The 121,896-nt window shown below is 35.0% G+C and overlaps 2 protein-coding genes across 2 annotated transcripts in view; both read left to right on the top strand.

Moving 5' to 3' along the window:
• Positions 1-341: 341 nt before the first annotated feature.
• Positions 342-103,636, top strand: LOC150093570 (uncharacterized). Its single transcript, XM_090413202.1, has 40 exons — positions 342-452; positions 5,254-5,426; positions 7,602-7,855; positions 18,267-18,329; positions 18,546-18,656; positions 19,368-19,480; positions 24,753-24,808; positions 30,628-30,680; positions 30,848-30,963; positions 32,333-32,471; positions 40,978-41,045; positions 42,139-42,257; positions 42,403-42,500; positions 43,954-43,992; positions 45,626-45,753; positions 45,959-46,029; positions 48,114-48,178; positions 49,741-49,888; positions 50,164-50,281; positions 52,291-52,391; positions 53,013-53,084; positions 53,546-53,652; positions 56,062-56,134; positions 59,991-60,095; positions 64,340-64,510; positions 67,459-67,593; positions 72,767-72,851; positions 74,184-74,272; positions 76,195-76,257; positions 77,133-77,222; positions 79,121-79,180; positions 84,821-84,921; positions 85,432-85,495; positions 86,924-87,087; positions 88,298-88,376; positions 91,462-91,510; positions 92,884-92,960; positions 94,280-94,382; positions 99,382-99,456; positions 103,497-103,636. The coding sequence occupies exons 1-40, from the start codon at positions 392-394 to the stop codon at positions 103,547-103,549; spliced, it is 3,909 nt and encodes a 1,302-aa protein (XP_090269328.1). The 5' UTR covers positions 342-391; the 3' UTR covers positions 103,550-103,636.
• A 7,694-nt stretch (positions 103,637-111,330) lies between these two features.
• Positions 111,331-121,896, top strand: part of LOC150093569 (uncharacterized) — a 119,414-nt gene continuing 108,848 nt past the window's right edge. Inside the window, exons 1-2 of the mRNA XM_090412694.1 lie at positions 111,331-111,413; positions 116,788-116,960. Coding sequence (XP_090268820.1) covers positions 111,353-111,413; positions 116,788-116,960 — 234 coding nt within the window. The 5' untranslated portion in view covers positions 111,331-111,352. The remainder of the gene's footprint in view (positions 111,414-116,787; positions 116,961-121,896) is intronic.

The following is a 121,896-nucleotide window of genomic DNA, read 5'->3' as shown; positions in this document are numbered from 1 at the left end:
AGTCTGTTAATATTTTCCTCATATCATAAAAAAGACCAACATAAGCGAAAGCTATCGTTGGAAGACTGCCAAGAAGAGTCAATTCATGTTGAAGGGGGAAAAGAAATAAGGCGATGTATGAATCAACACGAGAAATCACGTGCTTTATACGTAAAATTTTCCATCTGTTATACAAGCAAAATAGTTACCGCTTTAAAAACTGCAATGATCATAAAAGAGAAGTTAATTTTCCGGCATGTGATAATAAACGCACATCTCACAATACGAATTCATTACCCTATTATCGGAATGGATCCTCCTTCTATTGACATGCGCAGAAGTGTCGAAGGGTCTCGTATCTGTGAGTGTGCTATACTAAAGGATTTGCGCTGAAGTCAGCTCTCGTGCAGTCATGATGGAAATTGTTCTTGCATTCTGTTTCCTTCTTTCTCTTGCATTTTTGTTCATTAGAGGTATGATTTCAACCATTCTATTTTAATGCTGCTAATATCAATATTACATATGAAATAAAAGTGAATGAAAAATATCGCATATATAATAATGATTGTTACGGCAAGACTGTTAAGAAAGTTTACAAAACTGCTTAATGCTATTTGCTAATAATATGATGTTAACTGCTGTCAAAAGTAAAAATTATTAACGGTCGTTTCTTTAACATGGAAGTCTACGGGTGACAGCAAGGGACACACTGATGCGTGCGTGGGCACCTCGCCTCCTTTCGCAACCGGATATGACGTCACCAGGGGGGGGGGAAGAAACGGAAAACACGCAAATTTTTTTACGTCACGATGACGCTTGGCTCTGCTGGCGAGGATAGCGGACGGCCTCTCGTTTAACGGGTCTCCGTATCTTTCTGGTTACGGTACGGTCGCTCGGCATGTCGTCGGGGAACGATTTGGTGCCCTCAATGGCTGCCTCATCCCGGCTAGCGCTGCCTTTCAACGCGCAAGGCACGAACGGTATCGTTGCCCTGTCTAGACAAGCACTTAAGATGTTTTGTAAAGGTGTGTGAACCGCGAATTTCTTGGAAAGGATAAAGAATCAAAATGAAGGAAAAATCCAATAAAAAGACAAATTAAAAGACAGCCGCAGAATATTTTGTGTCAACTTCGTTAGTTAGATCTAATATTATACACAAATAAATACATCGATTCTGTTTCGAAAGAGACGCTAAACAAATAGACAAAACAGAATTGAAATCATTTTTAGGCTCTCAGCTACTGGGCGGATCCGCAGGTGGTGGAACGGCTTGCAGTAGTGCGACCGGGGCATTACCAAACACTGTAACATGGTCAGATCATCATACAATGATCCTACCGCATTGTCCGTCGCGCGAGTTACCAAGGGACGCTTCGGCTTTACGTTCGGGTTTTAGGCAGAGTGACCCGTTCGAAAAATATGTTACAGTCTCGCTTAGAAACCATTCCTCAGCACTCTGCTAGAGGAAACTCCATCAATGGACCCCTACCTGTTTGGGGAAAGTGTTTACGGGCAGCGAAAGAAATGGTTCTGCAAAAGGACGGAAATGGCAACGACAAAACGAGAGAAGGAGAAGGAACTGGTCGAGGAAGCCAAGCGCTACCAACTAGATTTAGTGGGGCTTTCTTCGGCCAAGAGGAGAGGCTCTGGAACTGTCCACCTGGATGAGGGGTGGAAGCTCTACTACTCTGGTGTGAGCCCGACAATGTCTGCTCATGCACATGTTGGAACAGATGACCAGACATGGAGGGGTGTGGTTGGGAGGAACGGAGACCCTGACCTTAACGCGAATGGATTGAAATTATTGGACTTCTGCTATACAAACAGTTTCTCCATAATGAATACCTTCTTCCAGCACCGAGAAGTTTATAAATATACCTGGTACAGGGCTATACTTGGACAAAGGTCTCTGATTGACTTCTTTATAGTCTCAGCAGACTTATTTTTCTTAGTGCTGGACGTTCGTGTGAGGAGAGGGGGCAGAACTGTCAACTGACCTTGTTGTCAGCACTCTATGGCTACAGAAATAAAATGCTACCATCAACGCTGGTAGACCTGAGCAGCTATACCGCGTGAAATGGAAGGCATTGGAAAATGAGGCAGTGAGGAAGAAATTTACGGATAACATCTGCTCCAGGTTCAAAGAGAGATTCTCACACACACTGTAGATGTTGAGGAGGTGCGGGAGCTGTTCACAACAATTGTCACTGCCTCTGAATTCTCATGCTGTTGTAGAGAGCGGCTCGATATGGCGACGGGCAGTCAGAAAAGGACACCTTGGTGGAACCAAGAGGTCCAAAAAGCTGTCCGTGCAAAAAAAGGAGGCCTACCTAACATGGCTTAGGGTCAGGTCACCTGAGATGCGTTTCCGGTACTGAGGGGCGAAAAGCTGCTGCTGAGGCAGTAAAGACAGCAAAGCAGAAGGCTTCGGAATCCTTTGGAGAAAGATTAGCCTCATCCTATGCAAATGCAAACAAAGTATTCTGGCAGACCACTCAGGTCATCCACCGCCTTCGAGGGAGGAAATCGTGTACAGCAAGGGCAATTAAGGCCTCTGATGGTGCACTTTTAACAACCGAGAATGATATCCTCCACAGATGGAGAGAATACTTTGAGAACCTTCTTAACCCAGGTGGCCTGGCAGCTGCGGACATCCAAGAGGTGTAGATCGGGGAAATGACTAGTCTCATAGAAGAGGTCCATTTAGCAATAAAATCGCTGCTGATGTTGATCATCATCACCAGCAGCCTTGCTGGTGATGATGAAATTCGGCCCGAAATGCTAAAATCCTTAAAGCTAGATGATGTTCTCTGGCTGACTCGAGTGTGTCAGGCTGCTTGGAAATCTGGGTGAGCCCAAAATCAATGGCAGACAGGCATAATAATATCAGTCTTCAAGAAGGGAGACCAGAGAAATTGCAACAACTATCGTGGTATCTCTCTGCTCAGGCTGGGAAGGTATAAGCACCTGGGAAAGTACAGGAGCATAGTTGAGTCAAAGTTCCAAGAATAAGAATGTGGCTTTCATCCTGGCTAGAAGCACAAATGACCAAATTTTCACTTTAAAGCAAGTCTTTGAGAAATATTCGAAAAATGCCAAGAATGTCTACACATGTTTTGTGGATTTGGAGTTCCTCGTGAAAAGCTTTGGCAAGTAGTACAAGAGTATGGAGTGGATGGCCAACTATTAGCTGCCATCAAGTCCCTGTATGAATGCCCGGAGTTTTGTGTCAGGGTAAACAGCACAAAGTCTGAACCTTTCACAGTCTCCGCCAAGGGTGCATAATATTTATGGAACAGCTGGTATGAGGGATGCATATCTCCCTGGGATGAGTCCCTGTCTTCCTGAAGGTCTCTAATAATAATAATAATAATAATAATAATAATAATAATAAGGAAGAGGGGAGATTTGGAGAAGAATGAGTAATAGGAATTGCGAGAACGAATTATTTTATTAAAATACAATTTTATTAAATAATTTTATTAAAATATGCATTATAAAGAGTGATTCTTCTCACCTTGATTTAAAACATGACATCACCACACTATTCCACTTACAAATGTGTTCCTATCATAACAATTTTAACGTTATTTATGTTGGTTTCACATGAAGAAATGTTTCTTCCGCGTGGCCTAATACTCTCGCGACTACAGCATACTTTTCTTCCACAGAGGGAAAAAAAAAAAAAAAAGCAAAAAAGCAATAAACCATTCTAGAACTGTTGAGCACAAACCAATTCTCAAGATATAAAAAGCTACAATAACAGGAAAACTGTTATAACAGGTCTATCTGGGGTGATTACGGGAAATTTAAGCAATGAAATTCAAAGAAATTCAACAAAGAGAAACATCAAAACAACGAGGTCTCCTAGTCAGATTTAAATTTTTCAATTTTGATATGGAAAATGAAAGGTTTCGTACATTCCCATGATTCGAAATACAGACACATAATCTCCTTTCTTCTTTAAATTCTTGGCCGCTTTCGAAAAATCGCATATTTTATTGGGAAACTTGCTTCTTCAGTTCTTTGCCACAATCCTTTCTACCTAATCCCACGTGGGGAGACAGCAGAAGAGGGTTCGGTTTGAAGAAAAAGGTTTGAATTTAGCACACCTCACAGATGGGAATATTGTTTGGAGCGTGTGGGGTTTATGGAGTTTTGTTTTAGTGTTATGATTAATCTTTCTGGAATAATCATCCGAATTAGATACTTTCTTGTTAGTTTCTTAATCCATCTTGTGAATATATTTCTGCTATAAGAAGCAGAAAAGACCTTTACATGTAGGGCTTTTGGTTTCTACATTTTTGCTCCGGTGGGATATGGGAATGATGTAATCACAATATATCCTAACTATCATATGCGATTATAACTGTTTGCTTTATCTAACTATTATGTCTATTTTTTTAATCGGTTTGTTTCTTTCCTAAAGCAATAAAAAAAAGCAAATTAAACATCCTAATTTACCCCCCTCGAATTGTACATAGGATCGGGCCAACAGCAAACATTAAATGTCAAATTGAATGCATGCAAAATCTAGTAGGATTAGTTAACCAACAGTTATGATTATACCATATTACTTGGGGGGAAAAAAAAGACAGAAAAAGGTTTCCAGGAGAAAAGTCCAATCACTGTATGAAATCGCCTAAATCAGCTTTTAGTCAAAAACTGCTTAGGAAAGTTCTTCTTCATGTTCTAACCGAATTCAAGTTATTCCAAACAACCTGCAAATGTTGAGTGTCATAATCACGACCGCAGTCTGCATCGGTTAGAGACGATCTTAACCGTCTGGAGTTATATGAAATAAGTATATCGACCATGTAGGTCATATATCAGAATCAACAATGTAAGAATTACAGCAAAGGGAAGAAACACGATGACTGGCTTTTTTTTATAAATGATGCGAAAGAGACGTCTTTCAGCAGAAAAGGCCTTTGATCGAGCGGAACTTGATAAAAGTCAGAACTAAATCGCATTGGCCTGAAAGGATAATTGCTATTTATGCATAATGAAAGTTGACTGATGTTGGTGGCCCGTTTGAAATGAACTTTTTGTGTTGACAATTTAATGGCAACAATTTCAATCTGTAGTAGAGGCAGAAAAGAAGAGAGAGAGAGAGAGAGAGAGAGAGAGAGAGAGATTTCAATGAAAGCCTGTTGCGTTATACTTAATCCTTGGTTGTCGTTTAAGAAGTGTGTTAATCTACAAAGGCTGAGATTGCGAGATTAATACTTTTCATAACAATTTGTAAATTTGCTTTTGATTTCTCCTTTTCAGTGAAACTGAAGCGATGGATCACGTTTATTTATATCGAGGCTCTACGAAAGTTTAAAAAGCGCAGATTCGATTTGTACGATTCTAACAGCAAAAATCCCCGAGATTTGGGAGTTGTCACGAAAGTAGAAGAAAAAATATTCGAACTCCCACAAGATGAAATTCATATGGAACAGGTAAGTCAAAATATAACGATACCATCTTATATTCGTATTGCTATGCATATTTTTGTCAGTGGTAGTAACCTTCATGTGCATTTGGAGCTTTCTTCCTTCAACATTTCAATACAATGAATCAATCTATGCTTAACGAATATACAAGATGTGCCCTATGTCCGATGCGCCAACAAGTTCTAGTGAATTGCAATCGGCATTCGTATAGGACTGCAGTTTTTTCTCATTGCTATCCTGAAATCATGCCTCATTAGTATTGTATTTGCAGTTCGCTTAAGTACAGTATTACTGAAATGACTTTTACTGAAAGTGACACGAGTGACTTCAGTAAATCTTACACAATGTAGAATACTTTGCATTATTCAGATCTTTTTGCTTAACCGACGATGTCTATTCTCCCAGGTGCTACAAACGAGCTGCAGTTTATGTGCAGATCAACAGCTACAGACCATTCCATCTCTTCCAAAAAGATTCAGTTTTGTTACATTCGAAGAATAAAGTGTTCCCTCGACATCTTTTTCCCCACACACATACCCTCCTCGCTCATGTGATCAGTAAAGTGTGCAGCGGGATTCGTTTACCCTATATCACGGACCTTCAGTGTATACAGACCTAGTCGCATTGTTCTTAGTACCAGTGTAATTCGCATTGTGGATTGTCATTGCCGACGTCTGTCATGTGTAGATCTTTCATAAAAACCGAAACATTATGCAACTGCAATCCTTAATGCAGTGTTCTACAAATTACAACTTCTCTTGATTCTACAAACTCTGTAGTGATTGCTTCCAGGAGTTCGCAGAATCAACAGAACCACATGACGATTCCAGGATAAGGACTAAACATCTTATCCTGGTGTTCTTATCCTGAAGTCATTATTAAGAAATCCAAGGACACTTGGAAGGTCGTGGGCGTATAAATGTCTCTTAGAGCTGCTGTTGCTGATGATGATATCGTAGTATATTTCATTTTCTAAAAACAGTCAGGCTTATTTGATGTTTTGCCCCTCTGGTTGAGCTACATATACTTGTAGATTAATTACCACTCCTGATTAATCTACATGAGTACCATCGTATATTACAGTGTGTGATTTAAGTGGGACATAAAACTCTCCTTACCTCCTAGTTTGCTATGACAACCGTATCTTGATTTCAATCGTTATTTAAAAAGAACTTAATCTTTAATTCATGAAATTTATAGTAGCGAGAGACCAGTTAAGATTTTTTGTAGACGTATAACTCGTGATATTTATTGTATGAGGTCTGTTCAAAACGTTTCGCATTGAAAGACAATATTGTTTTTTATTATATTATTATTATGTAAGTGTCTGAATGTCAGGAAAACAATGTGTTTGCATCAAGTTCTGCATTACTCTTGGCAAAATAAATAAATGCCATAGAAATTTACAATTGCTTAAAACAGCTTTCTGATAGAGTGCTTTAAGCCACTCAAAGACATTCGAGTGTTTCAAAAGATTGAATAAGATAAAACCAGAAGAGCAATTCGATCTGGGAGACAATCGACATCTCGCACACGCAATTTGGTGATTCACATTCGCGAAAAAGTCAGCAGCAATCTGTAAAACACTTTTCAATAGCTAGCCTGTGAAACGGAAATTTCAATTGACTTCTGCCGCCAACTTCTGAAGGAAGATTTGGAAATTAGCTGTGACTTGGTTATATTATACGGATTTAATAGTATTATTTATCAGTATTTGTACTGGGAGCTGGAAAGTTTCCAAGTGAAAATAATCACAAGAAAGAACATACTGGTAATAGAGTTATGAAGGTAATTTACGTTCTTTATGTTCTTAATGTTAATTATAGTTATATCAGTTGCTTTAATATCATTCTTTAAACACTGTTGTAAGTGTTTATCAGAACATTTAAGTCCCACTCATAAGGATACGAGGGTAAGCATTTTATCTCTGCTAATTGTCTCCACGGCTGGTTTGTCTACTTTGTGGTATGAAAACACAAATTTTCTGGCGAAAAGAATCCACAGCGTGAAACTGGAAAATTCAACTACATTTTCAAAGCTCATATAAAGGTTTCTGGAATGTTTTTAATTTGTAATTTATTCGAAGTTTTTTAAATTAATAACTTCCCGTCCTAAATACGAGTGAAATACTGAAAGACTGCTGCTAGGAGTTCGTTTCACATGTTCACCTTTTATTTCTAGGGTCTCGACGAAGTATATTTCTACGGGATGAACTCTAAGAAAGAATGTCTGGTGGCTCAAATATCAAGGAGAGGCAACGGGGAAGTGGAAGCATGGCTTCGAATAACTCTGAGAAATGGGAAGGTGTATGAATTACCAGATAATGCCAGAACGTCTCAAAATGCCGATTCATCTTCGTTCATCGCAAAAGGTCTCAAGTTTCAGTGTCTCTGTCCGATGAGAAGATGGCGAATTTTCTTCAATGGGATGTTGAGGTAAGTTTGATTACTTATATCTGGAGGCAATCGACATCGGGACGGACGCTGTTTTTGACAACGTTTATTGAAATTTATAAAGCACACTCAAAAAAAAAAAAAAAACAGTTCGATACAATGTGGCCATCACTCGGAACTAATAATTAAAGAAGGGTTATAATCGGATTAAGATAACCGAATTAATGAATTCTAAATCAAATAATTTTGAATAAATAAATAAATAAATAAATATATATATATTAAGGAGGCATAGGGCTAACCACCTTATCCTTGATACTGTAGCGATTAAATGTAGAAAAATCCTTGACATTACAAGGTAAAAGAGGAGGGAAGGAATAATAATAATAATAATAATAATAATAATAATAATAATAATAATAATAATAATAATAATAATAATAATAAGACATATACTGGTTAGTAATATATACTCGTATATATTACTAACTGTAACTAAATTAAAACAAAAATCGTAAATTAGTAAAAAGGTCAACTCGGTCATTTTAGAGTGAAAACAGTTCTCTCTCTCTCTCTATCTCTCTTACTCTCTTCACTACAGGAAGCTAAATTTAATATTCTGCATGTATCAAAGTTTTTTTGCTAAAAGAGTGGATGTGTGAAAAATGTCTTTTTCCAATTTCTTTTTTGTAAAATTCGATTTAATGTGTTGTGTGATACCGATAATATTACAAATATTTGAAAACTGTATAAAAGTGTAAGGAGTTTTTTAAAACGAAGTTGAGAATTTGAAAAAAAAAGGAGATTAATAAATAAAAATGAAAAACTCCACTCTTCAACCGAACAAAGTTTAACAAATTATATTGATAACGATATTTGAGAATTTGCAACTAATTTCTGCCCTACATATTCTTAATTTCTTTAATAAAAATTGAGGCGATGAAATTTCAAAATTTCATCCTCAGATACACAGGAAAAAGGTAAACATCCATCACATATTTTATCCGATTCAATTCATTATAATGGAGAAAAACTATATTAGGAATGAAATAAAGTACTTTAATATATTAAAAATCTTGTATTTCTTGTAAAAGAAATATCGATATTAATTCTGAAATTTACCTAAATTTACCAAAATTGTTAATTCATTATTTTTTTGCAGAGGGGTCGCTTTTATAAATACTACTGTCATAAACTAACTGCATATTCGCTTAAAAACTTTCACTAATATATAAACTGTGAACTTCTCTTTTAGAATCGTTTTGGAAAATGCGTAAACATTTGGAAAATGGATAATTTTATCCGACTGCTATTTTGTAGTTTACACCAAGAACGTTGCTCTCGCTGGACGAATATTCTTATACCCAATAGTTAATCTCAGTAAGATAACGATCTTATAACTTATACTCCACACTTTATAACAAATACAACTGTAATGAAGTTGCTAAGAATTCAGGTTATATTCCTATTCAACAATCAAGTCATTTTGAATTAAAATACAAAAATGAAACGATTTAATAAATTAAAGACTTAATTCTGTATGTTAGTCAAGTAAATATTAGTTTAATATCCACTGACTGATATCTGTCAGCATTTTCAAAGGAATACACTGGTAAGCGATAGAAAGTAACAAAAACTAGGAAACTAACCGACAATTCTAAAAATTATATAAAGTTATCACTGTGCGTGATACGATGATATAATAGGCGTGTCGCAAGCGCAACGTTTTGTTGAGATATTTAATGTAATTTTCATGAAGTTCATTTCTTTTTGGTTAAATGATCTCATTAGAGTTTTCCATATATCTGGTAAGATTAGGCCTTGATTCTTATTTAAGTTACCTGTTGAACGGAGACTGTAGCAGCTTCTTTAAATGTTCTGGAATGGTAGTTCTCTTCTATGTATGTGGCTCATATCCCATTCAATATTATGGTTGGTAGAGGCAAAGTGTGAAGAAAGGCCTGATATATCCTGTCTGTTATTCCTTACATAGCCTATGTGTTCTTTCTTTCTTGTATCAAAACTTGTCGATGTCTGTCCGATGTAATTAATACCGCAAGAACAGGGTATGCTATAAACTTCAGAGTATTTGTAGAAAGGATGGCTATCTTTCGGTGATCTTATAAACTTCAATAGGTTTGAAGGTTACTCTGATATTGTATGGTTTTAGAAGAAGAGCTAATTTTCTGGATATGGCACTAACAAATGGAATTGTTATAGAGCTGATGTATTGGGTTTCATCTCGTTGTCTTTGCGATATATCACGAAAGAGAATCTTGTTGATGATTCTTGTAGGGTGGCCATTTAAGGATCGATCTTGGGATATTTTCATTAATTCTTCTTGTAGGTCGTCAGGTAAAATGAAATGATTTGTTACGTTATATGGATTTAAACAATCTTGTGGATGACACTGTTATAAAAAGGTTCTATTAGAAAAACGAAAAATCTAAAATCCAGAGTTCATTGAGTTTTTATCTACGAGGTCCATTTAACTACGTCTATAGTTGAGAAAGAATCCGTGCTTTTTATGTTGTTATCTAATCTAACAAGAGATAATTTTTATTTATACTTTAAACGCATTAACTCATCATGTATGAGATTTCGTGTAGTCGTACTATTCAGTTTTATTTATTTTTTATCATTTGTTTTTCCGTTAAAGTGTTTTTGTAGAAAGGTTTTTCACTTGGTTACAAAGTAAATTATATTTGCGAAGAAACTATTTCATCTTTAATGATTTACTCAAGTGTAAGCAAACAGCCTTCTCGCATAGAGTATCAGGACGAAACCACTTGTATATGGCGGGTTAACTTCAAATTATCTGCCTCAATAACCCATAATTCAAAAGTATCATGGCAAGGGCTCCTATCTAAAATTTTGTACAACTATCTCTCATAGCTGAAGAAAGTTTTTTCTCTAAGTATCAGAGATAGCTGTAGAAATACAGAGTATTTTAATAATAAAGTGATACGCTTTTTTACTACTTCACTATGAAAGTTCATGACTTTGCAATAATTCAAGCTTGACATTTCAATCTTCCTGGGTATGACTTCCACTGATGAGCCTTAATAAAGGTCGAAACCGAGCTATATAGTGGCCCTTCCCATAATGCAAAAGCATTACGGGATACCGAATCAATCGAAGTGAAGTTAACAGCCTGTGTATAAAAGTATCCTACTTGAGAACTTACTTCACCAGCAAAATCTGTTCGTTTATATGGTAGAGAATTAAAAAGAATATAGTTTCATGTTAAATATAATTTACTTTCTTACCGCCTTTTTATTCCTCGAAGGGATTACGCAAGGCAAGATTTGGCTGTAATTAACTCTCTGAAGACTGGTAAGCAGCCAGTATTCATCTTCGTTGCTCACACTGCCAGATGGCTCAAGGTTATCAATGATATTCGTAGCAATCCAGGGAGGAGAGAATGTCAGACAATAGCTGCCATCTTGTACCCCTTAACACTATATATTATTGTTTGAAACAGTGTGAGTTCTAAGGTTGATTTTCTTTCTTCCGGGGTCAAATCCATGTTTCAGGGACAAGACCATTATTACTTTCATCCATCCATTTCATTTGACATCTGAGTACAGCATCTCTTTTCCTTTGATAAGAGATGCTGTACGGTGACTGAGATGCTCGGTGATGTGCCACACCTGTCCTCGTCAGTCGGTCCAATTGTATGCTTTTCTGGAGACTTCAACTCTCTGACGACACATCATCCATTGACGGTCTACCCATTCTCTTTTTCCTGGAACATTACCTTCTGTTACTGTTCTGAGAAGTCCTCCTTCCATCATTTCCATGTATCCAAAGCATTTCAACTTTCTTCTGTCAATATCCTTAAGGAGCATTAAAGTTCTATGATCCTTTCTAGCACCCACCCATTTGTCCGGCTTGAGTATAATATGATATCCTCAACAGCCTTCTGTAACACCATATCTCAAATGCAGCTGTCCTTTTCCTATCAGACGTCTTTAGGTTCCAAGTCTTACATCCATAAGTCGCTTTCGGGAAGAACAGCTGTATTCAAAATCCTCAGATTTGTTCCCTTGGAGATAGATCCATCCTTCTAGATTTTAGACAAGCCTCTGACTGTTGTCTTAGCCTCCCTGATCTTTTTTCTGACGTCTTCTGAACAGCAATTCTTCACATTAATAATGGATTCCAGGTACTCGAACTTGCTGACTACCTCAATTCTTTCTCCATTAAAATACACTTGTTTCTCAGGAGCTTCCCTGTCTGTATTTCCTTTGAGAACCATAATCTTTGTCTTGTTAAGATTATGTTGAAATCCTCTGTTATTACTGATCTTGTTAACTTTCTAAAGAATATGTCCTAGTTCTTCCTTGTAATTACGGAGGAGTACTGTATACCTCAGATTACTGATCAATCTAACACTTGTCCTAATTCATGTCTTGAGCTCATACACTGCTACAAGCGTGATGTCCTTACAGTGCCTTATTTTTCCCTGGAGCTATCAGCCTGGTAGTGTGTTCAAGAAAACCCATTATTTTCATTATTTCCCACAAGTTCACATGCTAAACAAACACAGCCAAAAGCTTTAGAGTTGTCTATGAAACACATTACCATAAAGAGCTAAATTATTTCTACGTTTCTATGATCATATCAGAACAGATCCTTTTCTAAGCAAAATAATCTGATCTCTGGTGCCGTTACCTTTCCTAAAACTTGCTTGTTCCTCGGGCATCTCTACCTCAACTTTGGCCTCAATGTTTAGAATGACTTTTAATAAAATAGTGCTTGCAGGCGATATTATTAGTTCTATAGTTCTTGCAATCCTTCATATCTCCCTTCTTATGTAGTGGTATGAAAACCGACTTCTTCCAGTCCATAGGCCATGATCCTGTCTCTAATATCCTTGTAATAAATCTATGAAACAATTTTATTCTTTCCCTGTAGTCTTAATTAACTCTACTGAGATTCCATTTCCACCTGAGGCCTTATTGCTATTAAGCTATTTAACTGCTCTTTCAACGCCTCATGCCTAGTAGAGGAGGTTCGAAATTTTCCTGGAGAGAGAGGACTTCTCCAAATTGTCTTTATCCCCTCTGTTGTACAGTTCCCCACAGTATTCTTCCCATCTGTTTATGATTTGTAGCTCTTTTGTTAGTACTGCTTCATTCCTTGTATTTGATGTTTGTGACATTCAATTTGAGCATAAAATTGTGCTTTACGTTATGAATTATGCGAAACATCCATTTATAATTGTCTCCTCATCTGAAACTATCTCTTCACATTTGTTAGTATTAAACTTTTTCTTGTTCTGCCTGAGGCCCTCCTGACTTCTCTATGTAATCTTTTATATTCTGCGATGTCTGTATCTCTTTGTTTTTCCAACTGCCTTCTTTCGATTAAATCCCAGGTAGAATCTGATATTCATGGTTTTCTTGGTCTTCTTATTGTTCCATGATGTTTGTTAGCCGTATCCTGTTTTATAACTTTGACTCCTTCCCAAAGCATTTCTGGTGAGTTCTCCTCACTAATCTCCAAAAATCATCCAACCGAGTTCATGTTTCTTTTACGAACGCACTACGAATTATTCTGACAAAGATAGACTAACTCGGAAACTCTCTGTTAAGAAAAAAAATCTAGCCAAAGACGAAAGTCTAACTTAGCTTTTATTTCTTCAGGTCGTCTTTCGCAGTGAGAGCAAATGGTATTTCCACCGAGCTACACAGACATCTTTTATTTCTTCTGATAATTCCAGACACGAGGAGGTACTCCAACTGGACTTGGAAATATTGCTAATTGTAAGGGAATGGACAGACATTTGAGGTGACAGGAGAAGTAGAAACTTGTCAACAATGCATTTGAAGTCTGTAGCGAATACACTGATGAACCAAAACATTATGACAAGTCTGTTTTCGTTCAATGTGACCGCACAATTGGCGGAAACAGGCTGATGGTGATGGTGGTGGTGGTGGTGGTGAGGTATCCGGGTATGGGGAAATTGCTCTCCTAAGCATCATTTGGTCGTCTCATCGTTTGCAGCAGATACTGCTCTATATTGGAAAATGTCGTACGATGGGTCTAGACTAATCTATTAATCTAGATCTTAGCACATTCAAGCATTCCGTTTGCTCCCCTAGTTCTGATTTGAATCGCATCGTTCATTTGTGAGATCGTGTGGAACGCAGTATCCGTCTGTCGATGCCAGTGCCTACCTCGCTCGTTCGCTAATCTATGGGACGTTATTCTTACCCAGAATACCTCAGGATATGTTCCATGATCTAGTAGAATTGATGCGAACACTGAAGTAAAGGATTATCTTGGCCAAGGGAGACCCAACACGCTTACAGGTAAATTGTCATAATGTTTTGGCTCACGAGTGTATTTCAGCGGTAACACTTCCAAAAAGACAGCAAGGGAGGAATGATAATGCAGATGAAAAAAAAATTCTGCTTGTTTATGGAGTGTCGAACAGCTATTGTACGTATTTTTGAAGAGATATAATGAAGTGCGGCAGAATTATTGATGTTAACTTACATGAATAGGAAGCATGTCAACGTTCGTAGAAAATGCAAGCAGGAGAAACTGCATGTCTGTGCGAAAGAGACTGGAGCAAAGTGGTGAGTGATAGATCACTAACCAATCTCATTGTTCACTTCTGTCAGAAGTCACTTATGTTCAATTAGTTTTTAGGCGCACCACGTTAATTTTGCAAACAATATTCAATGATTTGACAGATTTGTTATTTGTTTGGAGTTAATAGCTGTTGATATATAAAATAATGCCTTGAGGGAAAATGAAATCCAAATTTCTTCCCTTCCAAGAAGATATTTGTAATATGCTTATGTCAGGAAAGATTAGATTCGTTCCACAAGGGTTAATTTAGAGTTTCATATAAAATGGTTTAATTGCAATAATTTAAAAATGAAAAAGTTGACATACATAACATAGATGAAAGTTTTCTTGTTCAGTGTTTCAAAAAAAAAAAAAATTCTTTAGTAGAATTTATTAATGAATAAGTTTTGCCTTTTGTAATTTTGTGAAGAAAATCCAAGAGTAAAATTATTTAGGCCAACTAATGTCTAAGCAATGACTATTCTGTAGAAGTTTATGAATAACTTTTATTCTAAAATATTTTGGATCAAAGAAACCAAATGAGATTAATTACTAGAAATTAAAATTATAAAAAACATTTTTAGTTTCTAGTGATGAGATTCTGAAACATCATAGTATTACATTTATATATAAATGTAGCACTCTTTTAGAGTTTATTTTTTGCTTTGAATTATGGCCAAGGAGGCCAGTGTATTATGCTTCTAATTGTCTCTTCTTTTGATCAGTTTATCTATTTTGTCCTTTTAAATACAAGTTTCCAGAAGAAAAACCCTTTCATCACCTTACGAGACTAGCGAATTCACTTTATTTTTAAGATAATTGAAATTCTCTTAAAAAGTAATAACAAAGCTTGGTGAAAATGGAGCCTTTTGCGTGTAAACTGCAAGACTAATAAATCAAATAACTTTAAATCGCTAATTAAAATCCATTTTAGGAAGACTGCTGATTGTAAACATACATGAATGTTCGTGAAATTAAACATGATCACAATATTTGAGAAATTTCAAATTTAGTTATTTCATCAATTTTTATGTTTTATTTCGTACTAGACTTATAGTTGGCTAAACATAGTATGGAAGTGCAGAACCAAGAAACGTACATAAAAAATGAAATAGGGAAGAATATAACACAATAAAATAAAAACGACGGTCCGCGTTCTCTTCTCTATTAACTCGGATGAAGGCCACCAACACCTCATAGACTGGCAAAAAACTTCTAATATTCATGTGTTACGATGAACTCGAAAGAAAGATCATCGAATCTAGAAAAATATCCCTCGATTCATCCCATATTAACAACAGCCTTAGTTTCAATCTTTCTGACGCACACATTGCCACTGTTCAGCAGTATTGGCAATGTGTTCAATATATTTATATATATTGAATGACTAGAAACCGAAAAAATGAAAAACAAAGTTCAACAGCGCAACTAGTTTCAGCGTTCTTCAGGTGCACATTAAAAAAGAAATAACCAGTAAAACATACAGGAAATAATTGTAAACATCACGGAAGGTTAGTGTGTATATATATATATATATATATATATATATTCAACGTTGAAACGTTGAAGTCTGCGCATTCAAATTTGTTCCCTCGTTGGCTTCATTGTCGGGCGTATGCATCCGTTAGCATCTCGTGAACGCCAGTATTTGATCGTAGCACAATGGACAGTCTGAAAGGTTCTAGCTCAGGTTGTTGTTGAGATGTAGGGGGTTGAGAATGATTTCTCATGGGAATGATTCATCGTGGCAACGGAATATGTTATTAGACTTGTCCCATAGGACTGTATGGCTAAGATTTTCTTCATTAGAATCGACCGAGAACGGAACATCACTAGAGAAAGCACTGGCTCGCGTTCTCCTGTAACTGACGTCTCTCTTCTGTTCTTCAATGCGTAACTCGATCGATTTCTCTGTTTGGCAAAAGTATGCTATACCACAGTTGCACCAAACACCGGGATATTTAAGGTTGCAATCTCTAGGTTTCGAACGGCTCACTAAGGAGCGGATTTTAGGAAAAGGAGTAAATAAAGTTCTTATGTTGTATTTCCTAAGAACTTTGGCCAATTTGGGTGAGACAGAGCTTATGTATGGTATAGAAATATTATCTTTCACCCTACTGGTCTCTTCATTATTGCGCGCGGGTGTATTTAATAGGAATTTGTCAATTATGTTTTGGGAATAACCATTTAGTTGAAAAGTAGACCTGAGAAAATTGAGTTCTTTATTAAGTTCTATCTCATTATCAAGAAGAGAGCGAGCATGATGTCCTAGTGTAGAAATGATTGCAATCTTTTGAGGAGGATAATGATGGCATTGACCATGGAGACATCTGCTGGTGTGGGTAGCTTTTCTGTAAATCGAGATTTTTAATTTCTCTGAGGACCGGTCAGTTTAATGTCCAAAAAAGGAAGAGAACCATTAGCTTCAAACTCAGCAATAAATTTTATGTTCGGATGTTGATTATTTAGATGTTCTACGAATTTGAGGAGAGATTCACGGCCATGGCTCCAAATCAGGAAAATGTCATCGATATATCTTTTCAAAATTCTTGGTTTTAAAGGATAGGAAAAGATGGCTTTAACTTCCAGATCTTCTAAATAGATATTCGCAAGTACAAGTGACAACGGACTACCCATTGCAAGGCCATAATTTTGTTTACAGATGGTGTCCTGAAACTTAAAGTATCCTGAGTGGATGCAATGAGTAATTAAGGTAGTGATCTTTTTAGATAATTTATCCTTGAGTAGTACAAGAACTTCGTCTGTAGGAACATTGGTAAATAAGGAGACCTTATAAAAACTAGCCAATTTCATCTTCCTTAATAATAATATCTTTTACACATGAAACAAAATCTGCGGAATTTATAATAAAAGACGATGATTTACCGGAAAAAAACATTTGAGAGATTTAGCCAGATATTTTGAAAGGTTATATGTTGGGGAGTCAATTCCTTCTACGATAGGTCGAAGTGGGGTATTTTCCTTATGAATTTTAGGTAGTCCATATAATCGTGGAATAAGCGGATAGAGAGAAAGAAGAGAAAGGCGAATGTTTCTAGGTAGTTCAGAGGTAGTTCTCAGTAGATTGCTGGTCCGGTTGTGGAGTTCACGGGTGGGATCTCTCTCTCTCTCTCTCTCTCGTGGATCGAAATAAGTGTCACTCCGTAACAATTCCATCATCTTGTTATGATATTCATCATTGTTACGAACGACTGTGTTACGTTGCCTTTATCCGCGGGAAGAATAATTATATTTTTGTTGTTTTGTATCGTCTTAATAGCCTGTCGTTCCGATGATGAGATATAGGGAGTTTGGCGTTATTGATGATGAAAATGGATTCAATATATTTATATATATATATATTCCTTTGTGGTGTTATATATATATATATGTGTGTGTGTGTGTGTGTGTGTGTGTGTGTGTTATATATAAGGTGTTAACCTTCGTGCATTAACAGATTTGTTGCATTTATCATACCGTTCATTTACATTTTAATAAGCTATCTCCGTGAGAGGACGCTATTGCTGTTGCCATGGCACAAACGATTTACGTGTTGGTCTACAGCATTGATTAATATAACATTCAAAGTGTTCTTTGGAAATTTCAAGTCATTATTTCTTGAATATTAACAGATTTTATTTTAGGAAAAAACATGTATGACAGATGAATGTCTCTTTAAGTAATGATATATTAATAAAGGAATCGAGAGTTTTGCACACAATGAAAATGGCGAATATTTCTTAGCTGTCGATAGAAGTGCTGAAGCTGATTTAATCGTAGTTAGCTTCTTATATCGACTACTCTAAAATATCTGCACTTGTTCTTATTTTTATTATTGCAAATGAATATTAGTTTTTTCTTTTTGTAGAGAGATAACCGATGAAAAAGAGAATGGAAATTATAATTTCGTTCACGTCAAACTGGCAATTATGTAAGTGGTTTCCAATGCCTTTTTGTTTTTTAAATAATAATTAGTTGAATGTATTACTATTATTGAAAAGTTCAAACTACTTGTGAGTACTTTTTATTTAGAGGGATTGTTTTCCTTGCAGAAAATTTTCATATCAAGTATAATCTCTCTTATTTTTTTTTTTATTCGCGGAAGCAATCGGAAACGAACTAATATTTTAACAATAATTTTTCCCAGCTGGACTGTTTCTTGCACTATTTTTGACTACACCACAGACATTGATTCTGCGTTGCTAGCTGAAGCTATGGCTGAGGAAGATTGGGAAACTTCTTTTCCACCTGTACAGCAGTAAGTGATATTCGTTTAATTATAATGACATTTCCTCTTCAAAACTAACTTTATTGATTATATTGAGCGTTGAAAGGCTTTAGCATCAGGTGCACTGATAGAAATCACACCTAAAAGCACATTAAAATGAAAACAATAGATGTTACATAAATAACATTATGTAACAAATCGCATCTTATTCAACAGACGAAGCAACCCATTAATAAAACTGCAGATAAAATTCACAAATGTTAAATATCAGAAACAGAAAGATCTTGGTAATGAGAAACGGATAAAGTATTTATCAAATTGTGAGTTCGAATAATCAACTTATGTACAGTTTTGTTGTTTTTGAATCTGATCCATTTAAAACTATCTGGTTCGTCAGTGTAAAATTGAAGAATGAACCATAAATGCAGAGCAACCCACGATTTTTATTTTATTAATGCTGTGCTATAAATTTTATTTATTCAGTTCATTAATTTTCATTTTAGCAAAAGTGAAAACGAAAATTAATAATGTATACGAAATAAAAATAAACATTGAATTTTACCGTCAAAATATTATAATAAAATGGAATAGGCTAGTAATATACTATATGAAAGAATGAAGAGTTATTAATAGATCTCATTGATCTGATTCTCCCTGTCACGGGTATGGTATAATAAGAAATGTTTTGATGATGCCTCTTAATCCTCTCAGTTTTAATTTTTCACGTTTTAATTTTTACAGATGTCTGAAGGCATTGAATGGATGTGATCAGGCAGGGATGTTTCTGGGTACTGTAAGTGTCGACAGTGAAGAAAATGAGATTTACCTTTGGGGAACAAGAGTTCGTTTCTTGGGTGAGGCGTCTTCCTGACTCTCAAATTTCTATTGCTGCTTTGATATTAAACTATTTTCACGAAGCATTTAAAACCTACACTATGTTCGACATTCAACGCGGAAACATGAAAACAGCGATGTGACTTCTTCTTCTGGTTCCCATCTGCCATGCGGCCGGGGGAGAGTAGCTATATGCTACCATTCTAGGGAGAGATGATTATGAGCAAGGTGGTTTCCCGTTGTCTTCCTTGCCGTAAGTATTTATGACTGTAACCTGTGTGTTCACGGGTCGGTTTGCCTGCTTGCGGGATGAAAAACACCAGATAAACTGGCGGAAAAAACCCTGCTGCCCACGCCCAAGACCGGCTAACTTGGCTATGGCTGAGGACGATCCTTAAGCTCCTCACGTCGTTGACAGGAATCGAACCTAGGACACTCCTTCCCCAGGCATATGGTTGCGAAGCGCAAAGCCACTAGGCTAACCGCGCGGACGCGATGTGACTATTTGAATTGAAAACAGCATCAGGAATGTTAAACAATAGTTTAATTATTTCCATCTTTCGTCTCTCTCTCTTTCCTTCTCTCTCTCTCTCTCTCTCTCTCAGGAACATTTTCATAGGTAGAATATGTAGGGTGTTTCAAAAGGGTGTATACGACTTTGTAGGAGAACAGAGAATAACTCGAAAGACGTACAAAAGCTGAATGCGCCATAATATATGAAACCCATCAAATTTCGGTCACGTAACTTTATTACCAGATGAAAACACTAGATGGCGTGAAATGTCACACTGTTTGAAAATTGCGACTTTCGATGGTGCAGAATGAGCAGGTTGTGTGTTTTGGTTTGAGGAAATGAAGTCCGCAACAAAAGTTCAGAGGAATTTCCACTCTCAATATGTCAAAGAACCTCCTAGTAGGCGCACGATCTACACGTGGCATAAGAATTTTGTGGAAACAGGATGCTCTGTGCATCATTCAAGGTCAATGGGAAAGCCGCATGTTGCCGATGCTGTTGCGGAAGAAGTTCGTAGAAGTTTCCAGAGAAGCCATGATAAGTCAACCAGACGGGTGTCTCGTCTCGCCAAATCACTCTGTAGCGTGTTTTACGACAGCATCTACATTTAAGGCCCTACAAATTTACCCTCGTACAGTATTTGAAGAAAGACGATGAAAAGATACTCCAGGATTGCTTTACGGAAATGATCAGTAGTATAGAACAAAATGAGGACTTTTTTGGACACGACCGGTTTCAGTAACGAGTGCACTTTTCACGTAAGTTTGCAAGTAAACACTCACAACCGCAGAACTTGGGGGAACGAAAATCCACACTCCATCGTGGAACATGTTCGCGGCACCAAAAAGGCTAACTTTTTTGTGTCATAAACAAGAAGAAAGAGCATGGACCCTTCATTTTTTCGGAATCTACCATTACTGGTGGAGTGTATCATGCTACAAGGGTACCTGATACACAATTAAACGACAATGACCACGACGGGCGCTTACATTTCCAGAAAGACGGAACACCTTCTCATTACCTGACAGGCGTAAGATCGTACCTTGGCACACGTTTTCTAGGCAGATGGATTGGTAGAGGGGCGCCTCTAGCATGCCACCGCGTTCCCCCGACCTTACACCGTTACATTTTTTCTTGTGGGGCTTTCTTCCAGATCGACTATTTGTACCACCACTACCAGCTAATTTGAAAGAGCTGCGTTCCAGAATTTACCGAATTTACCATTGCTGAATTTCCGCCAAATATGCTCTGCCCTTTGTGGCAGGACATTAATTACAGATAGGACGTCTGCAATATTACTGGAGGGATGTATTGCTATAATTTTATATTGAAACCCCCTTTTGAAACCCCCTGTATAATTGTTGCAAACAACTGAACGTAAAGTGCAAACTAGTAGACTAAGGTGTAGAATACAAGGAAGTAAGGTTGCTGCCTTCTACTAGACGCTAGTAAGAAGCATGGGTTTCTCGACATACCTAAAAATTACTGGTTCTATATTTTAGGGAGTTTAACAAACCAACATTGCTATATTTGTTTAAATTAAGATGCTTATAGGACTAATACAAATTATAAAAGAAACTCTAAAATATATCAACTACGGTGATGCATGGTCTTTTTTTTTTCAGTTTGATTTTGAGGTGGAGTCCAAGGCATTACCTTCCAGATCTGGCTGTACGTGATTGTAGAAGTATTTTTTATATTATTGCAAGTAGTTTTTGGCTGAATGTCCAGTCTTCCCAAAGTAGGCCAACTTACAGAAACAAGAAAATCTATACATACCAGGAACCGAGAGAGAGAGAGAGAGAGAGGTAGAGGTGTTGGTGCTTTGCAGGCAGTGAATTTATTTTATGTCACTTCCACTCACATAAGCTTGTAACGTTATAGTACATTAATACCATCAGTAAACTAAGGATTTTATCCTATATTTTTATTAATTTTGTATTTTTATTTATTTTTTACATACCCTCGAAACCCTGCTTTAGAGGGCAAACATCGAACACTTTCTAATTTCTTCAGACCTCCACAGGGAAGGTTGTCCCACACTGGTGGATAACATTCATCCCCTACCAAAGGACAATCACAGACACCATACCCATGGCGCAATTCAGACCCGGGGTTTGTTGGTTGGGAGCGCCCATGCTAACAACTCGGCGAACCAGGCAGGCAAACATTGTATTTAAAAAAAATATTCTTGAGGAATGTATTACTGTAATCCTAATTTAGAGAAGTGGGATGGAGAACTGGGAAGGAGTTCAGTTTTGTAGGAATTGTAGCCATTAAATAGGAAGGTGTGGCAGTTCATCTGTGAGGGGATGCCTCAATAGAACAGAGATTACAGTGCTAGAGGCAGTATTTGAGTTTTAATGATATCATATGGCAGGAAGTGATATTATCGGAAATTATTTGTGAATGTAAATGTATGCATACTTTAAGAGAAAGGTTACCATTTGGAAAATGCGTTACTACAGCGTCTAGAAAGGTTAGGCTCTCGCTAATTTGTTTTTCACGATAAAACAGAAGCATAAGTAGGACTGTAAACAGCATGTTTTTGAAAGCTCTGTATAAAAATTAGCAGTAAGATGTAAGGGAAGAACTCGTTCCGCCACCCTTTATCTGTTTGCATAATTTCTTCCTGCAAAAGAAGTACGTTTTGTGGGTGGTGAAGGTAGGCGGGAATGTTTTATAAAAGTATTAAGAAGCCATTCAAGGGGATATTGCTGAATATAGAAATGAGGTAGAAGATGGTCATTATATCAGAAGAGGACTTAAAATTCGGATAATTTTTAATGTCGGAAGAGGAATGCCACTGGAGTGAGTAAGAGATTTTTCCAGTCGTTTGGATAATCTATAAGTGTGTGTGTGTGGCGGGGGGATCAGTAGCAACTACCATGGATCTGAGAGGATAACTAGCTTTCTGGATTTTTGATAACCTCATATTCCGAGGGAAAAAAGGAAATAAAGGCCTGAAGTTTTTTGTAATTTAGGGGCCTAAGTAGTTAGAATTTTGAGTATTCCTAGTTAATCTGGCAGTTCGCAGGATCATAATGTATTGATTGTTTTGGATTTACTTCCGAAGCAACTCAGGCTGTGAGGCCAGTGTTTAATTTTTGATATGTCTGTTAACTGTATGTCAGCTTATGGCTGATTTGTCGCGGGATGAAAAACCCGAGTTTCCTGGAGGAAAAAACCATATCACTTTTGCATGATACCTATTAACTCACTTCTATTTGAAAAGTCCTGAAACGCTCTTTGCTTCCGACAAAGGATTCGAACTCGAATCTTTCCAAACAAACGACATCGTTGAAACCGACTGCTTATTATTCCAGCAGATACCCAGTTGGAATATACGCAGTCGGTTTTGACCATGATATCCATTGTTTATCTTATTCACTGGTAGCATTGTTCTTTTCCCTACACTAGTGACGACTTTTTTATTTTTTTTTTGTAATTTCGTAGGCTTTCAAAAGCACAGAGTTGGCTAAAAAGTGAGATTGCTCTTTAAGGCAGGGGACAATTTACGTGAGTGTATTTGTAAGGTCAGACATAATGTTTCGTCAATATCTGGAATCATGCTATGGACACTCCCGTTCTATGTGAAACATCTAGTCTAATGACGGCGTTTGTCTCTGTACTACAGCGAAATTGTGACCGAAACTAAGGACGTTGTGGGCTGCTTCATTTAGCCCTTTTGAAGAAAGGTTGATGACAAGTAAAGAAGCAGAACTTGTGGTTGGAATCTTGAATTAGAAAGGTTATATTTTTGATATGTCCGATTCTTATGTCTCCTTGTTATTTTAACAAATTTTATTATTATTATTTTCTGGGCATTTTTGATGCGTCAGCATCAGAAATGTCCAGAAGAATAATCCAAAGTTCTAATGTACTGGTCCAAAGGCCAATCAACAAATCAGTTCTGACCACAGGCTGAGAATGGCGGGAGAATGGAGGCATCACACCTATGGTGGTTAATAAGATGGTCTTCTGTACAAGTTTAATATACGAGCTCTTACCCATTTCTCTAATATCTTAACAACCCAAGAAATAATGAAAACTATCCTATAGTTTGATGCCACCAGTCTCCCGCCATTCTTATTTTGTGGCATGATCTTATCCTCCTTCCATTCCCCCGAGACTTTTCTAGTTGCAAGGCTTTCATTAAACAGCCAAATCAACGGAGCTGTTAGTTCTTTACGCATTCCTTTAAGACGTGACGAAAACGAGTTCATTGTATTATAACTACATCCCCTTCACTAACCTCTAATCCTTCAACCTCTCCATCCCTTCGGAATAAAACTTGCCTCGCTAATGAAAGGTTTTTAAAGTAAATCGTTAAACAGCTCTACTATACCATTCTCCTTAGTCAGCCGACCTCCTGTTCCTCTGGTTATTCCTTTCGACAATATTCATTCTTTCCTTACCTTTCTGACTATTTAAGAAAAATATTCTTGGGATTAATAATAAACGAATTAAAAGTTCCGGCAAAATCCAACAATAAATTTTCGAGTATGGCACGGAAATCAACTCAAAGCGTTTCAGCTTTGGACTGGGATTTATTTCTTGACTTAGTTTGAAACCTGAACTCGAATATGATTTCAGGTTTAACTTTGTGGCTTCAGAATTTTATGAATTAAAATCAAAGTTAAGTCTTTCTTGACACGTTTCACGTCACTGTTTTTTTGCTACGACTTATTAAAATATTAGGTTACATTGTTTTGTTAATGTTGTTTCAGGATAAATATGCTTATAATGTTTTAAAATAGTAGCTTTGCATTCTACAGGGCAATCAGCTTATTTGGAAGGAGGATATTTTCAACACCTTTATGGATTCTTTGAGGTAAGCACGTGACTAAATGTTTTCGTACGTTTGGATGTATGATGTTTGAAGACAAATTAGTTGATTTCAAGAAATCATCTGAAGTTAGAAATTAATATTCTATGTGGCGATTTAAAAATAGAGTTTGATGCAGTCAACATTAATAAAATACTTCCTGTTTCTGACGTAATTGCAACAAATTGCTTAAAGTTTTATTTAGTCATTTAACAATCGCTAAGTTGGGTATACGCACTTAGGAAAGAAAAGAATTAAGATAAACAAGAGAGATATGGATATAGACAGAAGCTTTTTAATAAATAAAATGAAAAATATATTTATTTCAAATAAATAAATATATTATTTATTTATTTGAAAATAAATAAATTTTTTATTTCTTTGAGGTAAGTACGTGACTAAATCTTTTCGTACGTTTGGATGTATGATGTTTGAAGACAAATTAGTTGATTTCAAGAAATCTGAAGATAAAAATTAATATTCTATGTAGTGATTTGAAATATAGTGTTTAATACAAGAATAAAAGACTTTAGATAAGATTTTCTTGTTAATCTGTTAAACCACTTGTTAAGTCATAAACAAGAGAGATATGAAGATAGACAGAAGCTTTTTAATAAATAAAATGAAATAAAAAATATTTATCTCAAATTAAGTTACGTTTATTAGCGGTTCTATGTGATCTCAGAAATCACGAGTTTCAAAGATAGCCACCAATTTTTCGTTGGATTACACAGAGTAATTGTCATGACATGATGCTAATTTTAAATAGAATAAAACTTTAACATGTGTGTGTACATTTTAGAAAATAAGAACCCCACTCATGAGTGATTGTAAATCTATCTTAAATTAGTCCTTTGGGTAGATAATCTGGTTAGAGACCAAAGATGGATTGGCGAGGTTCTCTGATCTCCCAAAAACGCGTGGATTAATCGATTTTAATATGATTATATATGTGAAAGCTGACATATTTAGGAAAGGTTTCTGGGAGCAGGGCCCTTTCTTCTCTTAATGTGTTATTCCTGGAGAGAGCCAGTATATAAAAGCATATTCTGAAGTTTATTCGGTGCTACACAGCCATTTAAATTACCTGTTATTGATATCTGATATGTACTTCTCCGTAGAAATAAGCAAACATTTCATAGAATTGATGGAATTTTTCAATTTATGGAGGGTAGGGAAGCAGCCTGGGGGAGATTCCAAAGGCTGTTCCAAAGTATATATGTGTGTGTGTGTGTGTGTGTGTGTGTTACGATTAAAGTGATAAATCCAGTTATTATTAATAATTACCGGTTAAAGTGAATAATTAGAATTAATCACTTTAACCGGTTGAAGCGAATAATTACTAGAGAAGTCTGGTCAACTTAATAAAAACATGTTTATAGGTTTTATATATAGGTTTTCATTCTCAATAGAAATTATAATAGCTTAGGTTAGGTTAGATTAGGTTATTTTATAATGAAAACAGTAAGGAAAGTACTTCTTTTGCACTAAAATGAAATCAGAAATCATTATAAAATAACCTAACCAAACTAACCTAACCTAAACAAACCTTAACCTAACCTAAACAAACCTTAACCTAACCTAAACTAACCTGGATGTCGCATGTCGAACCAGAGTGTAGTCGTAGTTTGTCGTGGGCAGATTAATGGGGATGAAAGATAAACGTTGTTATGGGCCGAACATAATGATTGAGGGCAGATAAATGGGGATAACAAATAAAAGTTTTTGTGGGTAGGGGAATGGGGATAATAGATAAATCAGAGAGGAACTGATCAGTGTTTTTCTCCATTGATGTGGAAAGAGGTACAGCAACGACGTTTATTTGTTATCCCCATTTATCTGCCGCAAGCATTAATTGCGGTAGATAAATTACGGCCCACAACAACGTTTATTTTTTATTCCCATTAATCTGCCCTCGACAAACTACGACTACACTCTGGTTCGACATGCGACATCCAGGTTAGTTTAGGTTAGGTTAGTTTATAACGATTTCTGATTTCTGATTAAATTGAGTGCAAAAGAAGTACTTTTCTTACTTTTTCATTATAAACTAACCTAACCTAACCTAACCTAAATAATTTTTATTGAGAATGGAATGAAAACCTATATATAAAACCTATAAACACGTTTTTATTACATTTACCAGACTCCTCGAGGAATTATTGACTTTAACCGGTTAAAGTAATTAATTCTCTTAAATTGTTCACTTTAACCGGTAATTATTAATAATAACTGGATTTACCACATTAACCGTAACACACACACACACACACACACACACACACACACACACACACACACACACACACACACACACACACACACACACACACACACATATATATATATATACACACTTTCAGGAACATTGACTTGGTTGTTATGATACATTTTAATTAAAAGATTTAAAGCCTTACTATTATTCTCGGGTTTAGTCATTAAATCTTTTAATTAAAAAATATATACATACATGGTGGACGGAATGAAAGAAGAGCTGATGAGAAGTTAGTTGCTGTGTTTGGAGCTGGACATTCTGGGTGTTGGCCAGTGGCTGCTGTAGTTTGTACATGGTAAGAAGAAAGTGGTGGGATGGTGGCAGCCCATTTTGTTGTAAAGTGTGCAAATAATAATAATATGGACATATTAAAGCTTAATTCGTTTAATAAATTACTGCGATATTCCACTTTACAATATTGAGAAAATCAGTCGTATAACCATAATAATGATAAAAGTAATAGTAGTAGTAGTAATAAAAATGGATGATCAGTGAAAAGATGATGCGGTCATACAATCTCACTGACTCTGATGCTAATGTAAGCTTTTATGAAGAGAGAAGGGGGGGGGATTTACATATACTATATATAAATTTGGAGATTTTATGAATGGTCGTTCTTGGTTATTGTGGTTTCTGAGTGTTATGTGGTGTGGATTTTATCGTCTACTCTGTTAAATGTACTGATGCAGCTTCCGCAGTTCGAGATTTATTGATCTGTGACAGTTTGGACTGTTTTAGTTTGTTCAGCAGATTATTGAGCAGTGTGAAGATAATTTTTTTTTCAGTAGTAATAATCAGCGAAACTTTATTATTATTATTCACACAGAATATTTACAATATATACTTGCACACTAATCTGTACACATATTGTTAACATATTTTTTTAAAAATAATTTTTTTGCACATCAGGTACATGCAGATAAATTACACACGTATAATAATTTATTTTTATTTTTTTTATTGATCTCTCAAATATTTACATATATACAATGATCATCTTGAGTAACATTCAGTATATTATTTTAAATAATAATAATAATAATAATTTTTTAACAGTAATAACATTTTATTTTTCATCATACAGAGTATTTACATATATACAATAAAATATACTATTATATTTTCTGTTCAGTACAAAATGTAGAGTACAGTTATTTTTTTAATATAAATGTACTTTTTTTTTCAGTATCAATATCATAGCTTATTATTATACAGCCTATTTACATATACTACACAATTTCACATAATAATAATAATAATAATAATAATAATAATAATAACCTTTTTTGAGGTCTCCTCAAAAAAGTTGCAACTTCTATAGGTAAAGGTGATAAGGCTCCATATTACTAAAACCTTGGTATTTAGGGTCTAGCTACTCACTGAGGAGACCTCAAAAAAGGTTGAAACCGGTCTGGGTAGTGACCCCACCATAATGCATTGCAGTATACATCTTCTAGCGAGATTTGCTTTACATTATGGAAAATACTAAGAATAGTGATCAGAGCTTTATTCACCTTTACAATGAGTTGCCCTGGTGTTGTACCATCTTTATGAAAGTAATTTCCCTATAATTTTCAGTCTCGGTATAATATTTATATAACACTTGTTTCGGCTCTCCGTAGGTCCCTAGGTTTCTGTTGAGGAAGATGGCTAATATCGTGTATTGTTAAACAGAATTGGAAATAGAACAGCTTCTTGTGGTACTCCACAGGTTACCGGTACCTCTTTGCTGTGCACACTGATCTTATACTTGTGATGTACTCTCTGTTTTTCATGTATGTTTTGAACCATTGGAGTAGACGGCCTCCGATATATGTTAATTTCAACTAAGTTTTCTGGGGTAATGTGTCAAACGCTTTTGTTAGGTCAATGAAAACGACTAATACTATTTTGTTTTTATCTAATGCAGCGTTTATTAAGTCTGTGAAATCTTCCAGGAGTGTTGCTGTTCCTTTATTTTTTTGAAAACCATGTTGTGTTGTGGATATGATTTGAAATTTTTCAACATGTGGGAATCATGGATTGAGAATCATTTTTCAACATATGTGGGAATCATGTGGAAATCGTGGATCAACCAAAGTAGCGCATCGTGCGATGCACGATGCGCTCCATGATTTGGTTGATTACAATGTGGCGATGGGTCTGTAATTACTTATAATGTTTCTTTTTCCATTTTTATGTATGGGTGATTAATGCAGTCTTTAGTGTTTCATGTATGTGTCTCGTTTCGAAGAGTTTATTTAACAGTTTTAGTATAACTGGACGTAGGTTGCCTAAGTTTATTGATGAATTCTGGTCTGATTCTGGTCCTCTGTTAAGGTTAATATGTTGAATTGCAAGTTGGGAACCACATTGACTCAGTTGCTCGTGGTTCTAGTGGAGAAAGTTTCTTTGTGTGAGGAGAGAATGTTTCTTGTAGTATTTGGACAGAGTTCACGAAGTGCTGCTTAAAGTTCTTTGCAACTGTTTTGAGGGATTTGGGATCGCAAGCAAAGTTGCGCTTTATTGTTTCTAAGGCAGTGGTTCTGTGTATATTGTCCAGCATTTCATTGATCCGGTGCCAGGTTCCTTTATGGTGTTCTGAGCTGGTGTTAATTTTTTTCTATAATAATTTTGTTTTACAGTTCTAATCTGTGTTGTTAACAGATTCTGTTTTCTTTTGTATTCAGCTTGTAAAGCGGTATTTTTAGGTGACTTGAGTTGTTTTCATAGGACGCCTTTTCTTTGTATGTCTATTAATATGTTGTCTGCTATCCATGGATTTGGTCTGGTTTGGGAGCGTATTTTTATTTTTGTTAATGCTTTGTTATATATTTTATAAATGCACGTTAAGATTATTATATACAGCGTCAGTAGAGTCTACAGATGCTATGTGCATCCAATCTGTTTTTCTGATTTTACTATTGTTTCGTTTAGAATGTTATAATACTGTTTTGTAGTCTCAGTGAGTTTTATGGGTTCTGGTTCAGTGTGTAACCGTAATGCACTGACATAATGGTCACTGCATAAAGCCATCTGTTTAATCATTTGAAAATTTGGTAGTGCTTAAGTTGGGTGGTCTGTATGGTGCGTTTAATATGAAGGAGTTTTCTTCTTTGATGTTTTTAACTTCGATGCATATATTTTCTGCAAATTCTCATTTATAGTTTATTTCTAAACGAAACAATAGTAAAATCAGAAAAACAGATTGGATGCACATAGCATCTGTAGACTCTACAGATGCTATGTGCATAGCATCTGTAGACTCTACAGATGCTATGTGCATAGCATCTGTAGAGTCTACAGATGCTATGTAGATAAAGGAGACGAGGTGATGGTATAATTTATCTTTGTAAATATTATTATACCATCTCCTCGTCTCGTTTATCTGAAGTGTTTGTGTTGTTCAAAGTTTGGCATTTGGTAGATTGTTGCCTCTTAGTTTGTAGTCGATACTTCTGTTAGTATTAAAATAAAAACTGTTTACAAATTGTTTTATTATTTGAAGCACATGAGATTTATCGGAATGTGTTTGGTATTTGCTAATTTTGATTATTATGTTTATATATAGAATGGCAGTGTCGTGCATATTGGGGAAGTGAGTCTCCCTCGACTGGTTAAGAGGTAAGAACCCACAAAGAATGGATTCAGTTATACTAAAGTGGCATTGTTGCGATTAACAGAAATCAACAGAAGATAATGCGCAGTTTTTCTTTTGTTGCAATTGTTTAATCACAGTATTTCTCGTGAACCTTCGTAGTTATCGATTTCTTTTTATTTTCTAATTTCAGTTTAAAATTCGGATCTGTCGTGCAGTCTGACAGTATAATTTATCCAATTCGCATGTGTTCCTTGAAAACATCCCAGAGGAAGGAATCCACCGAGTTTCAAAGATGTTTCTCTGCTGGTAAAGTATCCAAAGATTATATTTTATATTACGAATAATATTTTTATTGCATTAGATAGTGAATTACTTTTTAACGTGTAAGGCTCTGCAATGAAGAATGTGAACCAGAAATCATCACCTTGATGAATCCGATATCTGCTCCTTCCTTTCTAATTTACGTCACGTGGCCAGAAAACTTGCTGTAACTTCCTCTGCCTTCTCTTCGAAATGTTTTTAATTTTTTGCTTAATATTCTAAAGTATAGGAAGTTACTGCTATTTATATCGTGTATACTTATAATAATATGTTATCATGCATTCTGCCGGTTTCTTTGTTTTTCTGAGATGAAAACCCCGAATTTATGAACCAAAAACCTTACGACCTTACGAGTGAGACCGACTAACTCAACTTCTAACCCAGACTTCCCAAACAAAGGGTAAAATTAGCGATGTGATGGAGGCTCTTTTTCTATATTATTAAATAGTACTTCAGTTTGAAGGAATTGTTTTTCCAGTTTAAAATGCTTAAGCATTTTAAACTGGAAAAAAAAAATCCAAAAAATAAAAGTGCTTAAGGGATGGCAATATTTCGCTGTTCCAGAAGTTGTGTTCGACGGAATTCTCACATGTACTGTCTTATATATATAAAATTCAAAACACAACACGTACAAGATAATGAAAATAGGATACTTTAAATATATTTGAATTATCGCATTTACTTTAATAAATGTTTAAAATTAATGCCTGCATTTTTTATATTCATATGATAAATCATATCGAAGTTATTTTAAAATGTTCACTTTCTCTGATATGTTGTTATATATTAAACATATGATGGTATTTTTTATGTCAAACAGTCTAAAAAATTTCAAAATCTTAAATAGACTACTATCATCGTTGAGCGAGTTAACAAACTAATAACTGTGCGCTGTAGGAAACCCCAGTACAAAACCATTGAAACACGCAATGAAACTAATGTTTATTCTACATTTCGAACCTTTCAAAGTAGTGGCAGCGTCAAACGAGGAGGAGATTATATTGCACCAGGCTATTACGAATAATAATAAAAAAATATTAACGTGTATAGAAAATGAATGCAGGACATATTATAACATCCACAGACTGCTCAAATCAATATTTTGTGCTTTTTCATAGAATCAGTTCAAAAATAGTTTATGGAAGGTGTTCAGATTTAAAATTTAGTTGTGCTACACAACAGCTTTATCGAAATGGTTCTCTTATTTTAATATTATTTATTAGTTTCCATAATTACTTGACTATTGTGAAAAGAGCTCTGAGAATCACAGAGCACCTTAACGGACTTTTACTGTTGCACAAATGATCAGCTTCTGATTACTGTGTAATTTGCATATTTTTCCCCCTATAACCAGGGAGCAGGTCTTACGAAATGGTCGTTAAACTCGATTCCCTAATCAACGAATCGAAAATGATTCGGACATTTCAGCAAAGTGTGACTCCAGTTACAATCCGATTAAATGCTTTTACTGGCCGAGGAGTGATGGTTGAGGGGTGAGTAATGTCGAAAAGTTATTTCATGAAATTTGATTTGCAAATAAATTCGTCATAACTTCCAGAAATGGAAGAAATCAATTTTTTATTAATAATTTCCACGCATATATCTATATGCATACACATGAAAATGCATACGAAAACCAACTTGACCTATTACGTATATATCGTAACCAGCGTATTTGACAAAGTGAATAACATCTCCATTCTTTAACATAAAAGCTGTGTATTCGAATACTGCTGTGGCATGGGTGTTAGCGAGTATTTTTACATGAACTGTCTGATATGAAACAACCGTCTGCTTATTGGAAGCCCGAAGTAGCGTGAACAATTTTTATATTTAGTTTTGGATGTAGACTTCCTACGTTATGTAAATCTGATTCCGCTCACTAGTGTTATTAAAAGTATATTGGTTTCACAACGTTTTTAGGGCAGGACTTTCATCAAAAAGGATATGGTGGCAAATATATAAACAATCTTCCTGTAAAAGATCTCGATAAACTGGCCATTACTGGAGAAATTATTTTATTTTAATTTTGCATTATTTACATAAACGCATGTGTTCAGTGAATGGTTTTTCATTTTCAGAGAAATGAATTTTCGAAACGTGACATTTATTGTGACCTGTTAACTTACCCCTATGCTTTGAAAAGAGGTTTGAAAGACTTGATTATTCCTCACGCAGATATAGGTGGTATCTTCTTTTCTCAACTGGTATTCAGCGAAACTGTTGCACCAAGAGGAGTCAATGGGAAGTGATTATGCAAGAACATAAACCAGTGGTGATATATGGAACTTGCATTTCATTCGTCAGAAATTCACTGATATACTCACTCTGTATTAACTAATACAAAAAATTATGTTGCAATCTACTCAAATAAGTCCTAAACTTTAAAAAAAATGATTTTTTTTTCATGCAATTTTCTTGTTTCGGAAGGCTTCTTTTAAAATTTCATCATGAAAAATATTCGTATTCTCGTTGCAGGACTCATGTAATTCAGTTCATCTGAATTAAATTACATGGCTTCGGAGGTGTGAGAAGATCCCTATTAGGCGTTATGCCATTCCTAATAATCATCCTGGATTGCTCTTTTTGAGAATGTTCTCAATATATGGAATATATTGAGTGTACCCATTCCTGTATTTTGCTTTTAACCAACTTCTCCAGTACCTTGACTGCGATTCACGATATGCTGATCGGTCTGTAGTTTGCTTCATCAGTCTTGGAACCTCCTTTATGCAAAGGAACTTTTTTTTTTCTCTTCCCATCCCCTTTCGTCTGACTCAGAGTCGAAATATATTAAAAACATGGTCAAAGGCACTGCGAATTCCATAGCACTTCTCGTAAAATCGGAGCCTAATTCCATAGCTGAATTCTCATCAAGCTTCTATAGTGCGCTTTGTATCTCCAGTTCATTTAACTTAGTTTCGTTTGCCTCTCTTGTTACTGCAATGTCTCCATCTGCATGGTATACTCTTGTAAAGCGTTCACTAAGTAATTCTACCATTTTTCATCATTCAGTTACTTTATCATCGGCACTGATTAAAACCATTCCGCTCTAAACATTATTCCTTTTACTTACGACATACAGAAAGGACTCTCTGAGATTATCTTTGTCTGCACCGCTCATTTCCTTTCCTACTCTGCATTTGCTTTTTTAACCACACTGGTTATCCTTGTTGTCTCTGTTCATTTTGTACTGCTCATGTTAATGCTGGTCGCCTTTCCCTTTGAATTCATTCCACAGATTTTTCTTTTTCTTTTCTTTTCTTTCTTTCTTTTTTTTTTGTAGCGCCAGCTTAATGATGGTATTCTCGACTAGCTCCCAGTTGATTTATTCTCTGACTCTAGGTAAGCGGACTGCTATTACTTCCCTCAAAACCCCATTACCACCTCCTATGCACTATCAACATCAATCCTTGCAGTTTTCAAATCCAAGCAATTTCCTAAGCTTGTCATACTTACCAACCCTTTAATTCCATATATGCCGTCTTAAATGAAAATTCTACACATTTAACTCCCAGATGAAGACGACATGATCACTCTCAACACTTACTGCCAATGCGACCATATTTATTGTAGATTAATTCTCTGATGCAATCTAGCACTCTCAAACGCCTAGTACTTTCCGATAGATGCTGCCTCATTATACCTTAGCAACTGCATAAATTACATATCTTTCCTCAGATGTGTCCTCTCCGCGTTCAAGTATGTTCCCATAGTTGAAGTTCCCTCATAATTATTATCCATCCACTCTACTCATTATTGAGCTTATTTTTGATGCACACTATCCCCCATCGTCCTTTATATCCCCTTGTCTATAGACGCATCGAACTGTATATATTGTTCTACTGGCCACTGTCTAATCTAACACCAAATGGCCTTGCATGTGCTCTTTTCACTAGCCTGCAGTTGAACTTCTATTCTTCTATTATATTCTATTCTTCTAATGTTACAGTTCATTAGCTCTCATCACTATTATTCCTTCCCCATTCTTTTCCCCCTGTTCCCCCAAGCTCCCTTAACACAGTCTACCCTTCACATTCATTCCCACTAACTATATCATTTTCTGTCAGCCATGTCTAACTAATGCCAATAACGTTGTCCAGGATAAATTAACCAATGCCCCAAACTCATCCCCCTTGCTTCGAATGCATGAGTGTTCATAAAGTGAAAAATCCTATTAGGACTCCCGCGGTTCCGACGTTTTATACTAACTCTCGATTCTGGATTGTTAGTAACTTATGCATTTTATGTGCACTATTACACTCCACTGCCTCACTGTCATCTGTGTACAATATCATCTGTGTCTCAACATACCCCACAGCCCCCTTAAAAGCTCTAGCTTTCTTGTATTTGTCACATCCACAAATTGCACATTATTCCTCCTGCATAATCTATGAATCGACTCATTCGCTGTTACGGCCCTCCTTCTCAGCTCTTCTCTCTGATTCCGCAGCGATAAACTCACTGTTTAAATTTTACTATCGTTTTCTTCTTTATACATATAATATCATCAGACCACTTTATAGTATCTTCATGTGATACATATGATGACATTATATGTGTATCAGATGTCACTGACTCACTGATCCTTTCGACTTCTTGGTGTCGCCTAAGGAAAGGCTCCTACAAAAAGTAATAGTGACAAATCTTACTCATTATGTCCGTATTCCAAATGCGAATATAATAATATAATACTGAAATACCTTTTTGTCCTTGGTGGGGGGAAAACCTATGCATTACAAGTCATATATGTGTTTCCTAAAATTAAAATAATATGCATAATTTTCAACCCACTAAAAGTTCTATAAAACTGAATGTAATAAGTCTGTGAGTATATTTAACCATTAAACTATTGTCTTCTTCCTTTGAGTGAATCGATAAGAAGTTTTCCTTGTCGGAGTGCTTCAATTAAACTACAGACTTAGCTGTGGAGCACCAACTTTTCTAAATATAGCTGTGAGTACCACAGAAGTTCGCATTTCCTGCAATGCTTCATTCAATTGCATCGAGTCATAACTGGCAAGTGATTGCATAAAGACTTGTTAATTGTGATCCATTAAGACAGTGTTAAATAAACTCATTCTTACATATTAAGATATTGCTAAGTACGCTACCCTAACTACATTAATTTCCATAAATTATGGAACAAAGAGAAAAATCACAATAACTTGAGAGGAAAAGGAAAACATGATGTTGAATCTGGTTCTCGTATACAACTGATTTGCGCTGCCCGTGGTATACGTCATTGAGCTACGGTATAAACGTGCGTTTTGGAGTGGTTTGCATTTCGTGCCTGCAGCGAGAACAAGACATTTCGTGATAGCAGAATTCCTGAATATGGAATTTTAGTGAGCCATGATAAACTAGACGTAGTCAGATGACTGCATGTGAGTGGTTCCTTGTTCACAGACTGTGGAACCAATTCTAATAGTCGCAAGCAGCATCGCAGAAATATAGTGAAGGAAGGCCACAGATCACAACCGCAGTGAGTGACCGATATTTCCGATTATCTTCTCGCAGAGAGGGGATTGCAACCCCTAATCAGTTATGATCTCACTTCCCGTTGGCTATAGAAACATTGGTATCTGCTTCCACTGTGCCCAGAATGCTTCAGTAGGTGCGACTGATACTCTGCGTTGTCCCTATCCTCACTTCACAACAGAAAACCTTTGACATAGACCAGGTCAACTGAATCCAAAACCAATGGGGATCAGTATTATTTACAGATGAGTTCTGATTTGCTCTAAAAGCGATACAGACTCGCTCTAATCTGTAAAGAACCAGGGACATCGATGGCTCTCTCTCTCTCTCTCTCTCTCTCTCTCTCTCTCTCTCCAGGTTATCATCTTTCTAATATCTACGACAGAACACTAATGATGGAGGTAGTGGAATGGTTTGGAGAGGAATCTCTTTGGTAGACGCACCGACCTGTATATGTTTCCGCTAGGAAGCATATTCAGGTCTGTGCGTCTGAATGAATGAATGCTACAACTTAGGGGACCAAGTTCTGGATCCCTATGTTCTGCTGGATGCGGGTGCGAATGATTATTCTTATTGAGGGAAGCTTGTGGACGAATATCTTCACGAAGGCAATTTTACGTATGGCTGATCTAAATCCTATTAGGCATGTCTGGGATACTGCAGTGTAGACGTATTGCTGATTTCAAACCCCTATCCAAAACCATGAGGGAATTTCGGATAGCTTTTCAAGAACATTGCAAGTTATTACAATTATATTTTAAAATTAATGAAAAAGTAAATGAAAAAGCAGGAAACCTCTTCCTAGATGTTAAAGTTAGGAGAGGGCTAGAAATTTACACAGATCACTATTTAGTACAGGCAAAACTAAGATTTCCGTCAAACTGGCTACAAAAAATACAAAAAAATAAACAAACCAGAGAAACAAAATCTAATTACAAAGTAAGACTACTAAATGATTCAAGTATAAGAAATTTATACCAACAGAGACTTAGAAAAAATACAAGAAAATGAAAACATTATTATTATTATTCTTGACACCTCCAAGGAGTCCGAAGACTCATCGCGGGAGGACACCTACAACTGTCTCAACTACTACACCGAACCCCTCCTACGTATCATCTCCATCAACGCCATCTACCGCCCACCTCCACCACTACTAGCATTTTTTGTCTGTAAATTGCGTGTGTTCTGAAGGGCCGATTTGTCTGTATGCGGGATGAAAAACCCGTGTTTCAGGGAGAAAAAATCGTCCTTCGATTAAAATCGTCCAGATAAAGATTTCTCCCGTCGCGACGAGAATCGAACTTAGACCTATTCCAATCGAAGAGCGCAATCGTCGTTCTTCCAATTACGCTACGGAGGCATTGAGAAAGAATGGAATAATATTAAAGAAATTATCGCATCAGTAGCATATGAAAGTCTAGGAACACACAAAAAATATCATAAAAATAAAAAATTACGTAAAAAGCTGGCTTTTAAAAGATGGTTAAGTAGCAAAAAACAAGAAGATGAAATTGAATATAAAAAAAAAAGACGAGCAATAGCCATAAGAGAAACCAAAAAGAGACACACAGAAAGCTGGGAAAAATTTGTATCATATCTAGAAAATGACATATGCAAAAAAAAGACCCAGTGCGTACAAAATACAAAAACACATGAATGCGAATATAAAACAAACTGCAAATATAAATTGTGAAACAGATGTAAAAGAATTCTTGGATTACTTTATAGATCTTTGGACGGATAATACTGGTATCAAAAATAATTAGCCTAGAAACTTACAAAATACGTTAAATGATATGATAACAATGCAAGAATTAAAGGACAACCTAAATAAAATAAAAAATGGCAAATCAGCAGGAGAAGATGAGATAAACTACGAACTGTATAAATTTACTAGAAAAAATTTTCATCCAAAATTACTAAAATCTTTAAATAAAATATATACAAATGGACAAGTACCAATAGAATGGAATACAAGCATAGTAACACTTATATTTAAAAAAAAGGGGATAAAACAAAACCTGCTAACTACAGAGATATTAGTTTATTGGATACATGCTACAAAATATATAGCAAAATATTTATGAAAAACTAAAAATATACAGTGAAAAAATATTATTAGAAATGTCAAAATGGATCTCTACAGCGGATGCAGCTTTCTGTTTAAAACTACTTATAGAAAAAAAAAAAAGAAGAAAATTTAATTTGGAAACTCATCTTTTGTTTGGAGATTACGAAAACGCATTTGACAAAGTAAAAAGATATATACTGTTTGATATATTACAAAGAATAAATATACCTAATATTTTACTACATGCAATATTAAATATATACAAAGATAATGAAATAAAAATAAAAATGAAAAGTTGTCTGAAAAATAATCTATAAACCAAAGAGTAAGACAGGGATGCCCTCTGTCTCCAACACTTTTCAATATTTACATTAATGAAATATTAATACAGTGGAACACTGTAAACAATCAAGGTATAGAAATTTCCTGGAATAACAAAATAAATACGCTATTATTTGCAAATGATCAGGTAATAATAGCAGATAAGGAAGACAATGTACAAAGTGCAATATATAATTTAAACATTATAGTCGAACAGTTTGGAATGAAAATTTCCATAGATAAAACTAAAACAATGGCATTTTGTGGACAAACTCCAGTTAGAAGCAAAATAGTTATTAATAATAAAATAATATAAGAGATAAATATACTTTCAGTTATCTTGGATGTGAAATATCATATGAAGGAGAAAAAGACATAAAATTAAAAACTTCAAAAATTTTTACAGATTATAGGCCTGATAAATAGAACACTCAATCCAAATATAGTACAAAAAGAAACACGCTTGAAAATATACAATACTTTAGCAGTGCCCACCTTATTATATGGCAGTGAAATTTAGGCAATAAACAAACAAGATAAACAAAAAATAAAAACAATGAAATGAGATTTATGAGAATAACTGCAAAATACACATTATTGGATCAAAAAAGGAACCACGATATTTTAAAATAACTAAAATCAAAATCAATAGAAGAAAAACTAAACAATTATAAACAAAAATGGATTGAACATGTAAACAGAATGGCCAACACCTAAACAAATACTAAATTATAAGCCATTGGAAAGAGAACGCAGGGTAAACCTCAAAAAAGGATATTGGATGGATAATGAGACCGGAACAGACCAATATGGTCTATACCCGTAATTAGTGTTATCATGATGATGATATTTTAAAATTAGAATAAGTTAAATTACTTGAATTTAGGAAGACTCTAATTTTATAGAAAAAACGACTCATACAATAAATTTAATGTATAGGGGTTAAATGTTTATCTCATGTCAAATAGGAATAACTGTTTGTCTCAAAATAATAAAACCATGCAAATAATAAAATAACAGAAATACTTATGATACTATAGGTTGAGGAGCTGAAATTAGAGATCCTCCAGAAAACGTAAAATTTGATCCACAGTGCGAGATCATTAGCATGGCTAATGTCTTGTGAGTTGTGCAAGTTTCCTTCAGAAATAGAAAGAGATCTCTGCTTTTGCTTTAATTAGATCTGAAGTTGGAGAAATGACCTTGGATTGATAAATTCTAAGTGTCATAAAGAGTCAAAATTGATCCGTGTCAAGGAATATATTCTGAAGGTACAATTACATTTTGAGTTTATAGCCTAATATATCAACTAGTCCATGGATTAGAAAAGTTACTATGCCAACACAAAAACAGTGCGAAAAAAACTCTGCTCTCTGAATTCTACATAGCTATGTCTAGAACAACTTGTTAGCAGAAATTTCGTCAAGTTAGTGACTGTGTGATAAGTCAAGATATTCTCCAGTATACACGGCTATTCTCTTTGTTTTACGAATCTCGTATGGAGTAGTTGGAGTAAAGGAAAATCTATCAATCACGATGGTGATTGATAGATTTTCGAAACCATGAAGCGGAACATTGATCCGTTAATCAAGGTGATGGAAAGTATTTTAGCCTCGTCCTTAGAGACAAAATATTCGGAATAGAACACGCACATGGGCACATAAAATACCTGTAGAAATATACATACACATGTATTGTATAAAATGTATAATATTTAATACGATAAATTCTTATATGGGCTCTTTCAGTTCAAGATGAGTTAGCCGATCTCATATGGTGGTAGTTGGCTTTTTTCTCTCTCGGAAACTCGGGTTTTTCATCCCACGTACAGACAAATCGGCCTTCAGAACACAATCAATTTACAGTCAGAAAATATTGTTGTTGGTGATGATGGACGATAGATGGCGTTGATGGTAGCAGTGTCGTTGTTGGATAATTGATTAGTAGTGGAGGATGAGATGTATTAGCGAGGTAGTGTAGTGTTATTATTATTAATAATAATAATAAATGATCCATTTTCGATACCAAATCTTTTATGCTCTTTTCTTTAATAATGATATAAGAAAAATGTTTATAATTTTTATTCGGGAAGTAAATTATCTGTAATTATTTTCCTTTTGTAGTGCCTTCATCACTCGCCCGAAGAATAAATATAACAATAAGGAGAATTGCTTGTACAAGAATTATCTGGGTAGGTAGTACAATAACTGATGATCAACTCACAAAATTTTAAGCCGTTTAAGAACATTGCACTTCGCGATGGAGGAAAGGTGGCTTAAATACAGAAAGGTAACACTGAATAATTTATGGATGAGCCACCCAATGCAGTTTTTATGGAACTAAGGCGTGATTTTATTAATCGATTAATATAATTTTTAATGTAACATCCATTAACGAAAATTAAAACCATAATCACGTTTTTTACGTAAGCATAAAGTCTATCAAGTTTATAGTTTAAAATAAGTTCTATCTTTAAGGCCAAAGACTGACCTTCTTTCTCAACTCTCACCTGCACGGCAATATCATGCACTCCATAGATTTATATCTATGGTGTTCGTGATAAATATATTTATAAAATAAAATAAAAAATAGGATCGAATGATTCCAGCCTGAAAGACATACTTTCTTTCTTTTTTCTGTAAAGTTTCCCCAAAAAAGCTAATAGAAATTAATAAAAATATGTAAAGATAGCATTGTATAAAAGAGAATGCTTAAAGAATTCCTGATGTTTAGAATATTGTTCAAATAAGATCGTGCCTTAAATTACCACTCTAAATCGAAGATTCATTGATAAAGTAACAATATTCATCCAGAGACAGATGGCGCTAAAATTAGTAAAGCATTTCGCAATAATATAAATGTAATCTGAATAGCACTGCCTGATATCAAACATCAGCAATTCTTCGATTTTACGTTCTTTGTTAACTTCCTTTTTAGTTTTATACTAATAAATGTTCTAAATTATTGCATACATATTAGCTGAGGTATGAGAAATGTTGCTGTATTTCGGAAGAAAGCAGTTTAATTAAACGCATTGACTTTAAAATGGATGGGAATTGTAAAGAAGTTTCACTGCTTTTAATGAAGTACATTTCTTTCAACTCGTCTCTTATATAAGCAAATTTACCATATCATTATTCAAAACTTTCTTAAAAATCAAAAGTGATATTGCTTCTTAACGCCAATCGTTAGGTTTTCTAATACATTAATATGTAATCAATGAAATATCTTTTTTTCCACACACAAATGAGCGTTGTATATTTTACATATATACTGTTTTTCAGATTCATTATCAGCTTTGGTTGTGAAATTTACGGATCCCCGATGCCAATTTTCGGAGCTTTCAGGAGGTAAAGGGTCTTCCTTGGCAAAATTGTCAGAAATCAGTCACAAAGAAAATCACGTATGTAACACCTTCATTCCTTCTGTAAGCAACTGTTTATTACGTTTAATGTTTTGATATCTTGCTTGTAACGTGTATAAGAAAATTAAAAGAGAAATATCTTAGAAAGAACACTTACTTTACACATTGAAAATGTCTTCTTCAGTTTACAGTGCCCAAGGGTATTGTCGTAACCACTGCAGCATATGAGATATTCGTTAAGGATATGAAAGATCTGATGGCGGAGGCTGAAGATATTGTCTGGTAAGTAATGGTGTATTTAATTTGTGACAATGATTATAAATTTTGAATTTTATATCACAGAATGGTTGTAGAACAATAGAAATTGTTCTACAACCATTTCTCTACCAGCCTTCCAATTTCTATTGTAGAACAATAGAAATTGGAAGGCTGGTAGAGAAATGCTTTCTTATTTAATGAAGTAGTAAAGTAAACGTTTTACCTAATAAGAAACCACAAGCAACACTAGTTAAAAAAGAAATGCATGCTCTCAGATTTGTCTGAGGTTTCCTTGAATTTGTGAAATTCAAGAATTCCACTGACTCTCTGCTATTACACTAAAAGAATATTTCCTTAAATCTAGTTACAGAGTTCTTCGTCAGTTTAAATCTATCCATCTAGCAGGTGTTTCCTTGGAAAATGTAAGAAGTAAAAAAATGACTTCTCAAATTTTATTAATCTCTTTATTATTAATACGATTTTTTTAAAATCTGAAATGACTTCTAGAATCTTATTAATCTCCTTAATAGCTTTATAAACTTTAATCAGGTGCCCCATCTTATGTGTTATATTTCCAAGGTTTTCATTCTAAAATATCGAAGTACTTTCTTAAAGGTACTTCGATTCTGTTATTCATAAGAGACAGAATTGATTCCAATGTTTTGTTAGGAGTAGTCTTTCCGAACACTTTGGTCATGAGTAATGTTAAAAATGTAAATGAAGCTTACAGATCGAAGAATCATCTACTTATAAATATCTGCTACAAATCTACTACTACATGTATATTTCTTAAACAATGTCTACTTCAATGAGGATTCCATTCTTGAAGACGTTATTGCCACTTTGAACACGGAAGGATGCGGCTGGTCCCACAGGTATTTTCGTTAGTTTTTAGCAGGAATTAGAAACTACAGAGGTAATAATAACGTTCCAATGATAAATCTGCTTTCAGTTATGTAATTTTCACAATAAAGAATGCGAATTTGGAAGACTGTTCTGAAATAAAACAGCTTTGATAAAATATTAATCAATCGTATTGGAGGACTTCCAAGGGCCGATTTTAATGAATTCTCTTGTGAAAAATAAAACAATAATTAATAACAAAGCGCTTCTTTCATTCCGATATACTAAGAGAGAATTTTCTGATTATCCGTTCTTTTGTCATGCCCATTTGACAGCTCGAAGTATTCCATGAATATTCGTTTTGTAATCGTCAGTGAGGTCATTTTCCACGCTTCACAAATAAATAGCAAATATGTTCACTTATATTATATTATACAAATTTATGAGTTTCAGAGATCTGTTTCTTCAAAACTGTTTACAAATATGTTTAGTTATTGATGTCTTTGCATGATATTTCCTTAAATACTTTTACATGTGTCTTAGTTTTATATTTTTCACGAAATAAAAAAAAATCATTGTTTAATTTCAGTTTGAAATTTGCTGTCTAAAATAGAATTTATTATTTATATTTTAGGAGAAAAACATCAGAACTTTCAGAACGCATTTCTAAAAAGTAAGTTTTCTTAGAATAATCAGTATTTTGTAAATATTCAGCAAAGTAATATTACTCCACGTATTGTTATTTTACAGTTATAACTCGGGTTACGAAAAAGTATGTATAATCCTCAATGATCAGATCCTGCAGTCGTTAATTTGCAATAACTGACTAAATGAGACTGCACATCTTTTGTTACTGAATACCTAATATCAACCTGTAGCATAAAAAAAGAAAACAAACGAACGCTGCTGAAAGGTTTATAGTTATTGATTGCTCGATTCTATGCTTCATGTTATCTCTCTTTCTTTTTTTTTTCTCTCTCTCTCTCTCTATATATATATATACCTCTCTCTCTCTCTCTCTGTGTGTGTGTGTGTGTGTGGGTGGGTGTGGGTGATTGTGTTAAATTTTTCTTCTTATTTCGAAGGCCTGTGACAAGTACAGCCAATAACAGTCCTCGTATTAAACAATTTTCAAGCATTTATATTTCTCAGTATCAAAATATCCCCCTTCCGCGTTTGCGTGAAAGGGTATGAAGGTATGGACCAAATTTAGATTCCTGTCCATCATGCAATTACAAATGTCCGTTACTTTAAATCCTTTGGTTTTCTTATTCTTAGAGGAATCTCTTCCGCTTTCCTAGCAGATAGGCAGGAAGATACTTCACCTTTTATCGGAAAAGCATTTTTTAAAATAGTCATTAAATCCTAAACGGGATTCGAATTCATGTCTAGTCTAGTAAAGTGTTGTTCTTCCTATAGCGCTACCTGAGTGATTCCTATAGAAATCACTACAATGGATTCTTAACTGGAAATTTTTTTTCGGTTTAGAAGATAAGTCCAACTAGTTCACTCTTATATCTACCCCTCCAAACCTACCCCTCCAAAAAATATAAATGCATTGCATTTATGTTTTTCATATGCGAGAGAGAGAGAGAGAGAGAGAGAGAGAGAGAGATTTGTCCTCTCGCTTCTGTTGCTGTAATACTACTACACGAGAAATGGCACAGAAACTGTGCAGATTTAGAAAGCTAAAACTTATAGTTTTTAGCCGAATTATTTCTGTATATGTGTGTGTGTGTGTGTGTGTATTTCCAGTCGTAATTATTTCTATTTAATGCTCGATTCGAAGATCAATCCGTATTAAATTTTTACTTTCCCTTTTGTACGTCCCACAGCCAGACTGATTAGTTCCATCGGAATCTTTCTTTCTTTAACTGGACATTGTCATTCAAATTTAACTAAAGTACACTTGATTGAAACAGTTGCAATCTATGATGACAAGAAACGACTGCAGTTCTTAACAAAATGCTCCTATATATTATATTATAGCAACGAATCGAGCATTGGCGATTGGTTGAAATTGTCGTCAGAGCAACTAAAGTCATGACCCCATTGCATTAAGTCTGTTAATTTAAATTTTTCGTATAGGAAGTGTATTATATCTGTCAATGGAAAGGTTACTGATGAAAAATGAGCCTCCTTTTGGCTATTTGGTTTTGAATAAGTAAGCAAGAACCGCTCGTAATAACGCATTTCTTAGCAATGGTGATTTGACCTGTATGGGAATCGGTTTTCTTATACATTAAGTATTATTAAGGAAATATCACACTAAGTGGGTTCAAGAGGAAGGCATTTGTCCCTTGCAGGATGATTCGTGAGATAAGTTCAAGGGAGCTACCCGTTGCTGTGGTCAAAGCTATACAAGAGCAACTTCGTGAACTCTACGGACAGAATGTGAGCACAACAAAGTTTGCCGTACGCTCCTCTGCTGTAGGTAAGTGGATGCAATTCAGAAAGCTTCGTGTACTCAAGATGCATTTTTGATTTCAAGCGCAATTACAGAATTTATGAGAACTTTTCTTAGTTCGAGCGAATCTTCTTCGATTTCGCGCTTAGAGTAAATGCCCGCTATTAATTTGCAGAATGCATTTCCTTATGGTTTGAAATAAATTATAATTCAGTTGTTTTTTTAATTCCAGGTGAAGACAGCGAAGAACTATCATGTGCAGGTCAGATGGACACGTTTCTCGGGATTAACGGAATAAACAATGTAATTAGGATTACTCCAAAAAAAATTATACTAAACTGGTGGAGATTTCCACTTTGAAATGATTATTTTGCGTCTGTATATTGATAATTTCCTTCGTAAAAGGCAGGTATTTGGGCGGAATATTCCAAGTAACAAATGTGTTAAATTTCATGGTCGCTTAACAGAGGAGGTCGAGTTTCACGGTTATTTTTTGTTTGTTTGTGAGAAACACAAATGGAACTGGGGGGGTCCAACATAAATTTGAGATCTTCTTTATTATTACAATAACCATTATACAACAACAAGAATTATAGCAAACGCATGAGTATAAAATATGGTTAACGCGAAGTTTCTTTAAGAAAATTAGTGATTACGATTTGTTTTATTGTTTCATTTTTCTTTCTTCCTTCGCTTTCTGTTGTTTTCCCACACAAGCCAGTGTCTAGTCTAATCCTAGTCCAGATGCAGTGTCATTCTTCACTTCCATTTCCATTTATTATAGCAATTATGTGATGATCCATGAGTTGTTAGTAGCCATCTTTCTGCATAATTCGTGTATGACATTATTATTTCCTTTCTCATACCTTGTAATTTCTTGAAACTTAGTAGCAGATCGTCGCCATTTTACTGAGTCATCTCTTGTTTATTTTCATCTTCAGAAGTAATTTTCTCCAAGATCATTCTAGGTTTTGTGGTTCAATCTCATTCCATAATTGTGATGGGATAGTGAAAGCAAGACTTATCCTACTTCTGACAATAAGGAGACATTAAGAGCGAGAAAAGTATCCTAAGTCACTTCTTAGTTCTTCCTAGACCGGGTGAAATTATCAATGAGGTGGACTGCTTTCCTTGGTATAGTTAGCGATTTCTAAACATTTTTACTGAAGCAGCAGAATCATTGAAAAGCATCTTCAGAAAACGTCTGAATTCATCCATGGATGCTTCTGGTTTCTTACAAGAAACCTTAAGCTCAGGAGGGGCTGGTATTTTAAAATACCTCTTTTTTTTTACTTTTTAATATGTGCTGTTGTTTATAGTCCCCAACAGCATACTACAAGTGATAATAATCAGTTTTTCTTTGCTTAATTTATACTCAGGAGTTGAAGCTTCAGCAAGGGAAGGTGGCTTTACAGGCATCCTTTATTGGTTTAAGGTAGTAGTGAAGCAGTTCCTTAGTACACGCGATAATTTCTCTCCCCTACAGATATTGAGCTTTCTTATTCCGTATAATTTTTTCCAGCAGTGAAGTTCATTCCTCCATTTCGTATGGTGATTCAATGGCGGTGAGCCCCTTTTACGCCACCACCTCAATCTCCCCTATTTTTATCCGGGCTCGGGACCGGCATAGCTGACAATTCAGACCTATTGCTGGAGGGATTGTCTTAAGTATTCCTGACTGTATCCGTGTGTGTTCACGGGGCCGGTTTGCCTGCTTGCGGGATGAAAAACCGAAGATAAACTGGGGGAGAAAGCCCTGCTGTCCACGCCCAAAACCGGCTAACTTCGCTATGACTGAGGAAGATCCTTAAGCTCCTCACGTCTTCTACGGGAATCGAACCTAGGACACTCCTTCCCCACGCATATGGTTGCGAAGCGCAAAGCCACTAGGCAAACCGCCGGACAGCAGTGAAGTCAACTTGCAGTAGCCGTAAAACATTAAATTTCTTTTGGAAAATAAGAGCTTTCTCTTGCAAAATAGGGCGTGATTGGAGTCTCGCATTTAGCTTTTTTGCTGTATGAACCATAAACAGAAATCGTTTCCCACCTTTTCCTATTCATATTTATTCCTTAGAGGCTCTATATGAACGTAAGTTTTCTACCTCGCTTGATTTCCCTTTCCCATCGCCAACTGTAAAACTGTAAAAAACGAGACAAGTTGGGATAGTTTTTTTGCACGAAATACTCCTTCAATTTTTTGCTCCATTGAAAGAACCGTTCCTCCCCTCTCTTTTCATTTGCTATTTTTTTACAAAAAAAAATGGTATACAAATAATGTTCAGTTATTTTAAACGTTTATCATAATTGATAAACGAAATGCATTGTATCTCTGTACAATGCATTTCGTGCATACTTTAAACTCAGTAGATTCTTTTACGTTTCTTTAGATAACTGAGTCAGTAAAGAAGTGTTGGGCCTCTCAGTTTTCTGTCGTTGCCATCGAATATAAAAGGTAAGGAAGGTATTTCTTGATTATATAAGAAGAATATACAAAAGAATTAGCATTAACACTGCATAGTCTCTTAAACTTTGGTCTCAGTTCTGGTAAAGTTCCAAGGAAGTAGAAAGAAGGCAAATAATTTCTTTCTCGCTGAAATAGAAAAATTATAGACCAGTCCGGTTATTAGGTTTGGTGTTAAAGGTACTAAAAATTTGGACAAAGAAAGGATTGAGGAATGGGTGAATATAAATGTGATACTCATTAGAAGAGAAGCATGGCTTTGTGAAACATTGGTCATTCCTTGTAATTTAATAAATCGTTTTAACAAAGTAACTGCTGAATCTTATAACGGGAATGACTACTCGATGATACTGCTGAATTTTGAAAAAGCTATTTCACAGGATGACATACGGAACATTGTTACGCGCATTGGAACAAAAATGAGGACGGATATGAAACTGATGATATGCGGGATACGAATCCAAGAGAAAGAATATATCCCACAATGCTATGTGCTTGGACTATTTCTGTTTAATTTATAGCTAAATTATAGAATTATAGAATAAATCATACGAAGTAAAATATTCACTTTTTTGCTGATTATGCAAAACTGAATATCATAATAGTTAATCAGGGCGATTGAGATTGCTTGAAAGATGATTTAAACAGTATGAGCAAAAATAATTCGTCTCATTTAATGAGGAAAAGTGTAAACTTATGTCTTTTGGGATGAAACGTTTTCAAGCTGTGTTTCAAGCCACATTGAGGGAACTTACTTCAAAAACTGATAAAACAAGAGATTTGGATAATTTTGCTAGATAGGGAGATAAAGTTCAGAGAGCGTAGTACAAAGGTGGCCATCGTAACGAATAGGATTGCTCAATTATTGAAGAACACAAAGCAGTAAGGATAAGGAAACTATCATCCCTCTTTAAAAGGCCTTAATAACAAATATGGATAAATGTTCTTAGCGATGATATGATGGTTAAATGATGATATGCGTATCTTGCATATCATCAGTTTTCATAGCCATCTTCATTTTTGTTCCAATTTGCGTAACAATGTTCCATATGTCATGTGGTCACGTGGACCTCTTAGGAACGAGGAAATATTAGAGAGGATCAAAAGGTGAGTGACCGTGATTTGAGAGTCCTGCGGAATGCTCCCTCTGACTATAGATTGGGTCTTTGCGGGTTGCAACAGTTGGTTGAAAAAAAAGGGATATGACAGAAATATTTAAGTTACCAAAATGGATTTCTATGATTTATACAGAGGAAATATTAGCAGTACTCGGATGCTGAAATTGAGTTACTGCGATTAGCAAATATGTGAGGATTAGATTTTTTGCTTAAAGAGTGTAAATGGATTTCCAGAGTCTCTTGTGAGTAATCTGTCTGCTCATGAGTTCAGAGAGAGGTACTATATGATCAGGATTATGTAAAATTAATCTGTTCGGTTATTGCTTTTCTTTATTTAGTCTTTTATTATTAAAGTGAATTCTTTTAATAATTTACTTGCATGTGTTCGAAGTTGAATTATAACCTTTTTTCTTAAAACGTCTTTTCGAACTGCAGAAGAAACGGCCAGTTGATCAATGCTTCGATGGCTGTAGTAATCCAAGAGATGGTCCCGTGCGATGTGGCAGGAGTTATGTTTACTTGCGATCCAGTTACGAGTAACCCTTCGGTGATCACCATTACAGCAAATTATGGACTGGGAGAGGTGACTTTTCATTTCTATTTTATTTTTTTTGTATTTACTTGGACGAAACTAATCTGAATAGTGAAGCTTTAGTGTATTTCACTGAATAGTTTTAATAATACTAGCAGTAGCATGAGAGTATCTGATGAAATTTCCATCTATCTGACAGTTATACATAATCCCGGTTAAACTGTCAGTCGTAGTAAAATGTAGTTAAAATATTTCATACAGATGTTCAATTTGTAGCGATAATATTTCGATTTCTTACGTGATTCTAGTGATTATCGTCTTTCTAGTCAGTTGTCTCCGCATCTGCCGAGCCTGACACAGTGACTCTGAAGAGGGACATCAACAATCATCTTCACATCTTGAATACATGCATAGGGCTCAAAGAGAAAATAATACTGCTGGATGGTAAGTGATCTGTTCTTCTGTTGAGCTTAAGAATCGTTGATCTATTTCTTTTTCTATTACTAAGCGGTTTTGAATTTTGGTTTTTTGTTTATTATATGTAGGAAATTGGGCGTTATTTTTTAATCGTAGCGCATTCAAGAATATTTCTTGAGAGAGAGAGAGAGAGAGAGAGAGAGAGGGGATTCTCTAGTCCGTCTAAAGCGCGCTTGTGTGTTTGTGTGTGTGTGTTATCAACGGAAGATGAGTTAGCTATTCATCTGATATCGTGTTTTTTGCCCTTTCTGGAAATTGTTTTTTATCTCATGAGAGAGGCATATTTGGCCACAGAAGAACACACGCAAATATATACCCAACCATGAACAGCTAAATCCGTCCCCCCACACTAACACACATACAATATATCCCCTTTTGCACCTCTAGGGACAGTATGTATATTATTTGAAATAACTTTCACAGGACGTTCATCTTTGTCCTTCCAAAAGAAGATGGTAGTCAAGATGAAGATCAAATTACTTACACTGGGACACTGAACGTTGTCGATTATATTTTCAATCTTGCACTGAGCCTCTTACTTTCCTCATATACATACTCTTTCACTTCACTTCTTTATTAATATTTTTGCTATAATTTCATATTAATACGAAAGATGTAGGAATGAGAGCTTCATGGATTTTTATGCAGTCTTGGTGTTGAAGAGGCAGTGTAGCGGAAATCCAGTAACGTTTTGTTTTCTAGAGGAACGCTCGGGGGGGGGGATTAGAAATGCACAAAAACTAATCACAAAGTATGTATGTGAAACAATCGATAAGATGTTAATTGTTTAAGGTGTCAAAATATGAGTCTACACACGCATTGACGGTTAGAAATCATAAGTTTTGTTTCCACGTTAATCTTGCCCCTATTTGTTTGATAAAAATGACAAAATGACATTGAAAATTCTTATTAAAAACAAAACAAAAAAACCCGTTTTTTTTGGATAATATATGTGAGCTTAATATGTTTCATGTGTTGTTTTTTAACGCATTCCTGCATGATCGTGAACATGTAGAGAAATATAGCTATTTATTGATGTGTAGGCCTTTTTGAGACTGCAGAATCTCATCATTTGTTGAAGTTTTTGTTACGGGAAATATGTCTAGAAACCACATATATAAATGATTTTCCAATTATCTTCTATTGCATTTTTGAATTCAGAGTTTAAATTAATAATTCGACTTTTCTCACATAAAGTGAATTCTTACTTCTATCTCAATACCATTGCGATACATATAAGAATTAATTTATTCTTATTAATGAAAATATTTAATATGAGACTAAAAGGTGCACGAGCCGACTCACGCAAAATATACAGTTTAGAACAAAGGTATTGAGAACAGAGATAGCATCTTTTTTTGGTTGACGCAGTTAATTAGCCTATATGAGACCTGATGCTATTCACTTGAGAATACCAATTTGCAACAAAAACTTTATTACTAAACAAAAGAAAACTGAAAGTATTCCGAACAGTCTTAGAACTTGTTTAAGACAGCTAAAATTTGATAAGCAGCTTCTTAAAGCTCGCCACTTAAAATAGACTTGTGCCTCGGTGATAATAACTTGCAAGAACCTCTTCGGTAGTTTATCTTAAGTACAAGCAGATTTTGGCATTTTAGTATAGAAAAAGAAAGTTTACTATCTCTCAGAAATGGGAAATCCGGAAGGCTCTGCAGTTTCGATTATTTCTGCACCGAAGTGTTGAAACAGCAATGCGCCCTGTCTTTTGCGGACTAAGATTATGCTGGGATTCTGGCACTTACTTCTTACGGAGTGGTCCTCATCAATCGCCGTACCTCATCCGCTTCTTATGTGCATACAACTACAAAGCTCTTTTACAGTTTTACGAATTACACTTTTATGTCTTACTGTAAAACAGGAGAGAGAGATTGATGTAATCAAAGATTAAACTAAATTATGAATGAAAAAGCTACTGTAAAATATTTCCTACTGAAAGTTGATTCGTTTGTTTGCAGAGAAAGGAGGAACGAGAGAAGAAGCAACTACAGAAGAAAACTGTCGGAAGTGTTGCCTCTCCGAACAGCAGAGTTTGCTGCTGGGAAGGGTGGCTGTTCAAGTGAGTTGGATTCTCTTACTTTGAATTAATAATATTATGTAGTTCATTTGAGGAAAGCCCACTTTCAATTAAGATTGAATTTTTAATTGAATTGTGTGAAATATAAGTTAAAGGCAGTGTTCCTCGATTAAAGGAAAGAAAACCGCGCAAATTCTGGGCAGAAAATTAATAAAAAAACTATGTTTCAGAAGCCGAAATGTTAAATGAACTTGTTTATATCAGATAAAGAGAAGCAAACAGAAAACTATTAATACTCTTAGATGTATTCTGTTTATTGACAGAATAAGTAATTCACTTGTCCCTATGATTAACCTTGTTTTATTTTAATGTTTGTTACGTTTTTGTTGTTTTGCTAATTTTTGTTATTTCTGTTTTGTTTAATTCTCGTGTTGTTCTTGTTAGTTTTTTAATTTTTTTGTTAGTTTTTGTTTATTTTTGTGTTTCCAGTATTTTTGGTTATTCTTTGTTATTTTTTGTTTTGTTAGTTTTTGTTGTCATTGTTCATTTTTTTTCCTAATATGCCGCTTGAAAGCGTATCCCTCGCCTCCCCAGATATTCTTGACTGTGATTCTGAAAGCGGTTCTTAATGTTTCGTATACAAGAATCTGTTTATCGTTTCAGGTGGAAGAGGAATTTTCATCCCCTAGAGATATCGAGTGGGGTTTAGTCGGTGATCAGGTGTACTTGTTACAGGTAAGTCTTCTTAAGTATTTGACGTTTACTAACAACTTTCTACCCACATGCTAACAAAGAATTAGAATAAAACTTAAGCCATTCTAAAAGTATCACTGATTTCCAATTTACTTCTACGGTGTATAACTCGCGGTTATTTGCGGTATTACAATTATCCCATTTGTGTAAAATATGAAAAAGATATCTAATAAAACAAAAGAACCACTAAAAATTATTTAATTTGATTACTTTTACCTGAATAAATAACTCTAAACACAACTGAAAATTTATTTTTGTACACACCGATTTAAGAAGAAACTTCACCTCTTTAAAATGTTCCTTGGCGGCGGTAAGTGTTCATTCAAATTCAAGTGAACTTCTTTTTTTTTAATTTTAGCTTAAGTGTCCTTTTATTTATTTACTAAAAGACAAAGAAGAAGAGGCGATTGTTTCTTTACAAATTATTCAATTTTTTTTTCAAGGCCAGGCCTGTAACGTCTGTGGATGTTGAGACAGACTTTGAAATCAAACATGAATTCCAAACATTCCAGCGAAGTGAGGATGAGTTTCTCAGCAGAGCTAATATTGGGTAAGTAAATGCCTGATTGAATTCGGCATTCGCATTTCTACGTGTTTTCAACTTTATATTTACTGTTTAGATTACATGCCTTTAGAGGAATATTCACTTGAAAATATTAACGTTCCATTTCTGTATGATGGGATTTCCTCATAGTAGTTGTACATATTTTCAGAAAATTACTGTAGTTCACGTAGTGATAACTTTTTTTTTATTGTTTTCTTTGAAATAAATTACACTGCATCATCATGTAAAAATGTAGAAGAAAGTTGTATTGCAGACCCTGGAAAGAAGTTTAGTCCCTGCAGTCTCTTAGTGTAATCCTTGTGCTGAATTAAATCCAACTATTGGAATAAAGATTGGAAGGAAAGGACACATGGGAGGAAGCATATGGAATTTAAGCAGTTGTTACTAAGGAATAATTACCAGTGATGGTATATTGCATCTCATCCTCATCCCATAATTGTGATGGGATGGCGAAAATAAGACTTATCCTACTGGCTGACAATAAGGAGTAATTACCAGAGGCATTATATTCCATCACCTGCTGCCTCTGAAATTTATTAAGGAATAATTGCCAGAGGCAGCATGTGATGGAATGTACTAGGGGTTTGAGAGTGCTAGATCTAGTAATTGCGCGTCAGAAAATTTGTCTGTAATCGAGATGACGATATTGCCACCAACTATTGACAGTGATCATATGGATTTGACCTGGGAGGTAGCGAAATGTGTGGAATTTTCAGTTAAGAGCCATGCGAAAGAAACTTATTGGATTGCTTGGAGCAATGCCATGGCATGAGAAACTGCAGCGGGGTTGGATGTTGATAGTGAACGGAAAGTGGTAAAGAAGTATTTGAGAGAAATAATAGCAGACCGCCTACCTAGAGTCAGGAGGATAAATCAAGTGGGAGTTAAATGGATGAATTATTAAGCAGAGATCTATAAAAATAGAAACCAATGTGAGGGAATTCAAAGAGAAAGGTGACCAGTAGGAACGAGACGTATTGACCATAAGGGTGATCAGTATGGTAATAAAAGCAAAATCAGAGTACAGGCCAAAATTAATCTCAAATGAGGAATTCTTTCGGTATCATGCACGTAAAAGAAAAAAATATCACGGGAGAATGATCTTCATGCATATCGATGGTACGGTGGTAACTGAAGCAGACGAAATAGTTGAATTATTAAATGCATACTTCCTAAGGAGATGGAAAGAGAATAAAATAGTTCCATCGAATAAAGGAGGCTCCAAGATAGAGGTAGCAAATTACTCACCAATATCCAGGTGGAGATAATGCCGTGACAAGAGAGGCAAGGGCTTGCATGTAGATGAACTGGAAATGCATTGCATATTAGAGAGCCTTGATCTTAATATGGAATTAGAAGGTATGCCAGCTCGAGTTTCATGAGAAGTTGTTAGGGAATTGACAGTGACCACATTATTTATTTTAAGTCTCACCTCTGGGACTCTTAAGACCAAAATATAGGAATAAGTAGACCATAATGGGATACTGTATGGGGGAAACATGGTTTAGTGAAGGGAAGGTCAAGCCTCAGTAACTTACTAACCTTTTACAATATAATGACAGCTGGTTGGATAAAGGTAATAATTAGGTTTACAGTGATACGTCTGGAGTTTGCAAAGGTTTTTGAGGTGATACGCCATGGACTTGTAATCAGTAAATTGCAGCACATGAGGTTGGATATTAAGTTAGTAAAGTGGCCAAGAGGATGGTTGATGAAAAGATACTAGATAGTTGATTATTCAGGAGTAGTGTTCAGGAAAAAGTTTTTGAATGGTATCGTGCCGCAGGGTTCTATTCTTGGGTTGCTATTTGTTTGTACATTAATGACATAGGAAAAGATCTGAGAGAAACTATACAGTTGTTTGCTGATGATGATGCAAAATTGGGTATTGCAATAGTTTAATAAAGATGACGTAACAATTTTTCAGGATGATTTGGATAGACCGGCAGTCTGGGCAAAGGAGAATAGATATTAGTTTAATGTGGCACAATGTAATCGTATGCATTTGGCGCTGAGCAGATTACCAACTGTGTACCACATTGATGGAACTGTACTGGAGAAAGCCAGGAATTTGGAGGTGTGGCTTGATAGGGAGTTGAAGTTTAGAGGGCATATTGCAAAAGGGGTTAAAACAGCTCATCGGATTACTTGGTTACTGAAGAACAGCAGCTGAGGTAAGCAGGTTATTATACCTCTTTAAGAACTTTGGTGAGATCCTATCTGGACTACTCTGCATAGATATTGCCACCTTGGTTTCTTAGGGATAAGGGAGAGAGAGAGAGAGAGAGAGAGAGAGAGAGAGAGAGAGAGAGAGAGAGAGAGTATCATTACATTAGTACCTGTTTACTTTTACTTCTTACTTTTTTACTTTTTTACTTTTTACTTTTTCTAAAGAGAGGTGGTTCCTGGTGCATTCAGTTCTCTACAGATGTCCGTTTTTCTTCCACTGTTCGGATCACAATTAAATGTAAGTACGTATTTCAGTTTCGGTTGCGAGTATTAATTGCAAAGTGTGAATATTTTCATGTACCACATCATTAAAATAATCTTTATCTCGTCGAAACTTTATTCATGTTATTATGAACAATTAGTTCTAGCTATGTCAAAAAAAAATAGTAAGTGAACATTTTGTCAGAGTTCAGCAACATTCAAATCAGTCACTTTTACTACCTTTGAAGAAATAATTAGCTTCAATAATAGAAATATCAAGATGTTTGATGTGAACGACAGGAACATGTAACGTCTGAACAGGAAGAAGCTGAAAGACATTCAGAATTGGCAAAATGACGTATGCTAATAAAAGCTCATTAGGAAACACAGAGAAGGAGGCACAAAGGATGTCGTAGGTCCGAAAGAAATAATGAGGTTGCTAAAAAGAAGGAAATGTAACCACTTGTGATATTCACAACACCCTAAGCTTTCTTATTAATCTGTCGATTGAGTACTCATAATTGACCGCTCTCTGATTGAAGACATTACAATCCTCTTAAAAGACACTGAATCCATCACTGCTTGTTGGATGGAACAATGCAAAGTGTGTTTCAATCGGAACCCACCTGTCAATGATGAAATATTCAATACTCTGTCCTGAGAGTTGCACAGAATGATCACTTTGTCTTTTCGTTTGATTGAGTTGAATATTTGTATTTGTATTCATTTGTACCTGGTCTGGTAACCATGCAGACATATAACAAGGTAAAATAGTACTTGCATTATTAGCTACTTGTAATTCAAATTATGCATCACTAGATGTTTAATTCGGAGTTCTTTCAATCTTCAAGTTAACTTATCAGATTCCATACCCTTTTTATAGTTCTTACAGATTATGTTGCTTTTCGCAAACTAACTATGACTCCAGATTTATTATGAAACTCACCTTTCGCATAAATCCAAACATAAAATTATAAAATATGCCCTTCTAGGTTTTCTCTTCTGTGTCAATGTCATTTCAATTATCTATTGTTTCTCAATTAATAATGCGGCTTAATTCTTTTATTGTAAGCTCAAAATTAGATCCCTTGAAATTCCAACTGTTCTCAATTATCATAATTCCCATTATTTTCATTCTAATTCTACAGTCAAGTAATTAGTTTCATATATGTGTTCTGAGTAATTCATATAACATATTCGTAATATATCAGATGCTCTTATGAAATCCAAGATCATCACACCCTAAAGGATTAGTATGTATGTCGCCGCATGGTCACAAAAACTGCTCCAGAAATTCAGTACTTGCTGTATTTTTAGCTATTTCACTATTCTCTTCAATATCTTATTAATAATAAGGAAGATATCGAAGTACCATTAAGTATCTAATTAAGTATCTTAATTATACTAATTGGATACCATTCTATCAAGATCTCTTTCCCTGAATTTCTATTCAGGGATCAATTATATGCCCTTCTCCTTTTCAGTATTTGATTTCTTTTAACATAATTCCAAAAAAGAATACCCTCGTAAAGTGGCGAATCAGAAATTCCACAATAGATGGTTTAGTTTCTCCAATTAATAGTTTAAAACGTATGAGGTGTGCTTAAGCTTTGTACATTAGTATATAAGAAGGTGTTACCACTTAGAATAAACGTAATGTCGAAATCCTCATTTCAATAAGTTTAAAAATCCTTTTACCTAATACGGTATGGAAAAAAAAACAGTACTGAAATCCGATATTAATGTGCATGCAGTCGAACGGCATATACATTAATAGAAGCAGACGTGTAGAGTCTACGCCATTACATTTAGCTGAAGCAATGGTGTTGACGTTGGAATTGTTGAGCATTATTTTCGCTCATAAGGAGTTGGTAGAGGAAATGATCCAAGCCCACGGCATGTTGGCAAACAGTTTGTTTGTCGTTTCCTTAAGTGTGCTCCAAGCAACAGTGTCATCATTGGCTTAATTGAGAGGTTCCGAGGAATCGGGAGTGTTCTGCTGCAATGTAAGTAAAGTGCATTCGGGGGAGACCATGAACTCTTAACACAGATGAGAATCACGATCGTCTTCTGGAGCAAGTGCTACAGTCAACGCAATCAACGCCGAACAGCGGTAAAATCAAGGATACTGAGGCGGCCACAACAGAGAATCATTAAAGAGCTTTTCGTACGTCATTCAGGTGGGTCAGTGTTTACTAGCATCAGATTACGCTGCAAGGAGGGAATACTGTGCACGAGTGCTGGACAATATCTATGAAGATCTACCCTTCCTCCATAATATCTAGTTCTCGGACGAAGCGCATTTCCACGTAAGCGGTCATGTCAACAGACAAACTTACAGGTTTCTTGGTTTCTCCATACGTGAATTTCTTCAAGAGAAACCTCTTCACAGCAGCCAGGTCACCGCATGGTGTGAGGTTCCCGATAATGGCATAATTGGACCCTACTTCATAGAAGAGAGTGATGTCACTGTGAGCTTGAATAGCGAACGCTACATTGACAATGCTTTGGTTCCGTTCATCCATCATTTGCATAGGATGTGTCGTGCAAAAAGCATTCCATTTCGTGCACAAGTATTCCAGCAGGACGGAGCAACGTGCCACACATCACGAGGTTGTAGAACCTATTTATCACAACTCTTCCCCGGGAGGCTCATTTCGAGGTTCCCAGAATTCCCGTACCCTTCACGTTCTCCAGATCTCACATCACTTGTGCCTTCGTTTGGGATATATTGAAGGAATGAATATTTCACCATGACCCGCCTCAAGCCTTGTATCATCTGCTGGAAGTTGACACAAAGTTTGGAAGAACTATAAGATGTTGAGTAGATATGTCTTTGCAAGAAGATTTAAATAGATTAGTTGATGGGTAGGTGAGTGGAGTGATGGTTCAGTGTTGAATAAGGTTTTAAAATTCGGGAAGTAAAGATGAGATGTAGAATACATTCCATCTTTCCTTCAGAATACCTTAGAGGAGTTAATAAGGGATCTCGATTGATGGTGGGTAGGGACCTAAAATTTCAAAATAAGCATTGTTAAACTTGTGAAGATTACACAGATAATTATGGCAATGATATGAACGACAATGATGTGTAACAATGTTCTGGTTCAATTTTCTAAGGCTTTCATCAGACGCATATGAATTACTGTGCCCTGATTTTGTCACCTGATTTTTAAAAATATATTGAAATGGTCCAGAGATGTCTAACTAAGGCATTCTCTCGAATGTTGAATATGAAAACAGATTGAGGAAGCGCAATTTTTAGAGTTAAGTGGATTGGAAGATGGGAGGGATATGATGGAAAGATATAAGTTGGTAAGGAAAGGGTTGTTACTACATTAATTTGAATAACGTTTTTCATACAATGAGGAGAGAGAGAGAGAGAGAGAGAGAGAGAGAGAGGATAACAAAACTGCTTACGTGATTATATAAAGAGGATATGACTCTTTCGACTCTTATGACGATGATGGTAACAATAATCATAACTTTATTTCTTATTCATGTTGTTCAGACTTATCTGAGAAACTAAAGTTTATACAAATTAAGTGGATATTGAATCCAACATTGTTTGAAAGCCGAATAGAGAAATTACAAGAGTTTTGTGCCGAATATAGAAACTATTAAAGTTTGAGAAATAGGAATTGAGAAACTACTCTTGTAGTTTCTCTATTTCGGCTTTGAAAGAATGTTGGATTCAATATCCACTTAATTCGAATACTTTTGCATCGCCGAAGTGAAGCCTTTTGGTTCTCTTTTTTTTCACTAAAGTTTATATTTACTAAAATGCCAGGACGCATATTAGTTTCTACATATATTTTATTTTTTCATTTCATTAATCCTGTTAATATTTTTTAAAATAATCAATACTTACCCAATCAATTTCCTATATTTAGAAAAGTAATTGGAGACAAAGAAATCCGAACGAGGATCGTAACTTTCCTTATATATTGAAAGGCTTAACTTATGCTTATAACACTGGATTCCTCAGTATAGTTGATGTAAGTATATTTTTCGTAACCTGCATGATATTTATGTATATTTTGGGAGTTCATGAGATGAATTCATTCCATATTTACAATTGCATAAGCATTGCTGCTAGTGTTCCTAAATATGGTGCACAACATGCTGGAGAAGTAGCTGCATTTGATGACAGAAGAAGATTATTTCATTATTTGTATGCTGTTCTACGATTAGATGATTTACCATGTCTTTAAATTTTAAAGTTAGAGAAATCAGTCACAAATGCTTCAATGTAAGTTAAATTTCGACAGTTGCGGTCGTCCATTCATATTGGGGATTGGATGGTTCTGGCTGCCCATTCCGTAAAAAATACCGCTATGTAAAGCATCATGTCTACACAGAAAAGATTAAAGCCCGGGTAGTCTCAATATGCCCGGAACAGTGGTGTCAGGGTGATATAGCAACCCTACGGTATTGTCAGTCCGTGACTGCTATAAAGAAACTCGATGCAGAAATTGCTTGAATATTGCTACTTGGAATGTAAGAGGATTGAATGATGCCGGAAATTGGCTAATGTGATGAAAGAGATGGAGAGATTGACTATTAGTACACTAGGAATAAGTGAACCTTTTTGGAAAGGACCATCAGATTTTGAGCGGAAACTTCCAAATGGCAAGATATATAAAATATATACGTCAAGTGGTGAAATATCAAGAAGAGGTGTAGAGTTTATTGTAGAGAAGAAAACTAATAAAAACATTATCCATGTCATCAAAAAATCAGATAGAATAATGGCAATTCTAGTGAAATCTAAACCTAGAGATATGCTGATTATTTAAATATATGCTCCTAGAGAACAGAATAAGGAAGCAGAAATAGATATCATGTGTGATGAAATAGAATGGTGTATAAAGGAAGTCGGAGGTAAGAAAGATCGAGTTATTTGTGCTATGGGTGACTGGAATGCAAAAGTTGGATCAGAGAGAGCATCTACACGCGTGGGTCCATTTGGACTAGGAATTCGGAATGGGAGGACAAAAGCTGATTGATTTCTGTAACAAGCACAATCTCATCATGACACTTATTTTGAGCAAAAACCAACAGCAAGATTCACATGGGAAAGTCCGGATGGAAGATACAAAAATCAATTAGACTATATTGTAGTCAGTAAACGTTATTTCAATGGAATACAGAACTCAAAGGTGATGCCAAGTGCTGACTATGGATCTGATCATAGACTGGTCTTAATGTTGAATATTCGCCTGAAAACAAAATTTAAAAGAAGTCAACCCATAAAATGGGATCTGCAAATGGTACAAAATCCGATTATAAAATTAAAATTTAATGAAAATATTTCAGAACTGGTCTGCACAGTTGCAAACCGAAAATGAACCCTCTAAATGGAATATACTACAAGCAGCTATCATAACATCTCCTAAAAACCATATCAATAAACAAGAAGGAAGAAAGAAAGAAAAAGCCGTGGATAACTCAAGAGGTAATCAACCTTATTGATGAAAGAAGAACATGGAAAAGAGGAGCAAATGAAGAAGAAAGGTTAAGATATAAAATTTTGGATAAAGGAATCAAACAGTTATGTAAAAGATCGAAAGAAAACTGGATAAATAGGCAGTGCACTGAGATAGAAGAATTAAAAAATAGGAACAAAACCAGAGAAGCATTCCAGAAAGTGAAAGAACTTAATGGAAAAACAAAACGCACACAGTCTAATAACATCAAGGACAAAGATGGAAACATACTCATTGATAAGGAAAAGATAAATGGAAGATGGATGCAGTATTTATCAGATCTCTATGACGATGATAATGGTAACATGTTAGATGATTCACGACATTAAACGTAACAACAGATACCACTCTACCCACAAGAAAGGAGGTAGAACATGTAATTAAGAATCTTCCTAATAATAAATCCCCGGTGTGATAATATCCCGACTGAGTTGCTAAAAGTTTTGATTGGCTTTAATATCATCTACATTATTTAGTGGAATCCATTCAAAACATGTATAAAACAATACAATTACCTGAAGTTTTTACAACGTCTATCTGCATACCAATTCCAAAGAAACATAATGCACAAAACTACCAGGATTACAGAACTATAAGCCTAATATCCCATGCATCTAAAATTATTTTAACCATCGTTAACAAACAAGTTGAAATAACCATAAGCGGTGAATTGAGTGAACAACAGAAAGGCTCCAGAAGAGGAATGGGAACCATTCATGCTATCCTGGAACTAAAAATACTAATAGAAAGATCACATGAAAGAAATAGGAACATTTACATATGCTTCATAGACTTTCAGAAGACCAGGTAAAACATAATATGCTCAATATATTAGAGAAAGTAGACATAGAAGATCATGTATTTAAGATTATAAAAATGATTTACACCAAACAGAAAATGCAGCTGTTTAACAATGAGACTTCTGTAGTGAAAATAAAAAGAGGAGTTAGACAAGGTTGTATCCTTTCACCAAATCTATTTAATATCTCTAGTGAGACGGTGATGAAAAAGATTGAAAAACAAAAAATAGGAATTAGTATCAATGGTATAAAATACAATTTTAGATATGCTGATGATACCATTCTAATAGCAGAAAACAGAAACAAATTAATCAATTAATGCAGCTACTAATTGAAGAAGGTAAAGAATTTTGATTAAATGCAAAAAAGACCAAATTTATGAAAATCTCAAAAGAAAGCAGATCCGAGCCAGAAATATTCATAAATAATATGAAAATTGAACATACAACAGAATACAAATATTTAGATGCAGATGGAAAGCAAGATAAAGAAATAAAAATAAGAACAGCCATAGCTAAAGATGGATTCTGGAAAAATAAAGGTCTGCTCAGAAGTTCTGTGAGTATCAAGACAAAGAAAAGAATGATAAGAACATTAGTGTGGTCTGGTGAGATCTGGATATTTGAGAAGAGAGTAAGGCAACAATGGCCTTTGAAATGTGGTGCTATAGGAGAACTCTGAAACTCTCATGGACATATTATCCGACAAATACAGATGTCCTACAGAGAATGATAACGCAGAGATCTTTATTACAGGAAATGATCCAGAGAAAGATGAGATCGGCAGGACATGTACTGAGAGGTTCAGCAGGACAGAGGATATTAGCAGTTTTAGAAGGAAAAATTATGGGAAAAGGATCAAGAAGCAAAAAACGAAGGAATCGGTTGAAGTTATAATATCATGGACAAGATCACATGGCTATGCAGAAACAAAAAGGAAAGCCACCAAACTGGAAAGACATGATGCTGCACCCTCTCACTGAGGAAGCTACATAATGATGATGATGATGATGCAAGAATTTTTTCAAGAGGATTTTATGTTTTATAGCTAGTTCATGTGCTACTAATATTGGCATTCTTTTATATCGAGTCAACTGTTATAGCAGAGAAACGCTGCAGTCATCTTAGGACTGTTACTATCTTTTTCCAGTTTTGTAAACAGAACCGGTTAATTCTTTGGTTATAAAATATTCTGATTCTTTGAAGTGGCACTGACATCACATCTGACTCGCGTATCGAAGAGATGGTTAGGCGTGCGCATCTGCATTGAACGATCATCGTCATGTGCATTGCTACAAAACTTTGCTTTAGGAAGTATGAATACCAAGTATGAATAAATTTAAATTTATTTAGAGTAAATAAATGAATCGTAAAATTATAAATTCTAAGTAAAGAATGTTTTAAATTAGTTTTTAATTCTAGGTTTTGTTTCCACTCTGGATCGTTCTTAAAACAATATATTAACACACACACGTTTTTGTCATTTTAATTATCAGTATGTATAAATTGCTACTTACTTGACAAGTGCCAGTTTCTCTCTCTCTCTCTCATGAACAACGCACCTGAGTTAGTTACTGCATAATTTTCAGCAAAACGGGAGCTTCAGGAGTTGGTTATTGGAGTGCATCGGATATAAAAACATCAATGCTCAGCCTGCAGAGTCTAAAACTACTCAGATACTAGTGTCGTTCTAGCCGGTTATGCACGTGCCTATAAAGTTCATTTCTGTTATTTCTGATATTGTATTTCTTACAAATTTTATTTTATTTATCATTCTGGATTCGATCTCGGAAAGAGCTTTCGTGTAATTCCAGTGATGCATTTCAAAAGACAATTACTGTTTTTAACAGAATGCACTTTATTCTGTGTTATCCATTCTCAGTTTAAAATTATTTTATAAACTAAAAGAGTTTTGAATCCTAACTTTAGAAACTAATTTTTGTGTGTTTTTCAGATGGTGTTTAGAGGCGGTAGCCAAGAATCTCTAGCTTCACAAGCTATGATGATAGGTGTGTTCGGAAGAATCCTTAAGGATCGAAACCTGCTGGATATGGCTTCTGAACGCTATCCTGCGAAGAAGACTTCCTTAAGTGATTCCTTAATTCGTAATCTTTTAATCTTGAGGGTAAGTTTATACAAGCTAATTTCCTTCAAATAATATTCTAGCCTTTGCATATTTAATGTACAGTAAAGGAATACATTTTACTGTGCAATGGTTTCCATACATTAAGGAGCAAACGCGTAGAAAGGCTCATGTGTTCGTCGTACATGTTGATTAATTTTGTCGGTATATATTAGAACACAGACTGATAAGTAAATAATTATTTATTGACTTATTGCTGATATTTTGCTGGAAATATAATCATCATCTTCAGAGCACAAAAAACAGTTTGTGACAGTGTGCGAGAAAACAACAATCTGGTGTAACAATGGGACTACTTAGAACAATTGTAGCTACAACAGAAAGACTGAAGTCCTAATTAAGCGCCCTCTATATTAAAAAAAAAAGAGAGAAAGCAGGTATTAGTTATGTCTTAAGATGACTTCTCCCAAATCTTAGGCAAATTTATACAGCCATGCTTGTTTAGGTTCGGAGTGTTTCAAGGCTTCGTTGATTCTAAGAACAATCTCTCTGACTTGTAAAAGCTTCTGTGCAGCACTTTAGTTTTTTTCCAGTTGATCCTGTGTTCAGGGGTCTCCAAGCATGGTCTGCTAGACCCGACTCGCCATAGCGGTAGTGCCAGATGTATTTTCTGTGTTTGTTCACTGAGGCGGATGGCCACAGTTCTTCCTGTCTGACGTAGTCAGCTTGATCACACGAACAGGGTACTTCGTAGCCTCATGGATGTGATAAAAGGGAGAGATGCTGTCCTTGGGTGAACGGATGCGAGTTGCTAACTTGACATACAGTCCAAATACGGTGCGTAGTTGATGCACTCTAGATATATTTCTTTATTGATAACTCTAGATATCTTTTCCAATGTGCCTGCAATTATGGGATGTGACTATTTTGTTGTGGTTCTTCGTGGTGGACAGTGGGTAGGGGTATTTCCGGGGAGCATTTAGTATTTTGTCCATCTTATGGGGATTATAGCCACTGGCTAAGAAGGTTTGGCGTAATTGAGTAAGTTCGACTGTAAGAGCATTCATTGGAACAAATTTCTCTTGCTCTGTGGGTTAGAGTTTTTAGGATTCTTTATCATAAAAACGCTTTATTTGGGAGACAGTCATCTTAAGACATAAATAATATCTGCATTTTCTCTCTCTTTTTTTCCTTTCTTTTTTTTAACATAGAGGGCGCCTAATTAGGACTTTAGTTTTTGTGTTGTAGCTACAATTGTTCTAACTAGTCTCATTGTTACACCAGATTGTTGTTGTTATCTCGCGAACTGTGACAAACTATTGTTTTGTGCTCTGAAGATGCTGATTGTATTACAAAAGGTCAATAAATAATTATTTACTTATCAGTCTGTGTTCTAATATATACCCTCAAAATTAATCAACATTAAGTAACAAAGATACCAATTACGATAACTAGAGAGGGAAAAATCATATGAACGTCATGTACATTATATAAGTTATGGTGTCTGGTGATCGCATAAAAATAAACGGAGCAGTCAGCGCTGTAAGTAAAAGATACATCGGATAATGACAGGCATTTTAGATGGTTTTGCAATCACTTAAGCGATGAATTAAGATGGCGAACTATCGTAAGAATTGTGACCAGCCAAAAGTCATCCGGAGGCAGCCAGACCGTTGAATACGAGTCGTTACATAGTTCAAACACAGAATGTGGAAGCAATTCTGGTACAGCGTGGAGATAGCGAAGGAAGGAGACTGGCTATAACCGCAGGGGAAGAAAGTTATCTCCGATTATCTGCTTATCAAAACAGAAGGCGTCATGAATGTGGTTTCTATGCTAGGAGATCGATCATGTGATCTCGTCTCCCATGTGACAGGAGAATACATTTGAAATGGACCACACTCCACACTAACTGGACCAAAGATCAATGGGATCGATATTGTTTACGGACCAGTCCCAATATGCTCCTGGAGAGTACTAGGGACACATAGTACTCTTTTTACAGACTGTAATGTCTGTAAAAAGGAGACAATTATGATTCGTATCTACAAGTTGCAGCTTTCACTCGAATGCTGTAACTTGTAGATACCTGGACCTTATGTTTATTTTTATGCGGGGGAAAATAGGAGAAACACTTCAATCGAATTATTCCGGTTTTGTGACCACATGTTTATTAAAAAATATTGTTTTTTAAAACTAAACAAGAAAATAGACGGATACCTGATATTGCAAAAGGAACAGTGCAGGACTGAATAAACAAGTGTAAAGAAGTACACTGTTCCTTTTGCAATAATTATCCTCCGAAAGAGAGAGAGAGAGAGAGAGAGAGAGAGAGAGAGAGAGAGAGAGAGAGAGAGAGAGAGAGAGAGAGAGAGAGAGAGAGAGAGAGAGAGAGAGAGAAGGAAACACCTGAAAGCAACAATGAACCATTACAATTACAAGACACTTACATCGCAAGGAAACAAAGGCTTTCTCTTCCAGAAAGTACTTATAGATACGCTTTCATTAACTTATTCTATGTTGATTTATCACGTTATTCACGATTCATGATAAGTGTTTCTCCATAAGAAAGCCCTTTATAGCAGCAAGGAAATCTTCTTCTTCCTAGCGTTATGTCCCACTTTATGCAGGGTCCGTTGATGATGCATGATGAGACTTTGGAAAAACTCCAACCGGCTTGTGACAGAGCCTGACGTTGGGGAAACACATGAATGTATGAAGGTGAAAGACAATCACAAACATCCAGCTGTAGGCGGGTATCGAACCCGCGACTTCCTGGCAGGAGTGAGGATACGCTACCACTTTAAGAAAACATACTTCATTGTTTATTAAGGAAGTCAGTGTGTTAATATTGGATTATTACATTAGTTAATATTGGATAGTATATTAATATATACTATCAAGCTTCTAAAACAATATACTATAAAATGTGCAGTGCTTTATAAATATGGAATCTGAAAACAATAAATTGTTTCCTAATTTCTTAATAGCATACCTTATTTCTTAAGAGAGACCTTGAAAGAGCAGAAAAGAACTTTTATGATCTTTCCTGGAATTTAGAGGAATCTACTTCGTCAAAGGAACTCTATGAGGAGATAATCAACTTAAACGCAATCTATTTAGAGGTAAAAGAAAATTCCGTGTTTCAATATTAATTACTGGAAACAATTATATGTTTCTTCGAGCAGACTTCATGAAAAATTGATGACGTATGCTTCCGTATATTTTGTAAACATTTCTATTTGATATAAATTTTCCGAATTCAAAAGAATATTATGCTATAACTGGACTCAAACGGAACCTAATGATGCCCGCTAATTACATCGCACACGTCTTTTGATAAAGAAACCACTTCACCAAAAACATTTACCAAATACGAATAGAATCAAATTTCTTGTTTAAGATAATAGAAAAATGTGTAATCATGTTCTGGTGATCTAAATAATAAGAACACGATTATGCATGACTACATGATATCACAAATGCCGCTCTTTGAAAAGAATTTGACATGCATTTATTGAGACATAGTTTGTGTGTGTTTTCATATCATTAATTGTCCAGCACCTATATGATATGAGTGTGGACAATTAGGTAAGATTCACCTATCAGAATTTGCTTTCTTACTTCAAGTAATAAATTATCTTGTTAAATAAACAATTACTTCAGTGTGTTATGCATTCACTTCTTTGCATCATTCTACAGTATTTTTTTATGGAGAAGCCATACAAATACAGTGGATGAAAAGAAGCAACTTGTTCACTTTTATCTTGAATTGTGGATTTTATTCCTTAAGAAACACAAAAGATGCAGAGCGTTCCAGAGAACTGAAGTGGAAGGGAACGAAGAGTAGGAGAAATTTGTTCTTTGGATTCGGAGATGCACTTTTCATTCTCCAAGTATGCGCATGTGCTCGAGAGTTGTTTTTGTATCAGTGAATTTCAAAACATTTGAAAAGTTTACTTTAAAAGGAACTTTTAAAATATCACCTACCAGATTACTGGTTCATTCCTCAGCTACAATGAACTCTTCTCCTTGATGCTAAACTTTTATAGTACTGGCGGAATCAAGGGCGCTAGAATATTGCCAACTGGGAAGGAATCATGGGCTGTAAATATATTTTACTGGCACGGTTACTCTTAACTGCATTCCTTATAGGATACAGGTACCTTATTCTTTAATGCCATCTTTGCCTTTGCTTTTCAAAGCTCAATACGGTGCATATCAATACCAACAAATACTATTTCTTCACAAGTTGAAGTAAATCAGTGTGTTTGTCAGAGGTTTTGCTCATTTATAACGAAGTTTCAAACATAAGCATATAAATTCCTCTCATCCACAGCTCAATAGCATTTTCATTAAACTTGAGCTTTTAGAAAGATTTTAAGCTTTTAGAAAGATCATGATGTGTTTTCTAGATAAGAAGCATTATCTTCAGTATTTTATGTAAATTAATAATTTTTAAAGATATTGTAAAACGTTATTTTTCAAAGCATTGCGCAGAAACAATACACAGAAACACAGAACGCCAACAACTAAACTTCGAAGCACGAAAAGATGGTACTACTTTCAGAAATTCGCTGATGAGCAATGTGAAGCAACCGTGGTATACACTTAAGCAGTTACTCACTCGAAAAAGAAAAACATTTCCTCACAAGGTTTTATTGCTAGAAGCATTGGTTATTAGATAAATCAAAATGAATTCGCAGAATCTTTGAACTAGACATTCTGAAATATCACACAATTCAAAAAAGATAATTTTCCAAATATGCGTAGCAAACAAAAAATTATCATCCAAAAGGCAACAGCAATCCATATATTTTTAATACACGTCCAAACTGAAAGATGTTCTCTCACAATTTAAAGCAAAGAGTAGTCTAAGAGCAGGGGCTGCTCGTGCATATCCACTGCGGAACTGAGCATCCCCACTTTTTCTCGATATATAAATGTATTTATTAATTTATTTATATTTGCTTGTAATATTTAATTTTATCATCAACAATCCTATACAGTTCCCTTATTTTGCATAAAAAAATAATAAAAATCCATCTTGTTGCACTTAGGAGGGCGAAGGACGCTAGCAGCACAGTGTCATATTGCTACGCGCGCGCAAGCATATACATGTCACAGTGAGATGCGAGCTATTAGCATAATGCGGCACTGTCCGTCGCGCAGTTCCACTGTTGTTTACATGCAGGTTGCGCCAGTGGTAGGGTGTTCGTAGTGCTTATCGTGTTTACTCCGTCTCTTTAAATCTTTGGACATTACAATTAAAGGATTTAATTGTAATGTCCAAAAATTGTAAATCCATTCCTTTAATTACAATTAAAGGAATGAATTTAATTGTAATTAAAGGAATTTTATTTTAAAGTAATTTTTAATTATACCAAACTGTATAATTTTATCGATAATAAACAATATCTTTTGATGTTTAATTTTTTTTTTAAATTTTTACCATAATTTTGATATTTTATCCAAATTTTATACACTGTACTTACAGTGTGTATGTATATTTCGGAAGTTGCAGCACCCCCAAGATTTCAAGCCACGAGCCGCCAGTCTAAGAATAGAGGAAATCAGACCTTTAGTCGTTTCAACACATTTTAAACAACTAAGTTCTACTTTTGAAACTTGTAAACAACACACTCGACTGTGACACTAATATGTAACTACGCTTCAATAATTAGAAACAGCAAAAAGAAATGACCTTCAGAATTACAAACCTATAGCAAGTCTACCAGTTCTTCTCTAAACTTCTTAGAAAACTAATGCATACAAGACTACAGAACAACAGCAATACATCACTTCTCAAAAGCAGCACTGTTTACAGAAAACAAAACACAATTATTCTGCTAGAAGAAATTCTCTCAATCTCTTTTGCTCTGTTACATTTGAAAGATAATTCAAATCATATCCGGAATATATAGATACCACTCAAAATTCCCCAAGGAGCAATATTGTGAATACTGTGACCCATTTTGTTTACGATATCATAAATGGCATTTCACTACCTGGCCACACGATGTCAAATATATCAATATACAGATGATACCTCATTACTAATAATCCGTAGTTCAGCACAAACGTTTGAAATCGTTTTAACATCAACACTTTCTCTCAAAAGAACACTGGTAACTAAACAAAATAACCACATACTTCTGCCACAACTTATTTATATAAACACCGCTACAACACAAACGCCAATTTATAAAGAACGAATAATTACACATCATGTGATACTAATGCTATATAGCTATATTCTTCCAAGCAAACGACATGATGCAAATATATATATATATATATCTCACGGAATTTGTGACTCAATACTCAAGTACGGTATAAGAGTTTTCGAAAACCCTTTACACAGTCAAATAGCACACATGGTTACCGTAACAACAGAGACGCATATCACATGACACGTCTCTCCACAACTGTTTACCCAGCCCGTAGCGCAAAATCTGATGTTTTTGCACTGCTGGATATAACACGCAGAATTCACAAAGGCCAAATTTATCCAAGAACATAACATTAAACATAAATATCATGTTAATTCCATTCTGTCCAAAAAACGCTCACTCCGATTCGACATCATTGGGATTACCACTCCTAATATTCTGTTAGTCTATCATTAGTAATGCTATTAACCTTATTTTACCAAACTCATTTTATTTTATGATAAATTATAAAAAATATAGAAAAAAAGAAACTAATTTTATTTATTCTCTGATTGCTAATGAGTTTACGTTCTATCATTTGTTTTCTCTTCTCCATTATGTCAATAAACTACCAGTTATGATGCATCCAAATGATATTGCTATTTAATGATAATGTCCTATCAAGTGTCATCGCCATCCAGGAGACTGCCTAGTTTGGATCTCTACCTGAGATCATAATGCTCAGTAGAAAGATATGATGGCGAGGTTCTGATATCTTCTATCTCTCAGTCAGTATCGTACGTCTGCAGATGTGTGTGTTTTCATGCAACCGGTTTGCCTGGTTTGAGAGATGAAAAACAAAGCACCAGTTTCTCTGATAAAAAAATCCTCCCGTGCATTTGAGACCACCTAACTCATAAATTGATTGAAAACACCTCATAAAAATTTCCTTCGTCGTAGACGATGTTTGAACCGGGGTCTTTCCAGCCAAAGGGATTGCTCATACCAGGTGAGCTATCGAGGTTCTTAATGCCAATAGTACCGATTATATACAACAACTCATTAATCATCACTGGTTAATTTCTCGTTAATTAAAACCTGGAGTGCATGCAATATAAATAATGAAAACAAGCAGCATGCATTTAGCAGAGATGCTGTGGTTTAATGAAAATAATAATAATAATAAAAATGTGCAGTTTTAAAATTGCATAAGTAAATTCCATTTGAGATAGCATAATAAAAACTTACGATTGTAAAAACTATTATTTAATGTTAATATCATACACATTTTATGTATATTGAAGTTTAATTTACGGTAATACTATAATGCTACTTAGCATTTGTGCTATTTTCCAGTGCACAGGGGAAAATATTTTTTTTATATTTCTTGAGCGATTTATTGTTTTTCTAGTAGTCTTGTAATGTTGTATAATATTATATATGTATTTATTCTTCTAGAATTAAGATTTTTAAGATGGCACGTAAATTGGCAGTAGTCAGCATCATTAGTTTGCCTTATTTATGAAGAGGTGCAAATCACTCAGGATTTTAAGTTCAGGGAAAGATATCTTCATCGAATATTGGACTGATGAGTAATAAAAGTATTGGATGAAGATGGTCAAAGTGTGTTGAAAGATCTATCTCTTTGATCTTTTAAAATAATTTTCTTGTTCCTGCACTCGTTTTTGGGGATTCAGCTCTGGCAAAATACTTTCGGTCGACGATAATGTGTTGATTTGCTTTTGAGAGTGATTTGAATGAGATCTGTTTTTAGTAGTATGACTATTTACAAAGTAATGATTAATAGATTCTTCTAGCTCTTACATAATAATATTGTTAAACTATTATGTCTGATAGCATAATTTTACTAATCACTTAAGAATTTCGGTTTACTGTATTTATTGCCATATTAAAAGTAATATTTCCTTTTTATGTCTTTATCACATCCTACGATTGTCTTGATTATATATAATTTTGCATAATCAGAAATCCTGTTATTTAGATTAGGACTGTCTTGCCGATTGTGAACGGGTCAGATAGTGCTAAGTTATTTTTTTCCTACATTTCATTGTATTTATTTAACAAATAAAATAAAACATTGTCAGAATGATGATTGCTAAACAAACACCTGATTTATTGATTTCAGCCAACATGTGTCCATTTGGATTGTTCATCCGTGTCTTCTACTTGGAACACAATTTTATTAATCAGTCTTTCGGACCTTATGACCGGTAAGAAAACACCATTGAAGTCGCTTATATCACAAAAATTATAATACAATTTATTGTCATGTCATATTGAATTCTAAAAAAAAGTGAAACCTATTTTATTCAAATTATTCTCTCTCTCTTTATTTCTTAAAATTTCATGAGACTGAAATTACTGCACAAACAATCGTTATGTTTTTTTTTTAATTTCTCTTCACGGCAGACCCTACAGAAAACATTGATTGATTCAGCCAAAGAGGCTAGCAAAATGAGAACTTCATGGTTGAGTCAAAACGTTAGAGAGGCATTCAAGGAAATGAAGAAAGCATAGACAAAGTTCCTGGCAAGTAAGTCAGTGTGCTCCTAGAGAATACAGAGAAAAGTGTGAGATGTACTGTGTAAAACTAGCTAAACAAAACTCATTGGTAAGGACTTTGGTAAGAACATAGAAAATAAATATCGAGAAGGTGGAAACTATTCTGGAGGCTATTGATAACGCTTAGAAATGGCAGTAGCACATTAAAAATGAGGATACTAGAAAAGAACTCGCCATTGTTATCATTCGGAAATGTGCTTGTTAGGAGAGCTAATCTCATGTGGTATCGTCACTTAAACAGAATGGGATAATAAATAAAGATTAGCAAAACAAATGTTCTTTGACAGGTTTTCAAGGAAAAGACCCAGAGGAAGACCAATATATAGATGTGTTTATACAGTAAAATGCACCTTGAGGGACAGAAATATAATATCTGATAATGTTAGAATCTTGACAGATAACAGATTAATTTGGAGGAAAATTGTTCGCCGGATATTAGTAGTTGTGTAAATTTTTCATGTAGTACTATCGTAATATGCTGTACACTCACTGAAGGAATATATCAGAAATTTAATGATGATGATGCAGTTTTTATGCTTAACATATTCTCATTCCATAACGATAATCAATCTAGGTCATAAAACAAGAACACAAAGCTTTACACACCCACTACCACCCATCCACACACACACACAAGAGAGAGAGAGAGAGAGAGAGAGAGAGAGAGAGAGAGAGAGAGAGAGAGAGAGAGAGAGAGAGATGATATATTAAATACTCTGCCAACAAGGTGATGATAGTTTTGTTAATTTAAATGAACAAAATTAACACTAACCTGAAATATATGTATTCTTGAGAGTATTCGTAATTAACAATATTATTAAATTAATACGTCATATGTCGTATATAATAAAAATCTCAATGATTTCCATCTGAATGATGTTATCAATAAGTATTTGTTGTAATAACATGTGCTTTTTCACTTTTGTTCAAAACATGAGAGTCTTCTGTTATTCAAATGTATTATCCATCTTATTCTATAGATTGGGATACGAAAGTTTTGAGCGACTTCGCTTATTTACTTGGGGCCTGCAATCAAGTGGAGAGTGCCGATGTTCCTTCTGCAATCGAAGTACGTTGTTTATGAACAGAACATGTTTATTTGATGACAGTCTGGTGTCCAAAACCTAAGGATGAACAATATTTCTGAAGATTGCAACCGCAAATTCAGACGAATCAGCTTTTAGCAATTTGTATAACTGACGATTTCGAGTGGCAAGCGGACACACATTCAAATTTTCGTATCGCGCGCAAAGGGGTCACGTGGTAGAACTCAACAGGATAAAAAGCAAAAAAGCTGCGCTAAGTGATTTGGTTGTTTGAAGGAAGCTCTTTTCGTGATATTTTCGGATAGAATTATTGGAAAGCTTGAAGAAGACCGCAGAATTACTGGTATTGCCAGAGAGTTTAGATCTCACCTAGCATCAGATATCGCAACAAACTGTAGATCTTACTGATTACAGTTTACTGATTACCATCGCGACAACGTTCTTGAAAAGGATAGCTACGGTCATGGTGTGGAAAGCCATTATGCCTAATACATCGCCGAGCTAAAAGTACTGGAAAAAGCGTCTGTGACTGGTGAACGATATTGGAACGATGTTCTTCAAAGTCATGTTCCATTGTTCTAGTGCTGCAGACGAAGCAATTCATTTGTATGGATGAAAATAACACCCAAATTAATAATTAAACAAAATGAATAATTAACATAATTAATAAAACAGATAATTAATACAACAAATAATAATTAAAGTAATAACAGAAATAATTAATAATTAACACATAGATTAATAAAAATAACAAATTAAAATCGTACGCATGCAGGTGGAGATACTTGTGGAGACCGAGGATATTAATCCACTCGAGTGTCCAAAATGCTCCCAAGATCTCAACTCCACAGAACACGTTTGGGACACGATAGGGAGACGCATTGCTGCTCGAAATTCCCCTACAAAAATCAAAAAGGCCTTATCCTCGCTCTGAAGGGGGTAGGCTAGTTTGCCTCAAGAAATTCCGAATCATTTGATGCTAAGCATGGTATGACGTTATGTCGAAGTTGGGGTGGACATCTTACAACTCAATGAAATGACTCTCCGCATAGTTTCTGTAAGCATTAACTATTTATTAACTACGTCCTTCGGAAATTTGGAACTTTTCGCAAAAACGTACTGCAATTTAATTTTTTCCAAATTATAACACATTTTTGTGTAATATAATTTATCAGTATGCTAGCAATAAATGCATGTTAACATTTGGCTGTATTCATGAAAAGGTTTTCATATATAGATAAAAATGTAGTTCGTCCTTAGCTTTGGACACCAGTGCATATAGCAACCATGAAGTGCATTTAAATATGCAGCAAATGTTTTTTTTTTGAAAATCAATGAAAAAACAAAAATAGTTTTTTTCTTGATGGGGCCAAAATATACAACTAAATTCTAATAGCCATTTAACACAGTATGTCAGGTATTCTCCAAATATAATTTCTAAGAATTTGTAGCATTATCAACAGAAAAAATTAACTGGTTAGTGAATCAAAACAATAGTGCTATTTATACATCAACTCATCTGCCACGTGTGCATTTATCGAGCTTTGCACATGCTTGCATGATTAAGTCAGTTTGACATTTTTAGCAATGAAAGGGAATAATTGTTTTATCTTGATTTAAATGCATACATGTAATGATTATTCCGATGCAGCTGTGTATTTTAAACAAGGTATATAAATATTAGGTTAACCATCTCTCATAGTCAAAAATATCATAAGAAAGCCTAGAAAGATTAACATTAATTTCAAAATTTAATAGTTAAGCGTCAAAGCAGTCAACACTTTTCGTATGTATTTGCATACGAAAAGCCTTGGCGTATGCATATTTCATAAATATAGTGAAGTCTAATAACGGATATGTTGACTAATATGCTAAATGTTTCATGTATAATGCGCTGAAACTTGAGATATATCTTCATTAAATATATTTTTGTTTCTTTTTTCAGAAGCTGGCTGTGTCGATTTGTGAAGAAATTGAGCCCGAGAGGTTCAAGACAATGAGCACTGAGGTAAGGAAAACTCAGCAGTACATTTAAGCATTTAATCCCAAGTTTAGAGTTCAGAAACGATTTTTAGATTTATATTGTGAGATATAATTATATCTATATAGTACGTTAGATATAAGTAGCAACAACAATAACGTATGTTAAGAGCTCTTGGTTTTTGTTTAACAATAAATTATACTGAAAGAATCGCAACAAAAAGCAAACGAAGCAACTTGTAGCATCGGGAAAAACTTTTAACTCGTTTACAACAGAAAGAATATTACATTTAATTTGTTGCATGCATACGTAATATCTTGAGTGATATTATGGTACGCTCTGTTAGACAGTTCTTAATATTAACTAGCTCTGCGAATGTATGCAAAGTGTGATGTGTTCTCATTCGATCACTTTACGCAATAAATATACCAAGTTCCGTTTTCCGGCCATGAGATGTATCATATCAATAACTGATGGATCTGCTGTTTGTTTAAAAGCAAACAGTTCATTTGATGTTAGTAGGAATATTTATAGACTCTCAGCAATTATAATAAAGTTCCTATACTTTTATCCATTTGACTGTGATCTGTTATTTTAATTCCATGTAACGGGAACTATTCAAGTAGGTCTAGTCAACCAAAATTTTCTTCGTGCGCGACAATTTTGATCTTCATTCCAGGCCGTTAATGGATTTCAGTAGAACTATTACATATTGAAGCCTCTTTCAAAATTACGGTCGAGTGATCAGATGAATTTATTTCTTAAACCGTGACTATCTGTGCGTGTCAGATGGTCTCTGAAACCGCATCTCTTTCTAACCTATATTAAAGTTGCTAAAGAAAATGAACATTTAGAAAATATAACATAATCACGATTTATAACAACGATTTTTTTCTTTTCAGAGCGCCTTAAAATGGTTGGAGACGTCTCCAAAGTCAAGTACAAAATTTAGAGAATTTCTAGAGCGACACGGGCATCGATGTATCATGGAAGTAAGTCGATATGCTAACATGCGTTCAACATTCACTCTTAATGAAAGTAGTTATCTTACTTTCATATTTACTATGAGAACGATATCTGTAGAGTTCTAAAAATAATAACTCAATATATTAATTTAACATTTCATGGTGGGTGTATTTGTAGTTGCTCTATTTTTGGTCAGTGATTATCAATGTGGTTTATCACTGCATAAACCATAATATTGGCTTCATGACCTTACACATTCTATCTATCTTTCTTGAATTCTGAAAAGTTTACTCATTCATTTCGTGTTTTAACATGTGGATGACGTACGCCTTACGTTCTAGAGCGTTCTTTTCTCTATTTTGAAATTTTTATCTGTTTGTTTTTATTTACAGACACGTTTTTATTTTTTATCTCGGTTTTATTGGAATCCACACAGAGAGATTGTTAGAATATTAGCCTGAACATATTTTTGTGGAAAAAGAAGAAACACTTGATAACATTGGACCAGAAGACCTGTGATTTGTGTTTATAAAAATGTAAGGAAGGAGAGTATTCAGGACACAATACAAAAATGAGCAAATAATAACAAGTAATTGTTCTGTGAGGTTTTAGGTATAGCTGAATAATAATCGTGAAAATATTTATAGAACATGCACAAAGGAGATATCGAACATAATACGACTGAGGGATTGGTGAGGGACGAGTTATTAATCAGTCTAGATGATGCTTGCTGTACAGTTAAGGATGTTTTGGACTCTTTTAGAGATACCAGCACAAATGTGAGAGTATATAAGTTTATGTGTGTGTGTGTGTGTGTGTGTGTGTGTGTGTGTGTGTGTGTGTGTGTGTGTGTGTGTGTGTGTGTGTGTGTGTGAGGGATTTTTAAAAGATTCTAGTAGTTCAGGAGTAAAGTAACACCAAGAAAGAAAAAAACTTTAGTTTCCGTGGGCATTGTTAAACTAACACAAGAAGAAAATAATTCCTTTTAGTGTGAAATAAGACATGTTTGAGTTTTATTAGCATATAGATATACTTAAGAATTAAATACTGATTCATTGCATCAAATCCTTTGCTGCATTGCTGTCATTAGAGATAGTGTGGTCTAATGTTAAGAATTGACAGCAATTCTGTGAGCTGAGCGTCTGTCAGAGAATTATTCTCGATATATTCAACTGATCAGAAACCATCCAATCGTAGTAGCTTCGATATCAGTCAATTTTATTAAAAAAAAATTAAAACTTCATGTGCTATCGCAATACTCCATCTCCATTTACTCCAATTTCAGGAAGGCTTTTTTAAAGTGCTTTCGTAGAGAATTCAAACCAGCCAGGATAGGTTTTCCTGTGGGATGAAAGCCATGGGTTCGAAAGAGTCTTCATTTGAAGATTACCCAGTCATATAACTAGTTTCAGGTTTTTCTCAAGGGGATCACCAGGATTTAGCTGTGTAAAACAGACAAGTTGGCTGGAGAACATAGGCATCTCTAAAGGGGTCTAACTAACCTAACTGTTTAATTGCGTTTTTCTTTAATTCCCACCAACTGCAGCTAGTTTATTTATTTATTTTTTTAAAGAACATACCTTATTACAGCTATTCTTCTTCCATTTTGCTTTTGCTCTGTAGCACGTAAAATTAATGAACTTATACTGCATTTCGTACATCTCGACATAAACTCAGCTTTCTAACTAACGACGAAAAAGGAAATATTGCCGAGCTCTTGTGTTGGCCAAATGAATGGCCGTTGTAGTTTAGTACTGGAAATATTTTACTTGTAGCTGATGGTTGTATCAAGTACTGTGAAATCATTTGAAATTCTCTTCTGAATAAAATAAAATAAATTAAAAACTCCTCTCAGCTGCTCAATGTGAACAGCAAAGTTACTTCTTTCCAAGCAATTTATTTATGGATTTTTTTTTTTTATTAGTTTGACGTATACTCAGTGCCCTGGCATAAAGACCCAAGACCTCTGGTGAAGACACTGCAAGTAAGTATGATTTCATTCATTAATAAGAACAGCTTCGGCCGTCTCTCTCTCTCTCTCTCTCTCTCACACACACACACACACACACACACACACACACACACACACACACACACACACACACACACACACACACACACACACACACACACACACACACACACACACACACACACACACACACACACACACACACACACACACACACACACACACACACACACACACACACACACACACACACACACACACACACACGTGCTAGTAGACTCGGACGTGATTGGAATCGCTCCTCTTTTTTTTTACCTTGGTTTTGTGCTGTATCTGTATCGAACCAAAGAAATAGGTGTATCTAGTGCCGATTGAAAGCTTGCACGGTGCTCTTTCTAACAGTGAATAATTTACTCCATAGTTTCATAGTTCTAAGCGTGTATGAGTGAATTCTATCCTTATGACCGAATACTACTGGTCAGATTGCATCATCTATTGTTCATCTACCCTTAAAGACAACATTCGGCTCATAATAGGATTAACTGCTATCGCAAGGACTAGCACCCCTTCCCCACCGCTGCCACTAGGAGGTACAAAGGTCACACCTTCCGAAGTCTAATTCCATGTAAGCGTCACTTCTAGAAAAAAAAGCAGCAAAAGTGTAAGTACATTTTCTTAAACTTTGTACCTTACAAAACATAGCAGCTCAATACGATGTTATAATACTACAACTTTGAGTAATATTAATATGGCGGCACGGGACAAATTAGAGTTTGAAAAAGTCCTCGATGTGCTGCTTAAAGTCCAAAGTAAATCACAATCTAAGAAATGATTTTAAAAAAGGACATACTAACTGCAGTGAGCGAACTAACGAAGATAGTTCGCTCACTGCAGATTATTACAAAAGGTTAACTTTTCTCACCAAACAGGTTAACTTATCTCAGGATAACCTGTTAGGAACAGGTTAACTTATCTCACCTAACTCAGCTACACTTACATGTCATTAAAAACTAAGCTAAAACAAAGACGAATCAGAAAATCCTCTCTATAAATTAGTATTGAAACTGATAGCTCAGCTAAACAGTGAAGAAATCAAACATATCATAAAACAAAAATACATTCAATAAAAATCAAAATCGGAATCGCAAAAATGAAAATCATTAATAACGGAGGAGTCGTAATTGAATCCAAAGAAAATACCGATATAGACTTGCTACATAGCGAAATCTCTAAGGAATGCAAAGACACATTAGTGGCAAATCCCAGTGAGAAACATTTTCCAAGGCTAATTATATAGGATATTCCCAGTGAAATTGATACGAACAACGCAATTGCTCAATCCGCATGCAGAACGATGAACTCTTCAGTACCCATACAAAGATGACATAGAAATTCATCTTGACATATAAAAAAAATAAAAAAAACGGATATGAGAAACTTCATTATAGAAGTCAATCCAATGGTGAGAACCAAATTCTTGATAACCGGCGTTAAAATGCTGTGGAGAATTTGCCACTGTGTAGACTATGTAAGCGTTCTGAGGTGCTTTAACTGCAAAAAATTCCACCATCACACACGAGACTACAGGGGGAAAAACCACCTGTTCATTCTGCTCTAAAGAACAAAAGTTCAGAGAGTGCCCACGAATAGAGTCCGAGATGAAATTGCAGAAATTGCCAAAATCAAAAACGACTCTAAACACATGGCACTAAGCAAAGACTGCCGACATACTACTATAGACAGCGCAAAATGGTAAATCACAGATTATGGAGAGCTAGCAGAAACAGCACTACTTTCCTGGCATGCCTTCAAATAAATCTTCAACGCTCTATAAAGGCTGTAAATAACTTAAAAGGACTCATAAATAGAAAAAATATAGGACTAGCAAGAACCTTACAACATCAATAACAAAATATGCGGCTTTCCAAATAATTATAAAATATTTTCCAAAAGATCAGAAAGAAAGAGAGTTGCAATACTTGTTGTCAACCCTGAAGTCGAGGCAATATTAATTTCTCAGCACAACAACGAGGACTCGGTACTTATCGAAATTACGTGCAGAGGAATTAAAATTTTGCTGCAGTATGTTTCTAAATTATCACGCCGACATAAAATACGATTTATAAAAAATGGGCGACATCGTGGACTTTATCAACAACGGTCTAATTCTAGGAATAGACAGCAACGCCATTCGGTATTATGGTTTAATGAAAACACAAACAATACAGGTAAAAGTTTGGAAGAGTTCTTAACATCAAATTCCCTACACATACTAAACGACGACTGTAACACTCCATCATTTGAAAATACCAGCGGAAGCAGCTTCATTGATCTGACAATAGCAAACAACGCCATTTTACCCCGGTTTCTGAATGGAAATGCGGAAAGCTGTTCTGATCATCGCATATTAAGTTTTAATATCAGTAACAAAAATATAAACGCAATAAACAATACAAACTACCGCATTAACATCAAATACTTCACCAATAAAACCAATCTAGAGTTATTGTAAAAGCATTAAAAAGAGAATTTTCATGCTCATGGAACAGCGAACAACAGCGAACAACAAGTACCTAGCTATCTGCTCATCAGTACCAGCCGATATAGACTTGCTTGCTTATGCGTTTTCATCAGGTCTGAAAAAGTTTCGCGACCAAACACTCAGAACAACCAAGAAGCAGCTAAACATCGAAGGAAGAAAAATCAATACCTTGGTGGAACTACGAACTATCAGTCCTAAGAAAACGTGTTAACGCACGCCGACGACTGTACCAAAGAACACACAATAATAAAAATTTAAGACAGAGTAGAAGACAGACCTACAATAAAGCGAAATACAGCTTATCAGTCCAAAATTACAAATGCGAAAACAGAATCATGGAAAAAATTCTGTAATGTTTCAACCATATCGAATCCTTGGAATTGCATACATAAATTAGCAGCAATCAAGAATAACGCAATACCTATATTATCAACTATTAAGAAAACAGATGCCTCTTATACTAAAAACTTAGCAGAAAGTGCAGCTATCATGATTGAGAAGTTTTCCCGATGACGATGAATCAACAGATGAAGAAATCCACCAAACTTACAAACGAAGAATGAAAACAAGCATAGACACTCCTAACGACTACTTATTTACATCTAATGAAATCCAGTCAATATTAATATCAATGAATCCAAGAAAACTCCTGCAGAGGACAGAATAACTAGCGATATACTCCTACGAGCGTTTCTCGAATTCCCCGATTTCATAACAACAGTTTACAACGAATGCCTAAAAAGAGGGAGATTTCCTTTAGTGTGGAAACGCTCAAAGATTATACCAATAATCAAACTAGGAAAAGAAACAACCTGCAAAATTAGCAAATACAGGCCAATCAGTCTCATAAACGTTGGTGGTAAGGTACTACAAAAACTTCTGATAAAACTGAATAATGCACTATGCATTATTCAGCAGCAGTCAGTATGCATTTAGACCTTAATCAAGCGCAGTTATGGAGGTAAAGAGTTCACAGAAGACATTTACAGCAATAAAAAGACGTACTACCGATCTCACTCGATGTGCAAGGAGCCTTCGATGCTACGCGCAGCATCGAATGCTCCTTAAGAAGGCAGTATCTTAATTGATTGATTATGACCAGCCATAATCAGTCAATTAAGAGATTTAAAATGCCCTATAAACTTACTCTACCTTAAAAAAAATTATTTTTAAGACAGAAGAGCAACTATGACATTAAAAACCACAACTCTGTAACGAACACAGTCAACCGAGGCTGTCCGCAAAGTTCCTGCTGTGGGCCAAGTTTCTGGAACATCCAGTACGACTAGCTATTAAGACTTCCTTTCACTACTGAAACAAAAGTCATAGCTTTCGCCAATGATGCGATGATAATGATTCGGGGATGCAACGGCTTACAGTTAGAAATAACGGCCAACGAAGAACTCTTTAACATCACAAGAGAAGAACCTTCAATAGCACCAATTCTAAAGTGCTCCACATCTCAACCTGTAACGGTCTTCCTAAACGGGTAAGTTCTCGAGGTAGCGAGTGAGTATTATTATTATCCGTAGGTATTTTAACATCTAGGGGTAATAATAGATGAAAAATTTACCTTTTCAACAAGCACATCTCATATGTTGCCGAAAAATTCTTATAAATAGTAAACCTTCTAGCAAATTCGGCAAGGATTAAATGGGGATTAGGCCAACGAGTGCTGAAAACAATATATACTGAAGCTATACTACCACTGATATCTTATGCTGTACCTGCCTGGAAACATATACTAAAATCAAAGAAAAACCGACAAAAGCTAAACCGAGTGCGATGCCTTATAGCTATACGTACAATTCAAGAATACAAGACAATATCTTTCCAGGCAGCTTGCGTTATTGCAGCTCTAACACTGATTTGCCTGAAAAAAAAAAGAATTATCTCTTATATATGAAGTCACTTCCGGAAGATATAATGAAAATTACAACATCGATCCAATTTGCTACGAACGTCCACTTCGCTGCAGTAGGTGGCCTCACCCAGCAAAGCGAACATGTGTTAAGGAGAAGGAAAGCTCTGAAAGTGAAGAATTCCAAATATACACTGAGGAAGCAAAACAAGTGAACGTCTGTTGTTTTCTTTCATTGCATATAACAGGCAGTTATATGCAATATCCATTATACTAGAAAGCTGCCCCAGACTGCATCCTCTCTTGGTTGTTCCATCAACCAAGCAGAACAACTTGCTATAGTTCATTCATTTACATATCTCCGGGAATTAGAACTCAACACTTCTCATCAAAAGACCAACAGTTTACAGTGATAGTTGAAGCACTATAGACGGCATAAAAGACCAGAAAAAAGAAAAAAAACATATAGCGTTAATAGAACAGACAAGAAATCTAGTTTGGAATCTCACTCTGTCGGGATGGGAAATGAAGCAGGAAACGAGAGAGCGGATCAGCTGGCTAAAGAAGCAGCTAGAAGCAAGTTATCAAAAGTACTGGAAATATGCTATAAAACACTCGCAGAAGAAAGAAGGCTGGACTTGTGAGAAAAAGAATGGAAAACATCAAAAAACGGATCAACAACAAAAGAAATCTTACCAAGTATCAGAAGCAGACTCCGGCTGAAAAAACGAAATAAAAATTTCGTCACTTCCGGAGACAAATGGCCACTGTCAAAACAGAGACTTATTCAAAAGTATTACTCAGAATTAATTAAATTTGCCAATAAGATCAACTTCCAGTCGTTGTAATCTAACATAAATTATTAATAGTGTATGAACTGCATAGTGTAAATATATGTATATATAAAAATAACACACACACACACACACACACACACACACACACACACACACACACACACACACACACACACACACACACACACACACACACACACACACACACACACACACACACACACACACACACACACACACACACACACACACACACACACACACACACACACACTAAAATTGAGAGTTTCTGTTAATAATATTCCGCGCCTAGTTCTTGTTTTGTTGCTTTATAATTTGCCAGCGGCACTTTAAATGTTTTTCTTTGATTTATGTATTTTCATTGGATAAGTATACCGCTCGTGGATGTGAAAGGTGGAATGGTAATTTATGTTTCGTAATCTGATTTCTAGAATACCGCCAGTAATAAAATGAGAAGTTTTCACGAAAAGAAATACTCTACTGCTGACGAAATTCTGTCTGAACTGTATCCCTCTCTGTCTTTCAAGAAAAGGTAAGGAAGATCTGAATATTAAAATCAAATAATTGAGATGTGATTAACTAACTAAACTATTTCAAAATATTTCATATCTACTGCCTCTCTCTGTACTCTTCTGTAAAAGTTTGTTTACGTAGGGAAACGATTCAATTACAATACTTTACTATCTGGGTTGACTTCACACTACATGTTGAGAGTTGTGATAATGACCAAACGAAGAACAATTAGTTCCTCTTCTGAACCATTGTCACAAGTCAATCACCCACTTCAAAAAATATCAAAGAAAGTTTATAATATTGGTATTATTTTAAGAGCCGAAATTTTAAACCAGTTGTGACTACTTTCCCCATAGTCGAATAAAATACAGTTATGTGTGTGTATCAGGAGAGAGAGAGAGAGAGAGAGAGAGAGAGAGAGAGAGAGAGAGAGAGAGAGAGAGAGAGAGAGAGAGAGAGCACCTTTAATTTTATTCATTGGGTTATTTTCTTAAATAAAATTTTCATGCATGGAATTTTATATTTTCAGGTGTCTCTTGAAATTCGTTCTCTCTCAATGTCGTAAGTTTGTCAGATTCAGGGAAAGAGCAAAAGTAAGAATAGATATTACTTTTTGTCTCACCTAAACAAAAGAAATTGTTTTAATCTATTTTTTTGTCAGAATAAGATATTATTCTGACAAAAATTATATATAATTTTTGTAGAGTTTGGGATCTCTTTCGATCCCAAACTCTATAAAAAGTAATATTTATATTGTATCCAGTCAGGTACATCCGCATCTACAGATTAATGACGTGTATGCGGTATTAGTATCAGTGGTTTAAAAAAAAGAGCTTAATATTTTACTACCTGGAAAGCATGCTAAAAGAGCATAATAAAATTAAACGTGCAAAGTATTTTATAAGAAGAATGTTTTTTTTAAACGTAATTGTTTAAAACAGCTTAATTACAAATTAATGGTAACTTCTACTAATAATAAAAACAAACCACAAAAATTGTATCGAGCAGTAATCTTTCATCTAACCCGTGTGTAGTTTAATCTCGAACGATTTTGTATCGTTCGAGAGTAAACCCATTGGCAGTAACTTATGGAACTGATAGGGTGCACTTGGAGGGGAAATATCTCAGATGATATTCGTACCTAAATAGTATAGTAAAAGATTTCTATTATCTAAAAAAACTAAAACTGAAAATATATAAATAAATAAATCAGCTTGATGTTCCTTTGCCAGTATCGAATTATCCAGAAAAAAAGCAATTAATCATAATTTTAGGTTATTTTAAATTACCTATTCTAAATTATATGGAAAACATTTTCCATGTTTTCCATGTACTAACATCAGTAAAACATTTCATGACAATCGGAGCACCAAGACGATTGTTTTTAACAAAATATTCCTGATGTCCAAGGATATGCCTTGCTAAGGCTCGGTAATGATTCCAAGACTGAAAACATAATATTTAGTTCAGTTTTTTTTTTATCTCTTTTTTTATTGAAAATTCTTTGATATACGTCTGCGTGTGTGTATGTGTGTGTGTGTGTGTGGGGGGGGTGAGTGTGAAGTCCATGGTATTTCTATGCGCTACTGCAATTAGAGATTTAAAATTCCTTTACGTAGTCTTCATGTTGTGTTGATTGCATCCGATGTTTTAGAATTGAATATTTCTCCCATAATCTCTCAGATTATTTACAAGTAATATTGTGTGATCATTCATTGTACTTACAGTCCAAATTACAAGCTGTTAAAAGAAATATTTTTTGAGTTGTTTTGTTTATACAACAAAGCAGAAGCAGTCCCCATGGTGCCATTTGGTCTTTTTCTCCTCTTAATTAATTCAACGCAGCTATAGAAAATCTTGGAAAATGCTTCAAGTATTGTAATCTGACAAGATATCTGTACTTTGTTTCTTTTGTAAATTTGCATTCTCTAATAGTTTATTTGAAATTTATGATTTTTTATACTAACGATGAAGCTAATTTTAAAATAACGATGGAATAAGAAAAATAATCTTTCCCATAGTCTCTCTGGATAAAAGCCGTGGACGTTTTAAGACAGGGCTACTGCCGACTGGGAGCGCTGATGGTGCTGGAAGGACGGCTGCCCAGATCAGATCTGGTTTTCTTTCTTACGTTAGACGAAATCGGAGAATTGTTAACCGTGAGAAATTCGAAGCTAGTTTCCAAGTAAGTCGAAAAGTTTTACTTGTAAAATTAAGAGCACTTTGTAAATAGTCCTCAACGACTAGAGGACTTCTTTTTTTTCTAGGAATACATTCAGCCTGTTCACGAGTTAGTCTGTACCGGGGGAAGGGGAGCGGAGGACTGGTGAGAAAATCGCAGTAGTTCTCAATATTATTCAGTTCAAATGCCCTTATAAATGTTCCTCTTCTTTCATAAGAATTTAATTTACTTTTTACTATTATACTCTTTTCAAACACTTTTTGATGTTATTGCATTCATACGTTTCTTTCGACACTGACTCTGCTATGCAAGCTCTGTTGAGGTTTACGCCAGAGTCAGGAATGAAACAGATATCTATGGAAGATGTCAGTCACTTGAAAGAATCTTCCACGCCAGCCTAGTAATCATGGTTGTTATCATATCCACTCTCTACCAACAGGCTCTATATATAATAAACTGGAAGACAGCAGTTCGTGCCAGGAAAGGCTACAGTTGTAAATCAGCTGAAGAACATAGACCTAATCTCATACACTATCTACATACACTGGCTAGTACACTATCTACCTTACCAGGTAGATAGTGTACTAGCTCTCCACCCAGCAGACCGGTGGTTCGAGTTCCTCCATGAGGATTTTGCTGTGAATGTCCTTAGATGGGAGATGAGTACCATCGCTCGGTATGATGCCATTGCCCTATTTATAGACCCGAAATCTTCTGACAGATTTCTATGTTTGGTCTCTGGAGCAGGGGTTTCAGATAATGGAAAAAGAAATCCTTAATTCACCCACAATACTTATCTCCTATAGGTTTAGAACCTTTTGTTTCAATTTATTTTCTGATACAACAAGCGTGAAATAAATTTGAAACCACTAAACCAAGATCAACCGATTCAGTAAAATTTATATACTTCAGCATCAGCATTCTCTAAATGAGCACATGTACAATGGCCATCGAGAGTAACTTAACTAGAGAGTTACTTTTTCTTTCTTTTTAATTTTTGTTGAGCCGATGGGAAATTTCAGAAATTTTTACGCAAACACAGCATTTTTTGTTTTTTAAAATTTTCATTTTATTTTATTTTATTTTATTTTATGCTATTTCTCAACTTAATGGATTAGGAAAGGGGGATGGGAGGAACTTTAGTACTCTGTCATTCTGTCAATAACCTCCCAGTATAACTATATTTCTAATTATGTTTTTATTTTTGATTAAGGGCAATGAGGCGCTACAAGGTTCATGGTGAAATAAACAACCTCATATTTCCAGAAACATTTTCAGGCATTCCTACACCTGTGAGTTATATTTTAAGTTGTATTTTCTGTTGTATTTATTTTAGCAGAAATGACCATTTTTCTCTTAGATAAAGAACACCAGTAAAATAAACCACAAGTAGTTCTGATAAGTAACTTCAGTTTGAAAAATTTCCGTTTTCTGCGAGACTAGTTAACCACGAGGTGAAAATACGAAGCATTGCATTTTAGTAGGATGATGTGATCTCATTGCCGAGGCTTTATTATCTGGCTTTTGAATTAAATATCAGATTATTAATAACTCATATACTGAAAGGCGGACAAATGGATGGGTACTAGAAAGGATCAGTAAAGCTTTAAGGCTCCTTAAAGATATTGAAAGAAAGTTAAAATACTTCGGACATATTGATATGATGGTATGCGAGAACTTCTAGACAAGTGCGGAGGGGCAGTCTGCCCCGGGAGGCACTTTGAACCTTTTTTGAACTTTTGCAGTTAATCCTAAACTACATTCTCGAGGACTCAGTTCCAAATATTGTAATACCAGTGCAAATTTTCCTCATAGTTGCTATAAGTGTTGCTAGTTGTGAGAGAAGGTTTTCTAAATAAAATTAATTAAGAATTACCTAGGTTACTATGAAATAAACTTCGCCAATGTCATCGACGATTTTGCTAACAGAAAAGCAAGAAAAATAACATTTTAGAATATTGAAATTAAAATTTTACTTCAAAAATAAACAGTTTTAATTTATTTCCCTATACGTCGTTTTGATTTTTTGTAGTATTTTTGGTGTGCATTGAGAGGGGTGGCAAACTCAGGGAGCGCCCCGGGCGGTAAAAGCTGTAGCTTCGCCACTGCTCAAAACAGTAATAGAAGGTAATGTTCCAGGAAAAAGAGGAAGGGGTAGACCGTCAATAAGATGAAAGGATGGATTGTTGTGTGTGTGTGTGTGTGTGTGTGTGTGTGTGTGTGTGTGTGTGTGGAGCAACTGATCTTTAGAGAGTTGAAGCCACCAGAATAGCATATTGTTACAAAAAGGTGTTGAACTTTCTGTAACCACATCTCAAAAACAGCTATCCTCTTCCCATCAGACGTTTTAGGTTCCAAGGATCACATACATAACTTACAATTACAGTTGCCAGCATTGCTTACCCGGTAGTAGTGTACTCGTTCTCCACACAGCATGCCGGTGGTTCGAATTCCTCCATGAGGATGTATTTTGAATGGAAAAACAGCTGCATCCAAAATCCTCAACTTTGTTCCCAGGGAGATAGACCCATCCCTCTAGGTTTAGACAAGTCTCTGACTGTTGTGTTTAGCCATCTGTAATCTTCTGACGTTTTCTGAACAGCAGTTCATCACATTAGTAATGATCCCAGGTACTCGAATGTGCTGACTTACTCAATTTTGTCTCCATTAAAGTACATTTGTTTCTCAAGAGCTTCCCTGTCTGTATTTCCTCTGAGAACCATAATCTTTGTCTTGCTAGGATTGAACTAGAGTCCTCTGTTCCTACTGATCTCGTTAAATATGTTAAGAATTTGTCGCAGTTCTTCCCTGTTATTACAGAGGAGTACTATATCAACAGCATACCTCAGATTACTGAGAAATCTATCACCTATCCCAGTTCCTGTCTTAAGCTCAACCAGCGCTACACAGATGATGTCCTCAACATTGATAGTAAACATCCTTGCCTATCTCCCATTCCAACCTGAACCCAATCAGTTAATCCAACACCTTACTTTGGTTCTTAGCTATCAACCTGATTGTGTGTTTAGGAAACCTTATTTTTATTAATTTCCAGTTGAACGTGCTGAACACAGTGAAAAGCTTTAGATTAGTCTTTGAAACACAGACTTTATTTTTATACCTTTCTATGATCTGCTTAAGGAAAGGGAATGATCTCTGGTTCCTTTCCTAAAACCTGCTTTTCTTCAGGCATCTCTGCCTCAACTTTCGCCTGAATCCTATTTAGAATGATTTTTAATAAAATATTGCTTGAATGATACATTAAACTAATAGTGCTATAGTTCTAGCAATCCTTCATATCTCCCTTCTTATGCAGTGGCATGAAATCTGACGTCTTCCTGTCTGTAGGCCATAATCAGTCTATGAAACACTCTTATCCCTCCATCCCCTATAACCTTAACTAACTCTGCTGGGATTACATCTGTCATTAAGGAAAGAACGTTTCGAAACTGGAAATATTCTAATTCATTTTTTATAGTAAGTTACAGTTTACTTGTTATCAGTTTTAGTATTTCTTATTATGAATAGTTCTTTCGCATGTGAAAATTGTCTAATTAGATAATTTCACGTGGTTTGGCTCGAATCGGCCGAGGTATTAAGCTACGAGGCTAGTATTTTATGTTTGTTAATTGCGCTAGGCCAGTATATTTTGTCCGTTGTAATCACCATACACGATGAGATTTGGTCTTCGAGAAAGTGTCATGCAAAGATAAAACTTTTACATATTCCTTCCCTGTTTCGTTGTTTACTGGACAGAATGAAAAACTCAAGAAGTTTTTTTGAGTGAAAACCTTCGGCCATCTTCTGAGATCCCCTAACTAACCTTCGCTTGAAAAGTCCCTTATAAAGGTTCCTCGAGAACAGAAGATGGGATTTGAATTAACCCCAGCTTTTCGAACTCAAGGATCGATATTGCGACTTTCTCGCGAGTAATATAGGCGTAAGCTTTTAGAGAACAGAACCTTTGCTATTATTCATTAGAAATTTCTTTAGATTAAGGTATATAAGCGCAACAGCATTCAAGATATATTTTGATTTGTCATTCTTCAAAATAAGTTTCATGCGATTTATCATAAAATGCGTAAATAAACTGAATATCTATAAATAGTGAAAAAACAAACAAACAAACAAACTGAAATTCATTGTAATAAATTAAATGATATTAACTGAATATCGAATAAAGCATGGAATATAATCGTCATGCTTACTCCTTCAGTTTTAATAATAAATTAGCCCAGAGAATATTCTTATTCTCTAGCGTATCCAGAAATACTTTTCCTGGTAAGGTTTTAAAGAGAATAATATATCTCTTAAAAATTTTAGTTGCACAACACTTTGTCATATTTTTGTTTGCTTAGACAATTGTTTTTATTGTAGGTGCAGACAAATCTTCTAGACGGAAACAGAAGCTGCAAGGAAATGAAAGGTAAACCCATAAATACCTATTTTTCCTTTACCAGATTTAATTGGAATTCCAATTAATTAGAATGGCAATAACGTGTAAATGCTTGTTCTTGTATACTTTCACATTAATTTCACTATGCGCATTAATTCTGCTTAGAACCTTTATGTCGATCGCGTTATAAGCAGTCGGAGAGTCTAAAAACGAGCACAGTCTTTTGATAGCGGAAGATCAAAAATGCTTTACGTCATAAAATGTAATATTGTACTTTATTATTATTATGCGACACCTCCAGGGAGTCCAAAGACTCATCGAGGGAGGGCACTTGCTCCACAACTCTCTGTCTCTACCACTCGATCCATCAACTACAGCAAACCGGAATTACACCAACACCATCTACCTCCCCCCACCACTAGTATTTTCACAGACAATCACAAGCATCCATGCCCACCCGGGATTCGAACCCGCTGCTTTTTTGGCTGGACAGTGGATACGTAACCACTCGGCCAGCTGGGCGGCATATTATGAACTATTAAGAAGTTTATTTGTTAGTTACTCTTTTAACTGTGCAAAAAGTTATTTTTGTCGACGTTTAGCTTGATGGCCTATGAGATATTCTTTTGAAATGATTTTTGCTCTGAAATATTTATTACAAAACTCGAATTTAACAACGCACACACAGTCGCACTTACTGTGTACATTTTTTAAATGACGCACTTAATAATTGAAATACGGATTTAAAAGATTAGTAAGACAGCTTTGTTTTCTCTTTGGTTGTGTTTTATTATATCTTCGCTAGTAATAATGAGTAAGAAGAGTTCTCGTTTTCATTCAAGATCGACACACACTTTTCTTGTTTGATGCTGCTGTTCAGTTTTTGCTGTCCAAAAATAGGCAGTATATGAAGTAAGTATACAAATAAAGCTATAAAGAACAGCCATGGAGATTGCGTTTGGTATAAAAATGGTCAGAATGATTACCTAGACACCCCAAGAACTGGAAGAATGAAATTAGAGGTAAAGGTTTTATTCTCACAAATTCTAGAATTCAGCAATTGCGACAGCACTGGCGCTTCGTATTAGTCATTTAAATGTAATTTAAATGACCAGTATATTTTTAAGTAAAATATACTGTAAAACATTCAGTATCAAATGTTGGAGGGGGGGGTATTCAAAGCAATATGCAAGATTCAGAAGGATATACGACGTTTTTTGTTGGATTTGTACCCAATTTTAGTTTTTATTTTATCCCAGATACGTACTTGTTAATATTCATTATCATGTAATACATTTAATGCAAAAATTAACAAACAAAGGGGGGGCATATTTTTCAATAAAAGGAAATTCTGATGTTCTAACAGGACACCGCAATAATTTTTTCATTACCATATTTAATAGGAATCCCAGTTTCTCAGGGAATAGCAAAAGGTACCGCAAGGGTAGTGAAGAATATACAAGAAGCTCCAAGCATTCAGGTATTTAATACTAGATAATTACTTTTGATTACTATAGTTGTTTTATTCTGTTAATTATATTGAACACTAACTACACTTTATCTAAGTACCCTATTCACTTACAGCAATGTTTATAGTTTTGAAATTAAACATTTGTGTATCAAATTTATTTCACACTTCAAGTATCATCATATTACATTTATAAAGCAACTATTTATCCTAAAATATGTGCGTTTAAATATTTTTAACTATTACATCCGCAAATCTAAAAACAAAATAAGTTATTAACTGAGAACAGTAACACAATCATAAAATCTGAGGTTTATCATAATGTTTATAACTCACCTGTGATATAAACAAAAAAAAGCACCTTAAAATAAAACATTCACGCCCCACTTATTTTAATGTAACTCAGGAATATGCTCTTGGAATTGCATGGCAATTATGCAGTAATCAGTAGGTTGGAAACCTTTCATTGGTATCAGAACCAATTATCACCTAAAAGGAACTTAGGTCCGTTCACGATGTCATTTAAAAAGTTCCAATTTTCATCAATCCGTAACTTCAAACCTGATTGACAAAATCAGAGAAGCAGACAAGTCCACCGGAGTGAAACAATTTGGATTGCGGTTAATCGTTCCAAATGGTGTACTTGAATTCTTTTAGAGGATTTCACATCTTTCAAGGGCATTTCACAACGAACGCCGAGCAAATGGCTAATAGTTCGTGTTTACCTTCATCATAGAGGTTGCCATCAGATTATCTTAAGTGCTATACTAGTATTAATTATTATTATTATTTGACACCTCCAGGGAGTCCATAGACTCATCGAGGGAGGGCACCTGCTCCACAACTCTGTCCGCCAGCTCAATCCACCAACTGACCGCAGCTAATCCAACACCGTCTACCGCCGACCACCACCACCACTGGTGTTTCCACAGACAATCATAAACATCCATGCCCACGACGGGATTCGAGCCCGTAGCCTTTTGGCTGGAGAGCGAATACGCTAACCACTCGGCCAGCCAGGCCGGCAATAAATCTTTAATTAATTGTGTTAATACTTTGACTGACGATTCTTCTATTTAATTTATTGAAAATAAGATCATAATGATCTTATTTTCAGGGTTTGGCATTAAAGTAAGGTCAATAAGGTTACATGGACTCACTGTTCCAATTACTGTATTTTAATGTATAACATTCATCTGAGGCATCCCACTGCTATCATGTCGTCATGGACCCTGCAATCTTTAGAGATTTTACTCTACACTTATTGTTACTCTGTCAGTTTTGTGAATAATTGCCAGCAGTTTAATTTTATTAATTTAATTTTTTTTCAGGAAGGAGACATTTTGATTGCATACTCTACTGATATTGCCTGGAGTCCATATTTTCCTCTTCTAGCCGGAGTCGTAACGGAACTAGGGGGAATCATTTCTCACGGTAATAACTTCTGAATATTTTTTAGTTAATAAGAGTAGCAATGAATGATCAAATCAAAGTTAGCATTTCTGTCGAAATTTAGGCTATTCTTTTATTTAGAGGGTGGGCAAAATAATTGCACAGAAGACTGCAAGTGGTTTATGGAAACACTTTGAAATACTGCCAGTCTTTCGCAAACTACAGTAGTTTGTGAAACACTGGTTTTAATGATCTCTCTCTCTCTCTCTCTCTCTCACACACACACACACACACACACACACACACACACACACACACACACACACACACACACACACACACACACACACACACACACACACACACACACACACACACACACACACACACACACACACACACACACAGCATCGGCTAATCACCGATTATTTAAATGTCTATATTTGATGTGTGACTTCCAGGACATTGCAATCGTATGTTTCCGTTAAACATTTTCTCGTATGAAAATGAATAAAATCTAAATACAAATGTCAGATGATCACTTTCACATCTTATTGGAAATATAAATATTATCTTTGCAGTATTAATTAAAAAAATGCCGAATAGATGCAACCTGAATAATCCGTTTGCATGTGTATGTTTAACATATTTTCTCTTCCCCTTCCTGAATTCCATAACGGAAATTGGAGTAAATTCGGAATTAGTGTGTGTGTGTGTTGGAGAGGGGGGGGGGTAAGGGAGTGGAATTTGGCCCGGAAAATGTTGGGCACAAATAAGTATTTGTTTAGTGCTTGTCCTCAATTATCCAGATACTTTTAGTTTATATTAACAACAATTAATATAAACTTAGTTAATATATAATGTTAACTAACTAACTAAGTTATTAGTTATAAGTTATTACTTAGTTAATATATAATGTTGAAAACGACAATATAATATAATACACATAGCAAACTGGAATGTAAGAGGCATATAAAGAAATAGAATTAGACCGCTTATTAAATGAAAGAAATTTTAAAATAGCAGAAATCACTGAAACAGAAAATAAATTAAAAGGAACTATGAGAACCGAAAATTTTAATGTGATATACAGTGGAGTGACAGAGACCAAAGAGCACAAGCAGGAGTCATGATTTGGATTCATAACTCCCTTTCAAAACAGTTAAAACATTATAAATTATGGAATGAAAGAATAATAGAAGCTAGGATAAAAATAGATAGAGGATATTTAACAATAATTGGTTTATATGTCCCAGAAGAAGGAAGAGAACAGGATAATATTGATTTTTATAATCAGCTACAAAACATATATATATAATAACATAAATAAAAATGATTACATAATTTTAGCAGGAGACTTAAATGCAAGAATTGGAAACACGAAAATTAATAATAATATAGGAGTACATGGAGAACATACTCTAAACAGAAATGGTAAAAAATTGATTGACTTTGTAGTTTATAATAACCTAAAAATAATGAATTCCTTCTATAAACATAAAGACATACGTAAATATACTTGGGCAACAAGAGGATGGAAATCAATATTAGGCTACGTTATATTAAATGAAGAGACATCAAAATTTTCACTAGACAGGCAAACATAAAATTAGACACTGAATTGAAATTACAAGAATTTCTAAATTACTACACAGAATATTTTATTACGACAGACAAATATTTTAAAAAAGACAACTGGCAAACAACAAACGAAAATCAAAAGGAAATAACTAAAGAAGAATTAGAAATCAGCCTGAAAGAAACAAGAAACGGAAAATCACCTGGAGAAGATAAGCTAGGTTCAGAACTATATAAATACGCAGGAACAAGATTCAAAAAAAGACTCTTATTATTTTTAAATAAAATTTATTCAACTGGTATCCTCCCCAATAGAATGGAAAAAAGCAATTGTGATTCCTATCTTTAAAAAAGGTAATAGAGATGACCCTAAAAACTATAGAGGTATCAGTATACTAAATTCCTGTTACAAAATATATAGCAGAATCTTAAATAGCAAACTAATGAAATATTCCGAAAACTTTATTCTAGAGGTACAAAATGGATTTAGAAAAGGACGATCATGTATAGGTCCGGCCTTTTGCCTAAAATTAAGAATAGAGAAAAGAAGAGAATACAATTTAGAAACACATATTGCATTTATTGACTTTGAAAAAGCATTTGACAAAGTTAAAAGAAACATATTATTTAACATATTAAAGGAAAGACAAATACCAAATAATATCCTAAAAGTTGGAGAAGATAAGCTAGGTTCAGAACTATATAAATACGCAGAAACAAGATTCAAAGAAAGACTCTTATTATTTTTAAATTAAATTTATTCAACTGGTATATTCTCCCAATAAAATGGAAAAAAGAAATTGTGATTCCTATCTTTAAAAAAAGTAATAGAGATAATAAATAAAAATAAGATTAAATCACGAGCTATCATATACGAGACAGATAAACCAAGGGGTGCGATAGGGATGTCCCCTCTCAGCAACTCCTTTTAGTATTTACTTAAATGAAATAATAATAAAATGGAATAAAAATTTAAATCAAAGAATTAAACTTTCTCCTACAGTAAACTTAAACACTCTCCTCTTTGCAGACGACCAAATAATAATTACAAATTCTGAAAATAACTTACAGAAAGCTATTTTAGATCGAAATGAGATATCCAAAGATTATGGTATGATAATATCAACAGAAAAATCAAAAACTATGGCCTTTAAAGGACAAGATCCAGCAAGAACTAAAATAGTAATAGATAACAAGATCTTAGAACAGGTGAATTCATTTAACTACCTAGGATGTATGATCACATATGAAAACGAAAAAGATCTAAACGTAAAAATTGCAAAATATTTAAAAATAACAGGTGTAATTAACTCTATATTTAAACCAAACCTAGTTCAAAAACAAACCAGACTAAAAGTATACAATACATTAGCCCTACCGGTCTTAATGTATGGAAGCGAAATCTGGACAATAAAAAAAAAGACAAACAAAGATTAACAACAGCAGAAATGAAGTTTATGAGAAAAACTGCAAAGTATACCCTATTTGATCACAAAAGAAACAAAGAAATCATGAAAGAATTAAAGCAAGAGCCAGTAATAGAAAAAATTAAAAAATATAAACATAAATGAATGGAACACGTTCAAAGAATGGAAACAGAAAGTTTACCAAAACTAGCCTTAAAGTACAAGCCATTAGGAAAAAGAAAACCAGGACGTCCTCTTAAACGATTCAACGATGACTTCTAAGGCTGGAACAGGCCATGCTAGGCCTAAATCCTTGATACGCTTGATGATGATGATGATGATGATGAATATATAATGTTAACTGGTGCTGAGAATTGGAAGGGGAGAAGAAAAAAATTAGTATATCAGACGATTGAGATTTACTTTTGGGAATTCTGTACACACTTTTGACGTCGCTGTTGCATAAGCTTTGCTTCCATGCAACAGATTTTTAAAAAAATCTAAATCTAACCCACTCACGAAAGGACACAAGAACTGTATAGAAAATCAGTGCAGTGAGTGGAGAAGAGGTATGAAGAATGGAGCAGTCTGTTCACATTTTGTTTGAATAGCCGAAGTTTGCATCCTTTGGGGAAGGCAGAGAAAGCGGGCTGTTCCGAAGAACAGAAGTAGATGAATTTAGAGAGGAGGCAGTGAAGTTAGTTCTGTAAGTTTCAAGATCGACTGGAAAAGGGTGGGGATGATTAGCAGTGGCTCTTGTTCTAATGATTTTGGAAGAAAGCGGAGGAATAACAGTGGCCAATTCTGTAGGGCCTTGTCCATGAAAGTATCTATAGATAATAAATGCTAATGTTGGAATTTTTCTTTGCATTGGATTATTTCATTAGACAAGACGACTATCTTTTTTCTGTAATATCTTTAAGAAATAAAATATTCGAGCTCAAGAGACTGAATATTCATTTGGTCTCTTGCGCTAGAAATAGAACTGGAGGGAATTATGTTCAACTTAAGAATTTTACAAAGTTTTATATAAATCAACATTTTGTAGTCATAAATAGTAAGCTAATTAGCAAGCTGTTATTATTAATACTGGTTAATATTAAAAAAACTATCAAATAACATGAGATAAAAACTTACCTTTTAAATTTTAGCTTAAAATTTACATTCTCACTGTTTACTAATTGGCAATAAATTGAATTGCATAAGATCAGCTTTTTTTTAAACATTTTAAATTTTAATATGTTATATGAACACAAACACATCATGTCCAATTGCTCAAACACAGAGAGGAAGATTAAAAGGTTACTGTATGAGTGTATAATTTGGCTTTGAATCCATCTAGTATTAGTTTTGAATTTAGTAAGAAATGCAGTTAAATAGACGATAAAACAAAACTACAAAATCATCACTATCCAAAGCTATCTTCAGATAAACGCAAGCTTTGAGGATGCCAGCAGGCATTAACAGAACAATACAGTGAGAAATATATATACACAAATAGACAGATACATTACGAATATTTATTAAAATGTACCACGTTTGTAATGAACCTTTGTAATGTAGTGATCAGCATTATCATCTTGAATTTATTCATGTATCCATTTCAATCTACATTGTTTATTTATACTTAACCTTCTCTAAGTTATTATCTTAAGATGCAACTAATTTAAATAAAAATTAATAGTAAAGATTAATTATTAGCTGAAAAATTACAATAATTATGGAAAATAAAAAAATGTGTGTAATACTTCGTTGGAAAATTTGTAAAAAGAATATGTGGAATGCAACTCAAGACATTCATTGTACACAAGCACATATTTGTGCTATAAATAAGTAACAAAAATATGCAGCCACCTCCAGGGTGTCAGACTAACAAAGGGAAGGATATCGAAGGTGTAATTCCTTCATACCTGCAGCTTTGTTAAAATTAGTTTCTCTTGTTTTCAGAATGGAGAGGACTTGAAAAAGTATTTTTAGATGCGTTGTTTGTGTACTGAAACGTGTACGTTTCAACCATCTAACTGTAAGTTTACTAGATTTATAATATTGTTTTGCAGGAGCTGTTGTAGCACGAGAATATGGAATACCCTGCATTGTGGGACTGCACGGAGCAACAAATACATTCACTTCTGGTAAATTTGAAACTTTAAAATTATGAATTAATTACTAACCATTAATCTTATGTACATTCATTAACGAATTTTATAGTTAATAATCCTCTGATAGCTGTACATGTTTAACTAAACTGCTTCAATTCTCTATATTAAAGAACGTAAACAAATAAGTGTCATAGATTTCATTATTTAATGATTATGAATTTCAATACTCTGAAAGTATGTTGGTTTTGAAAAGAATGTTTGATATTCAAAAAAAAAAAAATAAATAAAATAAATAATAATAATAATATACTTTTGGACAGTCTAAAATTTGAGACATGTTAAAAATGCATGTATTATAATATACTGTAACTTTATAAAGTGCTACGCATCACAAAACACCGTACCCATTAGTTACAGAAGCCGTGAACATTACTTTTAAAACACTTCTGGAAGGTCGCACTTATGTATTGGAAGTTCATAAATGTTCATATGATTTGTTTATTTTTATGTTAATCGAAAGGCTATGAATTTACAGTACATTAGTAATGTGAGCAGATTATGGACACACACACACACACACACACACACACACACACACACACACACACACACACACACACACACACACACACACACACACACACACACACACACACACACACACACACACACACACACACACACACACAGAATGCTGTGTGAGTACTCTGAAAGAAGAATGGTTTTGTTTAAAAAAAAGAGGTTTAAGCTCCAGCTACTGGTGGGCTACTTTTAGTATAGTAGCCTAACAGGAGGTGGACACTGAAACTCTGGGTTGTGTACAGTAGATATATTTCAAAAATAGTATTTGCAGCTACTATAAAAAAATAAAAAGAAGCAAAGGAAAAAAATGCGAAAGGCAAGCTAGAAAAGCAGATGACAGCAATTAGAAAGAGAGAGAAATCAAGACACAATGTATGTGTGATGAAAAGTCACGCAATCAGGAAAAACTATAATCTTTTCCCATTCAAAGTATGGGAAGTTTTGAATGCTCCACGAATATGGGGAGCATTCAGAAATTCAATTATTTCTGGAATACGCATCGTTCTGGATGGTCGCACAATTGTGATATCGCTGAGTTGAAATACGAAGACCATTCTGTGAGATTTTTTCTCTACAAGTGTGTCCCTCGATTAAAGCAATTAATTAATCCCTCGATTAATCGCGTTAATCAAATCTAATAATCAATTGTAAAAATTACAATTCGTGCTTGATCAATTACTATATTAATAATTCGTTTTATATGGTACTCCTTTAGGAAAGATAAAAAAATGAATGCAAAGTAAATGTTTAATAAATGCTTGTACCTACATTAGTTATTGCAATTTTTTATCAAAAAAAAAGTTATTCAATTTCAAGAAGATTATTGTCACTGAAATCTTTTGAGTTTGAATCCAATAATTCTTTAACATTTTCTGTGTCAACACTATCAAAACCAAAGTCTTCACCAATTGCAACGATTTCTTCAACCACGTTGTTCACACGATTTTGAAAACCACCTAAGTCATTAGCGCATACTGGGAAAAGGTTTTTCAAAACAGCTCTCATGCATTGGTCTAATGGTCCAAGAAGGAGAAAACTGGAAAGATGTGGTTTTCTAAAATTTTCATCCAAAAATTAATAACCTGGAACAATGCTCTGTTACAAGAAATTCAGTTAAATTGAAATGATCAATGCTAAGTCATTGCATATCTCTCAGGAAAGATTAAAAGACACTTTTGCTCCCACCAGTCATGAATGTTGTCAACTGCATGTTTAATGTTAAAATTTTTCGAAAATTCTTGTAGGGTAATCGCATTTTCTCCAGTTTTTGTTTCTACTGCCTTTGAGAATGTCGTTAGAAAAAATAAAATTTTCACATCACACAGATCATTAAGAGAATTTGGAAGACCAAGTGCGTTATCTAAACGCAATGTTCTTTAATCGTTCTGCTGTATTTTTTAAATACAGCAGAACGATTAAAGCTTGTAATACACCCACTCTTAATGCTTAATGGGATGAATGACGTCATCTGCTTACGACTTTCTTTCTGTCGGCCAGGAAACACTCCTCGAGGCTTGCATGTTTTTGTGTGGGAAATTTAAAGGCGCGTTAATCAAAACTCTCGTCGCGTATATCAAGGGATTGTCGCAATTAATTTCTCTGCGTTAATCAAATCCCGCGTTAACCAAAACCGCGTTAAGCAAGGGATCCCTTTATACACTTTCATGAGCAGTTGCGACGTTGATCTAGAAATTGCGATTTTTCTATTTTTATACGGCGGATTCTATTAATTGAGATTAGTACAAATTAAAGTAAGTGAAATTATTAAATAATAAGTGAATAAATTCAATGAAAGTATTTTGCCATATATTACGCGATGCAATACGCCGCCAATTTTTATTTATTTATTTATTTTCCTATTTAGTGCAACTTCCAAAGAATAATAAAAATTGGATTGAAAGGTACGAAATAAAGTATCTCCGACTAGGCAACTACACACGCACGCAAATTACTTTTATGACAATTCCAATCACGACGAGATGAAACAAGTAGCCGGTGTAAGTCAAGCGTTAGAAAACTCAGGAACTATGTTGCTATGTTTTCTAAGGTACTTTTTTTTCCTTTTTTTATTTTTTTGTTAATGCGGCTTCATGCTTACATTACGTAGGATGGCGGATATCATACCAGAGATGAAACTACTAACTTAACACTTAAAATTGCAGTAGTGCACTAAGATTACTCTTCTGATATTGGAATTTAATTCAACATCCCCTTTTCAACAAACCCTTTATGTCCTCGAATTACAAGGAAACATTCGTGACTTTAGATGCTTGAAGATTTGCAGCTTCCTCTGTAAAACTGTTAACTTGTTTATTGTACGTATAAATGCCATGAAAGAGACTATGCATAACATGCACAGCTGAGTTTCGTTTTTTTTAAACCCATGGTCCATCTATTGTACACATACCCGCCATAAAATTAGAAACTCTTATTTAACGTATATTCACGTGACTGCCAATACCGAACCTCTTCAATTCCTTGTGCATAGTTCTGTGAGATATGAGTAGGAAACAGTCTTCATTAAATGCTTCGGTTAACTGCTGCACGCAGGAAGTTCAGACGACGGCGACTTCGTTCCTGGCAAACTGTCTTAAGACCAGAGTAACGCCTCTTAGACAAGCAATGCGGGTAATTTTCCCTCTGATTGAACACCTGGAATATCTCACCTTTTAAGAAACCAGACAAGGTTGCTGTTTTCAGAATCACAGCACCAGCCAAACGGGCACACAGAATAAGCTCTTTATCAAACTCCAAAAGATTCTTTGTTTTTCACATTGTGATGAAGACTACTGGCGACGATTACAATGACGTATTACTTGCCTAGAAAACGTGGTGAATCGCGTGATGAAGTATTTTTCGTATACGCTACGTAAGTGATGTTTACGTATATCTGCATAAAGGTTTCTGATTCAGTGGCCAGCAGTTTAAAACTACTGGCCACTGAACACCAATTTAAAGCAATTTAAATTAAAAACTAGCAAAGCTTATTTCGGGATGGAGCCACCACCTGTTTTAGTAGCTTTTAGCTGGAATTGAGGGTAGTTTCATCACCAAATAAGGCTTTCTATTTTAAATGTGAATTATTTCCGTCATCTTAAACCTTGCAATTATTAAAATGAAAACTACTTTCTGAAGAGAACATTCCATACGTTGTCAAACTTCTATTCCTATTAAAATTAAGCTTCAGCTGTATGGTTATCTGTGGAAATTTGCAAATTAAAGGATTTACGTAAATGAAAAACTGCAAAGGGTCATAGAATACGATTTCAAACTCGAGTTTTTAAACACTGATTTGGTTCGGTCAAAAATGATTTTTTTGTGTGGGAGAATACTGTTGAGATATTTTTATATGATTAAAAATATTGATACCTAGATTACTGCAATGCATATGATATTTCCTTCTTTTTCTAACTTGGTGGAACCCAGTTATTTATACGTGAATTTTCTCACTGTTGATAAGATGTAATAATATTTTTTTTTATTTATTTCAGGAGATACGGTAATACTTGACGGTAAATCTGGAATATTACGACGGATAGACTGACATCGATCAGCTAATCAAGAGATTTTGTAGTAGTTGATTCTTATGTAAAAATAATTAGTTTAAATAAATCGAATTTCCTATTTGCAATTGGTGTTTGAAATGTTCCCACAGAGAAAATCGTAGCATTAAATTGTTTCATCGTTTCTGCATTTATCAAATTCACCATAAAATGAACATATTCTCTTGAAGAAAATTACTAATAATTGATAAGGTATTTGGTATTGATAATAATTGATAAGGTACTCTGAAGTATTTGGAAAGAAAAATAAAATTTAGAAAGAAAACTATAAACATTTGGAACATAAAAATTCCATAAAAGAAAAAACAATTAGCACAGAGATAATTCCTTAAAAACCAACAGAGGAAACAGAAGAAATATATAAAAACAAAAGAAATTTAGCAAAGTCTTAGTAAAGCAAGCACACGAAGATTATTGGGATAGATTTACCAATCAAATAGAATAAGATGTACTTGGAAGACAAGAGATATCTTACAAAATATTTTAAGAAAAGTAAATAATGAAGAAAGAGATCCATCCCAAATACAAGTGAAATAATGTACAGAACGTGGTTATAAAAAGACGGGATGAGAGAAATTTCCATTTTGATTGGAAGAGCTAAAAAGCAATAAAGCTTTTATAAAATAGAAAATCCACTGGATTAGAACGCATAAATCCAATGCTTTAGGAGTGCGGTGGGGAATATTTATATCAAAGTTACTAAACGACTGTTGGGAGAAATGTGAGGTTCCATCAGATTGGTTAAAAGCTAAGGTTATATCTATATTTAAGAAAGGAGAAAGAGATGATTACGGAAATTACGGAGGAATAAGTTTATTAAATACAATTTACAAAATTTACAGTAAAATCTTGAATAAAAGACAGAAATATTGCAAATAATCTACTCTCAGAAGAACAAAGCGGTTTAGGCGTAGAATATCATATACATATAATGTTTACCACTTTATAATATGTCTTAAAACAAATTATGGCAAAAAGATGAAATTAAATTTGGAGACGCGTTTAATCTTTACCGATTACCAGAAAGATTTTCATTAAATAGACAGAGAAAAATTATGGATTAGAATGAAAACACAAGATTTAACCTTACGTATATTACATGCTATATGAAGTTTAAATCACAACCCCAAAATAATGCTTTGGGTTAGTTGCCCTGAATGGACTCGAACAATACATTAATAATCAGCACGAGAGAATTCAATGGTGGTAGATCGTGCCTAGATCATATTTTGGAAGAACTTTATAAATGAAATGTAAGCAGCAGTTTTGCCTCAACCTCTCGCGAATCACTTTCCAATCAGTATTAAAGTGCATTTGCGCGTACAGCACAGAGAGACAGAATAATTGAAAACATTCCTTGCACCACGACAACTGATTACAGACTATTGAAAAATAACTTGAGCATTGTCTCTTGGGAAGAGATAGCGACGGAAACAGTTTCAAGTAGCATTGAAATCTAATATACTATAAATTAAAAGAAAGTAATACGAATACTACAGAAATTAGTTCCTAAATTGCCAAGGAAACTCCAGAAAACAATGGAAGTTTGTCAATAAATTAATCGGCAAAGATATACGCCAACAAACCTTGCCACAGTTAAAGATATCGATAAGAATAGAGACAGAATGTTAGCTGAATAATTCAATAATTACTTTGCCACAGTCAGTGAAAGCATTCTGAAAAATGCTAAACCCACCCCTCAGAATTACACTCCCAAAAGCATTGTTAACTCTATATATTTTCCACACTTGTGAAAACGAAATCAAAGGTGTTATGGCTAGCCTAAAAACAACCAAATCGTAATCTTCAGGATACGATGGTAACAACACTAGCATTGTGAAGGAATGCCAAATGAACATTGCGGAACCCCTGAAGTACATTTTTAGCTTCTCTCTAATGACAGGCATGTTTCAATGGGATTTTAAGAAGGCGGTAGTTGCACTGATTTACAAATGGGGAGTCAAAAATCACTGGAAAATTACATCTCTCTCTCTCTCTCTCCTACCAGTGTTTTCTAAAATATTAGAAATTGGTGCAAAAATTAGTCGCATGAAATGTTTGGGCAAAACAACTTATTTTTAGAGAACCAATTTGGGTTCAAGCAAACGTTTTGCACAGAAAGTGCAAAACGTATCACATTTTATCACATGAAATTGATAAAATGTGTATCACATGAAATTTTAATTAAAATTTTAGAAGTCATAGGAATATGAGGCACTTTCTTAAATTGTTCAAAATTACTTAAATGCTACACCAGAAATTGTAAAAATAAACAAGAGTTATAGCAGCTCCAAAACAGTAGCCTGTGGTGTACCACAAGGATCTGTCTTCGGGCTAATTTTATTTAATATTTATATCAATGACTTTCGCAATCTTAAACTAAACAGTAAAATAAACGCTTTTGCAGATGATATGTTCCTGATATTTTCTGCGAGCACAGCCGAACAAATGCAAACCATGGTGAATGTTGATCTTTTAAAAGTTTACAGTTGAACAAACTCGTTCTGAATGTCTCAAAACCTAAATATGTAAATTTTAACTTGCGAAATACAACAAGTAAAATGAAGTTTGCTGCGCATTTATTTTTACATGATTGGAATTGAACAAATTCAAACTTCAACTATCTGGCAATAGAAAAAGTCAATGCAGTAACTTATTTGGGATTAAAAATTGATTGCAATTTACAATTTTGTTAAATTGTAAATTGCAATCAATTTAACTTTAATGTTAAATAGACTTTACTATTTAAATGATTTACAATTTAAATTCTTCAATTTAAACGTGTTAAAAATATATACTCTGCACAGATTCAAAGTATAGTACTCTATACTTTGAATCTATGTAACACTACATAGATTCAAAATCTGAATCTTTGAAACACTACAGTATAGTATTCTAAGTTTTGGAGTAATCTATCGCACTGCACTGAAACTTCTAGTTTAGATTAAGAAATAGTTATTCAAAATTTACCTAACCAATTACAAGGATATACCGCAATATGCCATAAACGCACCATTCAAAACATGCTATCCCTAAGATGATCATATGCTTTAAGGTAAAAAAAAAACGATAAAGGAGATGTAAATATCAAACCAGATGTTTTCTTTAGTAGACATAAGAGCATAAAACATGTAGTTCCTAAAGGAATAAAGCAGCAATACACAAACATTATAGTTATTTAGCGCTAAAAATATTCAACACACTACCTTTAATAATAACTGGAGGTAACCGAGCAAATCCAAAACTCTAATTCAAGGAATATTCATTTTTCCATTGAAATGAGGAAGCGCTATTCAGAATAATTGAATAAATGATTGGTTTTAGGTAATGGATTCTACCAAAACCTAATAAATGTTATGCAGTTTTTTGCTGTTTATATTAACATCTTACTCTTCTCCTTTGAATTTTATCAGCAGGTTAACCTTCTTCTGTTGCGTCTGTCAATGGGAATTTTGGACCATTCTTCCTGTGGGCATGTAATATCCTGGACTGTTGCGGGGCGGACGGGTCTTGACCTCACCCGACGCTCCAGTTCATTCATTAGATATTCAATAGGGTTGAGTTCAGGGCTCTGTGGAGGCTAGCAAAGTGTTTCGAAGTTCATGTCTACAAATCAAGCATTTACAGTAGAAGCATTATGACACGGTGCATTGTCTTACTGAAAGAAACAATTGTCAGTTCCGTAGAAACGTCGCAAAGTAGGAAGCATTGCATTGACCAGAATGTTCGGATACTTCTCGGAGTTCATTGTTCGTAGCACCACAAACAGAGGCCCGAAGATAAACTAGAAAAAACAGGACCATAACGTCACACTATCAACTCTGATTTTCACAGTCGGGGTTACGCACTCCGGTAAGAGACATTCACTGGGCATCCCCTACACCCACACCTGTCCCTCTGCTCGGTAAAGAGTGTAGGGTGATTCGTCTCTCCATAATTGTATAACTGCTTTCCAAGCTTCCACAACCCATTGTATACGCTCTCTTTGCATCACTGAACACGATACTGTATGTTGTTCGGGTAATATGGGGCTTGTATATTGCGGTCCTACCATAGAAACCCATGTTGTATGCCTCAGTTGTGAATGTTATTGCAGATTCCTGTTCCGTTCGATGCATGGAACTCCGCTTTCAACGTGTCGGCCTACATATTATGCTGTGTATATAACGAATGTGTATATAATGATGATGCATTACATATCATAACCTGGAGACGATCTGTTGCTCTTAGGTTACTTTTGTACTATAATATGAAGCTAAGAATAAAGTACAAATAAAAGGCAAATTATTAATTAAGAAGCGTTCAGAGTGATGAGGAATGATTTCGGGAAAAAATATCATCAAAATAAGAAATCCTGTCATGCTTTTAAGCATTTGATAATAACATAACATACTATGAATGCCCTTTGAAATGTAAATCTAAAACGATATTACAGGTAAGTCGTCTGAAATTCTTTACGAATATCATTGCACTGGTGTCAGATATTTTTCACTTGTTCTTGCATACCTAACCGCTGAATGTTTTACATCAGTATGAAACGGAATCCCCTCTTACTATCCTTCTTGTCACTCAAATACTGCATTCGGAATTATTTCAGGGATACTTAGATTCACACCCTTACCTCAGTTCCTGTCTTGAGCATATAGCCGCCCGCACATTAAGGGAATATGGCATTCTAAATTACACATGAATTCTACTAAGATGTCTTTGTGTAAAGGATAATATGATGTCTCGAAGAAGTGCCAAATTCTTGACCCACAGAAATCCAGGTGGATTCACCTTGCAGAGGAACTAAACGTTTCTAATTACTTGAAAACATGGCTGATGTGCACATCATCTAATAAATAGAAATTCTTATTATATGTTTCTCCTCCTCCCCCCCCCTCTCTCTCTCTCCGTCTGTGTGTGTGTGTCTTTTGTTTTTAGCTCCCATTTGTAACTCTAACAGGTAGTAATTTTATTTTCTACAAGTTTCCATTCCGAAAATGCATATGTATTTGCATAAATTGAGATAACATTTTATGTTATTGATAATATATTTCACAGGTATCCAATTTGACATATATAAATGGATTAATCATGTTACTTTACTTCGAATATATTCATACTTTTGTTTTTTATTTAGTATGTGTTATTTTTTATTAGAAAATCGCTCTTATTGGCAAAAATATGAAGTCGGTAGAAAAAGTTTTCATTGGCCTTTGTTTTGTCATTGGCCACTCGTTTCTGAAGTAATCATTTGTTGCAATTTTTTGGGACAGAAACCAGCAACTGACACTCAAAGAAGTAGGTGACCAACAGTCTGTTGAACGTCTTCACAAAAAAAAAAAAAATGCTAGAGAACTGTCCAGTTAAGAATAGGAACTAAATACATGTAATGAAGATTGTGTTTAGATTTAGTTTATTAAAAGTCTATTGATTTTATATTAACACTTTTCTTCTCCTTAATACATATTTTTAGTTGGGTGAGTCTACATACGGTGTTATAGCGGTATTCAAATATGTTTGAAACAATATTAGCATTTCTATCATATGTTCAAGAAGTAATTCATATTTAAGGCAGAATTCTTGCTTTTTCAAACAGATTAATGTTTAAGTCCCAGTAAAATTAAAAAAAAAACTTATTTGTTAGATATTTAGATGACAGAGCACCATATCTTTGTCCGGTTTTCCTTTAATGTGAGTCTGACTATAAAACTTTTTAAAATATTGAATTTTTTGTTGTTTTTCTCACCTTTTAATGCCTATTTCAAAGCGGTTTCGGCATACGTCTTCAGCAGTAAAATGGTGTAACCTGGTATAACCTGTCTTTAGTGCTCATTTATTGAAGCTCCAGTTTACCCTTGTGAATTTGTTAGAAGATATCAAATTTTATCAGAGACAAATGAGTTGAGCTTATTGAACTAAATGGGCATATTTGATTTCACTTCCCAAATCTAGAACTTTTCAGCTTACGAAACCTGTTACCGGGTGCTTTAATCACTTATGCCAACTGTGAAGCACTTGGGACTTGGTACAGTTGGAAGTACTTTTCCTCTCACGCGTCCATTATAAAAATTAAAAGCGTCATTTACAACGAGAAGCCATTGCTTCTCGTAGTAATTATTACTAATACATCATCGCTAGAAAGCTATAAACATTTATTTCAGCAGTGTACGAAAGTCGCAATATGGAATCGTACTGGATGTTCCAGAATCCAGATCCACATAATTAACTTTGCGGATTGCATCGTTTGACTTCTTTCGTTACTATTGTAGAGTTCATTGTCATGGTTGCTACTCCACCCTTAAAATAGTTTTCTCAAACGTTGAGAAAATTATTTCTATGTTTGTTTGTACATCTAAAGTCGTTAAACTAATCTCGCTCCTTGAACGTTGAGGGAAATCGATTCATTTTTTTTTATCATGTTGCTCCCACCCACGAAAAGTTACTTGAAAATCTATTGTATATTTCGTACCATAGGTGTGATAAGGATTTGTTTCTATTTTTATCAATTTTATACCTTGTTTTGTATTTTTTAAAATGTTTCTACCTGTTCCGGAAACCGTCATCTAGAGACCACACATGGCCATTTTTAAAGCCACTTCAATCCCCCAGTACGCGGGGAGGTAGTATACCCCCAGGCAATGAAATTCATCTCCCACCATAAGACATCCATGCCAACGGCAGGATTCGAACCAGCTAGCAGCCTGTTGGTTGGCGAGCGAATACGCTAACCACTTGGCCAACCCGGCTGGCAATAGTATATCATTTATATTCCGAAGACTTATTTTATGTCATTTATTTTTCCCCATTAAGCCACGCAACATTGCTATCCATGACAAAGATTTAGTCATGATTTCTGGGAAAATCCACGATATTGCCCAATTTTTCTGTCATATTATATGTGGCTATGATAGTCTAGGCACACAGCAGCAGCAAAAGGTTTAACTTCACTGTACGTAATTTCATAACGTGCAACGAAGAGTTCTCGTTGCTGTCCTGAGAAATTAAGACTATAAATTTTCAGGATCGACCACGAGTATCGCAATACTTTTTCTTTCCAATCCTTTTGAATATATTTTGTAAATAGCCGAAATTCACATAATTTGTTAATAATGTTGAAGTGTTCTAATCTAATTAATACTAATTCAATATTTTCCTCTTTGTGAATTTGTTAATTTCAGCCATGATAGAGCGTTGAAAATTTATTTGAAGGCACAAGAATAAAGTAATGCTGTTTCTACTAACTTTATTATTGCTTTCCACAGTTTTGAATATTGAGCTCTTTGTACTAGTTCGTTATCGGGAACTGTTTGGTTAGTACCACGTACTAACGTAACCGCGCAATAATAATTTCTCGCCAAAATTTTAACACTGATTTTCAGGAATTTTATCCTCAAATTTGGATCAACTTCGATAATTAAGTTTTTCGTTTTTTTTTTTAAATGAATAAAAACAACAAAACAAATGGAAAATGAAACGAAGAAGCATATTTAAAATAGCTATATTTCGCCACGAGAAAAATCTCAACGATTTCTCAGAGTGATGAAACTTTTTCTGTGATGAGAGTCAGTATTGAGTAAATAAACAGATAGCTTGTGTTTTTTTTTAATAACCGAAGGCATCATTCACACTGTTGCTGCGCATTAGTTTTTTTTTTTCATTTCCTTTCTTATCTACTACTTTCATGACATACATTTCAATACTTTATCGTTTATACTCCTGAACTCTTGAACAAAGTCTATTTATATTTTCCTCATATCTACTAAAGGATTTGTACTGGAGGCAGCTCACGTGCAGTCATGATGGAAATTGTTCTTGCATTCTGTTTCCTTCTTTCTCTTGCATTTTTGTTCATTAGAGGTATGATTTCAACCATTCTATTTTAATGCTGTTAATATTAATATTACATATGAAATAAAAGGGAATGAAAAATATCTCATATAATAATGATTGTTACGGCAAGACTGTTAAGAAAGTTTACAAAACTGCATTAATGTTATTTGCTAATAGAATGGTATTGCGATGAAAGGTAAAAATTATTTTCGTCTGTGCAGGATCCTAAATTCTTATTAGAGAGACATACGCAACTCGATTTTTGAATATCACTTTGTCTAAGGGTGAGCCGCATTAACAGGGCCAGCAGCTATCTTTCAATGACTTTTAACAACTATTAATTTACGCGATTTGCATTATTAGTTAGAATAACTAAGTACGTAAAATTAACTGCCTTACTATTTCAGAGGTGAAAAACTGTAAGAAAATAACTGTATTTAGTGAAAAATCAATGATATATTAATGGATGAATTCGCAAGTTGTCTGCAGCAGTGTGGCATTTGATAGTTTGGCATTTCCTCTTTTTTTGTGAGTTGCATGTTTAACAAGCAATAAGGACATTAGAAATATTCATTTTATTTTGTTGACAATTTCTCTTTTTATGTGAAAATTCAGCCACAAAGTATTGTCAACCTATAACACATTAATACCATTGGATTGACTAAGAGTGTATAATCTGAAAACTTTTCCCTAGAGACTAAACTTTGGACTTTCTCAGGTCAATTCAGGCCTCCAATAAGCGGATAAGCAGGATGAAGGTGGTCTCACATCGGGTAGATGAAATGCATCTGAAGGCTTTCACAAACAAGTCCTTTTGCTATGGGCTTAAATTCCGAATGCAATGAGCATGCCTGCCTACTTGACCAAGCAGGCAGGCATGCTTACAATCGCAATGCAGCTACAGAATTTAACCCACTGTGCATATATTGCGATAAAGATAAGCGTTAAATAACTGGGAAGCTTAAATATATTTTTTTGGTAAATTAATTTACTACGGAAGGAAAAGCACGGATTATTCCCATAACCTCTACACTACAGTGGCTGTGAATGAGGTAGGCATGCCTTACACAAGTTTTGCAGTATCCATTTTAACAGTATTTAAAAAGGCATGAAGCTCTTTGATTAAAAAATATTAACAAAATGAAATATGAGTGAGTTTAGTTCCTAATCTCCAAGGCGTATTCAGAGCTTAGTATTGGACTGCAGACCATGACAGAGAAGGGTAATGGGGGGGGGGGGATAGAGACCTACAAACGTCTGAAAGGATCATATTTCACATCGATAGATGGAATTTTTCATTTTCTAGTAGGGAGAGGACAAGACGGCATCTTGGAAGTTGAGAAAGAATGCAATCAAGAAAGGGGTGGGAGCTAGGTTTTTACTTATAGAGCAGTGCTTAATTGAAACGCCATACCTTTTGAGGTGTTGAATGCAAGTGATGTGAAAGAATACAAGAAAAATAAGACAGATGGTATGAGGATGCATATCTTCCCGGGATGAATCCTTGTCTTCCTTAAGGTCTTTAATACTACTACTACTACTAATATTTTTTAATATTTTTACTATTTCTAAAATAAGTTTTATTTATTGATCTCTCAAATATTTTCGGACATACAGTGATCATCTTGAGTAACATTACAACATATTCTTTTACAAATTTCAGCACTGAGTGCTGCATATATAGTTCATTTTCCATAATGATCAGATTTCAATAATGATAATAATAATAATTTTTTTTAAATTTTATTTTTATTTTTAATTTTTTTTTAAAGTTTGAGAAAGAGTGATTATACATACCAATTTCTGCATTTGCTTATAAGGATTACTTGTAGATGAGTGAGGCAAGTTAATCCCACCTACTTCGAAATTGGGTTAGCTTTTATGAAGAGAGTGGAATTTAGCCTTCACTATTTGTGTTGTTGCTACTGTTTATGTATGGGATGTAGGCAATGGATGCTAGTGATGATGTTAATGTTCTGTAGTTATCTACGTGTTTCAACTTTCTTGGTAGGTTGTTGAGTTGCGTGGGTATCTGATGTGATCTCACAAAAGAACCGTATGAGTTGATGAAGGGTGTGGGGATGTAGAGAGTTGTTGTAGGTCGTGTTATACGATATGTGTCTCTGTTGTTTCGGTAGGTGATGTTGAAATAATTCCTTGTTAATTTCATATAGTGTTTCAGGTTTTTAATTCTCAGAATTTTGTGTATCGTCATGTAGTTGACGGATATTGGTTGTTGTGCCTAGATCACTGTTGACACGATTTTCTTGTGTAGTGTTTCTAATTTTGTTAGGTGGCTGTTTGATGTATTTGCATAGACTGTTATTCCGTATCTGAGTAGTGATTCGCAGATGCAGTGATATAGTAGTTTTTTATGTTGGATGGAATAATGTCTTTTACTCAGAAGAGTTTTTCTGCGATGATGCAGACTTTGGTGTGTAGGTGTTCTATATGTTTTGTCCATTTAAGGTGGGAATCTATATAGAGACCGAGGTATTTTGCATGTGTTATAGGTTTGATTTTGGAACATTGGTAGGTATTTTTGTTGTTAATGCAGCGGTATGTGTGACAGTGTATCGAGTGTATCGATAGTGATGCGGGAAGTATGATTCTTGGGTTGTGTATTATTGACATCTGTGTTTTGGTGCCGTTGATTAGAATTGCGTTTTGGTGGAAGTATGTTGTGATTTCGTTCAGGTCTTGTTGTGCTTTGCAGAGAGCTGTGTTAATGTCTGTGTGGATTGCTAGTAGTGCAGTGTCATCTGCGTTTTGAAATATTTGACTAAATTATGAACATCGTTAATGTATATCTTGAATAGAGTGCGTGATAATATGGCACCTTGAGGTACACCGTGTTTACTTGTAAACTCCGACTGTGACATGTACCTATTTTTGTTACTTGTGTTCTGTTTGAGAGGTAGTTCTTGAACTACCTCTCAAACAGAACACAATGTATGCAGTGTTCCTCTTATACCTATTGAGTATAGTTTGGTGAATAGTATGTCATGTTCAAGTGTGTCAAATGCTTTGGTTAGGTCCAGCAGTATAAGGACGGCGTACTTGTTTTTGTCGAGAGCTTTGTTTATTGTGTCGGCGATGTTTTCTAATAAAGTAATGGTGCTTTTTGTTTTCTGAAAGCCGTATTGGTTTTGTGAGATGATGTTTTACTTCTGTAAATAGTTCTGTAGTCTGGTGTGTGTGTTATTTTTTTCTAGAATTTTTGAGATGACTGGTAGTGTAGGTATTGGTCTGTAGTTCTAAGGTAGTAAACGTTTCTTTTGCCGTGTTTGTATATTGGCATGATTACTGCAGTTTTTAGTTGTTGTGGAATAATGCCTGTGTCGAATATTATATTTCACGAGTTTCAAAAGTATTGGATTTATTTGTTCAAAGTGTGTTATAAGATCTGTGAGTCTTATTTTGTCTATTCCTGGAGTGGTCTTTAGTTCTAGTTGTAGGATTGCTTCTTTCAGTTCCTGTTTTGTTATAGTGGAAAATACATCGTTTGTTGTTGACTTTGTGTCGGTAGTTTGTCTTTTTTGAGTTGTGTGATGTTGTTTGTGAAAGCATGGTTGAATGAGTCTGCTACTTCCTCTTGGTTTGTGTCCTGACCGAAACTTTTTGCAATAAAATCTTGTGCTGAAGTTTTCTTTTTTCGGGTTACTAATTCGTTACGTGTAGCCCATGTTTGCTTAATGCTGTCGTTATATTCCATGCTTTTTTTGGAAGTAGTATCGTCTTTTTGCCCTACGAATTTTTGTTGTTAGTTTATTTCTTGTGTTTTTGTATAAGGTTTGTAAATGTGTGTTACTGGGTGATTTTTAAGTTTTTCCATAGATTTTCTTTTTCAGTAATAGTATTTAGTATGTCGTCATTTTTCCGTGGATTATTGTCTGTTTGTCGCCTCGTTTTTGTAGATTTTGTTGCTTTTTTGTATATTTCTGTGAACTTTAGTTGAAAATTCTCGTATAATGTTACAGGATCGTTTATTTTAAGTAGGGAATTCCAGTCTGTATTTTTTACTTGGTTATCGACAATGCTCTTTAGTATGATCGAGTTTTGTCGACTTTTGTGGTGGTGGGAGGGGGGGGGGTTAGGAAACGTAATAACACGAAGTTGAGACAAAGTAGTGATCGGCAATTTTTGCGTTCATTACTGATGATGTATGGATGGGAGCTCGTATGTTGATATGACAAAGTGTTAGTGGTTGAAGAAGCGTGGTCAAGAGTATTTATGTTATTGTCTCCTATTAGGATGAGCCTGTGTGTTGTAATGTGTTGCGAGAACGAACTAGTAGAATTGAAGTCTTTTCCATAAAAGAGGACGAGATTTTTTCTTCCATTTAAAGTTATTTGGATAAAAAGACAATCTTATTAAAAATCTGCATCATGAGGAGTGCTTCTTCTCACCTTGGTTTAAAACACGATATCACTAAACTATTCCACTTAGAACTTATATCGTAACAGTTCTGATGTTATTTATGTTGGCTTCACATAAAGAAGTTTTCTTCTGCGTGGCCTAATACTCTCGCAACTGCAGCATACTTCTGTCACAAAAAAAAAAAAACATGTAAAAACGAAAACCCATTCCAGAGCAGAAGAGTATTTGGTTTGAAGAAAAAAGTTTGAATTTAGCACACCTCACAGATGGGAATATTGTTTGGAGCGTGTGGGGTTTATGGAGTTTTGTTTTAGTGTTATGATTAATCTTTCTGGAATAATCATCCGAATTAGATACTTTCCTGTTAGTTTCTTAATCCATCTTGTGAATATATTTCTGCTATAAGAAGCAGAACAGACCTTTATATGTAGGGCTTTTGGTTTCTACATTTTTGCTCCGGTGGGATAGGGAATGATGCAATCACGATGGTACTTCCTTCCTATCAACAATATATCCCGACTATCATATGCGATTATAACTGTTTGCTCTATCTAACTATTTTCTCTATTTTTTTAATCAGTTTGTTTCTTTCCTAAAGCAATAAAAAAAAAGCAAATTAAACATCCTAAATTTTTCTCTCGAATTCTACATAGTAGAGAACCACGTGTCACAGTAAATATTAAATGTCAAATGAAATGCTTGCAAAATCTAATAGAATTAGTTGGCCAACATTTATGATTACACTTAAAACCGCTTAAGACAGCTTTTAGTTGAAACTTCTTAGGAAAGAAGTTAACTTAGGATAACTCGAATTCGGTTAGAATTCGAGTTATCTTTCCAAACAACCAGCAAATGTCGAGTGTGATGTTCATGACCGCAGTCGTGAATATGACACTCACGGTTAGACAGGCACTTAACCGTCGGGAGTCATATGTTGTATCACGTAAGTATATCGACCGTATTGCGGGATTAATATTTTTCATAACAATTTGTAAATTAGTTTATAATTTCTCCTTTTCAGTGAAACTAAAGCGATGGATGACGTTTATTTATATCGAGGCTCTGCGAAGGATTAAGAAGCGAAGATTCGATCTGTATGATGCTAACAGCAATAATCCACGAGATTTCGCAATTGTCACGAAAGTGGAAGAAAAAATATTCGAACTCCCACAAGATGAGATTCATATGGAACAGGTAAGTGTCAAAATGTAACGATACCATCTTATATTCGTAGTGCTATGCATATTTTTGCCACTGAACACGGCGACAAATGTTTAGTGCCGATGTGACTCGAAATTTTTCCTCCGAAGGTAACAATAACCTTGCGTTGTCTTCCAAAGAGAACGGAACCGCTATTAGCTAACAACAAGAACACTCTGGTAAGGTAATGATTATAGAACGCGTTATATGTTGTAATATGGGCAACGATTAGTGTTTCACAAATGACAAAGAGCAGTATGATATCGTCGAATAAACTGTGTGAATTGTATTAAAAGAAAGTGGACATTTATTTATTTCTTCATTTGATTATAATAATCAAATTAAGAAAGTCATTGATATCCAAAAGATATTCGATGAAAGAAAGAAGTCTTCAATCCTCACCATTAATTGCCAAGTTCGATGATAAAGATTCATTTATCATCATCATACGTAATGTGGAACAAGAAAGAAAATCAGTACGAGTGCGTATTGCCCAATGGCCAGAGAGATAATGACACCAGCATTTACTTGATAAGATTTTGTGGCAAATCCAATCAAACAGGCTTCAGTGAACTCGAGTGCAACTACTAGTGATGTTTTTCTACTACGCCTGCAACTGCTAGTGATGTTTTTCTTGGTATTTGTCTTAACGTCGATGGCATTAAAAAAAATTAAAAATTAAAAAAAAAATATTGGACAAAATCCAGACACTTAGCAGTTCTTATTCTTAGTTCAGTGAATTCAGGGTAGCTTATACGATAAGTGTTAATAGTTTTTTCTATTACTATAAAGCGAAATGAAATGAAATAACTGGGACAATAATTCGGGTAAACATTTAATCACCCTTCATAGGGATGCAAATTAACTCCGAACTTGCATGAAAGATACAAATGAAATAAGTGAGTATAAAATGCGACTCAAAACAGAAGACAAATCTGGAGCACAAACATCCTGAAGCAATTAAAGAAACGCCATAGAAACCTGGAGACATTTTATTATCCATAATGAACAAGAAAAGAAGAGTTAAATGCTGTGAGTTTGAACTTATCGTAGGTCATGTATCAAACTCAGCAATGCAAGAATGACAGGAAAAGTAAGACACAAAATGACTTGGCCTTTTTCGGAAATGATGCAAAAGATCAGCCACATCAGCAGAAAAGGGGATGAAAGCGGAGTTGGATAAAATTTAGGGCCAATCGCGTTGGCAAGTGGTCTGAAAGGATAACTGCTATTTATGCATAATGAACGCTTCCTGATGTTGGTGGCCCTTTCAAAATTAACTTTAGATGCGCTGATAACTTAATGGCAACTATTTCAATCTATAGTAGAGGCAAAAAAGGAGAAAGAAAGAAAGAGAGAGAGAGAGAGAGAGAGAGAGAGAGAGAGAGAGAGAGAGAGAGAGAGAGAGAGAGAGAGAGAGAGAGAGATTTCAATGAAAGTTGCGTTGTACTTAGTTCTTCTCTTACGTAGATTAACACATTTCTTAAACCGAGGTTACAGACAGGATTTAAACTTGCAAGGTGAATACGTTTCCATAACTTCAAGAATTGTTTCAGAGATGCATTAAAATTCTTTCTGTCAGAATACAATCTAACTAATGACGTGAAGCAAAAATATCACGTAACCTGCCATTTGTAAATATTAGAGAACGTGTAGATGAGAGTAGTAATTGATTCTTGATCCATATATATATGGATATTTGTGTGTGTGTGTGTGTGTGTGTGTGTGTGTGTGTGTGTGTGTGTGTGTGTGTGTGTGTGTGTGTGTGTGTGTGTGTGTGTGATCAGAATTGCTTTGTATCAGTGGAAAGGAAGAGATTAAGATGCTTCAACAGTGGTTATTATATTAAGACTTCTGAAAGATACATATGAACAGTTTTGATGCGTCGTCATAGCAAATGCCTCGACATCTCCACGTGCTGGATCACTGAAGTTGGAAAAGAGAAATCAGTTGGAGATATGAAGAATAAAATCTCCAATGAAGATGTTCCTTCAGTATTAAAAAAAAAGGATGAATCGGATAAACCATCATTTAGAAAATGGAAATCAAATCGTTCCGAAAACTGTTGGCATGGAGGCCGAATGAAATCAGTATTTAATAAATGTCACAAAGAGACTTTGAGCTAAAAAAAAGAGACGAGTTTAAGGCAAACATTTCTGAATATTGGATATTATAACAGTCGATATGCGAAAAATACTACTTTGAGATAAAAAGTTAAGTAGTGTATAATTGGGAAAAATGGTGAAAAACGTAAATGTTGAGCTTTTCTAATGAAAAGTTGATGCTGTTTAGGAATTAGACGTCATTAAGGCTGGAACTAAGATATCGAAGTGGGTCTCGAAGCTTTGTCTTTTCTGCGTGTAACGCTACTCGTGAGCCTCCGTAGTTCGTTGGTATAGACGAGCTCTTTGGTTGAAAAGATCCGGGTTTGAATCCCCCACTACGATATGAGGAACCGCATCAGGTATTTTCAATAATCTGGTCTTATACGGAGGTAGAAGGATTTTTCTCCGGACACGAGTTTGTCACCCGTCAGAACGATCGAACCGGCTTCATGAACACACAGTTCTACAGACATTAAATTACTTTATCCCTAGAGGGGGAGCAGAGATTAATGGCAAAACGGCTGCATTAAATGCCTAAAACCGTCTTAAATGGACGAGAAATGAATTGCACTCTGTTCAAGTAAGTATTCCGACAGCACCGTATTTCAGGTAAGCACACACACAAGCACACTACTGTGAAATTATTGTGACCTAATGTGAAACCGTTATTTCACATTATTGTGAAATAACGGTTTCACAATAATGTAATGCGGTGTTCGTGTACACGATATCGGAGGTGTGTAACATATTCACGCGAAAGTGCTAATGACATGAACAATGGATGTGATCTGACGGTCTTTGAAAACGCCACGATTGTAGGATATTAACGGAAGGGTAGCAGTTTCTAGGAAACCACAATATTGGTTCAGGCTATTTGCAGAGTGCTGTAGATAAGAAATTCCAAAACTGGAAGGATACTATGCAAAACAGCAGTCACCGAGCGAAAGGAATGTCCCATCCCTCATTGAAAGCAGGTTATTTCTCCTAGTGCAAACCTATAGCCGAAAAATGGAATGACTGAACCATGAAATTTAACCAGGACCGATGACGATGTTATCCACATTCCAGTTTACCCTTCCCAGTATGCACACTCGAAGTTGTGATCCATGCTTATGCCTAATCATCGACAACTTCATCTACACTTTTATATCTGAGAGACGTCATTATACCGAAAAAAAAAATTGCGTTTTCAGTTGAATCCAGTTTCCAGAGAAGAATGATTGCAATGTCATAGTCCAGAAGAAACAAGCAGTCACAGTATGATATCGTTCGAGGGTAGTTCGCAGAACACAACAGCGATTTCCACATATTAACATGGCCGGCGGCTTTCAGTCCCATAGAACAGGACTGAGATTGCGTGGAACGAGATTAGGGGTTTGAATTGCTCATCACAAACACTGGTAAATGGAAGGAAAACTTTCCTTACGACAGCAAATCTGCTGAAACGTTCAAACATAGTGGCAGTTCTAGAAGCAGGAAGTGCAGGCTACGAACTATTAGGATGATGTTCATAATAGTTTGACTGGACAATGTAAATTTAATACACCCCAAAAACTACACGAGCTCTTCTTCACGCTGGTCACACGTTTTACCCTTCTAGCATGCGCTATTATCTCTGCTAACATGTATCTCTTCATACGTTAGTTAATATCTTTCTTTGGATCTTTCTTCCTTCAACATTACCACCAATCAATCAATCTATGTTTAACGAATATACAAGATGTGCCCTACATCCGATGTTCCGGTATACCTCGAACAAGTCGTAGTGAATTGCGATCGGCATCCGTAAACGAATTGCAGTTTTTCCTCATTGCTATCCTAAAATCATGTCTCATCAGTACTGTATTTGCAGTTGGCAAAGTACAGTAATACTGAAATGACTTGTACTGAAAGTGACACGAGTGACTTCGGTAAATCTTACATAATGTAGAATACTTTGCATTATTCAGATCTTTTTGCATAACCGACGACGTCTATTCTCCCAGGTGCTACAAATGAACAAAGATACCAGTTCATGTGCAGATCAACAGCTACAGACTATTCCATCTCTTCCAAAAAGATTCAGTTCTGTTACATTCGAAGAATGAAGTGTACTCTCGATATCTTTTCTTCCACACATACACCCTCTACGCTCACGTTATCAGTAAAGTGTGCAGCGGGATTCGTTTCCCCTATATCACGGACTTTCCGTGTACACAGACCTAGTCGCATTCTTCTTAGTACCAGTGTAACCAGCATTGTTGATTGTCATTGCCGACGTCTGTCACGTGTAGATTTTCATAAAAACCGAGACATTGTGCAACTACAATCCTTAATGCAGTGTTCTACAAATTACAACTTCTCTTGATTCTGCAAATTTCTCAGTGATTGGTTCCAGGAGTTTGCAGAATCAACAACACCACATGACTTCAGGATAAGTACTAAACCCCTTATCCTGAAGTCATGGTTACGAAATCCAAGGGCGCATAAATGCCTATTTCAGCTGCTGTTGCTGTTGATGATGATATCGTAGTATATTTCGTGTTTTAAAAATAGGATTACTTGATGATTCCACCTCCCCTCTGGTTGAGCTACATATACTTGTAGAATAATTACCACTCCTGATTAATCTAAATGAGTACCATCGTATATTACAGTGTATGATTTAAGTGGGAGATAAAACTCTCCTTACCTGCTAATTTTCTATGACAACCGTATCTTGATTTTAATCGTTATTTAAAAAGAAGTTAATCTTTAATTCATGAAATTTATTAATGGGTTATATCCAGATAGCGGTGAGAGACCAGTTAAGAAATTTTGTAGACGTATAACTCGTGATATTTATT

This window comes from Typopeltis vanoorti, chromosome 23 (genome assembly GCF_054136105.1).
Source record: "Typopeltis vanoorti isolate ZY-2024b chromosome 23, IOZ_Tvanoo_1.0, whole genome shotgun sequence".
In the NCBI taxonomy this organism is placed as follows: Eukaryota; Metazoa; Arthropoda; class Arachnida; order Uropygi; family Thelyphonidae; genus Typopeltis; species Typopeltis vanoorti.
This window is presented reverse-complemented; position numbering and strand designations above follow the sequence as displayed.

Coding starts and splice junctions, on each gene's coding strand:
- LOC150093570 (XM_090413202.1), top strand. CDS start 392: ATGATGGAAATTGTTCTTGCATTCTGTTTCCTTCTTTCTCTTGCATTT. Junction 43,993..45,625: donor TCAGAACGCATTTCTAAAAA/GTAAGTTTTCTT, acceptor TGTCCCTTGCAG/GATGATTCGTGAGATAAGTT. Junction 46,030..48,113: donor GGATTAACGGAATAAACAAT/GTAATTAGGATT, acceptor ACGTTTCTTTAG/ATAACTGAGTCAGTAAAGAA.